This window comes from Zingiber officinale, chromosome 2A, assembly GCF_018446385.1.
Source record: "Zingiber officinale cultivar Zhangliang chromosome 2A, Zo_v1.1, whole genome shotgun sequence".
Taxonomy (NCBI): domain Eukaryota; kingdom Viridiplantae; phylum Streptophyta; class Magnoliopsida; order Zingiberales; family Zingiberaceae; genus Zingiber; species Zingiber officinale.
The window spans coordinates 1,215,325-1,359,503 of record NC_055988.1 but is presented as its reverse complement, the minus strand read 5'-3'; the positions used below and the strand labels follow the sequence as shown (position 1 = coordinate 1,359,503).

Sequence of the window (144,179 nt, the reverse complement as noted above, 5' to 3'; positions counted from 1 at the left end):
GGAAGATCTGTGTGACTCATCATAGATCGTACTATATCTAATAGAGTACGATTCCTCCTTTCGGATACACCATTCCACTATGGTGTTCCAGGAGGAGTGAGTTGGGATAGAATCCCACACTCAGCTAGGTAGTCACGAAACTCATGGCTAAGGTATTCTCCACCTCGATCTGATCGAAATATCTTAATACTCTTGCCAAGCTGGTTCTGTACTTCATTCTTGAATTCTTTGAACTTTTCAAAGGATTCTGACTTATGTGTCATCAAGTACACATAACCGTATCTACTGAAATCATCAGTAAATGTGATGAAGTACCTATAACCGCCTCTAGCAGCGACATTGAAAAGGGCCACATACATCACTATGTATGAGTCCTAACAAATCAGTCGCTCTTTCACTGTGCCCACTAAAGGGAGTCTTGGTCATCTTGCCTCGTAGGCATGACTCGCATACCTCATATGATTCAAAATCAAATGAGTCCAGCAAACCATCCTTATGGAGCTGGGATAAGCGCTTGTCATTTATATGACCTAAGCGACAGTGCCAGAGATAAGTTTGGTTCATGTCATTTGACTTGAACCTCTTGGTACTAATGTTATAGATAGGGCTCTCAAGGTCTAGAATATAGAGTCCGTTTATTAGTGGTGCACTACAATAGAACATATCTTTTAAATAAACAGAACAACATTTGTCTTTTATTATAAAAGAGTATCCTTTCTTGTCTAAACAAGAAACTGAAACTATGTTCTTAGTAAGAGCAGGCACATAACAACAATCATCTAAATTTAGTACAAGCCGAGGGCGAGATAGCTGATAAGTTCCTACATCAACAGCAGAGAACCGTGCTCCATTGCCTACTCGTAGGTCCACCTCGCCCTTTGCAATGCTCTGCTATTTCTCACCGCTGTACAAGTACAAATGTGAGAAGCACATCCGATATCTAATACCCATGATGTAGAAATAGATAGATTGACTTCTATAACATATATACAAGTGGAAGTCTCACTTGCTTCTTCTTAAGATCCTCCAAGTATACCTTGGGTTCCTCTTCCAATGCCCGACAGTAGTGGAAGCAGGTAGCATCCTTGGAGACCCCTCCTTTAGGCTTCAGTGTCTTGCCTTTGCCCTTGGTTTGAGACTTTCGCTTACCTTTGGGCTTGCCCTTGTGCTTCTGGACCATCAGAATGGGCTTAACCTTCTTAAGGTTAATCTCAGCAGTTCGTAACATACTAAGTAGCTCAGGCAGTGGCTTGTCAATCTCGTTCATGTTATAGTTCAGAACGAATTGACTATAGCTATCCGGCAAGGATTGCAAGATTAAGTCAGTGGCCAGCTCTTGGCCAAGTGGGAACCCCAGTCTTTATAGGTTCTCTATGTACCCAATCATCTTGAGTACATAAGGACCTACAGGAGCCCCGTCTGACATCTTGCACTGAAAGAGTGCCTTAGAGATCTCAAATTTCTCATGCCTCGCTTGTCCCTGATATAGTTAGCGAAGATGCTCAACCATATCGTAAGCGCCCATCAACTCATGTTGCTTCTGAAGCTCTGAGTTCATGGTCGCGAGCATTAGACAGGACACATCTAATGCGTCGTCTTGATGCTTCTTGTAAGCATCTTTGTCGGCTCGCGGGGCATTGGCAGGAGGAGCCTCCGGAATGGGCTGCTCCAGAACGTACAGTTTACGTTCTTGGGTGAGAACTATTCTCAAGTTCATGTACCAGTCCAGGAAATTCGCTCCGTTGAGCTTGTCCTTCTCAAGGACAGATCGCAGGGAGAAGGAATTCGTGTTTGACGTCATGGTTATCTACAACAGAAAAATTTGCAGAAAATCATATTCTTTTAAAAATCATTTAATTAGGCCTTTAACTAAATGATGCTCCCACTGAATACTATAATTCTTGTGGGACAAGATCCACATCATACTAACCCTTGAGTTAGCTTTGGCTAATACGCCCAAGGCTTAGTATGATCAGTAGGTAATGATTACCAATTACATCTCTATGCAACTCTTGTTTATAGGATCAATATCCGTATTTATATTAAAACTCGAGTTAGCTTTGGCTAATACGCCTGAGAGTTAATATAGATGTGATTTTGACCTATCTTTTCCAACCGTTGGAAGAATGCCTATAGTTGACTCAATCTAACCGAGCAACTAGGAATACTCAATCTAATTGAGTTTGTATTCACCCATGCGTTGATAGGCGGGACCAAGATTGTCCCTCCGTACCCTACCAAGATAATATGTATTGCTCTGCTTTGGCAGATTCAACAATACATGTGATCGAGGTAGTGATAGGTATCACGGCACGGTTAGGCATTTTAGAGTTGGTTCGATCTAGATCTAATCTATTCGAGAAGGATGCATCTTGTGCACGACTTAGATCTAATCTAATCGCAAGGGTGCATCATGTGCACGACTTAGATCTAATCTAATCGTTAAGGCACTAATTAATTAATTACTTATTAAACATGCATCATATACATAAGCAATTAACTAATTAATTTATTTGTGATTTAGTCATGGCCCTACTACGATCTTCTCAAGCCAATGAGAAGATCGTATGGTCAACCTAAGGTCATACAGCTTCTCCAAGCTCCTCCCTTTGACCACCTTGTGTTGCTCGTGCCCGCCTCGGAACTCCGTCTCGTGTGGACCCTCCACCGCTCCAATTTGTACATTACAATTTGAAACTCGAGTTACATTCGAGTCTAAATCTAATTTACAACTAGAATATAAGAGAGAGGCACGACACGCAGGTCGCGAAAATAAAATAAAATTACAAGCACGCACATCACATAACGGCACGCAGGCCGTATTATGAATTACAACACATTGTCCAATCAAATTGGGTCTTTGGGCCATGACTATCACAAATTTAATATATAATCCAAAATTATATATTTTCATAATTTTATATAATTTTAAAATTAATTTTTTAAATTTTTACGAGTAAAATTTCCCGGCGGTCCCGTTTAGCGGTTTCGGGCGCAATCGCGGAACGGATCCCCTTGCGGGGCCCAGGGGCAGCGCCCCTACCCGCGATCTAACCATCGCGAGGGTTCCTTTGCGATCCAACAGCGCCTAAACCCGCTGTCCCAAAACGATTTGGGCCGAGACATTGCCGTTTCGGAAAAATCTTCCCGGCGGGTTCGTTTTTAGCGATTTCGGGTGCAATCGCGGAGCAAATCCCCTTGCGGGGTTAGGGGCAGTACCCCTACCCACGATCTAACCATCGTGAGTTGCTCCTTTGCGATCTAATGGCACCCGACCCCGCTGTCCCAAACGGATTTGGGGCAAAACGAAGCCGTTTAAAAGAAAATTTTCCGGTAGCCGAAGCCTACAAGTGCCGAGACACTTGTGCTTCGCTTCTACGGAAAAATTACTCATAAAAACTCTAAAAACTCAATTTTTACAGAAAATCACAGAAGGTATATTTTTCATAAAAATACAAACGAACTCGTACAAGTCTTTGCACGTGGCTCTGATACCACTGTTGGGTTCGTCGGGCCACGAAAACCGTTTTTTCGCGTCGCGGAAACCCCGAGTCACCCAAAGCCATGGATCTCGTGCAAAGATTCGGAAACAAAAACTTTTCAAAAAACCTTTTTCTTGTACAAGTTTGTAAAAACTTTAGATCTACACTAAAGTTAAGATCATTACCCTTGATGCGCGCCCCACGCGAATCCCGCTCGTCCAAGGTATACGTCGGATCTCCAAAGTATCAAAGTAGATACTTCTCTAGTGATATCCACACGAACAAGGAGTGCTCTCTAGCACTCAAGGATGGAGAAGAGAGACCCCAAGTGTGCTAGCACTTTCTAGGGCTCTCGGATGGGAATGGAAGAAGAAAGGAAAGCAAGGAAGAGAATACAATACACTCCTCTAAAGTATTACCTTTCTTCTTGGACTTCTTGGATTAACTCAAATCACCCTCTCCACTCTTGGAACCTCACGGCAACCACCATGGAGAGAAGAGAGAGCACTCAAGGGGAAAGAAGAGTGAATACACCACATGAATGAAAAATGAATTCACATTCATTCACAAAGTGGCCGGCCACTCTAGGAGGTATAACCTCCACATTAATTCCAATTAATGTGGAGACCATTAAGAGTTGTAACCCCCATGAGGTGGCACTCTAGGATGATATGGATCAACACCATTGGTCCACATCTTGCCACCTCACTAAATGACATGGCAATAAGTGTAACCTCCCCATTTAATGTGGGTCGGCCACATTAAATGCTATGGAGGCTTGTAACCTCCATGAGGTGGCACACATTGATGATGTGGAGCAATCCTATTGGTCCACATCTTGCCAACTCACTAGTGATGTGGCAAAAAGTCAAGTCAAACATGACTTTTTCTCTTCCTCTCAAATCAAGTCAAAACTTGATCAAATCTCTCTCATGGTTGATCTAATCCAACCATATGATTCAAGCCAACTTAATATAATGAATCTAATTCATTAAATTAAGTTGATTTAATGAGTCATAATCTAAATTAAACTCATTGAATACATGAATCAACTTGAGTCCAACTCAATTAGCCCAATTTGGATTACTCTTAATCCAATTTGATTCATCAAATGAATCTAATCCTCTTGGTTCATCATATGAATCTAATCTCCATCCACATGTTCTTTGTGTGTGACCCAATAGGTTCTTGTAACGTTGGCAATGCCCCTAAACTCATTTAGAAGAATAAGTAATGAGCGGTATCTAGCAATACATCATTACTACCCAAATTACAAGAATGTTGAGATCCAACATCACCTTGTGACTACTAATTGTGACTCCTCACAATATGTGACATTGTCCTTCTATCCTAGACATCTAGATTGATCAATGTGAGGCATAGACCGTGTCATCCTCTAATCAATCTAAATCTTGAACTCCAAGTAGACTCACTTGATCAAATGAGCTCAACATCTAATGTTGACTCATTTGGGCATGGCCATGCACTTCGTGGTCTAACTCTATCAAGAATATTGATGTCGCTCCCGTCATATGGGAGGGATAGATCTCATCTACATCACTCACATCCCTCTGCATAATTTGTTACATACCCAGTAATCGCCTTTATAGTCCACCCTGTTACGGGTGACGTTTGACGAAACCAAAGTACATAACTCCTTATGTAGGGATCCATGGTGACTTCAGGTCAAAGGACTAATAGTCATACTAATAGCCACATGAGAAAGTATATGACACTCATATAACGATCCATGATACTTTCTCATGGCGGGTCATTCAGTATACATTCTCTAATGCATACCCATGTGTCAGCTTGATATCTCTATATCCATGACTTGTGAGATCAAGTCATCGAGCTGACCTACATGCTAGTCTTATTGTATTAACACTGTCCCTGAATGTTAATACTCGACTAGGAATAATTTAGAGTAGTGTTCTCTATATCATCTCACTATTGATTCAACTAATCGATTGATATAGGTAAGAACCTTCTACTCAAGGACATTACTATACTTATTTTATCTGGCACTAATACAAATAAGCATAATAACCAAAAACCAAATGCCTTAATATATATACAAGAATATGATATACATGAGTCCATACAATCATCAAATGATTGGCTCTAGGGCTCTAACTAACAGATGAGGCAGCAACTTCATGGGCCAAATACAGCAGTAACTGTTGGAGACCCCAGCCGAAGAAGCTCACATGAAGCTTCAAGCAGAAGCGAGCTCAGCAAAGCTCAAATCACAGCAGCGAAGAAGAAGCAGAAGCTTCGAACCAGAAGAAGAATCAGAGAGAGAGAGAGACCACTGTAGAAGCCCTCAGCCCTTTTATAACTTGCATCCACCTGCGAGAAGAACAGAGGCCAAAGACAGTAGAAGAATCTAGCCGTTGTCTCTCAACGGCTAGGGCCAGACCGATCAGGCATCACCCTGATCGGTTGTGGGGACCGATCAGGCTCTATGCTGATCGGTCCCCAGACCGATCAGAAGGCTTTCACAGAGAGTTCCCCAACTCTCTGTGCGTACCCTGATCGGTCCCCGGGACCGATCAGGCTTCCTTCTGATAGGTCCCCAGACCGATCAGTAAGCTCACAGAGGCACACTGATCGCTTTCTGATCGGTCTCCAGACCGATCCAGGTCTTGGTTTTTGCCCAAACCAAGTCCAAACCAATATCCGGTCAACCTTGACCTCTTGGTACATCATGCTTAGCATCCGGTCACTCCCTTGACCTGCTAAGACTCCCCACCAAGTGTCCGGTCAATCCCTTTGACCCACTTGGACTTTTCTCTTCGTGTCAAGTATCCGGTCACTCCCTTGACCTTCTCAACACCAGATGTCCGATCACCCTTGATCCATCTAGATTTTCCCTTGCCCGGCTTCACTCACCAGGACTTTCACCTAGCTTCACTCACTAGGGTTTTCACCTGGCTTCACTCACCAGGATTTCCAATCTGCCCGGCTTCACTCACCAGGACTTTCTAACTGCCTGGCTTCACTCATCAGGACTTTCCCACTGCCTGGCTTCACTCACTAGGACTTTCACCTAGCTTCACTCACTAGGGTTTTCACAACTGCCTGGCTTCACTCACCAGGACTTTCCCACTGCCTGGCTTCACTCACCAGGACTTTCACCTAGCTTCACTCACTAGGGTTTTCACAACTGCCTGGCTTCACTCACTAGGACTTTCCCACTGCCTGGCTTCACTCACCAGGATTTATCCGTCTGCCTAGCTTCACTCACCAGGACTTTCCACATCCGGTCCAGAGAATGAGCTCCCGAGCCCTCTCTGACCACAGTCCGGAGAACGAGCTACCGAGCCCTCTCCGACTTCCCATGTGGTCCAGAGAACGAGCTCCCGAGCCCTCTCCGACTTCCCATGTGTCAAGCTTCCATACTTGGACTTTTCCCGTGCTAAGCTCCATACTTGGACTTTTCCCGTGCCAAGCTCCCTGCTTGGACTTTTCCCATGCCAAGCTCCCTGCTTGGACTTTTCCCGTGCCAAGCTCCCTGCTTGGACTTTTCCGAGTTAGGTCAACTCACCTCGGGTCAACCAGGTCAACCTTGACCACGGGTTGCACCCACAATCTCCCAAGCTTGTATCCTTGTAACACATCAAGATACAACTTTTCTGTTCACGTCAAACATTGTCAAACATAACTCGTCAAACATCAAAACACAACTCGAGTCAAGTCAACTCGAGTCTGGTCAACCAGGTCAACATTGACCTAAGGTTGCACCAACACAGCAGAAAGTCCGAAAGTATCGAGTGCTGAGCAAAAGTCCAGTCGATCTGGAGGATTGCACTGGCAACAGGTAAATCTCCTGAGTGGAGTAGGTGAGGACGCGTTCCCCGTAGAGGGAACAGTAGGCGTCGGGTCGACCTAGGGTTTCCGGTTGGAAATCCGAAGTCAGACCCGGACATAAACATTCTTTTATTATTCATACTATTATTTTGTGCTAATTTTGTGTTGCAGGATATTGTTTGGGACTAACAATTCTTGCAGGTACAAAATAAGGTAGTTTTCCCTTGGATGAACAGTGTCCGAGGCGCCTCCATGGAGCTTGGATGAGCTGGCTGCGAAGCACCATTGGAGGCGCCTTGAAGAAGGCAGAAGGCGCCTTGGAAGGCGCCTTGAGTGAGGTTTAAGGCGCCTTGAATGGATGAAATTCGACCAGGTCAGATTTGATCCACGCGGAAGACCAGGCAGCATGGAGGCGCCTTGAACAGCCTTCAAGGCGCCTTGAACACCCTTTATAAGGGGGTTTCGACCAGCACTTCAGAAAAACGAATATCAAGTGATCTCTCATCAACGTGCTGCTCCAAAAGACACTCCAAAGTGCTGCTACAAGTGCCCGACGACCCGAAGCTTCAGATTTAGCATTTCTAGTTGTCGGTATAATACTTATAGCTTTTAATTGTACTCATAATTGTAATCTTTTAACGAGCTTATAGTTGTTGCCCACCGGAAGCGATCAAGGATCGCGGGCCTTCGAGTAGGAGTCGTCACAGGCTCCGAACGAAGTAAATCTCTATGTCCTTCTGTTTGTGTTTGTTTGTTTTTAATTCCGCTGCTTTAATTACTCTAACGCTGTTTTCGATTCCGATACGTACAAAATAGCCACGAGCGCTATTCACCCCCCCTCTAGCGCGGTCTCGATCCAACAATTGGTATCAGAGCCCAGACTGCCAGAAGGTTTAACCGCCGACTGTGCACAAGAGCTATGGTCTGATTGAGCCATGTGGGTACAATATTGACCTCGAACAAAGAAAGTGGGGGCTCCTATGTTCAGATCAAGAGGACCAGACACCAGGCAGGAAGTCCTAGTTGCGACTAGGCAAGGAAGTCCTAGTAGGTCGGGTGGACCGAGGGGAAGGAAGACCTGGTGGGTCGAGGATCGGACGTGGGAAGCCTATGGTCCTTTGTTTGAGGGGGGATTGTTGGGGTTGCAAGGTTGCAAACATAGTCTCATATTGGAAACACATGGGAAAGATCATGGGTTTATAAGAGAAAAGATATCTCCATTGGCATGAGGCCTTTTGGGGAGAGCCCAAGAGCAAAATCATGAGGGCTTAGGCCCAAAGTGGACAATATCATACCATTGTGGAGATATCTAAATTCTTTTCGATCCTACAATTGGTATCAGAGCGGGGTCGTCTTGAATCAGTGCAACCACTATTCAAGACAATTTTTTCGTGGTTTTGTTCGGAGTCGATTAGAATTTAGCCTCATAGCTATATTCTAATTTTTTGTTTTTTTCTCGAATCAACTTTCTGCTCAAAGTTGGTCAATACCACTTGAGCTTGTCATTTTTTCTACTTCTTCCCGCACTACTAATCCAAGACTCAGTCTTGGAATAGATCTTGTTGTTTCTGTTTTTCTAGATCTAAATGGCCCAACAAGAAGGATATAGCACCGTTCTTCCCCCACTATTTTCCGGAGAAGACTTCGAATATTGGAAGGGGCGAATGGAAATATATCTGAAGATCCAGTTCGACACCTGGATGATAGTCAAAACAGGACTGCAACTACCAACTGGTACAAACGGTAAGCCTACATCCTGTGAGAACTGGGAGCCAGCGTTTATCAAAAAGGTGGAAGCCGACGCCAAAGCCACCTGCACCATCCAATGCGGTCTTACCAAAGAAGAGCTCAACAGAGTCGATCCATTCTCTTCCGTGAAGGAGCTTTGGGAGAAACTCATCGAACTTCACGAGGGCACCTCGGAAACCAAGGTAAGTAAGCGTGATTTGTTACTGAATAAACTATACAATTTAACAATGCAGGAAGGCGAGACGACAAGCTCGTTACACGCTCGAATTCAAGATATTCTGAATTCCCTTCATGGAATCGGGCAGAAGGTAGAAAACAGAGACATAATAAGGTATGCTCTTAACTCGTTTCCAAGGAGTACATTGTGGGCATCAATGGTAGATGCCTACAAGGTCTCCAAAGACTTATCTTCCTTAAAATTAGACGAATTATTTTCTGAATTTGAACTTCATGAACAAACTAATGCACAGCCATCCGAGAAAGGTATTGCCTTGGTTACAGGTACGAGTCGAACACAGGAATCTAGAGTACGGCGAAAAATTGAAACAGAATCAGAAGATGAATCCGACTCAGAAGATTCAGAGGATGAATTAACCAGCGAACTCATAAACCTTGTGAAGAAGCTCTACAAGAAGAAGAAGGGCTTCAACACGAAAGATCTGAAGAAGGCAGTTCAGTCCAGGGAGGCCCAACCGAACTCAAAGGTAAAATTCGAAGTCACTTGTTACGGGTACAACCAGAAGGGGCATATCAAAGCCAACTGTCCCAATCAAAAGGAGGCCAAAAAGCTAAGAAGAAAGAAGGCCCTGAAAGCAACCTGGGATGAATCTTCTTCAGAGGACGACGACGATGAAGTTGATCAAACAAGTCTACTCGCACTGATGGCCCGGGACCAGATCATCGAGAGCGAGTCAGAAGCCGAGTCCGAGCAAAGCCTCGGATCCGCATCCGTTTCAGAAGGGCCAGACTCCACTGTAAGCATTCCAAGGCTAAATAATTTAGTTAATTACTTACTTCGCAAACTAGCTAAATTAAACCTTAGAATTAAATCACTTCTAAAGGAAGTAGTCATCCTTAAAGAAGTAACAAACACTAATTCTTTACCTAGTCAAGCTCAAACTGGAAATTCTACTCAAGTTCAAAAACTTGAGGAAGAAAACTCTAGTTTGAGAAATCAGGTAAAAGATTTAAAAAATACTTTAGAACGGTTTTCTCTGGGATCCAAGAATTTGGACCTAATTCTTGGAACGCAAAGAGTCGTCTACAACAAAACTGGGCTGGGATACAAAAGTAAAAAGAAATATAAATCTTATTTATCCCTAATAAACAAACAAAGTAGTAAAACAGTCCAAGCATGGGTCCCCAAGTTCAAATTGATCAATCAAGTTGGAATTGGCAAATACTGGGTTCCGAAGGATCAAATACACTACCTCGATAGACCATATCGAGGCTGTGATCCAGGAAGATCTAAAAGAAAAACGATCTTAAAAATTTAAAATTCAAAATTAAAAATTCAAAATTCAAAATTAAATTCAAAATTCAAAATTAAATTAAAAATTCAAAATTCAAAATTCAAAATTAAATTCAAAATTCAAAATTAAATTAAAATTCAAAATTAAATTAAAAAAAAATTGAAAAATAGATGGAGGATCCAAACTAGCTGGCACCTCCAACTGAACTACCCAATAGGGTAACTGAACCTAATTTACCCGAAATGGGTAAAACAAGAATAGATTACCCGGTAGGGTAATTAAGGTTAGATTAAAACGGGATAAGTTTAACTTGAACCACAGTACTGGTGAAGTTTTTGGATGATAGTACGCTAGGAAAACTTAGGCATCGCATGTCTAGGAAGATATGGCTTCAACCTAGTGCATTTGGCCAAGCGGAACTGACCGAAGCTACCCTTAAATGGATCCTAACTAGTTAGACCAAGGAGTAGTATTAAGTCCAATGGGTAGGACTATTTGGAAAACCTCGAAAGCATGGTTACTTTAATGAGCTCCGTGTGACTCACCATAGCCCAGAAGTTTATCCAAAAAATGCTTACTTGTTGAACCCAAAGCTAATCTTGAATCTAACACAAAGTTAAACCAGACCCTTAATTCTACAATAATTCATCTCACAACAATTATAAGATTCCCTGATTGACAATCTAGATCAGGTGAGATGACTAAGAAATTAAAATTAAATTAATTACCTTTATTTTAAAATTATTTTAAACTTAAATTTTAAAATTATTTTAAACTTAAATTTCAAAATTATTTTAAAAAACTTAAATTTCAAAATTATTTTAAAAACTTAAATTTCAAAATTATTTTAAAAACTTAAATTTCAAAATTATTTTAAAAATTTAAATTTCAAAATTATTTGAAAAACTTAAATTTCAAAATTAATTTTTAAAACTTAAATTTCAAAATTATTTTAAAAAATTAAATTTCAAAATTATTTTTAAATTTCAAAATTATTTTAAAAACTTAAATTATTTTAAAAACTTAAATTTCAAAATTAATTTTAAAAACTTAAATTTCAAAATTATTTTAAAAACTTAAATTTCAAAATTATTTTAAAAACTTAAATTTCAAAATTATTTGAAAACTTAAATTTCAAATTAATTTTAAAACTTAAATTTCAAAATTATTTTAAAACTTAAATTTCAAATTATTTTTAAATTTCAAAATTATTTTAAAAACTTAAATTATTTTAAAAACTTAAATTTCAAAATTAATTTTAAAAACTTAAATTTCAAAATTATTTTAAAAACTTAAATTTCAAAATTATTTTAAAAAACTTAAATTTCAAAATTATTTTAAAAAACTTAAATTTCAAAATTATTTTAAAAACTTAAATTTCAAGATTATTTTTAAATTTCAAAATTATTTTAAAAACTTAAATTATTTTAAAAACTTAAATTTCAAAATTATTTTAAAAACTTAAATTTCAAAATTATTTTAAAAACTTAAATTTCAAAATTATTTTAAAAAACTTAAATTTCAAAATTATTTTAAAAAAAACTTAAATTTCAAAATTATTTGAAAAACTTAAATTTCAAAATTATTTGAAAAACTTAAATTTCAAAATTATTTTAAAAACTTAAATTTTAAAATTATTTTAAAAACTTAAATTTGAAAATTATTTTAAAACACTTAAAAATTAATTAACTCTAAAACCATATTTTTTTTTCCTTATCAAAACTAATCTATAAGAAATGTGTTGATTAATAAATAAATAAATAATTAAAAAAAAAAGACACGTAGCATCCGAAGGCGCCTCTATCTAAGAGGAGGCGCCCTTAAGCAGCGGCGGGAAATTTCCCGCCGCCCACTTAAGGCGCCTTAAGGAGCACTTAAGGCGCCTCCAAAGGCGCCCTAAAGGGATCTTAAGGCGCCTTAAAACCTTCCTTTTGTCACGAACAGAAGCATTTTTGCTTCTGTTCGTGTTTTGCCGCAAGCCGCCAATTTTTGCGATTCCTCCCAACCAAGGCGCCTTCTACCCGTGTCCTTCCCCTTCATTCCTAGCTATGCCTCCTAGGTACAATCTAAACCCTCTTCAACCATTTATTTCCTACATTCTTTGCTAGTTTTGCAATTTTTCTTGTATAATGTCAAAAATAGGAAGCGTCGTATTGTGGATACCACACTAGCGAGGGCCCCTTCCACGGACTCGAGATTCCCCTCTGAACAGCATAGGATAGATTTCTCTAGGTTTACCTTTGAGTCAATCAAACCTAGATATATTGGTAGGGAGTTTTTGTCCCAATACTGTCAACCCACTATCCAGATGATAACCCACTATCATTTAGATAAACTGGTTGATTGCACCACTACAGTCAACCAAGATCTATGTGCCCAGTTCTATCACAACCTTGAAAAGGTTGATGATAGAACTTATACCACCAGAGTAGGAGGTACTGACCTTCAGTTCACACCATCACTACTTCGCACCAGCCTAGAGATTAGGGAGTCTGAGTGTACATTTTTATGTTATCCGAGTAGGACCCTACCCTTTGGTGTCCCCTATTCCCACATTACATTAGACGACATTTACATGCATTTTTTTTGGGGAGGAGAGACTCTTGGGCCTGACTGAGTTCAGATCCACTCTTCTTGGAGTTCAGGATTATGCTATGTACAGAGTCCTAACAGCTTGTATACTACCCTTATCATCTCGAGATGTCTCGACGATGCGACCGTCCCACTCGTTCTTTTTGTATGCCCTCACCCAGCGCCTGGACATAGACATAGCCCTCCATATGTTTCATAACATTATCCTTGCATCTAGCACAGTCACATCTGGAGTAGTTCATATGCCTTATTGTCATATCCTGACTCAGATATTCTCCAGCTCTAGGATAGACATTACTAGAGGGGTACTCATCCCACTTACCCTTTATGATGAGGTCGGTCAGCGTAGCCTTAGATTAGCAGGGCAGAGGTCACTGCCGAGGGGATTCTGGCCTGGAAGGGCCGACCACCACCAGCTGCTGCCCCTGGTGCTCCAGAGGCCGAGGGCGCACCTGATGCAGATGAGGAGTGGCCTGATTTCCTGGCAGAGGACTTTTTCGTAGATCCTTCCACCTCTGCCGGACCCTCCACTTCAGCCGAGCCGTCATCCTCAGCACCACTCTCTGTCGAGGACAGACTCACTCGACTTGAGATCCAGTCCACACAGACGCGGCGAGCTGTGTTAGACAGTCATCATTTTCTTCGGACTATGCGATCTGAGATAGCGGCGGGTTTCGCATCTCTTCGAGGTGAGCTTCGGCGTCAGGGACAGCCTCAGCCACCACCTGAGCAGCACATAGCCAATCCTCCAGCTGACAATCCACCCGCTTGATTCTATTTTTTCGCCTGTCTTGACATATTATTGACATCTGGGATCTGTCTTTCTTACTCAGTTTTTGATGTGTTATCTTGGATCTTTTTGATGTGTTTATTTTGTGAGCATAGGTTCAAATATAACTTTTATTGTTTTTCAAATTTTAGGAAAAATAAATTTCAAAATTCTCAAGTTCCTAGATTTTTTTTAAAATTTTGGAATTAGCCTAGGTTTTCCCCCTAGAAATCATGTTCCCCTAGACTTAAGCTAGAGCATCTCACAAGCACCTAGGTATACCTTGATTGTGATTGAAAGACATAGAACGGCGTGAGATGCATAGGGTATAGCCTGGACTCAAGAATGCTTATATCTGTACATCAATATGAGTCTGGGCGTTAAATACGCAATATACATTAATCAAGTTAAGTCCTCCAGCTCTAGTCTAGTCTATCTGGACCAAAGTAACTTAACTTGACTAACCAAGTGAAAACTATTGTCCTGTAGACAATCAGCAAATAACTAAAGATTAGACAGTTGGCAAAGTTTACTCAATTTTCTAGTTAAAAATATTTTGATCTTTATGGCTCTGATACCTAGTAAATCAATCTAGTAAACATGACCTGTACTTGGTCTTAAGGACCAACTGAACTTGAATGAATAACCTTGGCCTAAAACTTAAAATATTTTTTTTAAGCTAAGTTCCAATAGACCTTAACTTTCAAACCCTGTTGAACTTAGCTAACTTGTTAACCTTAGTAAAATCCTATACAATTTTTTCAAAACTTAACTCAAAGAGATACACTCCCCAACAGTTAAAATCTAGTCAATCAAATTATTACCCATTTTTGATATATGGCAAAGGGGGAGAGTAGACAAACTACAAAGTGTAAAATTCAAATTAATAGTTAAGGGGGAGCAAAAGTTAAGGGGGAGCAAATAGAGCAAATTTGCTTTAGTTATTGTGTTCGTCTATAATTAGCAAATTTGCCTATATTAAAAATGTCTATCTATTCGTTCGTTTACTTAACTTTGAATTTGAGTTGCCATAATCAAAAAGGGGGAGATTGTTGGTGCGGGAAGCATCCGACGATCGAACTCGTGTTTTGATAATGGCAAAGAATTCAAAGTTAAGATGTTTTATAGTCTAACAAGTCTACTTGAGAATTTCAGGAAAGTCCTAAGCTGCGGTTAGGCAAAGGGAAAACCCTAGGGGGCGGTAACCCTAGGTCAGGGGAAACCCTATGGCGAACAGTCGGTCGATGACTTGAGGCAAAAGTCCTGGGGGTGGTAACCCTAGGTGGAAAGTCCCGGTGTCGCGAACCGGTGAAAGTCTGGACTAGCCGGGAGCGGATGTCCAGCAGAAAGTCCGGAAGTGTCAGTGCGAGCAAAAGTCCGGTCGATCCGGAGGATCGCAGCAACAGTAAATCTCACAGTGGAGTAGGTGAGGGCCGCGTTCCCGTAGAGGAGCGATGGGCGTCAGGTCGACCTAGGGTTTCGGTTGGAAATCCGAAGTCGACCCAGACGGTCCGGAGACTATCATAAACATTCTTTATTATTCATATCTGTTATTTTGTACTAATTTTGTGTTGCGGGATATTGTTTGGGACTAACAAGTCTTGCGGTACAAAATAAGGTAGTTTTCCCTCGGATGAGCAGTGTCAGGCGCCTCCATGGAGCTTGGGGCGCCTCGGGTCTGAGGTGGCTGCGAAGCACCATTGGGGGCGCTGAAGAAGGCGGAAGGCGCCTTGAGTGAGGTTTAAGGCGCCTTGAATGGATGAAATTCGACCAGGTCAGATTTGATCCACGCGGAAGACCAGGCAGCATGGAGGCACCTTGAACGCCTTGAACACCCTTTATAAGGGGGTTTCGACCAGCACTTCAGAAAAACGAATATCAAGTGATCTCTCATCAACGTGCTGCTCCAAAAGACACTTCGAAGTGCTGCTACAAGTGCCCGACGACCCGAAGCTTCAGATTTAGCATTTCTAGTTGTCGGTATAATACTTATAGCTTTTAATTGTACTCATAATTGTAATCTTTTAACGAGCTTATAGTTGTTGCCCACCGGAAGCGATCAAGGATCGCGGGCCTTCGAGTAGGAGTCGTCACAGGCTCCGAAAGAAGCAAATCTCTGTGTCCTTCTGTTTGTGTTTGTTTGTTTTTAATTCCGCTGGTTTAATTACTCTAACGCTGTTTTCGATTCCGATACGTGCAAAATAGCCACGAGCGCTATTCACCCCCCCCCCTCTAGCGCGGTCTCGATCCAACACTAACCAAGCTGGTCCCGTGGAAGACCGAAGAGATGTCGGGGAGCTGGAAAATCAGGGCAACGCTGCTGTACAAGAAATCGGCATGATTTCAGGAGGGCCCACTGACGGGGACTCAGGCCGAGCCCGTAAGTCACACGGTCGGCGGTTATATGTGGGAGTTGTGGGGTGCAGCCACGAGCAGGCGTCTGGCCCTGTTATTAGCTTTGGGCCACAAGACTTGGAGGGTCTGGAACTACCCCACGACGATGCTCTCATAATCAAGGTCGTTATTGCTAACAGTCGAGTGGCTCGGGTCTTTGTGGATACCGAGAGCTCGGTCAATATTTTGTTTAGAGCTGCATTCGAGGAGATGCAGATTGATGCCGCTGAGCTCCAACCCGTAACCACTTCTTTATACGGGTTTACAGGTAACGAAGTCAAGCCCATGGGTCAGATCAAGCTGGCCATATCCATGAGCACTGAGCCACTGGTGCGCACCAGGAGGAGCACCTTTATAGTGGTAGATTCTCCTTCCTCCTACAACGTCATCCTGGGAAGTCCAACTCTGCATGAGTTCAGGGCTGCTGTCTCCACTTTTCATCAGAAGATTAAGTTCCCGGTCGGCGAGCGGGTCGGAGAAGTCAAGGGAGAGCAGAAGGTGTCTCGTAGTTGCTACATTGATATGGTCCGGGTGGAGGCGCGCAAGAGCAGGAGGACTCAGGATGGTGGGGTGCACGCTATCCAAGAGGAGCCTCTGCCTATTGCCGAGGAGCCTATCCCTTGGGAAGAGATTCAGTTGCATGCTGACAGAGCAAAGAGCATCACTCGCATTGCTAGTGACTTAACACCAGAGCTTAAGTCGGAGCTGATACAGTGTCTGATTCGTAATAGGGACGTTTTTGCTTGGTCCCCGGAAGAACTGCCCGGAGTCAAACCAGAGATAGCTGAGAACAAGTTGTATTTAATACCTGAAGCCAAGCCAGTCAAGCAGAAGAAGAGGAATTTCTCTGCCGACCAGAATAAAATTATCCGAGCTGAAGTGGATCAGCTCAAGAAGGCAGGACATGTTCGGGAGGTGCAATTCCCGTCCTGGCTTTCTAACGTTGTGTTAGTAAAGAAGCCTAACAACAAGTGGAGGGTGTGCATAGACTTTTGCGACCTCAATAAAGCTACCCCCAAAGACTGTTATCCTCTCCCGCGGATCGATCAGATGGTGGATTCAACTGCTGGCTGTGAGAGGATATGCATGATGGACGCTTATCAAGGATATCATCAGATACCCTTAGCTAGGGAGGATCAGGAGAAGGTTAGCTTCATAACGGCTGATGGTACTTTCTGCTATACGTTCATGCCATTTGGACTTAGGAATGCTGGGGCCACCTACCAAAGGATGATGGACAAAGTCTTTCGGAGTCAGATCGGGCGGAACGTTGAAGTCTATGTTGATGACATCTTAATCAAGTCCCCCCTGGCGTCCAATCTAATAAGAGATGTAGAAGAAACCTGTGGGACTCTAAGACAATATGGCGTAAAGCTGAATCCTCTGAACGAGGGATAGAAGCCAATCCTGAGAAGGTTCAAGCACTACGAGACATGTAGATCCCTCAGAATCTGAAGGAAACGCAGAAGTTAGTAGACAGGATAACGGCGCTGTCCAGATTCATCTCCAGATCTGCAGATCGAGCCGCACCCTTCTTCAAAGTGCTCAGGAAAGCAGCTAAGTTTCAGTGGACGGATGAGTGCACACAGGCCTTTGAGGAGCTAAAGCAATACCTGGAATCTTTACCACCGCTGTTCAAACCTGTTGTGGGAGAACCCCTTTGGGTCTATTTATCAGCCACCCCCGAGGATGTGGGGGTCGTGTTGGTTAAAGAGCAGGACAATGTACAACGGCCTGTGTATTTTTTCAGACATCTATTGAAGGGGGCTGAGTCTCGGTACACAGCCCTAGAGAAGTTGGTTTACGGACTTGTTCTCATGGCTCGGCGCCTCCGACCGTATTTTTTGGCGCATCCTATTACCGTCCTGACAAACAGTACAATGGGTCGAGCTCTCACCAAGGTGGAGGTAGCAGGTCGGCTTATCAAATGGGCAACCAAGCTAGGGGAATATGATATACAGTATCATCCCCGAATCGCGATCAAAGCACAGGCTCTGGCGGATTTCTTGACAGAGGTTTATCACGTGGATTCAGAGGAGGTTTGGAAAGTTTATGTAGACGGGTCTACTACCTATCATGGAAGTGGTGTAGGTGCACTTCTAATATCTCCGCAGGGAGACATTGTGCAGCTGGCTGTACGGCTAAATTTCATAGCTACCAACAATGAGGCAGAATATGAAGCCCTATTAACAGGTCTGCAAGCAGCTCGGCATGTGGGGGCAAGCCGAGTCGTAATATATTCAGATTCACAGCTAGTAACTCAACAGGTGACCGGATATTTTGAGGTAAACAACGAAAAGATGCAAGTTTACAAGGAAGCCTATGAGAAGATGAGGAAAGATTTCAAAGAAGTCACAGTCACTAAGATTCCCAGGGATGAAAATGAAAGAGCGGATGAATTAGCTAAAATGGACAACTCTCTGACCACTTGGGTACTTGATAGATCTATAGCACAGACCTTCCTTATAGCTCAGATAGATCTACAAAATAACCTGGGAGGAGTAATTGATTGGAGAGCGCCCATAATAAGTTTCCTCCAGCAAGGAATTGTACCAACCAGCTTAGAAGAGGTGCGTATGCTCAGGAGACAGGCTCATTCTTATGTTATGATTGGAGATCAACTGTACAAAAGGTCTTTCTCCAGACCTCTGCTCAAGTGCTTGAATATGGAAGAAGCAGATCAGGCCTTGCGGGAGATACATTTGGGGTGCTGTGGCAATCATGCAAGCGGAAGAACGCTGGCTCGGAAAGTACTACTGGTCGAGTATTTCTGGCCTACCCTGCAAAAGGATGCACAAAAGCTGGTGATTACTTGTTTGTCATGCCAGAAGTATCAGAACTTGATGCACCGACCCACAGAGCTGCTGAAAACGTCTATAGTGTCTTGTCCATTTGACCAATGGGGTATGGATATTGTAGGACCTTTCCCGAGGGCTACAGGGCAAAGACGCTTTCTATTGGTAACAGTAGATTACTTCTCCAAGTGGGTAGAGGCGGAAGCTCTGGCCAGAATCACTAAAGATGCGGTGATCCAGTTCTTGTGGAAGAATATCTTTTGCAGATTCGGCTTGCCTCATAAGTTAGTGTCGGACAATGGCAGACAATTTCAAGGACGCAATATACAAAATTGGTGCAAGGGGTTCGTCATAACTCAGGCCTTTACTTCGGTGGCTCATCCTCAAAGCAATGGTCAGACAGAGGTAGTCAATCGAGAAAAAAGTCAAGCTGGATCACACGGGAGGCAATTGAGTGGACGAGCTGCCGCGCATTTTGTGGGCTTATCGTACGACACCCCGAGAAAGTACAGGTTTGACACCTTTCCATTTAGTATATGGCAATGAAGCAGTGGTACCTCTGGAGGTCGGGATACCATCCGTTAGAAGAATGATGTATGACGAAGGGAACACAGAGCGACGGCTGGCCGAACTAGATTTCATCAGCGAAATTCGTGAACAAACAGCTGCCAGGTTGAAAGCCTATAGACAGAGGATGAAACAAAAATATAATAGAAGGGTGATCCCCCGATTCTTTGGAGAAGGAGACCTAATATGGAAGCAGGTGAAACCCTTAGGGGAAGTGACAAAGTTGGCGCCTCAATGGGACGGACCATACAAAGTTATCAAGAAATTGGCAGCAGGGGCCTATTATTTGCAGGATGCTCAAGGAAGGAAGCTAGACCGACCTTGGAGTGCTAACTACCTACGGCCCTATCGGGTTTGAGGGGACTGACTCTGTTGGTGTAAGACAGGTCAGGCGAAGGGCCTGGAGATAGTAGGATAGTCAAGTAAAAACTCAAAGATACGTATGTACATGTAAAAACCCATCAGTTTAAGCAGTTGGTACAGATCATTTAAAAGGGGCAAAGATCTCATCCGGAAGGCCTTGAATGATCTTGTCTTGGTCCAAGAAGTCTGCGGGAGGGATGGATTTCAAGAGGTTCTGTGCGTGAAGTTGTCGAATAACGCCAGCCGCCGTGTAGGGTACGGTCGCAGAAAAGCGTGCCCCGGCCTGGGATAAAAATTCAGGAGAGCTCAGATAGGACATTCGACTTCGCAGGCAACGATCATTCTCTCCTTCTTGATAAACCGCCAGGGCAGTGGATACTCCCATCAAAGCCGCCCGAGACTGGGATAGTTCCGCCCTCAGAGCCCTCAGCTCAGCTCCTTGAGTTTCCAACTGAGCTGCCTGAACCTCCAATTTATTGTTCCTCTCCTGCAGAAGGGTATCCTTGGACTGTATTTCCTGAGTCTGGTGGGCTAGTTGTTGCTGATACCCTGCCTCAGATGCATCTCTTTCCTCCTTCAAAGCTCGGAGCTCATCTTTGACCTGTATCAGGGACCTTTTCTGCCGGTTGGTCTGATTGGTTAAGGCCTGGATTTCTGCTCGCAATGCATAACTAGCTTGGGCTGGGTCATTCAGCTGCAGCTTTAATTCAGAGACTCTCTCTCGAAGTTCTTTGCTTTGATAATGGAGGTTGTGGAAAGATTGGTTCAGAACTAAAGATTCTACATGAGTCTAGATGGAAGATATAACCTTCAGTTAAGACAAACTAATAACAAGTGTAAGGTAAGGGGTACTTACTTTAGCCCAGGACTTCGAGAACCTATCCATCTGGACTAACGACGGTGCGCTATCCATTTGACTCATGCTCTCTGCCCACAAACTGCCGAGACAGCCTTTCATCATCAGAATGCTCATAGGGGCGTCATGTCGCCGAGCTAAAGCAGCTTCAGAGGGGATAGTGGTTTTGTAATGATAGCGGGCGGAGGAGGAAGGTCGAGAAGGGCCGGCGGCAGAACCAGGAGGAGCAGGAGGTGGCCCGGGAATGTGCTCAGTTGGCGCTGTGTCATGACGCTCGCTTGAGTTGGTTTCCTCAGCAGGGGTAGGGGCAAAGAGGAATGCCGCTGGTCTTCCCCTGTAAGGGTTGGGAGAGGCTGCCAGATAAATAAAACAAGAATGAAGAGGGGAGTGGTGTTAGAGCCAGCCACGGTGGCAGCGGGGAGCAATATGGTAGTAAAAGGAACAGGATCAAGCGTTTATGAAGTCAGACCTGGTCTTCGACACCGTCTGTGAAGCAGGGGCTGATCGTCAGAGTCAGAATTATCAGAGCAAGGCTGACCCTGTGAAAAGGCTGCAGCAACCCTGTCTGTGGCATCCCGACCGGATGAGCCTCGACCTGCGCGATGAAGGGCTGCGCGAGCACGTCTAGAGGCCCGGGGGGCTCCTCGGAAGACACGTTTGGCCCGATGGCCGGCTTGATCACAACCCCGACCTCGGCTCGGGGCGGCAGGTGAGGGAGAAGCGTTGTGTGAGGCGGGGTTGGAAGTAGGCTGAGTCGCTGCCCCAAATGAGGTGGAGCCAAGATGAGGAAGTAGCCTCCTCTCCAAGATTACCCGACCGCGCCGCAGTATTTCCAGATCACTGAGGGGCAAAGGCAGAACCTCTGATGCGCGATACAAAATCTCATTTGTAGACACCAACACGAAAGGTCATTCTAATAGAGAAAATGATCGAAAGGGGGGGCTCAGCATGAACTTACCTAAGGATCGCGGTGTTTCAGGAGAAGAGGGGCTCAGCCTGAAATAAGAAAGTAGGTCTTCAGATAGCAGTCTTGTTAGATTCAAGCGCCAATCCTCCATCCGGGTTGCAGCCATAGTAAAGGGGAGGTCCATGTGGAATTCGTCCAGTGCCAGAGGTAGAGGCAACTCAGATTGCCAATGCATAGGCCAGCCTGTTTCCTCTGGAAACCGGAGAAAAAGGAACTTTTTCCTCCAGTTAGCGCTAGGAGGAGGAAGAGGAGAGAAGAAAGCAGTGTGACTGCGAGCTTGGAAATAAAAAAGACCGTCAACGTGCCAAGCAAGAGCGAAGAAGCAGTGAAAAAGGGGAGCTGACCAGGAAACCTCACAAACTTCGCAGAGTATTACGAAGCCACACAAAATCTTTATGGAATTGGGAGTCAATTGACCTAGGGGGATCTTAAAGTAGCGGCACACTCCAGATAAAAAAGGATGAGGGGGTAGACGAAGGCCAGATACAAATTGTTCAGTGAAGAAAGTACAAGAACCAGGCGGAGGATCGAAGTATAAGTTCACACCAGTAGGGATGATGGGGCGAAAGCTAGTAGGGATTTCATAAGTATACCGTAGGTCATCCCAATCCAACTCAGCAAAAGTCAAAGCGCCCGGGAAATGCTCCGCTAACAGGGAGACCCAAGAAGGAGAGGTCATTACAAAAGAGATTACCTCAGAAGGGAGAAAGAACAAACGAAAAGAAGAAGCCTGGGGAAGAGGAAGGATCTCGGCAAAGTCTCGGGGAAAGTCAGTCTGCGGTGGCGACGTTTGAGTGCTCCATGGTGATGGCGAATCATAACAGAAGGGAGGGAGTAAGAAGATACTTATAGGTATTGCGGAGGAAGGACATTTTCGTAAGTTGACAACGGACGGTTGATACAGGGGCGGAGATAGACAGGGAACGCCTTGTGATGATCCTCGAGAGTATAACCAGGGGCATTTTAGGAAAGGTAGGGGCTCGAGATACGAGGCGCCTCATAAGGTGATCGCTCCGAGCTGGACAAAAGTGTACAAAAGGGCCATTAGAAAGGTAGGTAGATCAAATCAGCGGGCTTCATGGACATGCATCAGAAATAAAAAGTAAAATCTAGCTCTCGCCGGGCTCGGTATAAAAGCAATTATTGGGAGAAGAGCGACGTAGCAAAGCAAAACAAGCAAGGGCGAGCTGATTGGTAGAGATCAGCTAAAGCCGTGGACAACCTACTAAGAAAAGAGGCAAGCTAAGGATACATGGAGGGGAAGCAATATGACCATCCAGATATAAGGGCGGATAAGTATAGTCATCAAAAGTTCAGTATGACCACACAAATAAGTACAGTCATGAAAGATTCAGCATCAGCGCATAAATGTTAACATTACAGCATTATGCAACATCCGAGGAAGAGGGTGCAGGGTCGTTGGATACCAACGGAAGGAGCACGGGGTCGGCCGGCACCATGGAGGAAGACGCAAGATCAGCAGACGCTTCAGGAAGACCCTGGGCAGAAATATCAATGGAAGTCTGGTCGGCTGCAAGGGGAGGAGCCTCCAGAAATATCATCCAGCTCCCCAGCTTTCGGAGGAATAAGGAAGAGCGGACATAGGCCAGTCTATAGGCTCAGCGCGGGTCGCAGATAAGTCGCTCTGGCCCTGAGATGCTGCTTCCTGGGCCTTCAAGAGATCTGCTTGCAAAGACTGAAGATTGGCTTGGCAAGTTTCCCATTGAGCCTGCATGGTTGCCTCCCGAGCAGCGGAAGCACGAGCCAGAGCCTGGGCGTCGGCCAGTCCCATTTGTAGGAGCTCCTGACATTGCCGTAACAGTGTCAACTCAGCTGATCGGGAAAGCAGCTCTGCCTCTTTATGTTTCAGTTCAGAAACTGCCGCTCGGTGGCGCTCCGCTTCAGAAGCCAATGAGGATTCACTCGCCTTTAAGGTCGCCTCCAACTTTTGTAGCTTATCGAAGGCGGCATGGGAGATGGCTCGGGAAGAGGCCGCAGATTCCCCAGCGGCACGCAGATAGGCATCCAAATTTCCAAGTGAAGGCTCGGGAGAAGCTGAGGAAGCCACAGGAGACTCTAGTTCCCGAAGACGGGCCTTGAGCACCGCATTCTCTTGCTGAAGCTCGGTCGCTTGTTGAACGACACTCAAAGTCGTGGAACAGGTCTGCAAGTGGCCATAGGAAGGGAAAGGGGGGTTACAGAAACGTATGAATACTCAGAAGAAGAAGAAAAGGAGCTTACCGCTACCAAGGAACGGGCAATTTGATCAAATCCCTCCAAAGGGGAACTACTCTCCCAGAATTGACAATTGGCTGATTGCCAGGAGGTGGCCAAGTCCCCATAGAAATCAACCCTACCAAGGATATAATATAGGGCGGCAGCGGGTGCATAAGCCGGATCGGTCTCTGAGGGAAGTCTCCAGGAAGCCTCGAAAGCTAGCTCCGTGGAAGGCAGTTCCTGGGTCGGTGTGGCTGAGCTCGTAGGCACAAGAAGAGGAGAGGCTGAGGGAGTCATCGAGCCCTGGGGCTGATCGCCAGAGGATGAAGGCGGGGCCGGTAATAAACTCTGGATCGGTACCGGAGCTGTCATGTCCAACGACGGGTCTGCAATTTCCAGATCAGAGACCTTCTCCTGGGCCAAGCTTGTATCCAAGGGCTTAGAAGGAGAAGAGATACCAACTACACGTTGACGGCGAGGAGGTGGAGGAGAAGTTGCGGTGACCGACGCCACTCTTTTGCCCTTGCGCGCAAGACGCAGCTTCATAGTAGGAGGGGGAGAGGGCACTTGTCCTGCTGGCGATGGCTCAGTTGCAGGTCGATCAAAGACGCGGAGTAGGGCTGAGTCTACAGGGCTGGGGGCAGGTGGTTCAATAAGTGTCAAGGTGGCTACCACATCTGAGGTTTGGGGTTCCGAAGGCTGTAGACCGACGGAAGCAGCGGGATCAGAAGATAGGCCTTGTGTTAACTCTTCGTTCAGAGCTTGCAGAACGGCCACAGATGGTTTCTCCTGACTGACAAAAGGACGGAGAATGGCAGCCACTACAAAAATAAGAGGAAAAAGCACCTCAGTTAGCGAAGAACGACATATAAAGAATAGCAACTTACCAAAAGGAGCTCCGATTTCTGTTGAAACAGGGCTAAGACTAAAAGCGTACAGAATGCCTTCTAGCATCAGCACAGACAAGCGAACAATAACACCGCTCAGCTTGTCCGAGGCTGTGGAGCAAGCAGGTTCATGAACATGTGAAGGGAAGTCCGAAGGAAGGATGAAACGCCATTGGGAAGGCCCAGTTAAGGGGACGGGGGGCTTAAGAAAGAAAAAGCGAGATCTCCAGCCTTTATTGGAAGAAGGTAAGTCATCAAAAAATTTATAGCCCGGCTTGGCCTGTACGTTGAACACCCCCGACTCGGCCCGCCTGAAGGAATAGAAATGATGGAATAGTTGAGCGGTCAAGGGAATTTGATAAATGCGGCACAAGATGATGGTTCCGGAGACGGCTCGGAATACATTGGGGGCAAACTGAGAAATGTCGATGCTGCAATATTGACACAACTCGGAGAAGAAAGGATGTAAAGGAAAGCGAAGGTCGCCTAAGATTTGATCCCTAAAAACAGTGACAAAACCTTCGGGAGGAGAAGAAGGGTGTTCAGTTGACAAAGGGAGACGAAGCTCATACGAAGAATCTAGCTTCAAGTGGGATTGCAGTAAAGACAGGTCATGATGGTCTAAATCAGAGATGTAGCATGAATACCAGAAGATTTTCTTACCATCCATGATTACGAGGAGTAAGCAAGTGAGGGGGTCGAAGACAAGAGGGGTCACAGGTCAGGCGCAAGCAGGAAGACGAGAAGTTGCAATACCAGAAACGGCCACGAACGAAAGGAAGAGGATAGCGAAGCGTCAAAGTGAAGACGGCGGACTGCCTTTAGGGTTTATAAAGCTCATTCATTCCTAGGAAACATCGAGAGTCGAGCCAAATATCTTTTTGGGTAATACGCCCCAGCGTCGTCTAATAGGAGTAAAGCACCGAGGGGTGCGAAAAAGGGTCAGAAGCTGGCGTCAGGAGGCGTGAGCAGTAAAGGCGTCGAACAGGTGTCATCGCGAGAAGAAGTGCATTAAAGAGTGACATGGCAAGGCAATCATGAAGGGGCGTGGCCTGCATTCTTCATGAAAGGCCCGAGACTAAGCGGGAAGTTTCCTAAAGCTGCAGAATCCAGGCAATTCAAAAGGGCCGAGAAGGAGACAGGGCAGGTCAGCAGGAGTGAGTGTCAGATCAGAGAAGTAGCGAGCAGGCCTGTGGGGGTGTTGCTTGCTCGGATCATCCGAGTAAGTAGTTTTGCGTAGGTATCCCCTGATCCGATCATCCAACCGAGCGCATCGCGAGAGCTGCGGGGTCATCATAAACTACGAGGGCACTGTGGCCCAAGGGTCAAGTAAGGTTTATGTGCTCCCTTCTTTATTCTTAATCCTATACCATACATATTGCAATTGCAGGGAGAAAAGTGGTGCGGATAAGTAAGCCCAAGGCTAGCAATAATGACCAGATCAACAAAAGCAATTAGGTCGGCATAGGCGAGATAGATGAAAGCGGAAAAGAGCAATTCATCTATACCTTTGCCGTTTGGGGTCCAGCAGGTTTTCGGACCAGCGCCATCGCCACCGGTCTCGGACCGGAGTATCATACCTGGTCTCAGACCAGCACCATCGCCACCGGTCTCGGACCGGAGTATCATACTTGGTCTCAGACCAGCACCATCGCCACCGGTCTCGGACCGGGTTGTCCCAGACTCTCGCCTCAGTGCGAGTTATAAGTGAGCTATGTTCTCACGCCCAACGACCTTTCAGGTCGGCTCCCATGCGAGAATCATAAGTGAGCCCTGTGCCCACGCCCAACGACCTTTTAGGTCGGTTGTCCCAGACTCTCGCCTCAGTGCGAGTTATAAGTGAGCTCTGTTCTCACGCCCAACGACCTTTCAGGTCGGCTCCCATGCGAGAATCATAAGTGAGCCCTGTGCCCACGCCCAACGACCTTTTAGGTCGGTCGTCCCAGACTCTCGCCTCAATGCGAGTTATAAGTGAGCTCTGTTCTCACACCCAACGACCTTTCAGGTCGGCTCCCATGCGAGAATCATAAGTGAGCCCTGTGTCCACGCCCAACGACCTTTTAGGTCGGTTGTTCAAGACTCTCGCCTCAGTGCGAGTTATAAGTGAGCTCTGCTCTCTCGCCCTACGCCCCGCCCTGCCGGCTCCCATGCGAGAATCATAAGTGAGCCCTATGCCCACGCCCAACGACCTTTTAGGTCGGTTGTCCCAGACTCTCGCCTCAGTGCGAGTTATAAGTGAGCTCTGTTCTCACGCCCAACGACCTTTCAGGTCGGCTCCCATGCGAGAATCATAAGTGAGCCCTGTGCCCACGCCCAACGACCTTTTAGGTCGGTTGTCCCAGACTCTTGCCTCAGTGCGAGTTATAAGTGAGCTCTGTTCTCACGCCCAACGACCTTTCAGGTCGGCTCCCATGCGAGAATCATAAGTGAGCCCTGTGCCCACGCCCAACGACCTTTTAGGTCGGTTGTCCCAGACTCTCGCCTCAGTGCGAGTTATAAGTGAGCCCTGTTCTCACGCCCAACGACCTTTCAGGTCGGCTCCCATGCGAGAATTATAAGTGAGCTATGTTCTCACGCCCAACGACCTTTCAGGTCGGCTCCCATGCGGGAATCAAAAATCAGCTCCCCTGCGAGAATCAAAAGTGAACCTGGCGCCCACGCCTAACGACCTTTCAGATTGATATGCCTCACGCTGAGCAAAGCGTCTTCAAATAATCAGGTCAACTACATCTGATCTTGTTGTAGCTCCTTTATGCAAATTGCAAATATGCAGCAAATATGCAAGGTACTGAATACAAGAGGTTATCCACCATACCCATAAAGCATTAATATTAACTGCGAAATCAGGTTTTGCCCATTCATTACAGTTTTAATTTTCAAGTATTATACTGGTTTGATTATCCAAAATGCATAAAAATGAGTCATGATGCAACTCTTGTCTCTTACATATGGGCCAGTTTCTAAGAATGCTTGCTAGATGAAAGTGGATCAGGAAAGACTATGCAGGGAAAGGACAAATATACAAGTATAGCAGCACAGCTCGATAAGTGGGCGATACAGCTAAGGCTACAAGAAGGAACGTCCCGTGGGTCAAGAGCCCCGGAGACGACTAAAGCTCACTAGCTACATTACTGTATCTATGTTACATAAGACCATTAGGCGATACAGCTAAGGCTACAAGAAGGAACGTTCTGTGAGTCAGGAGCCGCTGAGACAACTATAACCCGGACTAGCTTTAACTCGGGGAAAGGATTGGTTATGGAGTATGAGCACTGCCGCGTGAAGAGATGTCTGGGGACTCAGGAGCCTCTAGGGCGTTCAAGGCTCGAGCCAGCTCCGCGTGTAAGGATCTGATGACTGTTTGTTGCTGAGCGATCGTGTGTTGATTATCTTCGAGACGCGCACGGAGGAGAGATAGCTCCTTTTCATGCTCTTGCTGCAAATGTTCCTGAAGGCTAAGTTGGCGTTGCAGGCTAGCCTGGCATTCCTCTTTCCTAGCCTTCTCAGCATGCACGCAAAACTTTGTGAGACGATACTGGGCTTCCATGGAGTGCAGGGCAGCCAGCTGACGAGCTCGATCCTTGGACATGCGCTCCAGTTCGCATTCTTTCTCGGCAAGTTGCGAGGTGAGTTGATCTATCTGCATTTGGGAGGGTGGTTGATCAACCTCATCAGAAGAAGGAGAATGCATCGCTTGGGGAAGGAACTGGTGGAACGTGGGTTAGCAAAAGAAAGTAGGAAAGCATGAAAGAAGAAGGATAGAATAAAGAAGTGACTGTAAGGCTCTTTATAAAGAGGGTGGGTATCCAAGTCAAAGCAACTACGTGGGTACGGTACCCCAAGCGACTGGTAAAGCAATTAAGGAGGCATGGTATCCCAGGCGACGCAGCACAAAGGTTGGTACGTAAGGCAGGAAGCAGAGAGCGCAGAGGTATGGTAAGACACAGAGATATGCTGAGGTCACAAAGATATGCTGAGATGTGCTGAGGTCTAGTCAGTCAGACTGTCGTCCTCCTTCGACTAGACTTGTGGGGGAGGCTTGTGATACGGCTGGCAATGGAGGGGCCCAAAAGGAAAGGGTGAGAAGGGTCAAGGCCATATAGCGGTCAAAAGTCAAGACGATGTGGCAGTCAATAGTCAAGGTGACTTGACAGTCAATAGTCAAGTTGACTGGACAGTCAAAGTCAAGCATATGGGGTAGTCAGAGGTCAGGCAGACTTGTTGATCAAGGGGGTAAAGTAGTTGAAAAACAAAGGAAGACGACATGCGGAACATCGGGTACAGGTCGGGATCAGCAGAGCTGTGTAGAGACAGCTCGATCTACAGGCCTGCGATTCGAAAGCCCGGAAGTACAAGTCACAAATCACAGGTCGGCATCGGCAGAGCTGTATAGAGACGGCTCGATCTACAGGCCTGCGATTCGAAGGCCCGGAAGTACAAGTCACAAATCACAGGTCGGGATCGGCAGAGCTGTGTAGAGACAGCTCGATCTACAGGCCTGCAATTCGAAGGCCCGGAAGTACAAGTCGCAAATCACAGGTCGGGATCTGTAGAGCTGTTTGAAGGCAGCTCGATCTACAGGCCTACGATCGCGGGCCAAGAAATACAAAGTGCAGGGTACAGGTCGGGATCGGTAGAGCTGTTTAAAGGCAGCTCGATCTACAGGCCTACGGTCGAGGGCCAGGGTATACAAGGTACAGGGTACAGGGTACAGACCGGGATCGACAGGGCTGTTCAGAGTCAGCCCGACTGGCAGGTGACGCTTAGAGGCTGGATCTGGTCGGAGGGTGCGAGGCAGATGCAGGCCACAATAGATCGGGCAGGCCACAATAGATCGGATGAACTAAGCTGTGCGGAAGTCGGAGGATCACAATTGGCAGTCAAGGGTAATCATTACATACCAGCGATATGTGCGAAGGCGGAGGTTCCTAAACGAGAAGATGCTCTCATAACCAATAGCAGCCTGACAGATGTCCTTCATTACAAGACAAAACCCATGTGTAAAGGCGGAGGTTCCTAAACAAAAAAATGCTTTCACAACCAATAGCAACACGACAGGTGTCCGGGACTACACGACAAAGCCCAGCGTCTAACACTTTCTGACATAGTTGCAGGTTCTAGAAGCGAGGCAGGTGCATAAAAAGAGGAGGATTCTTTGTACGCGGGTACGCTCTCTCGTCACTTTTTTCCACAACTTTTCACTTTCAGTCGTTTTCTCTCTTTGCGTTTTCTGGGGAAAAAGGACCTGACTTGAGCGTCGGAGGGCCTGACCTGAGGACTTTTTCCCTGGGTTCTGGTCTCTAACGTGAGCAGGGGGGATCGTCTGAGTAGGTGCAGGGTCCTGCAGCAGCGTCAGCCGCCCATGGGAGCCGAATCACCCACAACTTTCCGTCAACAACCAGGCTGTCGCGACCAGCCTTCGTCCGACTCAGCTTTCGGACAGGATCATAAATATTTATGGGTCTCACTCATCAAATATCTCACTCCCAAATATCTTCTAACTTCACAATTAAATATCTAATCAACCAAATATTTCTGAATCTCATGACCATTTATCCCCAACTTCACTCAAAAAAGTATTCCTGACACTATTCCTTAAGCAGACCCACCATCTTTTGATATGACAGCTTGAAAGCTTCTAAAATATGATTGCCTACTAGACATGCACAGCTGTCAACGACACAAATTCCCAAAAAGGATATGACTAGGTGATACATAGCCAAGCGGGTGGTCCGCTCGGCCAGTCTGTTTCTGCTCGGCGATGTCCTAAGGGCATGTCGGGCTGCCTCTTCCTTTCTTCCTGGTTGTCTGTGATTATCATGCTCTGATCGGATGCCCTGTCCGGTCAGCCAAACCTTTTGCTGCTTACTTCTCATTAATGTTGACGGGTCGTCTAATCGACCGGGTGAGGGTCCAGCTTCTTGGTTTCTTCCGCTTGGCCATACATGGTATGCTCGGCCATCTTGGACACCCTGCTTGACTTCGTCCTCCACGTCGACCGATTATTCTGACTTTGAAGTACCTCTGGTGAGACTCCTCATTATTACCGGATCACAAACCTCCCCTTCAAGTTTAGTCAAAGGAGGCTGCAAGTCCGACTAACTTGACAGTTAATGTGTCTCAGCATCCGTTTCTTATGAAGGATGCCCTGATGACATATGCATCATCTGGTTGCCGAAGACCTTTGGGTTTAAAGTCGTCATTTAGCTGTTTTGGCGAAGACCGTCGATTTTATAGATGTCGTTCGGTTGCTGAGGTGGAGACCATCGGTTTATAGCCGTCGTTCGGCTGCTGAGGTAAAGACACTTAGTTTTAAAGTCGTCGTTTGGCTGTTGAGGTGAAGACGCTCGGTTTTAAAATCGTCGTTCAGTTGCTGAGGCGAAGACCCTCGATGTTAAAGTCGTTGTTCGGCTGGTGAGGTGAAAACATTCTGCTCGGGACACACGCGGCCAACACATAGCGATTTCCTCCTTTAGCTTCTCTCCTTGGTCACCCCTCTGTGTTGAGTGCCCTTTTAATTATTGCTGACACCACCTTGATTTCTTGAAGACTGTGCAAATCTCTAACCATTAATACTGAGCACGCGCGCACTTACCCTTTAATTAAACTTCATTAATGTTCCCCGTAATAGAGCACCACGTGTCTTGCTTTCTGCCGCTGCACATTAATGGGTGGATTGGGAAGCACAGACCTACCAAAAATTGGTCCTTAAGAAAAGTAAGGCAGCTGCCTGACAGGGTATGAGGATGTGCGTAGGCAGTGGGGATGATTATTGGGTAGTCATCGGGAATACCATAGTCCATTTGCAGTTGCATTATCTCGTCGCCATTAAAATCGGACTCAGTGGAAGTATACCACAGTCCGGCGATGGGAGGAGGAGGAGGAGAGTAGCATGTCATTGAAAGAGCGATGAATAAGGAAGATTGAACGAACAGAAAAAGAGAAAAGCTTACTGAAGATTCGCCAACGATGAACAAGGAAGAAAAAGAATCGGCTGTGAACGTGCGCGAAGGAGATCAGATAAGGGGAGACGATGGTGAGTATATAAACCCTAGGGACGGCCGAGCTGGGCCATCCAATTGAGGGCTTTGGAAAATGAGCCTCAATCTGGCCAATTAATTCAAAGCGGCGAAGGTCGCGTCAATCAAGAATATCCACCTGTCATGTCAAATATTCTTTTCCGAAGACTGTAGATATTTTCACATTGCTCTGCTCCAGTTAGTGTCAAACTCCTTTAGGCTTCTATGCGCGGTCGTAATCTTATTCCGCCTATCTGACATTCCGCTCGTCTCGCGCATCTTTCACTACTTCTACTACCCCAAGCTTTATGAGGCAAACACCTTCCTTATACAAGCCCAAGTGGACTATGTATTTTTTGACAAAATGTCTTCTTCTAACAAACATTGAAAGGAGCATTACTTTTTTGTTAGCCTTCCTGAGCGGCCTAACTTCCCCCACCGGCTGGCCAATGGAGTTGATGAAACTACCTGCGCTCGGCCGATATGAAGGCATCTTGGACTATCAACAAGCAGCCTCCACTCTGACCGGTCAGAAGTATGACATTCACTTACTGCTATCGAAAGGTGTCCTTTACGTGTTTGGGCTGAGTCCCGTTCAGACACGACTCCGCATTCCCATAGGTATGTTCCTTTTCTCTCTTTTATCTTTGATTCTAACTGATTTTTCCTTTCTTTTTTGCAGTACAAGTCATGTTGTGAGTGCGGCTGAGCGGCAAAGTAGGCTTACTGATGCGGAAATCAATGCTAAGGGCGTTGCCGAGCTAGAGAGTCATGGCCTGGTCCCGGTTGAACACTCTGACGAGCCGACCGGCGAAGCTGAAAAGAGCAAAGTAGTGGCGAGAGACGTAGTGGCCACTACTGGTGATCAGCCTCCTGAACGGCCAACCATGGTGGCGGTCGCCGTCACTTCAGAATTAGTCACATCTAGTGAGTCCCTGATTCAATGTCGTAAGCGCCAGCGGGCAGAGGTTTCCTCCTACTCAACCACATCCGCCCTACAACCTTTCGCTTCTCCTTCCTTGCTTCCTTTCTCCGAGATGGTTGAGACCTCCACTTTCGTAATCCCTGAGGTGGGGAGAGTCTTACCTACCCCGCCTTCTGTTAGAGTGTATACTAAAAGCCTAGCTTTTGTAAACATTTATTTGTTGAAATAAAAGAATCACATTGGTCAATATCTACATTTATTTATTAAATATAACTGTTCAATTAATTTATATAGTAGACAACATGGAGTGTGGTGTCACACTCAGAAGATCATGTTGTCGGTTCTCTATAAATTATAAACAGTTGATCGCAACTAAAATAGAAAGGAACAAACTATCAGTATAGTCGTAGTGTAATTAAGTATTAGTTTATCTTGACTAATAAATTACACTGATACACTTTAAGTGTATTGAGTAGGATCATTTAGGTAAGTTCTTTTTGTACTGACTTAGTAAAAGAACTAAACATTAGTTATTATGGAAGTGTGTACTCTTAATCCTAATATAATAACAAGCACATATATTTAATATTTATTTCTTTGATTTATCAAAGGGTGAGGTTTAGCTCGATAAATCAATATGCTCGATAAGTTGGGAAATGATATTACTTATAGTGTGTGTTGTTGATTATAGAAGGAATCTGTGTTCTAGTTATCTAGGTTGAGAATGTCCCCAAGAGGAGCTCATAAGGATTGCCATGTTAAACCCTGCAGGTGGACCTAGTCCGACATGACAATGAAGTTGAGTGGTACTACTCTTGGAGCTAGATATTAATTAAGTGAGTTGTCAGTAACTTACTTAATTAGTGGACATTCGTAATCTTAAACACAGGGAGACTAACATACTCATGATAAGAAGGAGCTCATAATGTAATTTGAGATTGGTGCGGTAGTGCGGTAATAACTCTCTAGTGGAATGAGTTATTATCGATGAACTTGAGTTGTGTGTTCGGGGCGAGCACGGGATACTCAAGCTCATCGGAAGGCCAAAACCAATTTCTCCTCTAGGTCCCTGTTGTAGCCTCATTATAGCCTCAAGTCCATCCAAATGTAAAGCTCTTCTTGGTGTCCAAGAAGTGGGTCGGTCCAATGCTTGGTGACCAAACAAGGGTCGGCCACAACCTCTTCTATAGGGGCCGGCCCTTTGCTTGGTGACCAAGCATGAAGGGGCCGGCCACAATATTCAAATAGGGAGGGTTGTTTTGAATTTTTTAAAAATATTCTCTTTGTAGAAAACTATAAGTTTTAAAAGAGAGTTTTTAATTTTTAAAATTTTCCTTATTTGAATTTGGCCACATGTTTTAATAGAGGGTTTTTAAAGTTTTAAAACTTTCCTTTTTTAACCATCCTCATGGTTTAAGAAAAAGGGAGATAAGTTTTAAAATTAAAATTTTCTATTATCATGTTAAAAAGGAAATTTTATAAGAGAGTTTTTTAAAATTTTAAAACATGGTTTTAATTTTTAGAAACTTTCCTTTTTTAACTCATACTTTAGGAAAGAGAGCTTGTAAATTTTATAAGAGGATTTCTTCTTGTAAAATTTTTTTTAAAAAAAAAATATTTTTCCTTTCCTTTTAATTGTGGTCGGCCACCTTGCTTGGTGCCCAAGCAAGGGCCGACCAATAGGATTAAACCAATCCCAATCCTAAACCAAATAGGATTGATCACAACCATTGATTGGTGATTGATTCAATCAAGAGGAAAGAAAAGGAAAAATAAAAAGGGAAAAGGAAAATTATAAAAATCTTTCCTTATTTGCCTTGGGCAAGTAATATAAAAGAAGGGGTAAGGGGGCTTCATGAGACACAACTCTTATTCTTTGGCTTAGAGATCTCAAGTGGCCGGCCCTCTTTTCTCTCCCTTCTCTTTTCCCTTTTGCTCTCTCTCCTTGGTGGTGGTGGCCGGATTTTAGAAGAAGAGGAGAAGCTCTTTTGGGTGGTATTCATCTTGGAAGATCGTCGCCCACACGACGTCTAAGGCGAGGCGAGAAATACGGCAGAAGATCTCGAGGTCATTAGCATACAAAGAGAAGGTATAATTAGCAATTATTTTCCGCATCATGCTAGTTTTTCTCTTTGTAAGAATTCTAAATACAAGAGGCAATTAGATCTAGTTTTTCGAAATAGTTTTTCGAGTTTGTGTTTTCTTCTTATTCGAACTTGTGATTCGATTGTTCCTTTTGGTTAACCTAGAGTTATTTAAGGAAATAAATATTAGCTTTCCTTAAAAGGCTTTGCCTAGGCGGTGGTGGTTGCTCCCATATCCAAGAAGGCCATGTGCCTCGCCATGCAGTCCTGGAAGCCAATTTTAGAAATTAATATTTATGGAATTAATAATCTAGGTAGATTTGAATCAATAGTGTTAAGTTCCGCTTGCGATTCAAATCTAAACCATTAAAAACAGATAAGTTAAATTTCGAATCAATGATGCTAAGTTCCGTCTGCGATTCCTAATTTAACTTCTAAAGAACACAATAGGTTATTTAAGGAAAGGTTCGACACTTGTACAAAAAATTTTGTACAGTGGAATCGATACGTTTTCCTAGGATTAACCAACACCTTCTTCTTACCAGACGCCCTCGCTCTCTGCGCTTTCATCAGGGACCATATGCGTGTCGTTGGTCACTTATATGACACCTCAGTCATTCAGGTCTGCCGCTAAGCTGCCCACCATCCATTCCTCCCCGATGTCCAAAGGAAAGGGTCCAGCAACCTCAAAACCCTCCGATCCTAGCGGTCGCAGGCATATAACGACTATCCTTCACCTACCGACCAATGAGTGGTGTCACCAAGATGATGTTGAACCGCGCTCTCTCGAGCACCAGATAAAGATCTAGGGGCCTCTCGCCCAAGTCTAGGCGGATGCTAGGGCCCGCACGACAACTATTTCCCCCGAGGAGCTCGCGGATGGCTTCACCCAAAAGTCCACTAGGGTAAGCATATTTTTTCACTAAATGCTTAAGCTTGGGTGTTGGCCCAAAATCTGAAGGAGGCCAAAGCTTCTTTCATTGACGAGCGGGAAAATCGAGCTGAAGAACAAGCAGTGACCAAGCTCTAGCTCAAAGACAAAGATGCTGAGCTGGCCACATTGAAGGCTAAGTTGGAGGCTTCCCGAGTAGCCCTCGACAAATACCAAGAGGAGGAAACCGGTTGGTAGGAAGTGCTGAGGGTAAACTATATCCGCACTAATTCCTTCAACGATAAGGTCGCCGACTGGGCTCTCCGCCTCTTCCATTATGTCGTTGACGGAACTCTCCAGCAACTGAAGGACAACGACTATCTCGCTCCACATCTTACCAACATTATTATCAAGAGGGAGAAGCTCACCAAGGGAAAAAGTTCGAATCCTAGGGAAGGCAAAACTCCACTGGCCAGGGGTGGAAAGACCTTGTGAGTAACGGCACACGCCCGATGCTCGTCAGTCAACGACATAAGGGGTCGCCAGTTGGGCCGCCCAAGGGACCACCAAAAGGCTGCCAAATGGGGCGCCAGTTGGGCCACTCAAGGGGTTGAGGGGTCGGGTCGTTACATATGTCGTAAATAAGACTGGGATTAGCAGCTTTGTTAGGGTTGACGTGTCCTACACCCTTGGCGAAATAGAGAGTTGGGTCAAGTAACTCGTCAGAGACGTCGGCGTTTGTCATGGTCATGATTGCCGACCTAATAACTGTCGGGGACCAAGTAGGATGCGCGGCCTTTAAGAGTGCAACGACATCGCTGAGGTGAGGCGCTATCGTGGATGTGTCGAATTCGATATTGTACTCCGGAGTGTCACTGGAAGGAATCCAGAACGCGGGGTGGTTAAGGCCAGGGCTGGAGATGTCTAGCTTGAGGATTCCCGACGTAGAGTCGTCAATTTGGGTTAGGCCCGTCGGGTTGGCCCACCCCGCCAAACAATTTAAGCGGGTTGGGTTGGAATTTCATCAACCCAAGTCCACCGCGGGCCGACCCACCTAGGCCCGCGACCCGCGCGGGTCGGCCCGCGATGGGCTTGGGTTGGCCCGCGGGTTGAGAAACACATGTAAACAGTTTATATCAGTAGTCAATGCTACAACTACGAGAGTACCAAGAGTTAAATTGTAGCATTTCATTATCTTCTTCGTTAAGAGGAATACTAATTAGGAAAAGCTCATGTGAAGTTGAGTGTGATAGACAAAAGTTAAAAAAATATATATGCACACAAAGTCGATTAATCTTAAAAGTAGATGACCTTCTTATTTGATTCATTTATGGGATAAATCTAAAACATACATTATGCACAATGAAGAGTTTGGTGTGTGTACCCAAACTAGATGGCCTTCTTAAAAGTAGATGACCTTCTTATTTGATTCGTTTACGCACGCACAGCCAGGGTACCACTGATCTAAACTGCTCGACGCACAGCCAGGAGTCCTAATTACTATTCCTCTTTGTTGCACAATTTTATGTCAGTTTATTATCTTTCTTTGTTATAATTTAAAAATAAAAATAGTACTTTTGACCCAACATAAGTACTTGTTTATGTCCATTTATATTTAAAATACTTGTTTATGAATACATTTGATTGATAAAATATTTTCGAAGTAAAGCATTGAAGATATGAACTATTTTTTTTATTTTTTAAAAAAATTTGATAGGCCCGCGGGTTGGCCCGCCAAACCCGCGACCCGCCTTGGATTGGGTTGGGTTGGAAATTTCCCAACTCGTCAAGTTGACGGCCCGCCCCGCCCCGCCAAATGGTTGACCCGCCACGGGCCGACCCGCCCCGCCATGGGTTGACCCGTCTGACAGCTCTATCCCGACGTTGCCTGAGACGATCCTCGGGAGAATAACCAAGCCATGGCGGGGACGGAGGATACGCCAAGAACCGTCCCGTTGAAGATGATCGACGCGGAGGGGTTAGAACCAGAGATCAAATATGATATGAGGTCGGAGCCTTCTTTGTTGGCAAGCACTACTCCTGGAAAGTCCATCTTGCTCAGTATGTTGGTGGCTCCCACTTTCTTCAAGGAAATGAAGATCAACGCCTTGGCACCATGGGACTTGACTGGCGCCACCACATCACGCCTGCCGTCGGCCTCGCAAACCCAGATGCTACTCCTGTGGCTATCATCGAGAGGATCCATGTTGCAGGTCAGCAACTCAGTGGAGTTGTATAGGGGAAGAGAGCTTTCAAGAAAGTTGCTAGGCTGGTCAAGTCCGAGGATTACCTTCCCACTGCGAAGCTTCACGGAAGCCCTAAAGCTTCGATCGACATTGTTTGTCGCCATGGTGAGCATCCACGATGCCTCGTTGTTGAGGGTGAAGTTGTTAGGTCTAAAGTTTCTGCCAGAGAAACTGATGAAGATCCCCTTACTGGCTGCCGCGAATGAACCGATGTCAATGGGATCCTGGTCGAGAAGCATGGAACCACTGCCGAGCGAGATAGAGAGGATGCCAATGTCGTCCTTCATAGCCGCGTCCAACCTGGCGAGGGCATCGGCAGTGTTAAAAAGAAAGAATAGGGAGAAAGAAATAATATGAGAGCACTAATAAATCTTATTTTTCATTGATACTTATCCTAAAGACAATACAATATATAGTGTTTAAAAAGTACTTGGTCAATTAACCAATTAATAAATAACAGAATTATTCTAATAACTAGTGATCATGCACACGCGTCGCGCGTGTAATATAATTACATTGAAATCACATTGACCTTTTATAATAAAATTATATTAATTAAAATATTTTAGCATTAAAATACTAAAGTAGAGTCATTAGGGTAAAGTACCTGACTTTTGAAAATCTGAATTGTTTGGATTTTCGAGTGTCACCCTTACGACTTCCCTATGAAAAAAATTTATTTAATTTAATATTATACTTATCTTAGTAAAAAAAACTAAGAAAGTATATTGTTTAACATCATCGACCTAAAATATTTATAGAAGTTTCTTTGATTATAGTATTGTCAATTCTAAAATGTGGAACTAAAGAGAACTATATTTTTTTTATATAAAACAACCAGAGAAAATTAATGATGAGGAAAATTCATAATAATATTCCGCAGTTGAATCTCGAATTCTAGATCATTGATTGTTTCGCTTGTGGAATTACTAATAAACCTTGGAATTATTTTTAGTGTGAATAGAAAAAAATATATTAATGTAAATTCATTTTAGGCTTCACCAAAGTTAGTTAATAAAGGAGAGAGATTTTTAATAAACTAGTAAAATTATAACAAAATTATTAGAATAATCCTAATACTAATTTGATTTGATAATTTGATCGTGATTCTCTTTTATCTGTTTTATAAAAGAGATAATCAAATCATCAAATCATATTAAATTAGTATTAGGATTATTTTAATAATTCTTTTATAATAATTAGAATAATTTTCAAAATAAGTCTTAGAATTATTCTATTATTTATTAATTAGTTAATTGACCAAATACTTTTTAAACATTATATATTATATTACATTTAGAACAGTATCAATGAATAATAAGATTTATTATTATTCTCATATTATTTTTTTTTCTTATTTTTTCTTTTTTATTACCTTTCTCAAGATAAAGTTTCCTTTTATTAATCTGATTTTTTTTTTTTTGTTCTCTCCCCACTTTTCCTTCGTTCTTATTAAACTTTCCTCTCGGCCCCACGGGGTTATCTCGGCTGGTAAAAGCGTGGAAGTTTGCCATTGAGAACATGAGTTCGAGTCCGCAGGGCAACGGGAATTTATTCCCTATCCCTGTGCAAAAAAGTCTCGGCCCACTGCGTGCTTGCCACCGAGCTACCGTGATTTACCTCCCTCGTGATGACCCTGGGCAGGGTGCGGCGGGGGCCCTGAGGGCGAGGATTTCGCCTTTTGCCATTGCCATTATTAAACTTTCCTCTCTCTTCTAATTTTTCCCGAAGCCAGGTTCGCCCCTCAACTCACTGCCCTTTCACATGCAAGAAACATCTTCCCCTCTTTCACAAACTAAAAAGGATGAACCCTTCTTCTTCTTCTTCTTCTTCTTCTTCTTCTTCCGCCACCGCCGGAATAACATAACTTAACGGCTCATAGATGAAGAAGAGGCGACGGAGGGATTCAAGAAGAAGGCGAGGAGAAGAAAGAACAACCATGGCGTAAGAGTCTAAGTCAGGAATCTAAATTGCTATATCTGAGAAAGATCCTCTACCATATACAGAGAGAGTCGTACGCTATTAAATATAGACAAACATATACCATTAAAATATAATAATTCGCCCGTTGTAGAATTTTCTAGATATATAACATACTCAGATGATAATTTATGGAAATTTTAAATTTCGTATCTGTCAAATAGTAATTACATTCACGTTTGGTGACCGATTCTCAAACGTTGGCTTACTTGTAAAACATTCAAAATTACAGGCATATTTTCTAATAAAAGTAAAGCCACGCCACATCACTTGGTAAATGTTTATTTATGGATGATTATGTTTTTAAAGGGGAAAAGGAAATAAATTCACATTAAAAACAATAATTAAATAAAATGAATTGAAGGTAGATTTAAGGAAGGTTTAATATCAACTTATTTGTAATAAATTAAAGATTTGATTTTTTATTGTTGTTGTTTAGTAAATAATAATTTGTACGGGCTATTGCCCGGGTAAATGCATAAAAAGAAAGTACAATGATTCGGGTTATGGAAATAAGATTGTGGTGATCAAAGTCTAGGTGAGATGGATGATATGACAGTCAAAGTCAATATGATTTGGCGGGCCCATCTGACCGTACCTTTCATCCAGTCTTCAGGCTTGCGAGCCCAAGAGATAGAACGAACTGGCTATAGGGTATAAGGAATCCAACAATGAAAAGTCATATCATTGCCTAATTGCTAGCTAGGGGCAATCAAAAATAAAAACCATAGATAAGAAATAAGTCCCCAAGGAATATTTTGTTAATCCAATTTAAAAAAAAACATCTATTGGGTGTCAAAATCAATTTTCAAATGTTAGAAGATTTTTAAGTTAGTCAACCATTGAAGTCGTATTTAAATTTTTGAAAAATGGTTGACTTAAGACCTTAAGGGGAACACTTAGCCTTGATAGAAATTTATGATAAGAAGGGCTAAGTAGAGATTACCTTCATTTCATCTCACAATGACGTACATTATATTTCTAAACATAAATGTGAGATGATAGGATGATACTCTTAGTGCACTTATGCTGATAGCATATTGTTGAATCATGAAATATATCAAAATAGTGATCATAGACCAACTATAGAGAAAGCAAATGTCTAATTAATGGACATCTTTCCATAGATCATAGTTGGACATTTTAAATGTTTTGAAAATAATTCTATGTTGTGTTTATAGTGGTGTAATTATTTTGGCACATATGATTTTAAAATCAGGTTTCAAATTTATACACAATTGAGTAGATTTTCAAAGTTTTTAAGTTTGTCAAAACTTTAAAAATACATTGACTTTTCATGAAAATATATTTTTCCTGATTAGAGGGCATTAAAAGAAATATGTTTTCAAAATTTCATGATTTTATGAATTTTCTAAATTTTTTTTATGTATTTTTGAAGTTGACTTCAGAAATTAGAAATCAGACTGGATTTGTACCAGTTAACTGCATCAGAGGGTAGTCGGCTGGTGCCTATTTTCCAGCATGCTATTTGCATTTTCAAAAGTTGATCTTTATCAAAATTTGCTTAAAATTGATATCATAGTATGTATAATTGTTAGTTGCAATTTTTTTTATTATGTCAAAGGGGGAGAAATGGGAAGGTTTAAGTTAGAAACTTATATTTCTTCATATTTGTGTAAGTAACTTGAAAATTAAATTGATAGAGCATGTATTAAGGGGGAGCTTGGATTTATGCTTCATGTTTACACTTTGCTTGTAAATTTTCAAGTTGTTATTTATGTCTAACTTAAGCATATTGTCACACATCAAAAAGGGAGAGATTGTGGGTGCAATCGACCTAGGTTTGATTGGGTACGATCATGGTTTTGATGTATGTGTCAAAGAATTTAAGTTAGGTTTCATATTGGTTTGATATGTGTTTGAGTCATGTAGGACTTGGTGAAACACATGAGAAACTTGGTACAACCAAGTTTGAGAAAATCTCATCCTATGGTTTAGATGTGAAGGATGGTGTGGAAGACATCCGAAGGACCGCCGGATGAGAAGTAACGGAGTGAAGCCGAGGGAAGTGGACTTCAATGCAACGCAAAGGGTGCATGGAGAGGAGTCACAGGCTCGAGTGCATCTAAGGGATAAAGGTCGAGGAATAGAGCTTCAAGGGTGACTCTGGAGAGGATGAGTGTGAGTGTGTAACCGGGGTCAGTCGACTAATGGAAGTGTCAGTCGACTGGGCAGTTGACTGGGAGCGAACAGAGACTCTCTGTTCGCTCAGCCAGCAGTGACCAGTCGAATGGTACTTTTACCAATAGACTGGTACAAAGCCGTTGACGGCTGTTGGCAGAATCCCAGATTTTGCGAAGTGTCGTTAGCTATGTCCAACATCTACATCAGTCGACTGGTGCATGGACCAGTCGACTGGTGCGCAGTAAATGAGTTGATGTGTGATTAACTCTTTCCACTCTATTTAAAGAAAGCTTTGAGATATGAAGGAGGTTACTCATGCTTGTTGAATAACTCCTTAGTCTTTGTCAAAAAGCTTCCAAGCATTTCTCCTCCTCCTAAACCTAAGTTCAATCTTGTAAAGAGGAAGAGAGTTTTGTGAGAGGTTTACTCCACCAAGAAGGAGAAAGCTTTAGCTGGAGATTACCTGCACTACAACAAAAACCCTCATAGACATCGGTGGAACAACAACAGTTTTAAGCAAAAACCGATGTCTTTGAGTATTTTACACCGGTTTTTCCAAAAACTGATGTCTATGAGCGCAGATTTTCGCTCATAGATATCGGGTTTTTAGGCGATGTCTATGAACGCCTTTTTTCGTTAATAGACATCGATTTTAACAGCGGTTTTTAAAATCCGATGTCTATGAATCAAAATTTTGGCGGACTTTCTTAGCGCACTTTTTTTTGGGCTTTTCCTCGCCCACCATAAATCGAAACCCTAATCCTCAAGCGTCGATCCCGCTCCTCAGGCTCTTTCTTTTGCCTCCTGCTCCTCAGGCGCCGATCCCAGCTCCCCCTGCCAACTGCACTCCTCCCCAACCCCCGGTGCCGTCCCGCAAATCGAATCCCTCCCGCTCTTCCCCAATGTGCCTTTTCTTGAGCGCCAGGCGCTCTTTCTCGGCAAGCGGATCTGCTCTGTGCTCTTCGACTTCTCTGACACGCTCAAGTCGGCCCGCGAGAAGGAGGTGAAGCGGCAGACGCTGTCGGAGCTCGTCGACTTCGTGCAATCCGGCTCCGACCGGCTCAATGAGCAGGTACAGGAAGAGCTCGTCCGACTGTGTCTTCATAAGATCGACTCGGTGTGATGTGTATGGCCAGGTAATGTATCATCATAAGATCTACTACTTTTTCTTTTCTGTAGCCAAGGGATTTTATGTTTTCTCCCTTTCTTTGTGACTGGGAAACAAGAGAAGAACTACCGTGAAAGGGTGATGCTGATATACGACGGCCTACATTATGATGCATTAGCTGTATGTCAATTTTGTGGTCGTCTCAGAAAAAAACTGTCACTTTCCACATTTCAGCATAATAGCTAACCTAACTTGCTTTGTTGTAATTCAATATATGTTTCTTGCAGATGTCTCCATATGATGGGGCGCCTGAAGGGTTTGATCAAACTATTTTTTCTGTTAGAAGTGACCGTTCCATTGGACCTGTGGAGAACTTTGCACTTAATCTGGTTAAAGATGCCCAAAAGTAAGTGTTTTCTGTAAAGAGATCATCTTCTTCTCTTCAGCTGCAACAAAATTAGCCTTAGATGAGCATATCAAAATCACTGTGCTTCTGTTGTAATATTATAGCTACTTGAGGTTGATACTCAATTTGCATCATTTAGGCAAGCATAAATAAATTCATTTGAAGCTACAATAACCTAAACAATATGTACTGAAAGTCACACGATGCACAATTTTGTTAGCATTCTCAAAGCTTGCTATAGCGATCAAAATACTAATGTTTTATTTTAGTTTCTTTTGTTTAAGAGAGGAATAGATTTAAACTCAAGGCTTTGACGACTTCTATGGCTCAGATGGACTAGGCTAGTTGACACCTTTAAACTTTTCACTGTATATTTGATAGATTTTCTTATCTAGTTCAGAAGTTATCCATTATAATCTCTTTCCTTCTGATTTGGGTATCCGACTGTGTCTTCAATCTGTTGTATGTGCGAAGCTCGTGAGTAATGTAGCACATTAGGAATATTATATCACATCTGCTTGTTCTAGCCCATGCATAGCTTTGTCTTCTTTCTTCTTTCTCCTTGCGAGTTAGTATTTATTGACCCTCTTTCTTCCCTAGATCTCTTCAATAGACCTCTTTCTTCCCACAAGGTTCAGATTGCCGCAGGTCCTTGGGAGTGTTTGGCGAGCTAACTTACAGTCACTGCATGAAGGAGTGCTGTAACGATGAGAGATGATGATCCAAAGAAAAGCAAGGTTTTTTTTTTGCAAGATGAAAAAATAATATATTTCTCTTCTTTAGTTCTGTTTTCTTCATCTCTAAGATGGTTGATTTGGGCATGCTTTGTTCCCTCAGTTTCTTGGGAGCAGCTGTCTTGGTCCAAGTCCTTTGTTAAAAAATGGTTCAACATCAAGAGCAAAGGTCAGGATAACCATGTCGATGAGATTGCTAGCAAAGGTGTGCCTGATCTCTTCTTCTTATTCAATTCCAGTTTATTTTAATTTTAATACAGTTAGAATATTTTTTCTAGATTGATTTTTTTTGTTGGTCGTCGTATTTTATTATTGTTATGTGTTTGGTGCTTTATGATTTGTTTGTTTATGATTGTGAACTTGTTTTAATTGATTAAGGGTACAATTGTTATATATACGTATTGAGAAAATTAGATATTCATTAAACTATTCCATCCTATAAAAACTCCCTCGGAGCCTCGTCCTCTACCGCATCCGTGTCTGAAGATCGCGATGATCTCTCTCTTTCCGATCCCGATCACTACGCCCTCATCGCTTCCGATTCCTTCGTCAAGGTAAAAGCATCGCACTCTTGGTTCCGGTTCCTGCTTTAATCTCTTTTAGTCTTGATTTTGATCATTTACTTGCATTGAAATCATTAAACTATTCGTGAATTATCGATCTGCTGTAGTAATGCTGGTGAACTTGATGAAGGACTTGTTTTTATGAGGTCTTGTTAAGTGATGAAACCTTCTACATTGCTTTAAATGCAAGCAGTTGGTTGATTATCCAATTAGTGCCCTGTAATTTGTATACGGTTCATTAGTACCACAATGATTATGCAAGCATAAAAATGAAACAATAACATATTTTCCAACTTGTCCAATAATTTTTCATTCTTTAATTTGTTGGATACAAGTTCAATTGTTAATTAACTTCCATAATAGGGGAACAAATGGCCATCTTTTGGATTTGCAACTCTGTTTGACGTCAGTTATCATATTACTAAACCTTCATTCTGATAATGCCAAGGCACAAAACTTCCAGATTGCTAGTTTTTTGTTTTCTCTCTATATATTTTTTTCATGGATCATGAGTTACCTTGGACTTTTGTTATCAATAAACTGTTGGATCGAGACGTGCTAGAGGGGGTGAATAGCACTCGTGGCTAAATCGTTCGCTTAAATCGAAGAACTATCAGAGTTTAAAAAACACGCAGCGGAATAAAGAATAAATACACACAGAGAGACACGAGAGATTTTACTTCGTTCGGAGCCTAAGGCGACTCCTACTCGAAGGCCCGCGATCCTTGATCGCTTTCCGTGGGCAACAACTATAAGCTCGTTAAAAGATTACAATTATGAGTACAATTAAAAGCTATAAGTATTATACCGACAACAAGAAATGCTAAATCTGAAGCCTCGGGTCGTCGGGCACTTGTAGCAACACTTTGGAATGTTTTCTGGAGCAGCACGTTGACGAGAGATTACTTGGTATTTGTTATTCTGGTGCTGCTGCTCGAGACCCCTTATAAAGGGTGTTCAAGGCGCCTTGAAGCCCTTCAAGGCGCCTTAAACAGGCCGAGTCACCCGCGGAGATCATCACAGACTTGGTCGAACTTCATCCAGTTCAAGGCGCCTTCAGCCTACCCAAGGCGCCTTCAACCTTCGACCCAAGGCGCCTTGAACTTCATCTAAGGCGCCTCCAACCTTCTGCGCTAGCTTTTCCTGGTTCGCACCCGAGGCGCCTCGGACACTGTTCATCCGAGTTGTAACTTGCTCCTTTGTTCCTGCAAAATGTGTTAGTCCCAAACACATACCTTGCAAAACAAAGTTAGCACAGAAACATAATGAATGATAATTATGAAAGTTTTGACAGCATTCGAACTGTCCGGGTCTGACTTCAGGTTTCCCACCGAAAACCCTAGGTCGACCCGACGCCTACTGTTCCCTCTACGGGGAACACGTCCTCACCTACTCCACTCAGGAGATTTACCTGTTGCCAGTGCGATCCTCCAGATCGACTGGACTTTTGCTCAGCACTCGACGCTTCCGGACTTTCTGCTGGACATCCGCTTCCCAGCTAGTCCAGTCTTTCACCTGGTTCGCGACACCAGGACTTTCCACCTAGGGTTACCACCCCCTAGGACTTTTACCTGAAGCCATCGACCTGCCAAGACTTTCCGCATAGGGTTACCACCCCCTATGACCTAGGGTTACCACCCCCTAGGGTTTTTCCCTTTGCCTAACCGCAGCTAGGACTTTTCTCCACCTAGGGTTACCACCCCCTAGGACCTAGGGTTACCACCCCCTAGGGTTTTTCACCTGCCTAACCGCAGTTAGGACTTTTCCTGAGATACTCATTCAACATGTTAGATCACAACATACCTTAACTTTGAATCCTTTACCATTATCAAAACTCAGGTTCGATCGTTAGATGGTTCCCGCACCAACAATCTCCCCCTTTTTGATTATGGCAACCCAAATTCAAAGTTAAGTAAAAACAAATGCATAAAAAGGTTTTAAGTGAGCAAGCTTAAGTATATAAAATCAAATCAACGCCTAACTTAAGCTAACACTTAAACTTTTGTGAAGCTCCCCCTTAATACAGGGTTTCCTTTTTAAATTTTTACTTTTTACTTTTAAAAGTTTACTTTTGAATTTTCTTATTCTCCCCCTTTGCCTTTATCAAAAAATAAGTCAGTTTCAATTTTTCTTTTTGAAAAATAAATTAGACTAAAAAACAGGATAAGTGCTAAGTTGAAAAATAACTTTTCACCTAAAATTTTGAAAGCACTGAGTTAAAATTTTGCAAAACTATCTGAAAGGTAACCTAGAAAATATCTTAGCAATAATATATAACGTTAGGTTTCAAGGTTGGCTAAGTTTGAAAAAAATTTGAAAGTTGTTCTATGAACCACTTAGCTAAGCCTTTTGCAAACATTGAACTTTGAAAATTTAGCTTAAGTGAAAAGTGACTTAGCTTAATTAAAAAAACTTGTTAATTTTTAAGTTGAAGAGAGAGAGTAGTTAAAAATTTAATTTAGGTTATTTATTCAGTTGGTCCTTAAGTCCAAGCATGAGGTTAAATAGATTTTAAGTTATCCAGATTGTTTTGTTAAGGTATCAGAGCCCTAAAGTATGAGTATGCTCAAACTTCAAATCTCCATTTCCTTCAAGGCTAATTCCATGTTTTTGCAAGTCTAGTAAATTTAGGGGAGCAAAGGATTTTGAAATTAGTTTTCCAAATATTTTTCAAAGGATTTTGAAATAAGTTTTTCAAATATTTTTCAAAGGATTTTGAAATTAGTTTTTCAAATATTTTTTGAAATAAGTTTTTCAAAGATTTTTCAATAGTTTTTGAATAAGTTTTTCAAAGAATTTTCAAAGGTTTTTGAATAAGTTTTTCAAAGATTTTTCAAAGGTTTTTGAATAAGTTTTTCAAAGATTTTTCAAAATGATTTTGAATAAGTTTTTCAATGAATTTTCAAAGGTTTTTGAATAAGTTTTCCAAAGATTTTTCAAAATGATTTTGAATAAGTTTTCCAAAGATTTTTAAAATGATTTTGAAATTAAGTTTTGAAAAAGATTTTAAAATGATTTTGAAATTAAGTTTTGAAAAAGATTTTAAAATGATTTTGAAATTGAATTTTGAAAAGATTTTTTAAATAGTTTTGAAAAGATTTTTTTTTTAAATAGGTTTTAAATTAATTTTGATTTGAATTAATTATCAGTTTGATTTTAATTACTTAGTCATCTCACCCGATCTAAATTTTCAAATAGGGAACCCTATAATTGTTGTGAGATGATTTATTGTTGAATTTAAAGGTCTGGTTTTAACTTTGTGTTAGCTTCAGGTTTAGCTTTGGGTTCAACAAGTAAGCATTCTTTGGATAAACTTCTGGGCTGTGGTGAGTCACAAGGAACTCATTAAAGTAACCATGCCTTCGAAGTTTCCAAATAGTCCTACCCACTGAACTTAGTACAAAACCTTGGTCTAACTAGTTAGGATCCATTTAAGGGTAGCTTCGGTCAGTTTCACTTGGCCAAATCCATCAGGTCGAAGCCATATCTTCCTAGACATGCGATGCCCAAGCTTCCCTAACGTACTATCATCCAAAAATTTCACCAGTACTAAGTTTCAAGGTAAATCTAACCTTTTTTTTTTTAATCTATCCTTAATTACCCTACCGGGTAGTCTACTCTTGTTTTACCCATTTCGAGTAAAATTTAGGTTCAGTTACCCTGCCGGGTAGTTCTGTCGGAGGTGCCAGCTAGTTTGGATCCTCCATCTATTTTACAATTTAATTTTTAATTTAGCTTCGAATTTTGAATTTTGAATTTGATTTTTAATTTTGAATAATTTAATTTCGAATTTTAAATTTAGATTTTGTAATTTAATTTTGAATTTTTTAATTTCGAATTTTAAATTTAGATTTTGTAATTTAATTTTGAATTTTTTAATTTCGAATTTTAAATTTAGATTTTGTAATTTAATTTTGAATTTTTTAATTTTGAATTTTAAATTTAGATTTTGTAATTTAATTTTGAATTTTAAATTTAGATTTTGAATTTTAAATTTAGATTTTGAATTTTAAAATTTTAGTATCGTTTTTCTTTTTGCTCCCCCTGGATCACGGCCTCGATGTGGTCTATCGAGGTAGTATATTTGATCCTTCGGGACCCAGTATTGACCAGATCCAACTTGATTGATCAATTTGGACTTGGGGACTCATGCTTGGACTGATTTACTACTTTGTTTGTTTATTAAAGATAAATAGGATTTATATTTCTTTTTACTTTTGTATCCTAGCCCAGTTCTATTGTAGACAGCTCTTTGTGTCCCAAGAATTAGATCCAAATTCTTGGAACCCAGAGAGAACTTTTCTAGAGTAATTTTTAACTTGTTTAACTGATTTTTCAGATTTGAATTTTCTTTCTCAAGTCGTTGTACTTGAGTTGAATCTTCAGTTAAAGATTTTGAGTTAGTTACTCCTTTAAGAGTGGTAATTTCTCTTAAAAGTGACTTAATTTTCAAATTTGACTTAGCTAATTTGCGAAGTAAATAATTGACTAAATTATTGAGTCTAGGAATACTTACAGCGGAGTCTGGTCCTTCGGAAACGGATGCGGATCTGTGGCTTTGCTCAGAGTCGGCTTCTGACTCGCTCTCGGATTCGCTGATCTGGTCCCGGGCCATCAATGCGAGTAAACTTGTTTGGTTGAGTTCGTCGTCTTCATCCTCCGAAGAAGATTCGTCCCAGGTTGCCTTTAGAGTCTTCTTTCTTCTTTGCTTCTTGGCTTCCTTTTGATTGGGGCAGTTGGCCTTGATATGGCCCTTCTGGTTGCACCCGTAACATGTGACTTCAAATTTTGTCTTTGATTGGGCCTCCTTGGATTGAACTGCCTTCTTCAGATCTTTCTTGTTGAATCCCTTCTTCTTCTTGTAGAGTTTCTTTACAAGATTCACAAATTCGCCGGCCAGTTCATCTTCTGAATCTTCTGAATCGGATTCATCTTCTGATTCCGATTCAATCCTCTTGATTCCCGTGTTCGACTCGTTCCTGCAACCAAAGCAATCCCTTTCTCGGATGGTCATGCATTAGTCTGTTCATGGAGTTCGAATTCACTAAACAATTCATCTAATTTTAAGGAAGACAAATCCTTAGAGACTTTATAGGCATCTACCATTGATGCCCATAGTGTACTCCTAGGGAATGAGCTAAGGGCATACCTTATTATATCTCTGTTTTCTACCTTCTGCTCGATTCCATGTAGAGAATTCAGGATATCTTGAATTCGGGCGTGCAAAGAGCTTGCTGTCTCGCCTTCCTGCATTTTCAAATTGTATAGTTTATTTAATAACAAATCACGCTTACTTACCTTGGTTTCCGAGGTGCCCTCGTGTAGTTCGATCAGTTTCTCCCATAGTTCCTTTGCGGAGGAGAATGGACCGACTCTGTTGAGCTCTTCTTTGGTCAGACCGCATTGGATGGTGCAGGTGGCTTTGGCGTCGGCTTCCACCTTCTTGATAAATGCGGGCTCCCAGTTTTCACAGGATGTAGGCTTACCATCGGTACCAGTTGGTAGTTGTAGTCCTGTTCTGATGATCATCCAGGTGTCGAACTGGATCTTTAGATATATTTCCATTCGCCCCTTCCAATATCCGAAGTCTTCTCCGGAAAATAGTGGGGGGCGAACGATGCTATATCTTTCTTGTTGGGCCATTTAGATCTAAAAGAACAAAAAATAACAAGATCTATTCCAAGACTGAGTCTTGGATTAGTAGTGTGGGAAGAGAATAGTAATAATTACGAGCTCGAGTGGTGTTGCACCAACTTCGGGCAAAAAAAATCGATTCGTAAAAAGAAATTAGAATATAGCTATGAGGCTAAATTCTAATTGACTCCGAACAAAACCACGAAAAGAAAATTATCTTGAATAGTGGTTGCACTGATTCAAGACGACCCCACTCTGATACCAATTGTTGGATCGAGACGTGCTAGAGGGGGGGGTGAATAGCACTCGTGGCTAAATCGTTCGGTTAAATCGAAGAACTATCAGAGTTTAAAAAACACGCAGCGGAATAAAGAACAAATACACACAGAGAGACACGAGAGATTTTACTTCGTTCGGAGCCTAAGACGACTCCTACTCGAAGGCCCGCGATCCTTGATCGCTTTCCGTGGGCAACAACTATAAGCTCGTTAAAAGATTACAATTATGAGTACAATTAAAAGCTATAAGTATTATACCGACAACAAGAAATGCTAAATCTGAAGCTTCGGGTCGTCGGGCACTTGTAGCAACACTTCGGAATGTTTTCTGGAGCAGCACGTTGACGAGAGATTACTTGGTATTTGTTATTCTGGTGCTGCTGCTCGAGACCCCTTATAAAGGGTGTTCAAGGCGCCTTGAAGCCCTTCAAGGCGCCTTAAACAGGCCGAGTCACCCGCGGAGATCAGCACAGACTTGGTCGAACTTCATCCAGTTCAAGGCGCCTTCAGCCTACCCAAGGCGCCTTCAACCTTCGACCCAAGGCGCCTTGAACTTCATCTAAGGCGCCTCCAACCTTCTGCGCTGGCTTTTCCTGGTTCGCACCCGAGGCACCTCAGACACTGTTCATCCGAGTTGTAACTTGCTCCTTTGTTCCTGCAAAATGTGTTAGTCCCAAACACATACCCTGCAAAACAAAGTTAGCACAGAAACATAATGAATGATAATAATGAAAGTTTTGACAGCATTCGAACTGTCCGGGTCTGACTTCAGGTTTCCCCCCGGAAACCCTAGGTCGACCCGACGCCTACTGTTCCCTCTACGGGGAACACGTCCTCACCTACTCCACTCAGGAGATTTACCTGTTGCCAGTGCGATCCACTTTTGCTCAGCACTCGACGCTTCCGGACTTTCTGCTGGACATCCGCTTCCCGGCTAGTCCAGTCTTTCACCTGGTTCGCGACACCAGGACTTTCCACCTAGGGTTACCACCCCCTAGGACTTTTGCCTGAAGCCATCGACCTGCCAAGACTTTCTGCATAGGGTTACCACCCCCTATGACCTAGGGTTACCACCCCCTAGGGTTTTTCCCTTTGCCTAACCGCAGCTAGGACTTTTCTCCACCTAGGGTTACCACCCCCTAGGACCTAGGGTTACCACCCCCTAGGGTTTTTCACCTGCCTAACCGCAGTTAGGACTTTTCCTGAGATACTCATTCAACATGTTAGATCACAACACACCTTAACTTTGAATCCTTTGCCATTATCAAAACTCAGGTTCGATCGTTAGATGCTTCCCGCACCAACATAAACTCTTGCAATCTCCTCAAATACTCCTTATTATGTTGTTATGTATGTAGAAATATGAGCGAACAACAGGAGAACGTTGCAGCTCCAAAGTTGAATGAAAGGATATTGTCGTCATTGTCCAAGAGATCAGTGGCTGCCCATCCTTGGCATGATCTTGAAACAGGTAACCGAAAATGAAAGAAACAGTTCTACTAATATTTACACATCTATTAATTTGATTTGTCTCAGTATCTGTTTCTGAACATGAATTTGTCTCCAAGTAAAGAGGCCCCTGTTGTGTTCAATGTGGTAAGTGTACTTTTTTCCTTTTAACTGATAAAATGTACAAAATAAAGTATCAGAAGTGATATTATTTTTTACAAATGCAAACTAATTTTGAGTAAATCATCTTTTTGCTCGTTTATCAAATTATATTGCCTCCCAAAAGGATGCAAGGGTTAGATTTGAACCTGTTATTCATAGATCTATCACTATATGATGTAGTTGAGATAATTGATGAATGTTTATCTTTTTAAGCATTCCAATTAGTCATCTTGTTACCTGGTGCTCTTATTGCATTTTCAACTATGATCTTTGGTCTTGGTTTACTAATATATTATTTATGTGTTTTTACAGTTTACAAATCTCAAGTACTCCAGAGTTGAAATTGATGAAGTGCGGTTCGAGTGGGCTGAATGCATGCTAGATTACATTTGAAGTGTGGTTCTACCTTGATGTGTTAAAAGAATGTTATACCTTGATTTTGATATCTATTAGCTAGCTTTTGATGTAAAAAGAATGTTTGGGTATTTTATGGATACTGTTGTAAGAAGATTATTTATATAATTTGTGAATATTTGTGTATTTTATGGATATTGTTAAATGAAGAATATTTGTATAATTTGTGAATATTTATGTATTTTTTTTATTATTGTCGGTTTTTCATTGTTTCGGAAATCAAATTTGTGCTGTTAAAAAATATACATATTACATCGGTTTTCCACCGCTGCAAAACCTGTGTTATTAACTAATATTACATCGGTCATTTACCGCTGCCAAAATTGGTGTTATTAACATACAATATTACATCGGTTTTACACCGTTGATGAAACGGTGTCGTTAAGTGATACTACACCGGTTAATAACCGATTCGAAGACCGGTGTCGTTAAGTGATACTACACCGGTTTTAACCCAATGTCTAAAATGGCAGACTTTTAACATCGGCTTCATAGACATTGGTCGAAAATGAAATAGACATCGGTGGAAAATCGATGTCTATGAGGGTTTTTGTTGTAGTGCTGGGACTAATCCACCAAAGGATTAAGGGTTCTTCCACCTCATTGATAAGTCGTGGAGTAGGATCTGTTGGAGCAATCTCAATGGTCTGTGCTACCATGTGTTTTAGTGTTTAGGCAAAGGGTTTAAATTAAGTTCACCCTTATATTTGATATGTGTATTTGAGTTGTACAGGATTGCAGGATACACATATAACTCAGGTTAATGACTTCGGGTCCGGTGAAGGATGGATCATCCGAGGGGCAAGGATGGTGTTGGAGTGTATACTAAAAGCCTAGCTTTTGTATATACATTTATAAGAATCACATTGGTCAAGTGTCTACATTTGTATATACCAAATGTAGATGTTCAATTAATTTATATTGTAGATAACATGGTGTGTGGTGTCACACACAGAGGATCATGTTATCAGTACCTTATAAATTATAAACAGTAGCTCACGACCAAGATGGAAAGGAACAAACCATTGGAAGGTCGTAGTGTAATTAGGTATTAGTTTATCTTAACTATATAATTACACTAGTACACTTAGAGTGTATTGAGTAGAACCATTAGAGGTTGTTTCTTTTATACTGACTTTATAAAGGAACAAAGACCTCAGTTATTATGGAAGTGTGTGCTCTTAATCCTAATATAATAACAAGCACATATATTTAATATTTATTTCTTTAATTTATCAATGGGTGAGATTTAGTTCGATAAATCAATAAGTCCGATAAGTTAGGAAATGATATCACTTATAGTATGTGTTGTTAATTATAGAAGGAAATTGTGTCCTAGTGATCTAGGTTTATAATGTCCCCAAGAGGAGCTCATAAAGATTATCATGTTAAACCCTGCAGGTGGACTTAGTCCGACATGACGATAAGGTTGAGTGGTACTACTCTTGGACTAAGATATTAATTAAATGAGTTATCAGTAACTCACTTAATTAGTGGGCATTCGACATCTTAAACACAGGGAGACTAACACACTTATAATAAGAAGGAGCCCAAAAATGTAATTTGGGATTGGTGCGATAGTTCAATAATAGTTCTTTAGTGGAATGAATTATTATTGATGGAATTAAGTTGTGTGTTCGGGGCGAACACGGGAAGCTTAATTTCATCGGAAGACCAAAACCAATTCCTCCTCTCGGTCCCTATCGTAGCATCTTGTATATAGAGATTTATACCCACCACATACCCACCTTCTTACCCAACCAATAGGGGTCGGCCAAGCTAAGCTTGAAGCTCAAGCTTAGGGCCGGCCAAGACCCAAAGGTTGAGCCAAGTTAATTGGTCGGCCATAGCTTGGAGCCCAAGCTTGATTGGCCGGCCATATTAAAAGGGAATTTATTTTTTAATTAAAATTATTTCTTATGTGGATATCATGGTTTTAAAATAGAGTTTAAAATTTAAATATTTCTTTTTATAGCTTTCTACAAAAGATTAAGAAAAGATTTGAAATCTTTCCTTATTTGTAGATTGAAAAGAAATTTTAATTTTGAGAAAATTTTCCTTTTTAATCATGATCATAATTTAAAATAGAGTTTTAAAAATTAAATATTCTCTTTTATTAGTTTCTACAAAAGATTAAGAAAAGATTTGATATCTTTCCTTATTTGTAGATTGAAAAGAGATTTTAATTTTTAGAGATAACTTTCCTTTTTGAAAATTATCCACATGTTTAAAAGAAAGATTTTAATTTATAAAATTTCCTTTTTATAACCCACCATGAAGGGAAAAATTATTAGAGAAATTTTTATAAATTTCCGGAAACAAATTAGGAAGTTTTAATTTTTGTTTTAATTAAAACTCTCCTTGTTTTGGGGAGAAAAGTGGCCGGCCAAATAATTTGGAAAAGAGAAAATTATTTTTAATTAAATAAATTTTCCTTTTCATGGCAAAAGAATTAAGGAAGTTTTTATTAAAATTTCCTTATTTGCCAAGACCAAGGATTATAAAAGAGGGGGTAGAGGTGTCTTCTTGGTAAACAACTATATTCTTTTCTTCCTCTCTTTTTCTCCTTGGTGTGGCCGGTCATTAGAGGTTCTCCCTCTCCTCTTCTCTTCTTCTCTAGTGGCCGGTTTTATCCCCTCTTGGAGCTCTTGATGGTGGCCGGTTCAAGCTAGGAGAAGAAGGAGAGAAAGGAGGTTTAGTTTCTTGCATCCCTTGGAGCTTGGTGGTGGTGGCCGGACCTCTACTTCTCATGGAGAATTCTTGGTGGCCGAATCTAGCTTGGAGAAGAAGGAGCTTGGTGTTTCTCGTCTCGGTAGATCGTTGCACACACAACGTCCGAGATAAGAAGAGGAATACGGTAGAAGATCAAGAGGTTATTTTGCTTACAAAGAAAGGCATAACTAGTAATTATTTTCCGCATCATACTAGTTTTCTTTATATAGTTATTTATGGAAATACCAAACACAAGAGGCATATGATTCTAGAGTTTTCAAAATAGTTTTTTTTCGAGTTTGTGTTTTCTTCTTTTTCTAATTTGTGATTCGATTGTTCTTTTTTGTTAACCTAGAGTTATTTAAGGAAATAAATATTAGCTTTCCTTAAAAGGGTTTGCCTAGGCGATTGTGGTTGCTCCCATATCCAAGAAGGTCATGTGCCTCGCCATGCAGTCCTGGAAGCCAATTTTGGAAATTAATATTTATGGAATTAATAACTTAGGTAGATTTGAATCAATAGTGTTAAGTTTCGCTTGCGATTCAAATCTAAACTATTAAGAACAGATAAGTTAAATTTGGAATCAATGATGTTAAGTTCCGTCTGCGATTCCTAATTTAATTTCTAAAGAACACAATAAGTTATTTAAGGAAAGGTTCGACACTTGTACAAAAAAATTTTGTACAGTGGAACTGGTACGATTTTCTTAGGACTAACCAACAGATGGAGCATCCGAGGGACCATGGACAACGCAGCAATGACAAAGGCCGAGGGAAGCGACTTTGAGGCATGCGCGAAGGATAGCATTAGGGACGAGTCACGGACTTGAATGCATCCGAGGAACAAGAGCCAAAGGAATTAGGCTTGAAGGCAAGAGGTCAAGGCTGTAAAGAAGCGTCAAATGAGTCGTAAGGGTGAGGGTCCGAGTGTTGAGAGATTGTACTCGGGTACCAGTAGACCGGCGGTTCCATTAGTTGTCTGGTGTAGTCGACTGGACAGTCGACTGAGAGCGAACAGAATACTTCTGTTCACTCGGCCAGTGTGGAGCAGTCGACTGGTATCGAGCTGTTAGGATGTAACGGTCGAATCTCCACAGAGGGCAGTCGACTGATGGTTTTGGCAGTCGACTAGTAGGTGGGGGTTTCCAACCCGTGGTCTATAACCAAGGCTTGGGAGCTTGGTTATAGTTGATGAAATTAGACTTGGTTAAAGTCTAATTAGTAGTCTACTAATGCTCAAGATTTCCTTTGTGTTCAAGAGGTCTTGGTGAGTTTGTGGTGAGGTTTCTCCACCCATAAGAAGGTTTGAACTAGCCGGAGTTTCCGGAGACTAATCCACCGACAGATTGAGGAATCGTCCACCTCACGGACAGCCGTGGAGTAGGAGCAAGTTATCTCCGAACCACGTTATATCGATGTGTATTGGTTTGCATTCTTTCCTTTAGTATTTAGCTTTCGTATTTGTGATTGTATTCTTGTATTTCTGCTTGCGCACTAACAAATACATAGGAAGCTATTGATTTGGGGGCCCCATCTATCCAACCCCCCTTCTAGTCGGCCCTCTGATCTCCTACAAGTGGTATCAGAGCGAGGTCGCTCTCCGTCGGACTAACCACCGAGGAAGCTAAAAAGATGACCGACTTGATAGAACTACCGAAGTTCGAAGGAGGAAGCTTATGGGGCATCACCTTTTGGATGGTGAAGACGAAGAACTTCTTCGAGGCGAATTGGGACACAATGATGGTGGTGGAAGAGTCATTTGAAGTCTTGAAGGACAAAAAAGGGAAAAAGCTCCGACTACGATATTGGACGGAGGAGCAAATCACACAGGTAAATACAAATTCAAAGGTAATATCAATTTTAATTGATAATTTTTCTAATGATGTGATGAGTCGTGTAGGTGAATATAAGAATGCTCACGATTTGTGGAGCAAAATAAAGAAGGTTCAATTGGAAGAACTTATGCCTACACAAGAAGAAGAAGAGCCCAAGGAAATGGGTTCAATTGCTCAAGGAGTGGAGGTGGAGCAACCGGAAGTTGAGTCATGTTCAACATTCGAGGAGGAGAAGGAGGATGAGGGGGTTGAAGTAGAGTCCAAGATAAGTGAAGAAGATGTCTTGGAGGTCAACTTAGTGAGCGTCTCCACCGAAGTCAAGTCAAAGGACCACATCATTTACTTCGGTTGCAATGATAAGGGACACTATAAGAGTAGGTGTCCAATGGGTAAAAAAGAGGTAACTCTCAAACCTACTCAAATTATTTTATATACTAATGTGGGTTATAGGAATGATTATGCCAAGAAGAAGAAGGAGAAGAAATGGCACATAGTGTGCTTCACGTGTGGTGAGCGGGGTCACTACCACACCAAATGCCCCAAGAAGAGGGAGATTAAGAAGCTTGAGCATTTGAAGAAATGGGAGAAGAAGAAGAGGAGCTGAAATCAAGGGGGGACTTCAAGGGTAAGGGAGGTATACCCTAACTTGAATTGTAATTATAATTCTTATACTCCCATGCATACTAGAAATAATTTTCATTATTTACCCATGCAAAATTTCGGATTTAGATATCATGGTAGGAATAGGGTAAATATAGATCATAACCCTAGGAGACTCATTCATAATAAATCTAGAAATGGTAGACCTAAGGAGAACCAAGGCATTAATCCCAAGAAGGGAAGACACATGCCTAGGAAAGGTAGGTCTAGGAATGTCCATGGTGGGTGTGTTGACTTTAGGTTTAGGAACCTAGAAAGGGAGAATCCAGCTTTAAAGACAAAGCTTGATCGTTTGGAGAAAACCCTAGAAAGATTCAATGTTGGATCTAAGGGTTTAGGTATGGTGTTGGGTAGCCAAAGACCCAACAATGATATATCGGGTCTAGGATACCAATGTAGTGTCTTCAATGCTAAGTGGAAGTCTTATGCTAGGATTGCATATGACTATAGCAAGGAGAAGCCAATAAAATACAAGAGAAAGTCATTTAAAGGTAAGGTTAAGTTAACTAAGGACAAGGTGTCCAAGGTTAAGAAGGTTAAGTTTGTAGGTCAAGTGTCACCAGAGGTGCACCGATGTGGCCTAGCCATTGTGGATGAGTCACCTAAGGAGGTGGCTAAGGTTAAGAGCTCTAGGGGGAGTTCAAAGAGTCAAATTGGAACTTATGGCCAATGGATCTCAAGTAGATTTTACTTGGGAGTCTAGATTGGGTCATGGAATGTGCCAACTAGGTTGGAGACGGATTTGAGTATCAACCTTAGGAAATTGACACAATTGGTTTGTGTTTCATGCAAGGAAATATGACATTAGGGTCATATAGCATGATAATTGGTTTTGGATGTATAGATGTCATATAAACCAATGCTAGGGATGCATTGTGGGTTAGTATGGGCAAATACATTAAGAGGAAACCAAAAGTAGAACTTTAAGTCAAGGTTCAATTGAACCATTTAACTAGTTTTGAGTTTTATGTCAATCTTGGGATTGGTGATAGATACATTTTTGAATATATTTTTCTCAAGTATACATGGGTAAAACAGACCTCTCTATAAAATTTAGGAATTTTTGGAGGTCTGTAAAATTTCTGGTGCATTTCTGAAATTGGGTCAGAAATATAAGATAGACTAGAATTAGGGTGCCAGTCGACTGGTACAGTTATTAGTCGACCGGTAACAGTGAATATCGAATATAGAATAGTTCTGTGTTGTTTCGATAAGGGCAGTCGACTGATACCAGTCTGAAACTATTTTTCAGCGTTGATTTTGACTGGGTCAGCTCATATATGTGTATGAGATACATGGGGGGGTTGAATACATGAGTTTAGGGTCAATTTGGATGACAAGTTTTTGGGATATTGTTGGAGAACTTTTTGGATGTTAGGCAAAGGGGGAGAAGTAAGGTTTAGTTGGAAAATTTTGAAAATACCTTTGCGATAGTAAAAATCCTAGCTCCGGAGCTTAGGTGTAGAGGAAGCCTTGTGATAGGTTCTTAAATAACCTTGTGATGTAAATTCCTAGCTCAATGGGGAGCATAAGTGTAGGGGGAGCCTTGGGATAGGTTTCAATGCATGTTTGCATTTTTGTTTTGGCGGTGTAAGTCCAAGTGTGTAGCCTTGGCAACATAAGTCCAGTCGGCGGTGTAAGTCCAAGTGTGTAGCCTTGCCGGCGTAAGTCCATTCGGCAGTATAAGTCCATTCGTTTTTAGCATGTTTATTTTCTATTTGTTTTCCCTAACTTAAACATACTGCCAAATATTAAAAAGGGAGAGATTGTTGGAGCAATCTCAATGGTCCGTACGACCATATGTTTGTTGGGACCAAATATGTAGCTAGAGAGGGGGTGAATAGCTCGGCGCGTGCTTGGTGCTTGACATTGCTTGTTTCTTCAAAGATGTGCAGCGGAAATACAAAGAAACAAAATACACAACGCTAACAAATGGATTTTACTTGGTATCCACCTCACAAGAGGTGACTAATCCAAGGATCCACACACTCACGTACCCTCCACTATGAAAACCCTCCTTTATGGTAACTACCAAAGGCGGAGAAGTCCTACAAGTTCACACTACAAGAAGAAAAGGAAAGGGAAACAAAATACAGCACAAGCTTACAATAAAACCCTAACCCTAGCTTTCTTCTTCAGCTGTAGATCCGCCTCTTGACTTGGAAAACCTCCAAGAACCTTTAAGAACTGGCGATCTGAACTTTGTGGAGAAGTTGTGGGAGCACTGTGATGATCGGAGATGAATCGGTGAAGTTCTACCGAAGAAGACACACGCTAACAGCTATATCCTGCGCCAACGGTCGAATCCCGATCGATTGGATTGCTCTCAATCGATCGGGGAGGCTTTGGATCGATCAATCGATCGATCCAGAGCGCCTCTGTGCTTTCTGGAATAGCCTGGATCGATCGACTAATCGATCCAAGGCTTATCGCGCACAGACAGTAGCTCCCAATCGATCCACTGATCGATTGGGACCTCTGGATCGATCCACCGATTGATCCAGAGGGGTTCTGTTCGCGTGGACTCACCCGATCGATCGGCCGATCGATTGGACATGATCCAATCGATCGGCTAATCGATTCAAATCTGCTGGATCGATCGCTAATCGATCCAGATCTGCTGGATCAATCGGCTGATCAATCCAGATCTTGGTTTTCGCCCAAAACCAAGTCCAAAGCCCCATAAACCAACATCCAGTCAACCATGACTTGTTGGTACATAAAACCTAGCATCCGGTCACCCTTGACCAGCTAGGACTCTCTCACCAAGTGTCTGGTCAATCCCTTTGACCCACTTGGACTTTTCTCCTCTTGCCAAGTATCCGGTCAATCCCTTTGACCTACTTGGACTTCCACCAGATGTCTGGTCACCCTTGCCCCATCTGGATTTCCCTTGCCTGGCTTCACTCACCAGGACTTTCCCAATTGCCTAGCTTCACTCACTAGGTCTTTCACATGGCTTCACTCACCAGGATTTTCCATCTGCCTGGCTTCACTCACCAGAACTTCCTTCTGCCTGGCTTCACTCACCAAGACTCCCTTTGCCTAACCTCCAAGTTAGGACTTTCACCTGGCTTCACTCACCAGGATTTTCCAGTCAAGTATCCGGTCAATCCTTGACCTACTTGACTCTCCATCACAACTAGTCAACCTTGACCACACGAGAATTGTATCAACAATCTCCCCAAATGAACAACTGCACCTGCATTGTCCATATCATCTACACCCAATATATTATCAAACATCAAAACTCAAACCAAGACTCACGCTTGGTCAACCAGGTCAACCTTGACCTAAAGGATATTGCACCAACAATCTCCCCCTTTTTGATGTTTGACAATACCTCTTGTTAAGTTAGGAAATTAGGTTAATCCCATAGCCTCAATTCCCTTCATGCCAATATATATGAATGATGGTTCCCTTCATTCTCCTCCTTTTCTATAGAGCAAACTCCCTCTTTAGGTACTGAAGGCCTAACTTAACCATGCATTCTCCCCCTATTGGCACACATCACAAACATGCCCTCATCTTTGGGCACACATCAAGAACAAACTCTCCCCCTGAAGAGTTACCCAACGTTGTTTACAACTTCAATCGTTGCTCACAACATAATAATGAAGGTCTCATACATTTCATTATCATCAATTGCTCATTCGTGAGTAAACACCACTTGAGTAATGAAGATATCTACTCTCCATTATATTCTAATGCCCAACCTTGAGCATTTTCTCTAAAAGAAGGTTAACCACCTTCCAAGATGTATGAAAAATAATTTTCATGTACTTAAAGAGTACCTCCCCTTAAAGACATGGTCGTACCTTCTGTCATTGCACCAATAATGACTTGGAATCCCTAAACCTTTAGGAAACCCAAATTTAGAAGTTTTGAGGTTCATAAATTCAATAATGAAACCAAACCTCAACCTAAACTTCAATTTAGTCTTCCTCAACCAATCCATCCTTGTCTTCAACATGAAAACACCCTTTTTATGTATACAAATGTATTTTGAGGGGTTAGGAATGGTTTCCTAGACTAAACTTGGTTTGGAATGCTGAAATCAGGCTTTCCCATCCAAAATCAGCATCTTCAATTGATTGGAGTTGGGTCCCAATCGATTGGACTGTCTTGAATCGATCCACTGATCGATTCAGCCAGTCTGGATCGATCCACTGATCGATTCAGCCAGTCTGGATCGATCCACTGATCGATTCAGCCAGTCTGGATCGATCGACTGATCGATCTAGCGAGCTTCTGCTCGCGAGATTTGCCTTCTCAATCGATCGCTCGATCGATTGAGGCACTCCAATCGATCGGGTGATCGATTGGAGTTCTGATAGTTGCTGAAATTTCATTTCAGACAACTTCAGAAACCCCTAGAAAATTCTATAAAAATTCAAAAATTGTGAAAATTTGTGTAGACACTATTTAGGGCATATATTATCATGGAAAAATATTTTTATAAGAAAATACTTCATATTTTCAAAAATTGACACAAACTAGAGAACTTGCAAAAACTTTAGTGTTTTCCTCTAGTTTGTGCTCAACTATTCAATGATGATCATTATCAAAAGATAGTCTTCATCAAGGTTTTCCAAAAATATTTTAAAATGATTTTCAAAACCAATATCCCACCATGTTCCTTAGGCTTAATGCACATGACTTGTACATTAGCTTTCCCAATGATGGGAAAACACATAACTATGTGTTTTGATGAACTTAAAACTCAAAAGAATGCACTAAATCAACATCTTGAGTTTTGTTTATCATCCTAACATCTCACTTGTATCTAATGTGCACTAAAACACATACAAGTCACCTTATGGATCTTTGTGAGATGTAAAGTTTGGTTTTGCCCTAATCTAGGGATCATGCATATCTATCTAGGCATTTTTGAATAATAGATATCCACTAAGGATGTTACTTGTTAATTAATGCCATTAGTCCTTAATCAACAAGGAATTAAAAAATAATGCATGAAATGATGTTATGACATACATCAAAAAGAAATAATTTTCAAAAGAAAATTTTCTTATAACTACATGATGTATGCATGGCATGACATAGTATTTTTGTGTTTTTCATAATAATGCATGAGTGCAAATACAAATAAATAAATATGATGTCATGGCATATAATGAGCAAGCAAAGCATGGCAAGTTAGCATAGATAAAATACCTAGATTACCTACCTAAGTATCCTTAAACCTTAGCTAAGTTAAAAATTAAACCCTAGATTGCCCACTGTTTCCCAAGAAAATGTCAAAAACCCAAATTTGACATTTCTTTTTGCTTTTCCTAATTTGTGTCAATTTAAATTAAGCATATTGCTCAAATTTTTGGCACAATTTACTCTTTTAAAGAGTAATCACTTGAATTAAGGCTTAAATTTGCCTTTAACTTCCTAAGAGCATACCAACATCCCAACTTGGTAGTTCTTATGATTTTCTCAAATTGTGTCATTTAAAATTCATTCAATTTCTCAAAATATGACACATTTTACTCTTTCCAAGAGTAAACCATAAATCCATTTCATTTCCAAAGGTTAATAATAACCTTGAAAATACTCCTTGAGTGTCAACTTCTTCATGAGTAGGTTAACTACCCTTTCACTTATAGTTGACACTTTCTAACCCATCTATGGGGTAGAGAAGATGCTCCTATGAACCCAAAACCTATTGGTGCTCCTTGGATGCTCTAGGTACTCACTAAGGATAACTTCCCTAGATACCTTCCTAGTGACCTTGTTTGCCTTCTTAGAAGCCTTGGTCACCTTTTCTAGGTCAACCCTAGGGATTGCTTCCCTTGTGACCTTCTTTGTGACTTTCTTAGAAGTCTTAGTCACATTTGTTGCAAAAATACTCTTAGGGATGACCTCCCTAGTATTCTTGACTTGACCACTAGACCTAGGTTTTGTTCCATAACTATATGGAACTCTATGATAAGTAGGTACATCCTTTTTAGTTTTAGGTTTGTATCCCAAACCTCTATGGCCCTTGGATGACCCTTGTTGTCCTAAACCTAGATTTTGCTCATTTTGCCCTTTAAGGATATTTTCCATCCTTTTTAAGGTCTTTTCTAGTTTGTCAAGTCTTGACCTCAAGACTTGATTCTCCATCACTAAGTCCTTAGTTTTTGGTTTTCCATTAAGTCCATGAGCATTTTGGTTTCTAGGCATGTAGCTAAAATCCTTGGAGTTCTTGCCTAAAATTCCATCTACCTTCCTAACCCTAGGTGTGGTAGTTTTAGCATGGAGAGCCATGTGTTTTTCTTTAATTTTATCATGTTCTCTATTCTTATGGTAAATAGCATTAAAATGATATAAATTAGAACTAACATGCTTTTTACCATTATTTAAAGGGGTAGGCTCAATAAATGTTACCTTCCTTTTTACCTTGGTGGCTCCCCCTTGAGTTGAGCTTCCTCCTTGAGCCTTGACCGCTTTCTTCCCCTTGGGACATTGACTCCGATAATGTCCCTTTTGATTGCAAGAGAAGCACACAATATGCTCCTTGCTCTTCTTTGTTCCGGGAGCGGTCTCCTTGGGCTTCTCCTTGCCCTTTGTTGTCACTTGGCCCTTCTTTTTGGCCAATTTGGGGCATTTACTTTTGTAATGCCCTTTTTCCCTACACTCAAAGCAAATGATATGATTTTTGTTATTTTCTATTGAAATTGTTATACCTTTGCTTGTAGGGGTGACATTTTCTCCTTTTGATTTTGATGTAGATGCTTCCTCCTCGTTCGACATTGATGCTCCTCCAATTGAGTTAGCTTGACTTGCGGAGGTGGAAGCTTCTTCATCCTCTTCTTCTTTTGACCCGGATGTGGAGGCTTCTTCTTGCTCCTGATCCGGTGTCAATGAAAATTCCTCCCCCTCAATCCTAGAGGTGGAGGCTTCATCATCTTATACATGGAACAAGGAGTATGCTCCCTCCTTGTTCCCTTCATTGCATTCCCTCGAAGAATAAGCTTCTTCTTGGACTTCTTCTTCGGAAGTTGAGCATCTCTCAACTTCGGAGTCCTCCTCTTGGTCTTGCTTCAATGAGTCGCCCTCTTTGGATTCCTCTTGATTTGGTACAGTGGAGGGGATCTCATGGATTGATGTCAATTTGCTCCAAAGCTCCTTGGCATCCTTGAACTCTCCAATTTTGCATAGAATTGTGCTAGGCAATAAATTAATCAATAATTTGGTTAACTTGTCATTTGCTTCGCACCTTTGGACTTGCTCCGGGCTCCATTTGCTTCTCTTGAGCACTTTGCCCTTTGAATTTGTTGGAGCTTCGAAGCCTTCCATAAGAGCAAACCATTGCTCTATCTCCACCATCAAGAAGTTTTCGATCCTTGATCTCCAAAGATCGAAGCTTGTCATTGTGAATGGTGGAGGCACCCTTGTGTCAAATCCAAGTCCATCTTGGAATTGCATCTTGAAGTTGAGCTTCTTGAATTCTTTGACTTTGATAATTTACTCCAATTTCTTCACCCTCTAGCTCTTCTTGTTATGTTTTCCCCTTCCGACGATAATTCCGGTGAAGAGCGGCCTCGCTCTGATACCACTTGTTGGGACCAAATATGTATCTAGAGGGGGGTGAATAGCTCGGCGTGTGCTCGATGCTTGACGTTGCTTGTTTCTTCAAAGATGTGCAGCGGAAATACAAAGCAACAAAATACACAACGCTAACAAATGGATTTTACTTGGTATCCACCTCACAAGAGGTGACTAATCCAAGGATCCACACACTCACGCACCCTCCACTATGAAAACCCTCTTTATGGTAACTACCAAAGGAGGAGAAGCCCTACAAGTTCACACTACAAGAAGAAACGGAAAGGGAAACAAAATACAGCACAAGCTTACAATAAAACCCTAACCCTAGCTTTCTTCTTCAGCTGTAGATCCACCTCTTGACTTGGAAAACCTCTAAGAACCTTCAAGAACTGGCGATCTAAACTTTGTGGAAAAGCTGTGGGAGCACTGTGATGATCGGAGATGAATCAGTGAAGTTCTACCGAAGAAGACGCACGCCAACAGCTATATCCTGTGCCAACGGTCGAATCCCGATCGATTGGATTGCTCCCAATCGATCGGGGAGGCTTTGGATCGATCAATCGATCGATCCAAAGGGCCTCTGTGCTTTCTGGAATAGCCTGGATCGATCGGCTGATCGATCCAAGGCTTATCGCGCACAGACAGCAGCTCCCAATCGATCCACTGATCGATTGGGACCTCTGGATCGATTCACCGATCGATCCAGGGGGGTTCTGTTCGCGGGGACTCACCCGATCGATCGGTCGATCGATTGGGCATGATCCAATCAATCGGCTGATCGATTCAGATCTGCTGGATCGATCGGCTAATCGATCCAGATCTGCTGGATCAATCGGTTGATCAATCCAGATCTTGGTTTTCGCCCAAAACTAAGTCCAAAGCCCCATAAACCAACATCCAGTCAACCATGACTTGTTGGTACATAAAACCTAGCATCCGATCACCCTTGACCAGCTAGGACTCTCTCACCAAGTGTCTGGTCAATCCCTTTGACCCACTTGGACTTTTTTCCTCTTGCCAAGTATCCGGTCAATCCCTTTGACCTACTTGGACTTCCACTAGATGTCTGGTCAACCTTGCCCCATCTGGATTTCCCTTGCCTGGCTTCACTCACCAGGACTTTCCCAATTGCCTAGCTTCACTCACTAGGTCTTTCACATGGCTTCACTCACCAGGATTTTCCATCTGCCTGGCTTCACTCACCAGGACTTCCTTCTGTCTAGCTTCACTCACCAGGACTCCCTTTGCCTAACCTCCAAGTTAGGACTTTCACCTGGCTTCACTCACTAGGATTTTCCAGTCAAGTATCCGGTCAATCCTTGACCTACTTGACTCTCCATCACAACTGGTCAACCTTGACCACACGAGAATTGTATCAACAATCTCCCCAAATGAACAACTGCACCTGCATTGTCCATATCATCTACACCCAATATATTGTCAAACATCGAAACCCAAACCAAGACTCACGCTTGGTCAACCAGGTCAACCTTGACCTAAAGGATATTGCACCAACAATGTTTTGGTGTTTGAGCAAAGGGTTTAAGTTAGGTTAACCATTATATTTTATATGTGTATTTAAGTTGTGCAGGATTGCAGGATACACATATGACTCAGGTTGATGGCTTCGGGTCTGGTGAAGGATGGAGCATCCAAGGGACCGTGGACAAAGCAACAATGATAAGGGTTGAGGGAAGCGACTTCGAGACATACGCGAATGATGGCATTAGGGGTGAGCCGCGGGCTTTGCATCTGAGGGACGAGAGTCAAAGGAAGTAGGCTTGAAGGTAAGAGGTCAAGGCTGCAAAGAAGCGTCAAATGAGTCGTAAGGGTGAGGGTCCGAGTGCTGAGAGATTATACTCGGGTACCAGTCGACTGGTGGTTCCATCAATCGACTGGTGCAGTCGATTGGGCAGTCGACTGGGAGCGAACAGAATACTTCTGTTCGCTCGACTAGGGTGGAACAGTCGACTGGTACTTTTACCAATCGACTGGTATCGAGCTGTTGGAATGTAGCAGTCGAATCTCCACAGAGGATAGTCGACTGATAGTTTAGGCAGTCGACTAGTAGGTGGGGTTTTCCAACCCATGGTCTATATAACCAAGGCTTGGGAGCTTGGGTATAGTTGACGAAATTGGACTTGGTTAAAGTCTAATTAGTAGTCTACTAGTGCTCAAGGTTTCCCTTGTGTTCAAGAGGTCTTGGTGAGTTTGTGGTGAGATTTCTCCACCCATAAGGAGGTTTGGGCTAGTCAGAATTTCCGGGGACTAATCCATCGACGGATTGAGGGATCGTCCACCTCACGGACAGCCATGGAGTAGGAGCAAGTTATTTCTGAACCACGTTACATCGACGTATATTGGTTTGCATTCTTTCCTTTAGTATTTAGCTTTCGTATTTGTGATTGTATTCTTATATTTACGCTTGCGCACTAACAAATACGTAAGAAGCTATCGATTTGGGGGCCCCATCTATCCAACCCCCCTTCTAGCTAGCCATCTGATCCCCTATAGGATCGAGCAATCTCTGAATCATGTAAAATCAAATGTGTTAGAGTTTGTGTTCTTTCCTTGTTGTTTTCATTGGTTAAGTTTCATTTCTGCTTACGCAACTAACTATTTATAGAGAAGAATGATTTAGGGGTGACCAAGCTATTCAACCCCTCTTCTAGCTGGCCACCGTTCCTCAATAGTTACTAGAGGTGGTATAAAAAAGGGGTCCTCTCTGTTGACAACGTATGCTCTACGAACATCTGAAGCTCCTTTTCGCACACGTTCTCTACTATTTTTCATCCATTCGTCCTGTAGCATACTAACTTAAGTATCGGAGGATCATTACCAAGGATCCCTTCCCTGTTTTCTTACTGCTGATGTTTATTTGCTCATCTGAGTATATGCAAGAAAGCTTCTTGGAGGAGCAAAAAGTCTTCCACTAGTCAACAATTTAACCATTGTACTCAATACTTCATCTTTACCATTTTTAGACAGGATCATACAATAACAAAAAGAAAGGACAATCAAAATGATATTCTATTAAAAAAAAGTCAAAAAAGTACTACGACATATTTCACATATAGAAATTTCACATATCAAAAATATTCTTTTTTTTTAACATTATTGGGGTAGATACGACGTAGCTAACTGCATCTATTAAAAATATAAATGACAATTATCTTGTTGGAAATTAATGTGGTCCTTCGCGGGAGTGTCATGCGGAGTCAAGGAGTAAATATAGAAAAGGAGGTGACAATCAAAGTCAAGATTAGGAAGAGATGAAAGTCCACTAGAATGATTAACAAAACGAGCGATACGGTTCAATTTATGCATCCACCAGAGCCATTAAGTTCCTAACTAACCGAACGGGGTATGGCATCTTACCCACCGCTCGGATTAACTCATTGCTGAATCATCGATCGGGATGCGTATAGTTAAATACATTAAATAATCAAGGCCGCTTTCATTAAATATTCATCATTAGCTCATAAATGCACAAAGAATGTGAACATATAGAAGGGGCAAAGTAAATATGGGGGCAAAGTAAATATTGTGCATATTTTCTGTAGTTTCATTAAATAATCTCTTATATTTACTAAGTTACTAATTGATAATAAATGTAAATGATGGATCGGAGTACTTATTTCTAGGGGGAGTTTTGATGCAAATCTACAAAGTATGGCAGGATTGCATTTGTAGCGATCATTTATTGGCCCATTGTTCATGATATTTGCTGATTTGAGTCATTTCTGATAATGCTGAAGTTTTGATTTGATTAAAGATTTGAATGATCTTAATACCAACAGGTATCTGTATAATAATTGTTTAATTCCTATATCATCTCAACTCAAATGTATCTAATTGCTCAAGTTACAGAGGATTCTCATCTCAACAGGTATTTGTCCTCGGGACATGGTACCACGGTAGGATATTCAAGTCATCACCCAGGCATCCACGGTTCGATCCCTAACTACGACGTATTTGTAGAAATTTTCCTCCAAATGGGGAGCGCAATCAAAGGATGTTGGGCATCTGGGTTGGCTGCCACGTGTACTTCTGGATTTACCCAGATGACCAGTAGAAAACTTTCATGGGGCCCATAAATAGTCAAATGAAACTAATTAAGATTATCATTTATTTATTTGGTTAAATTGATTTAGCAAATTGGGTTCATTTGTAATTCTCATGATGATTTCTACAAGTAGTTGCATACATTTTCCTTTATCGGATTATTGAAGCTACAGATGTACTTTCTACTAATCTTATCTATTGCATTTCGTCTATCTGTTCCTGATTTGATTGTTCAAAGAATGAGTACAACAATTGATACTGCATTCTAAACTTTATTATGCTGGCAGATGGATCGTGAGAAGGTTATCAAGATGGCTGGTGCAATAAGGAATACTTTAAAAACTCAAAGTATGGTCCCGAGGTTATATCCTTCTGGCCATAGACAATACTCCAACAGAGGAATACTTTAAAACCTTAGAGTACCCCTTTTGCTTTTGTTTTTCTGGCTATCTTGTTCAAGGGTTTACAAGTTAGCATTCTTTGTCTAGCTTTCACCAACTATTTTTCTTCTTGAATCTAAATCTAGAAAGAAGAGCTCAACTACAGATGACAAAAGGTTTCAGAGCACATTGAGAAGAATTGAAGTAAATAGTATGTCTCCTATAGAAGAAGTCAACCTTTTTAAGATAATGTTGTCATCCAATTTCTCTGAATTTCAAAAATAAATAAAGATGGAAATTGATTAAACAAGTTAATGATTTTATGGATCATATAACAAAATTGTATTATGATATTCAACTCTTTTTGTTTTGGTTTTGTTTTTAGTGTAAGCTTCGAATGGTTCTCCTAAGACTAAGGCTCCATTTAGTATGCATGATAAAATAAGATTATATTTTTAAAAAGTTTTTAATCAAACGTTTGGTAGAGTTGATTGTGGATAGGATTATGGATGATTAAGAGTAGGATTCATAAGACCTTGGCCTCAAGAGAGATTATTTATCCTACTTTTAATCTTATCTTGATCAACTCAATCCTATCCTATCATGCATATCAAACGAAACCTTAGGAGATGACTACATTTATAGATTAAGGATAAATAGAAGAAGAAACTTGATTAAGTAGATTATTAATAAGTAGCCAGTAATTTATATACGTTTGACTTGACAATATGTTTAGACGTCAGTTTTTAACTCAATACGATGTCCTATAATTTTTCTTGTGAATGTTTTCTGAAAGTGTAACCTTATGATTTTTCTGATTTTAGAACTTCATGACTTACTTCCTACCATTATCAATCAGTTAGATAAGTCTTCTCATTATAAAAAGATTACATAGCTAATTTTTGTGAAATGCATCAATTGTACTTCAGAATTATATATGTCACTGGTTATAATCTTCTTTAGGTTACTTTTGTAATCTTTCAATATGCTTCATGAAATTATTTTTGTAATTTATATGAACAATGCTAAGGCGTCTTCCAATACTTGAATGCGCCTTTCATGAGGGTGCCTTCCAATGCTTGAAGGCGCCTTCTATGAGGGTGCCTTCCATCTCTTGGAAGGTGCCTCGGGTATTGTTCACTCGAGGCTTTTTGTGCTCATCTTACCCTACAAAACATGTTAGTCCATCAAACAAAGTAATAACCTGCAAAATAAGTGTTAGCATAATAATACTGAGGAGTAATTAGACTCTATCTTTCCTGAGACCAAGATCTAGTCAAGGTCTCAGTTTAGGGATCTGAAATGGACCTAAATTGGATTGACGTTTACTATCCCCTCAAACTGGATGCGTCCTCACCGAGTCACTCTCCTCCAGTGACTTACCTTTAATTTACTTACCAACTTGCAATCGGTTGATTAGCCTCATGACCCACTAGGTCATCATGCCAGTTGTTAGGTATGCATATCCAACTGGACTTCCTGTCAAATATCAGGTTGGCACAATGACCTATCTGAACTTTGCATTAGTTCTGCAGACCTAGCTGGATTTCAGCCTGGTATCAGGTCCTCTAGACTCGTCAATTCCTGGACACTTGGCAAAGCAATTTAAATCACAAAGACACCTAACTTAACTTACTTGTATTGATCAAAATCTGAATTAGACCATTAGTACAAATTGCACTAACACCTTTACTTAATCCCTTATTATTTTATGCATTTCTTTTATTTCATTTAATAGTGTGTTCTTGCTATATTAGAAAGCAAGAGAAATTACATTTTACCTTTCAGATCATCTATTTATCCCCCTCTAGCCAGTCCATCCATTCCAACATTATCCAGTGCTAAAGCTGAATTTCGAGGTATGACAAAAGGGGTGTGTGAACTCCTCTAGCTAAAGAGTCTATTAACCGAAGTGGGCTTTGCGCCTAATCACGAGATTGATTAATTTTGTGATAATAAAACAGTGATTGTTATTACTCATAATCCAGTTCAACATGATTGCATAAAGCATGTGAAAGTTGATCGTCACATTATTAAAGGAAATCTTGAAGCAAAGATAATTTGGTTTCCTTTTGTCAAATTTGAAGATCAGCTGGCAAATATACTTACAAAAACAGTATGTAGCAGGAGTTTCTTGATTCACTCTACAAGTTGGGGGGTGCGAGAGATTTACATACCAACTTAAGGGAGAGTGTTGAAGTGAGTTAAGAAATATAATCCTTGAGTTATGGTAGGATTATAACATGATAGGAATGTAATCTCTAAATTATGGTAGGATAGGTATGTAAAAGGCAACATTTGATTCCTACTGTGATTACCGTATCACTATATAATGTATATAGTTATGAGATTATCAGATTTGACATCCTAGCTAGATGTATTCCTACTGACACATGATGCTAAATGGATAGATTGTCGGATTTGGTTCCCTCATTAGCGTCTACGATGATGATGTTTTGGGCAACGAGGAAATATTATCCTAACAATTATATAATCCCTCATAAAAGGTAATGAGTAGGGATTCCGAATTCTCTTTAATGGCACCAAGTTCTACCTCTCTTCTCCATCTTCATCCTTCAACATGCCATCATAACTAAATCTAACTTGAGAATCGGAGTCGCCTTAGAGTTCATTCCCAGGCTAGTGTAACTCTTGTTTTTTAAGTGTACCTCAGGTTTTTTTCATATCCCACGATCGTCGGAAATTTTGTTTGCTAATAACTTGATCATCTATGATATTTGACCGAACCTATTGCAAAATGGGTAAAATAAACAGTGGCTCAATGAAATCAACATTTTAAGTATTTTAACTAGATTTATCACCGTTATAATTGATTGCACTTTATGAATTAAAGAATTACAATAAAACAAATGAAAAATTAAAAAAATACATAAATATTTTATGCTAGCTCTGTATTATTAATTTTAATAGCTTGATAAAGATGATATATTATTTTGTTAGATTATTAGATCTAATCAAGTTTGAGAAGATAACAACTTTGTTCGAACTTCGTTAGAATATTAATTTTGAATATTTTTACCCTTCAATTCCAAGTGACGAACTCTATGGCGTTATATTCTCGGCCGTTGGATTACTTTTCAAGGTAGTTGAAAAGTGAGTTGTTTAGTTGATAAGATCATTAATCCGTAGTGATTCATACGTCGGGTAGCATAAGCATTAGGAGTGTAAATGAATCGAGTCGAATTTGAATTTGAATTTGAGTTGGCTCGAGTTTGAAAAAATTAAAGAAGTTCAGCTCAAGCTTGAGCTCGGCTCGGATATTTAATTATGGGCTCGAGCTTAATTTGAAACAATGAATTTAAATGAAAAAAACAAACGGTGTATGTTGGGATTCGAATCTTCATTTTTAATTTTAATATTAATTATTTATAAATTCTAGTATTCATTTTTATTTTTTATTTAAAATTTATTTTCTTAATTTTTAATTATAAAATCTGCTAATTAACCAAAATTAAATACGGTTAATGTGTGAATATTATAACACTCATTCATATTATTTTGTAACACCATAAAAACTAGTGTGATCGTGCATACGCGTTGCGTGTGTAATATAATAATATATAAATTATCTGGGTCTTTAAAAATCCGAATTGTTTGGATTTTCTAGTGTCACCCTTATAAACCAAGAATTAATTATTTGGGTAAGATTCGTCTAGAGAATTCCAGCAACAAACTACTGTAACGATTTTTCCTATGCAAAAAATTATTTTAATTTAATATTATATTTATCTTAGTAAAAAAAATTAAGAAAAATATATTTTTTAACATCGTCGGCCTAAAATATTTATAGAATCTTCTTTGATCATAGTGTTGTCAATTCTAAGATATGAGACTAAAGAGAACTATATTTTTTATATAGAACAATCAGAGAAAACTAATGATGAGAAAAATTCATAATAATACCCTGTAGCTGAGTCTCGAACTCTAGATCATTGATTGTTTCGCTTATGGAATTACTAATAAATCTTGGAATTATTTTTAGTGTAAATAGAAAAAAAGACACTACCGTAAATACATTTTAGATTTTATCAAAATTAGTTAGTTAGTAAAGGAGGGGGAGATTTTTAATAAAATAGTAAGAAGTAAGATAGTAAGATCCTTTTAAAAAATAAAGTTTAAGATTAAGTACAATTTCTAAAGTAAAAAAAAAACCTTTAAATTATACATTAATAATAGGTGTCAGTATAATTGATGAAACTAGGCAATTATTTAAATAAACTATTATTTTTTTCTTCACATTTCTAGAACTGTAAAACCATACGACAAATCTATCTTCTTTCAAAAAAAAAACACAAAAATCCAAATAAATTTTTATTCTTTAATTGCTAGTAGAAGACTGTTGATGAAAGCAAAGTATGATCTAATCCTAACTAATAGTCCCATCCTCCTTTTTTCCATTTTAGTTTTTAAAATTACATTTACCACCCCCTCGTAACTTCGCCTTTGTTATTTAAATAACGGAAGGAGTTAATGGACATTACCAAAGCAAGAAGGCTTTTATTAGAAAATAAATGCATTTAACCCCTTTTCATAGTTCAAATGTTTAAAAATATCCTTATAGTTTCATCCATGTTAATTTACTACAACCGATCGTTTATAAAAGATATTGTAAAATTATAGGGAGCATTTGGAAACAAATAAAGTATGAGTTTTAAAACAAATCCTGTTTTTTTTATATTAAAAAAAACAATTCCTGCCTTTTCTGCTCTATAAATCTCCACTCTGTTTCTTGAAGCTCCACAACAACAGAGCTAATTAATGGCGATCTTGGCCGTCCCTTCTCCTTCCCTCGCCTTCAGATCCACCGTCTCCACTCCAAGAACTCCCCGGCAAGTAAGGATCTCCGCCGCCGCCCCGACTGCCGTCGCGCGGACTATGTACGACCTCCTCTCCGTGTCCCGGACCGCCGGCCCGGAGGAGATCCGCGCCGCGTACCGCCGGCTCGCACTCCGGTGGCACCCCGACACGTGCCGATCGCCGGCCGGCGAGGAGCGCCGCCGCCACGCGGAGCGCTTCATGGCTGCGCGAGAAGCCTACGAGGTGCTCTCCGACCCCTCCCGCCGCCGCAGCTACGACCTCGCCATCGCCTACGACCGCTGGGCCGCCGCCGTCGACGCGGCCGCCGCCTTCCGGCCGGAGGGCCGCGCGAGGCGGCGCGGAGGGGCGGCGTCCGGCGGCAACTGGAAGACGCAGCTGGACGGGCTCGGGGGGCGGTCCGCCGTGGCGGAGGCTGGCGGCGAGGAAACGTGGGGCGCCCGCCTGCGCCGCACTCGCCGCGCCGACTCGGTGAGTTGATGACTCGGACGGCGCTTGGATCTGGCGAATTTAGAAACAGATTTGGGTCTCCAAATATCTCGGAACACCGAATCCAACAATCCATTGAAGAATCTTTCAAATTTTCCATGGATTATGGAACTTTTTTTTTGTTGGTGTTTGTGTCACCAAACTAGATCGCCGTTAACTCTTTTTAGATTGTGAATTAGTTAAATTCTACTCCTCGATGAGCATAACTTTTGAGCTGTGCAAGAAAAAAAAAAAAGGATTATAAACTTTTATAATTAATCTTTTTCAAGTATATATTGCAAAAAGAAACAAAAAGTGACTTGATGAAGATGATATATTAACAACTTTGTGTGAACTTCGTTGGATTAATTTTGAATATTTTTTTTACCCTTCAATTCCAAGTGACGAACTCTCTGCCGTCATATCCCTGATCAAAGAACCTTCTTATAATTTAAAAAACTTATAAAAAAGTATTATAATAAATAAATGAATAAATAAAATTTCCATAGACCAATTAAGTCTGTTTAGTAATTAGCATCACTCCGACTTCTCGGTCGTTGGGTTGCTTTTAATTTTAATTATTCGAGGTGGTTGAAAAGTGAGTTGTTTAGTTGACAAAGTCATTAATCCGTTCACACATACAATCTCATTATTTTATTATTTTATTAAAAATTCTCTCCCTTCACTAACTAACTTTGGTGAAGTCTAAAATGAATTTATGTTAATATTCTTTTTTCTATTCACACTGAAAATAATTTCAAAATTTATTAGTAATTCCACAAGCGAAACAATCAGTGATCTAGAGTTCGAGACTCAGCTGCGACATATTATTATGAATTTTTCTCATCATTAATTTTCTCTGGTTGTTTTATATAAAAAATATAATTCTCTTTAGTCCCACATCCTAAAATTGACAACACTGTGATAAAAGAAGTTTTTATAAATATTTTAGGTCGACAATATTAAAAAATATACTTATCTTAATTTTTTTACTAAGATAAGTATAATATTAAATTAAATTAATTTTTTTCATAGGGAAGTCATAAAGGTGACACTCGAAAATCAAAACAATTCAGATTTTCAAAGACCCAAATAATTTACTAATGACTATTTCATTATAAAGGATCAATGTGATATATTAGGACGCGTGTGCACGATCACTAGTTATTAATTAAGAATCTATCCCCATTAATAATTAATTTTTAAAAAGTTTTAAATTAAACTATATTAATAATTATTTTCACACTAAAAATAAATTTAAGATTTGTTATTAATTTTTCTAATTATTTTTATATAAAAAATATATATTATTATGGTTCTCTTAAATTTCTATAAATATCTTGGGTTGGCAACATTAGAATCATATCTTTCTCGATTTTTTAACTAAAATTAAATTTAATATATGTTATTATGTTTAATATCTGATAACAAAAATATAATATTTTTTTATAAGAGATAATTTATGTATTTATTTTGGGTAAATCAATTTAGGTTTCAAAGTCAAAGTTTGCTCAAAAATAGAGTTTAAACTTGAGCTTTGATTCAAATTTCTTGACTTGAATTTGAGCAAAACAAGACTTATTATCTATCAATTTATTGACTTGTATAGTTGAGAAAGGAATTGGTGATTACCTATATGGTCTAATATACCATTTTATGATAAAAAAATATTGAATAATCAATTTTTAAAAAATACAATTTATTTAATTGAACAAACTCAGTGAGTTTCCACCTTGAATTAGACTTCTATACCCTCACCTAACCTTGAAAAAATGACTAAGAATTAAATAACTAAGACTATATCACTTACAATAACATATTTCAATTTTTAATTTTATTACTAGTTCAATAATATTAGGAAAAAGCTAGTTAGTGCACAATTTTAAAAACATTTTCATGATATAATTACCAATTTATTTTTATCTTAATTGCACGTAATAGTTCCATTAACATTATTCCTTAAATAATGTTAAATAGCCCAACAACTTGTTTTTCTCTATTCACTAAAATAAAGGAATCCTCTACAAAGCAAGGAATCCTTCTAGAAGTCATCATTCCTTTGGTTTTAAAAAAAAATACTTTCCACTATTTTAATAATAATAATATTCAGTTCAAGATATTTTTTTTTAAAAAAATTATCAATAATAATAATAACAATAATTTCTAGATGATTCGACAATCCTGTGACCTGGTTTACAGTCAACGTCACACTCTTATGCGATATTTTTTATAATATCAAATTGCCTTTTAATATTTATATTTTATTATTAAATGAAAATGAATTATTTAATGATTTTGTATCTCACCTTCTATCTCTATTATTTTAAGCCTCCAAAGTCTTTGTTATTCATCGAGCATTTAAGTCTTCATTACATGGGTTAATATGAGATTAACAATAACACACAATCGTTTATCATTAAGGAATTAATTTCTATCTTTGTGGATTTTGTAATTGGTATTTATATGGGTATTTATTTTAATAAATCCTAGAATCAATTTTTAACCGAGGTAAAATGTCTCATTAGTTATCAAATTTCCCTCCATGCAAAAGATCATTACATTAGGGATAAAATATCCCATAATTTACTTATCTATATTTTAATATGAGTATGACAACACTTGGTCGTTGAGGTGAGCAATGTCATCTTTATTACTCCAATTAAGGAAATACATCTTAATTAAGTGATTTGATATTTTTAGGAAGAATGAGATTTAGATTATTGGATGTAGATTTAATATGTAAATCGGTTTCATTAATATTAATAGATAAGTAATAAGTTTTTTTGAGGGATGATTTCCGACGCACACAGCTATGTGCAGCAATTCATGGAGACGTGCGAGGTATACGAGATGCTCTCTAACCTTGCTTGCCGCGCCGCAACTACGACATCTCCTTCTATGAGAACAACAGTTCGTTTGAACAACTTAGATCGTCGTCATGATTTTTTTTTTAAAAAAAAATGCACGGTTGTCATCCACTCTCGTAGAAGATCATTTCATGCCTATGGGAATTTCGATAACAAGTAAAAGATACAATAACTTTTGCAATGGATTCAAATCAGTCTATTGTTAACTATAGTATCGATTTCATTTTACTTTATTATTGATGATAGTTAGATGGTATTGTAGACTTATCTTTGCTTTTAGTGGATAGTCGAGTTACTCATATGATAGAAATAGACAAGGTCGATTTTCAATGAAGTCAACAAAAATATCCTCCCAGATGATAAGGTGCTTGATTTTCTAATTTGCCTCTTTATAAATGATTGTGGGTGATATGTTAGACACATGCTGTTCCAGCGCCAACTATGTGTAGCGGTTCATGGAAGCGTGCGAGGCCTACGAGGTGCTCTCTAATCCTGTCTCCACCATCGCGACTACAACCTCTCCATCTCCAGGAACAGTAGTTCGTTTGAATGACTTAGATCGTCATAGTGATTTTTTTTAAAATGTATGGTCGTTATTGTTGGAAGTTTAAACCAAATTGCATGCTTTGAAGACTAAACCAAATTGTATTGTTGGAACTCAAAACCAAATTGATTTGGTCTTCATCAAGTCAAGTTGGATTGAATTATCTAGTGCCTAATTAAGTTAGCATAATGAGTTAAATTGTTAAGTAGATGCATTTGATATAATAATGTATTTAATGTAGGAAGAACCAAATTGTTTATGGACTTCCTTTGTCAAGGCTATATAAGCCAAATTGTATCATGAAAAATATATATAGAAAAAAAAGGTTATATTTCTTTCTTAACTATATTTCTCCTCTAAATTGTTACACTCCTCTTCTATTCCCAACTATCTTATCTTCTCCCTCATCAATTGGTATTAGAGCGAGTTGAAACTCAAGAAAAATGACATCTAGAAAATGTTGCTACTCCATTTCCACATACTTTCAACGGAGAAGATTATAATTATTGGAGCAGCGGATTTGAAGTTTGGTTGAAAGCATTCGACTTATGGAATAAAGTCGATAAAGGGTTTATTGAGCCTAAAGATGAAGACACCTTGAGTGATACTGAAAAAAAAGTTTTGGTGGATAATAAGAAGAAGGACACTCATGCTCTCAATCAAATCAATCTCGCCATAGACAAAGGGGTGTATGAGAAAATCCGCAACGCAAAACATCAAAGCAAGCTTGAGAAATTCTACAAAAAGCTTATAAAGGTGATGAACAAGTGAAGAATATTTAACTTCAAATTTTGAGATCAGAATTTGAAAAATTGGAGATGAAAGACAATGATAGTGTTGCCAAGTATTTTACAAAAGTTGGGTCTATAGTAAATCAAATGGCTTCGAATGGTGAAGTTTTGGATGATCTCAGAATGGTACAAAAGGTACTTCATTCTCTTCCTGAAAAATATTTTAGTCTTATTACTGTTATTGAGCAGACAAGAGATTTGAAGAGCATGACTTTGGAGGATCTACAAGCATTCTGAAAGCCCATGAAGTGAAGATTAGTCTATTATTTCCCCAATCACAACAATCTGATCAAGCTCTTAAATCCTAAGTTTCAATTAGAGGTCGTGGTTTATCCTATCATGGTAGGGGCAAAATTTTCAGAGGGCATGGTGATTCAAGCTCTCGCGGAAGAAGAAGAAATATTCAACAATACCATCAAAATAATAGCAATGAAAACCAAAATTTTAAGTTTCAAAGAGGAAGAGGAGATGGTGGATATCGAAGAGGTCGAGGACGTGGTTATATTGAATGTAGCTATTGTCAAAAACCAAGGCATAAAGCTATAGATTGTTGGCACAAACAAACAGATGATAAGAAAAATGGTTACATCAAGTGTAGTCACTACCACAAGTATGGACAGAAAGCTACAAATTGTTGGTTTAAGCAAGAAGATGACAAGCAAATTAAAAGTGGCCTTATTCATCAAAGTAAGAATGAAGAAACTTTGTTGCTTGCTTCTAATGACAACAAAGTTGATGAAATGTGGTACCTAGATAGTGAGGCTAGCAAACACATGACAGGTAACAAAAAATTATTTTCCAGTCTCTAAAATTGACCATGGTGAAGTGATGATTGGTGATGCTAGTACTCATAAAATTGAAGCAATTGGTGAGATTTGCTTTAAAACTAAGTTTGGAAATATTGAAAAAAGATCTGAAGTTTATTTTGTTCCTGGTTTAAAAAGTAACTTGCTCAGTGCTGGTCATCTTATGAAGAAAGGATATGATTTGCATATGAGTTATAATGCTTGCACTATATCAAAAGGCAATCAAGTTATTGCAAAGATTGGTGTGACCTCTAACAACTTATTTCCTCTCAAACTTGAAACTACAAATTTATCTTGTTTTGCTGCTGTTGATAAAAATGTTTCAAAGTTGTGGCATGATAGTTTTGGACACTTGAATTATGGAAGTTTAAAGTTGTTATCAACAAAAGAGATGGTTAGAGGGATGCCAAAGATTGACTAAGTTGAAGAAGTTTGTGAAACATGCCAACTTGGAAAGCAACACAGAGATCCTTTCCCACAACAAACAACTTGGAGAGCAAAAAGACCATTGGAGCTTGTTCATTATGACCTTTGTTGAAATATGCCATCAGAATCACTTGGTGGGAGTAAGTTCTTTATTACTTTCATTGATGACTTCACAAGGCAGGTATGGATTAAATTTCTCAAAGAAAAGTCACAAGCATTTCAAGCTTTTAAAGATTTTAAAGTTGAAGTTGAGAATTATAATGAGCTTCGTATCAAAACTTTAAGAATTGATTGTGGTGGCGAATATATTTCAAATGAAGTTGAGAAATATTTTAGAGAACATGGTATAAGACATGAGTTGACAGCTCGTTTTACACCACAACAAAATGGTGTAAGTGAAAGAAAAAAATAGAACTATTGTTGAAAGTATAAGATGCACGCTCAAAAGAAAAAATTTACCAAATGAATTTTGGGCAGAAGCTGTTTCTTGTACAGGTTATCTTATTAATCGTTCTCCAATAAAAAGCTTAAAAGATTGCACACCACATGAGACATGGTATGGAAGAAAGTCTGTTATTCGACATTAAAGGTGTTTGGGAGCCTTGCTTATTCACTCATTCCACAAGCAAACAGAAATAAGTTTGATGACAAATCTGAAAAATACATCTTTATTGAATACAGCGAAAGAAGCAAGGCCTACAAGCTATATCATCCAAAGACCAAAAATATTGTGATAAGTCGTGATGTTCTTTTTGATGAAGATGCAAGTTTTGATGATCCAAAAGGCAAAACAAATGAGATCTACATTCCTTCATATAGTGAACAAGAATCAAAAGAAGACAATTCTTCTTGTTGACCAAGAAATTCACCAAGTTCTTCAACAAGTCCTCCAAGGAAAATGCGAAGTGTGCAGGAACTCCTATATTCAATTGAGCCTATTGAATATGATGATTCTGTACTCTTTGCTTTCTTTGCAGGAGAAGAACCAATTTCTTTTGATGATGCAAATAAGGAAGAAATATGGAAAAGGGCCATGAAAGAGGAGATAACTGCCATTGAAAAAAAATTGAAACTTGGGAGCTTACTACTCTTCCTGGACATAAAAAATCCATTGGTGTTAAATGAGTATACAAGATAAAAATGAATGCAGATTACTCCATTAACAAGCATAAAGCAAGGCTTGTAGCAAAAGGATACATGCAAAAAGGAGAAGATTTTGCAGAGGTATTTGCTCCTGTGTCAAGACTTGATACTATTCGATTAATGATCTCACTTGCAACTCAAAACAATTGGAAAATTTTTCAAATGGATGTCAAGTCGGCATTCCTAAATGGTGTTCTTCAAGAAGAAATCTATCTTGAACAACCTCCTGATTTTATTAAAAAGAGAGAAGAAGGTAAAATCTACAAGTTGAAAAAGGCTTTGTATGGGCTAAAGCGATCTCCAAGGGCTTGGTATAGTTGCATTAATTATTACTTTGAGAAGAATGATTTTCTAAAATGGCCATTAGAGCATACTCTCTGCACCAAATCCAATTCATCTGGAGGTTTTATATTTGTAAGTCCTTATATTGATGATCTTATTTTTACTGGTAATAATTTGAAGATGCTAGATAATTTCAAATTCTCAATGAAGAATGAATTTAAGATGACTAATTTGGGAGAGTTACATCATTTTCTTGGAATTGAAGTTCTAAGATCTAAGCATGGAATTTTCATCACTCAAGAGAGTTATGCAAAAGAAATTTTGAAAAAATTCAGAATGGAGAATGCAAATCATATTTCAACTCCTTGTGTTGTAAGATTAAAGTTGAGCAAGCATGGTGAAGGGAAATTGGTTAATCCAACTATGTTTCGAAGTTTGGTTGGAAACTTAATGTATTTGGCTGCTACAAGGCCAGATATTACATATGTTGTAAGTTTGGTGAGTCGATTTATGGATAAACCATTCTCTAATCACTGGGAGACAGCAAAAAGAATCCTTAGATATGTGAAAGGAACTCTTGATTATGACATCTTCTATCAAGCAAGTGTACCAGTTAATCTTGTTGGTTATACTGACAGTGACTTAGCAGGAAGTATTGATGATAGCAAAAGCACATCAGGTTATGTTTTTGATCTTGGAAGTGGAGCTATAGCATGGTGTTCAAAGAAACAATCTACTATTGCACTTTCTACTACAGAAGCAGAATACATTGTTGTTTCTTTTGTAGGATGTCATTTACTTTGGTTGCATGAAATTTGGGAAAATCTCAAGCATGATAAAGAAGGTCCAACAACCTTGTTTTGTGATAACGGCTCAACAATTTCAATTTTGAAGGATCCAGTTCTTCATGGAAAAATAAAGCATATTCGAATTCGATATCATTTCTTAAGGGAGCTTGTGAATGAAAATATTATTCATGTTGAATATTGCAGGACCAATGAACAAAAGGTTGATATCTTCACTAAATCACTTGGAGGACCTACTTTCACAAAATTGTAGCAAGCTTAGGAATGAAGAGCAAGTTTTTTTTACGAGAGGCATTGTTGGAAGTCTAAACCAAATTGCATGCTTTGAAGACTAAACTAAATTGTATTGTTGGAACTCAAAACCAAATTGATTTGATCTTCATCAAGTCAAGTTGGATTGAATTATCTAGTGTCTAATTAAGTTAGCATAATGAGTTAAATTGTCAAGTACATGTATTTGATATAATAATGTATTTAATGTAGGAAAGACTAAATTTTTTATGGACTTCCTTTGTCATGGCTATATAAGCCAAATTGTATCATGAAAAATATATAGAGAAAAAAAAGGTTACATTTCTTTTTTAACTATATTTCTCCTCTAAATTGTTACACTTCTCTTCTAATCCCAACTATCTTATCTTCTCCCCCCGTCAGTTATGGTGCAGTGTAATTGGAATTGACTGAGAATCCAATCTTATTACAAAAATGACGAATAGTTAAAAACAATACTACATATATTTGATTTTTTTTAAAATTATTTTGAGAAAAATTGAATTAGATGAACGTTGAAAAATGTGGTTGTAAAGACGATTCATTTGCCCCAACGTTCTAATATTGAAAAGATAATTTACGAATGACTATTAGTCAGTAGTATAGTGGCCAAGATATGAGGAAAACATACTCAAATATGCTTAGTGCCGACCTATGACATAACATCCCATACCTTATTACACCACCTCGAGAGGACTGTTGGAAAGACTACAAAAGCTACCCAACTAGGGGTGTCAATTCAAATGAATGAGTTCAAATTGGGCTGAAAAAAAATTTATAAAAAATATTAACTTGAGTTCAATCTGAACTCGAATATAATTTAAAACCTTTAAATCTAAACCCGACCAATTCAAACATGACCCGAATAATCCGATAAAAAAAATATTTTTGGCTATTTTTTTCTATATTTTTTTTATTTTTATCTCAATATTTTATTGTTATCATACTAATATTGATATTAATACATATAAAATCATCTTCATTTTTAAAATAAAATTTAATTTAACGTTAAAAATCAAACTTAAATTTGGATAACATGGATCAATCCGAGTTAACTCAAACTTGAACTGAAAATCTCCAATATGAAACTCTTCCAATCCAAATTCGAAAATTACCAATCCAAACATAATTTTTTTTAGATCAAACCGGATCAAATTGTTAGATCAGATTAGGGATGACAATGAGTCTAAGTTAAGACGAATTTAGCCAAACTCGTGACCTGCCCCGCCTTGCCCCGCCCCGCGAACCCGACGAGGCGGGTCCGGGTTAGACCCACTAGACCTACCACATTTATTTTTTTGAAATACAAATAAAAAATTTTAAAAATTAATTAAACATAAATTTATTTTCAATATTTATATTAATAATATTTTATAAAAAAAATATTGTAACAAATTTAAATCTATCAATTTTGATTCAATTAAAAATTTATTATAATTTTTTTTAATTAATAATTAATAAAAAAATTATACGAGACGGATTTGGGGTCGGTCCGATTAAACCGACCCACCCCGCACCTGCCTAAGACCTATTTATGTGGATTTAAACTCGTCCCGTTAAAATAAATTTACTACGGATCTGAATTTTAACCCATCGTATTATCATCTCTAGATCAGATTTAGTTTTTTAGTTTTTAACATCCCTATACACAACCACTAAATTCTATAAGTTTAAAATTTAAAATATGAAAAGTAGGGATGGAAAATACCTTCAGGTTTACTTAGCAAATTGGGAAATTCAAAAATTAATTTCCCACAAAGGATAAAATAAATAAATAAATAACTAGCAAAAGCAGCCAATTGGTTTTGTTTCAGTGTTTCAGATCCCATTTCAACGGGTGGACAGGAAACTGATTGTCAACCAATAGTCTGTCCTCCTCACTCCCTGAGATAAAAGCTCTGCGTCTCCACTTTTTCTCCGTCCTCCTCTTTACTCGCCTGTCACTCTCCGCCCATTCTAAAAACCCTAATCCCGCTCTCCCTCTCCGCCTAGCTCCTCAACACCCTAATCCCGTCGCCGCAGCGCCTACGGTCGGCCGCCGATGGCTTCCCCTCGATCGACGCTGCCCGTCATTCCGCTCCTTGTGCCCTAGACGGTAGGTTTGAGGGTAGGGCGTCGCGATCTCGTGCGGACTAGGTTGGTTGCCAAAGTCATCATATCCTGGCGTCGGACAGCGACGCCGCCCTGCCAGACGCGGCGGCCGTTGTGGATACTGGAATGATAGCGGCGCAAGAGTTGGCTCCGGCGAAATCCGGGCAGTCGCCGTGGACGAAAGCAGCAGCGACGACGACTGCTGATGGGGGGAAGGAGGGGGATCTCTTGATGGGTGCGGATTCGTGGCCCGCTCTTGGAGATACTAAGCCGAATGGATTTGCGACTAAGGTGACACCGGCTGCTGTGCCGCCACCAATGGCAGTGGGTAACCACCCGGGTCCTCATCCACCTGCTGTTCCAATTCAGGTTTTTTTTTTTTTTGACGCTCCTATGGGTTCGATGTGGAAGATCTTTACTGTTTTCTATCGGTTGAATTTTCTTGCACTACGATTCTTTTATCTTGCTAAAACTTTCACTGAAGAACTGCCCCGAACTAGTATAAGACTTGACGTGGACAAAAGATATGAGATGTTTAGGGCGGAAGTAACTCCCCATCTGGTAGCTATTGAATGAAGAGCCACCTAAATGCACAAATGTACATGTTCTTTCTTAAATTTGTAAAATAAACAATCATCATCAACTATCGCGTCTCTACTATTCAGCTCCTGTTCCATAAATTGTAACCCTCCATTGAACATCATCCAAGGTTACCTGTAGTGTTGGTTGAATCTTTTTAAATTACAGTAACTAGAATACTATCCCTTTACTTCTGATACCAACTATTCTAGTTGATTCGTTTGTCTAATTATTTATTGCATTAGCTTTCTTTAAACATGTCATGCCATTTTTTTTATTTTAACTCTGTATGTCCTTTTTATCTGTGCTACATTATTTTTCTTATTGTGTTTTGTTCCTAATTGTACATAGTTTAGTTTGGTTTATGTTTTTTTTTTTTTGCATTTACTTTCTGTAAAGAAAAAGAGAATTGATAAATGAAAAGAAAATAACAAAACCACCATCTCCTTTTGTCTTATTAAAGAAGTGAAAATTATTTTACACAAAAGACTCTTGACTTCTTCAAAATGTTTATTTAGTTTGGACTTTGATTGTACTCTTTTTCTTGGAATTTTATATTAAATACATTTTCACAAGGCAACATTATTTTCTATGAGAAGAAAATTTATAAATGGAAAATTTCCCTTAAAAAGCATCCTTATCATCCCTATTGCTATCTATCTTCTGTGATCGGGCTAAGCTATTATTGTGTTAATTACAATTCTGTACTATTTATATATGCACAACTTTGAACTTTATGATATGAAATATTGGTGTTTTTGGATGTGATCTTGGACATATATATCATAAGTTGTCCTGTTATCATCATGCTTTTCTGCCTGGAGGAGCGGTACTTGGAGGAAGTGAAATCTGCTTGAGGTGTGGTACCTGGAAAAAGTGGAATAGAGAAGGATTAGTTGGGAAGAGGGGAGATCCAAAGTGAATTAATTTATGTCGTCGTACCAACAAAGACACAGTTGTTGACCCAAAATAGGCATTTGAAAAGAATTAAAGATACTCATTGAACCCACTTAACAAAGACACAACTTTTGCTGTATCATTACTAAAAGGCCTTATAAGCAATTGGATTTACCATTTCGACTGTATTTTTTTTAGATAATTTTTGACTGGATCAGTGGGAGAACCAACTTTGCCTAAGAATGGGCAAGTGTATGTAAATGCATTGTTAGTTACTCTAATGTCCAGTGTGCTCAAGGAATAAGATTCCATGGATGCCATTTCCGCTGGCCAGTTAAATAATAAAAGGTTTCGCAACTGGTTATGTTATATCTGGTTCGACAAAGATAGTTAAAAAGGCTTGCAGAAGCAGAAATATCATTTTTTTCATTAATAATCTTCAGAAAATAAATGTATTGTTACTATTCAAATTACTTTTAAAAAATAGCAAATTCCTAAATTTCTTATCTTCAGGAGTTGTTTTTTGTTTGTTCTTTATGAAATACTTATTTCGCCTTTTTTTTGGGTAGGGATCAGTGGGCACTCGAAAATCTGGTGGGCTTGTAAGCAACAATTCACCCAAGCATCGCCACAAGAATGGCTCTAGACGTAATGAACCAGTTAATGGTGGACCACCTTTTCCTGTACATTTGACATACCAACAATCAGGGCAGCCAGTACTGTATCCTGTTTTACAGCCTCCAACTCTGATGGTTCCCGATTATGCATATCAGCATCACCGTGCACCATTTGCTAATGTTCAACCACACATTGTGAATTCACCTGAACCTCACATGCCAGGACTGGTCCCAACCAGCCAACCTGGAGGAAATGGTGGAAATAGAAATTTTCGGCCTATGCTGCGAGATCCAAACAATTGGCATCCCAATGCTGCATATGGTGGTAGACCATATAATGTTTGTGAACCTCCTCAAATGTGGAGGCGGCCTTTTGGTCCAAGAGATAGCACAGATATGCCTCGTGCTTTTGGACCGAGAAATTTCATCAGGCCAGTTCCTCAGTTTCTCGGTCCTGCACCTGGATTTATCAGTGGGCCTGGTTTTCCTGGTATGTTTCAATCTAAACAGTTTCATTTTGTGCAAATCTTTTCTTTCATAAATCATTCTGTATTGCTCAAACTCAGGTCCTCCTATGTATTATGTTCCTGCTACTACTCATGAAGTGATGCATGGCCCTCCTCGATTTCCTTCCTACCCCTCTCCTACAGTCCATCCCAATATGACACAAGAGATGGTGGCTTTGCAAGCTAATATAGTAAAACAAATTGAGTATTATTTCAGGTTGGATTGTGACCTCTTGGCATAGGCTCCACTGGTGTTATCCTCTCTTCTGTTTCTTGATTTTTCATATTAACATTTGCAATACAATAATTTGACATGCTTCTGAATAGTGCGACAGATTTTAGACTGTAGTTTTGCAATAATCTCCATCTCAAAATGATTGCTTGAACTTAAATATGCTTGCAATCTTCTTTCATTTGTAGCGATGAGAACTTGCAAAAGGATCAATACCTGATATCATTACTGGATGAGCATGGATGGGTTTCTATAACCAAAATTGCTGATTTTAATAGAGTATGTTTAATTATGTCAGTAAACAATTTTATGATCCTAATTTAATATATCTTTGATGCAGAATACTTCACACTGTTTCTGCTAATAAAAAATGGCATTGCAGGTCAAGAGGATGACAACTAGTATACCTTTGATTCTTGATGCTTTACTTGGCTCCAATTTGATAGAAATTCAGGTTATAATAATTCAGTTCTCTTAGAAATGGAACTTTTTTCCCTTGTACCGTTTAGTTTGTTTGACCAACAAGCTATATAACAGTATGATTTTGTTGGTATATTTATGCCCTCATTCACTGTTTAATGGGCAGGATGACAAAATAAGGCGGCGTGGTGACTGGTCCAAGTGGATTTCAACCCCATCTGTAGTTTCTTCACAATCTCTGTCTACAAGGAGCCAATTTCCTGCAAGGGAGAATATCAATATTAATGAAAGAAGTAATAGTGCTTATATTGTTCATGAGACTCATTGTGAAGATCAAGATGAATATTCAAATCCAACACTTTTTTGTTCTATAAAAGAATCTAACAGTTTCTCAGATTTTAATACTGGAGATGTGCTTGTTCATGTTGAAGTTGCTGAAAATGGAGATAGAAAGAACGATAAGGAGGTAGATTATGACTCATTTTCAGAGAGACAGAAAGATCCTTTTGGTGACTGCAGATGTACATCTAATAACTCAATTGCCAGCAATGTTGATGTTGATAGTGGAATTGATGTTTCTCACATCTCAAACAATTCAGAGGTCAACTCCTGTGATATTGGTCCCAAACTAGACAAAGTAACTAGTCCAGCAGATATGAGAGTGGCATCTGGAACGGATGGTGTGGAGTATGATAACGTTTTTCTTGATAGTTCTCATGTCTATAATTCACATAGTACTTTTATGCTTGATGAGGAGCTTGAATTGGAGCATACAACAAATGAAATTGATCATCTTTCATTAAAAAGAAGGTTACAAGGCTTCTTCTCTGAATATCTTCTTCAAGTCTATTTATTTGATTAATTTTGTCTTTGCCTATTTTGTCTATGTCCTTTTTAACCCCTAGTTCAGAATAAGCATCTCCCATTTGTAAATGATGGCAGGCTCTCTTAAGTTGCATTAGACATAGCTAAGTAGTCTAAGTTTATTGATCAATCACTAGCATCTTCTCTGCCTTCAAATGTTTCTGTTGAACAAGAGAAACCGACAAGTTTTGATTGGGATGTGTGCTGTGGAAGCCAGGAAAACTGATACTTGCTGACAAAACCTCTGAAATATACTAGCATTCTTCCTCATTTATTTTCTGTTAATTTTCAATTGATGCAATACAATGTTTGCCAGTTGGCTGATCCAAACGTCCTCTATTTTTAGAAAGCTCTGACCATTGACCACCAATTACAGTCCCTGTTCTCATATGGTAGATAAAATTGGCCTGCAATGAAATTATTGAACCTGGACATGGTTTTGCTTAAATATAATATAGTAATGTTCCATTCAAAATACTCTGCTAATAAGTATATGACCATTGTTACCCAAATTCAATTTCTAGAAAAAAAATGTTAGTTTATTTCAAAAATACTATAATCTTCGATTGCAAGATCAAGAGCATTTACAAAGTGCAGGTTATGTTTTTAGGTTCTGCAAAACCTTATTTATAGGCTACAAGAAACTGATCATGAAATCAAACAGGCCCCAAAATATGGAATTTTATCTGAGTTGGACTTGTTTTAAACATCCCAAATCTTATACAATCAACATTCATTAAAAATAACAAACAATATATTTTAATATTAATGATCAATATCTAACCAATAAATACACTTACACTTTTGATATTGGAATTTGTAGTTTGGGTGACAGCGATTAATGGATATGCTTTTCAGTTCAAAAATATTTGCTACTATCTATAGTTTGTATTGTCTATGACATCTTTAGAATGGAAGTACATAATGAGAATGTTTGCAAAAGGTCTTCTTTACTATTAAATCTTAATAAATTTAAAATGAAGAAATTTGAATAAATTGTATTCAAATGAATTAAAACAAAAACTAAACCATCTTTTGTTTTAAGACTACACTCAGATTTTGCTTTCATCATAATTTAGTGATCTATTTTTTTTAATCGTAATTATGTCCACATAATTCCACTGATGATCATTGACCCTTGTAGCTTTCATATAGTTGGATTTTACTCAATTTTCCACTATGATATTCTGTATATTTCTCTTATTTTGAATCAGTTTTCAAATCAATTTACAGTTATTATGTATTGAATGTCTGATATTGTTCCTAACAAGTTCCAAACATCAACAGGGTTGATGATGAAGAGGATGAAATGGATGTTAATGATCAAGATGTGCACAGGCTTATAATTGTTACACAAGTTTGTCATGCCCCCTTTACTTATTTTTTTGCAGTATTTAGTTCACTTTTAAATATTGAATCTCAAATTTGTGCTTTAGTATTGACATTTCAAACTGGAGTGAAGTGGCAAACGTGCATTTTGTTTTGGGTGGCATGTTAAGTGTTACTTCTTGATTGACTGTTATTTGATAGGCTCACCTTCATGAATCTGATTGCCTTAATTTCACTATCAATATGCTTATTCTCTTTCTGGACAAGTATCTTTTTATTCTCTTGTTTTTTGTTCAGTGTAAGAATCATTTCCCCCTTCCGCTACGGATATATTGACATTGCAAATGTCTATAAACACCTTGCAGGAAACTCTTTTTGCACATTGTTTTTTTAGTTGTTTGTGTTTTCTTTAAGCAAGGAACACAGAACCAATTCTCCTGCACTAATTTTGTCTTACATAACTTCAATACAGGATACCAGGGTTGACAAAGATGATAGCATTGGCTCAGGGAAACGAGAAATAATATCCAATGAACTTGCTTTGGCTATCAATGATGGACTTTACTTTTATGAGCAGGTAATTGTTTGTTCTCTATTACATAGTTCTTCTATTTAGTTCTAGGCCATCTGTGTTTTAGATGTTCTTTTCCATGTTTACACTTACTGCAACATATCTACTTCTCATGAAGTCAGGCGTCATTGTCTATGTTATTTGCAGGAATTGCATGTCAAAACATCCAATAATCATAGAAATTTGAAGACAAAAATGACTAAATCTGGTGACTATAATGCTTCCAGCAATGGAACCTCATCCTTGCATCTGAAGGCAAACCTAAACACCATAAATTATGCCTCTGAAGGTTCTGGGCAAGTTAGCTCTCGAAGGCGCCCAAACAAAGGTGCGAACAAATCACATGTCTCTCATAGGCGTCTTTTTCCAAGTAATTTTAGCAATCGTCATGGAGTTGTATCTGAGAGCCCACCAAGCAATTCGGTTGGTTTTTTCTTTGGTTCAACACCACCAGAAAACATTGGGTTAGTACTTCTAGTTAGATTTAGCTATGATGGCTATTATTTTCCATTAACATGTCTTGTTGAGCTTTCTTTCACATTTATTTTTTTTCTTTCAGCTTCATGTCTTCTAAGTTGAGTGGCTCACCACATAGCATTAATTCTGGAAGCCCACCTGTGGGATCAATGCCAAAATCTTTTCCACCGTTTCAGCATCCAAGCCACCAACTTCTAGAGAAAAATCAATTTAAGCAGCAAAAGTGTGAATTATCCTTGAATTCTTATTGCTAGTATCAATTTATGTATTCTATTCATGCTTTTGATCCTGATATTCTTTGTGAAGGTATCTGAAATTCCACAAACGATGTCTTAATGAGCGTAAGAAATTAGGAATTGGTTGCAGTGAGGTAGGTCTTGATTTCTGACTTTCATTGAAATTAATTTTAATGTGTATTTCAAAAAGAACTTCAATGTTGCTATCATTATGTACTTGCGGCATATGGAAAACAAGGCTATATTGTTAGATTGGACTTCTGGAAATTGATCTTTTTCCTGGATTCCCTACATTCTGTGTGCTAATATATCAATTACTTTTTTTCCTGCTGTCAATTATATGCATGCAGCGTCCACCAGATTTGGTTAGTTTTTGTTTGTCTCAAGGTTCTTCTCACCTATATTGGAAAATTTATGGCTTCTCTATGCAGGAAATGAATACTCTTTATCGGTTTTGGTCATATTTCCTAAGAGATATGTTCAATAAATCAATGTATGATGAATTTCGTAAGTTAGCAATGGAAGATGCAAATGCTAATTATAATTATGGGCTGGAGTGTCTCTTCAGATTTTATAGGTATTGATTTGCTGATATATTGTGCCCATCATGAAATGATCTTTAAGCTCAGAATCTTGTTTCAGAAACTTCTTGTTTTTAATTTTCTTTTAGAATTCGCACCACTAATTTCTTATGTTTACTCTTTTACAGTTATGGGTTGGAGAAAGAATTTAGAGATGATCTTTATGATGATTTTGAACAACTTACACTCGGATCCTACAATAAAGGCAATCTTTATGGCCTGGAAAAATACTGGTAATGTATCTAACATATATTTTTTATGGTAATATTGTACCTTCTTTTTTATATAAATTTAAATTTGTAATTTTTCTGCAATTTTTATTTTATGAGATTGATTATCTATCTTAAAAGTTGAATCAAATTTAAATTTTGTGATAAGTCTCTGCCTAAATAGGCGATTTATGGGGTCAAGTCTCTGCCTAAACACGGAGGATTTTTAGCTAGATTTCATTTGGTTCAGTGGAGATGTTTTTGTGAATTATCACACCCTTGTGATTACGCCATTCATAAAGGATTCATAACTTAAATCAAACCCAATTTCCACTTGACCTGAATCACATTTGAATGCATTTCAACCTCAGTTCAACACAGACTCTTATGATTTAGTTATGAATTAACCCACGTGAACTAAGATCCTCAGTGATTGATTTCATAAAATTAACAATAACTAACCTCTGTAAATGACTTTAGTAACTAGAAAAGAGAACATAATTGGAATGTGCTTCGAAGGGGAGCCTTGGTACAATGTTTAAGTTGTTGCCGTGTGATTTAGAGGTCGAGTTTCAGTTGCAAAGCAAGATAAGATTGCATCCAATAGACACTTCCCGGCGATCCGTATTGACGGGAGTTTTATGCACTGGCTGTCCTTTAAATAATGGAATGGTTCCTTTAGTTTTAGGAGCTATATTGTAAAAGATTTTATACACTGAGCTTAGATATATTGTTGGGCATATCCTGCGCTAGTCATAAGCACAGAAATGTTCTTTATAATTTCCTTTGCTAGTTTTTATATTCATAAAAGTATTCATAAAAATAATGAGCCAAGGGAATTTTATTGATGATGGTCGGTACAGCATCTTTTGTAATTTGAGAAGTCAGATGACTGCATTATCATCCGCATCTTTACTTTCTCATTGATTGCGATATCTGTTTCGATGCCACAGGGCATTTCACCATTACAGAGAAGGTCGTGGCAGCACAGTTACTCTAAGAAAACACCTAGAGTTGGAGAGGCTTCTTCGAGAACAGTACTGCAGCCTTGAAGATTTCAGAGCTAAGGAAAAGGTCGACGTGGCTTCTGGTAAAGATTGCAGCAAGAACGAAATTGGTGGTTTTGATGACCATGGAGTCGCACCATAGTTCGCTGCTCTGCCGTGCTCAATTTTAGACAGCCTTAGCTCTGTTATCTGTGATCATAATTTGATCTTGTAGTATGGCTTAGAGGGTCTGTACATTCATATACATATGGGGGATTTTGAGATCCTTGCCGGTGGTCAGTTTTGGCTGGGTCACTATTTCTTTTTCCATCCCGGATTTTTGTAAATAACGCCAAGCATAGTCAGTGTATCTGAAATCTTGGAAATTTCTCAATAAGGTGTAAATTTTACCCCTGCATCTCGATTGTCTTTTTTAGGAATTTCATTGGAAGACGTTTTTTTTATGAGTTTTGCTAATTTAGTTTCGAGAAATCTTTAAAAGTTTCGCTAATTTAGTTGCTAATTCAAAATCACATCTAATGCTTGTGTTGCAAAATGTGATTTTACAAAACGAATGGAAATGAAAAACGAAACTCTAGTTCCTGCGGTCGCAGCTACTATTGGTAATAGAAAACGGAAATGAAGGGGCTGTTGAGTTTTCAGGGCGTGACGCTCAGAGGCTGCCATTCGGTGAAGATCTAAATCCCAATGTTCATTCTAAAAACTTTCGAATGTGAATTCAATAGACAATCGTATGATTGTTTTTTAAAGAATATGATTACGAGCAACCTTCAGAGAATGATTTAGCCATGAATACTAAACGACACGTATTAAAGAATTAAAAAGACGCAGCAACTAGAACATTAAACGCAACTGCTTAATTACTTGACTTGAACGAGAAGCTACGAGGTTCCTGATGATAACAAGGTAGAATTAAAGCCAGGTTAGAACTACTTGAGTCGACCAACATACATACCAAATATTAAACTAAGAGGTTCCACGTAGGACCTTAAGTCAGCCTTGTGATTGTCTGTCCCCACGACCAAGAAGGTCAACCATTCCATAAAACAAAAATTCACCCAAATTATACTTAGAGCCGACTAAGAGACGGTCCATATCAACAGAAGAACATGGAGCTAGACACATTCTCATGTAAACGAGGTAGTTCCGGGACAGGAACTGCTCCAGGTGCAGTATGCTGCTGTCCACCTTGGCTGGATGACGAATCAGATAAATCTTCAAATTTCACAAATTGCCCAATTTGAGCAGCAGCCAAGTGAGCATAACAGATGGGTGCAACTGCATTACAAAAAAAAATAATATAGATATAATATAGCAAGGAACAGTAAACAAACAACACAAATCACAAAAGAACTGCCCAACTTACCAACAGATATTGCAGTTGTGCTCCTCTGATATCTGAACATTTGGACATAGAATGGAAAAAATTTCAGTTCCGATATCAAACATTGAAGAACTAAAGTATTAGTTACGTGTAAATATGTACACTTACACATAAGAAAGCGAATGAACAAGCTCCTGCAGGGCATCGGCAGAAAACCCAATCTCATCCATTAGCACATGGTAATGAGTGGGCCGGGTTGTGCCCTGTGGAATTGCAAAGACCAATATAAGAAAAACTAAAATTACTCATATAACTCTAACATAATGAATTTATTTATTTAAACAAATGGCAGAAAATTTTTATATAAATATATTAACCAGATAGTCTGATATATCAAAAACTATTACAAATATAATTTCAGAAAAATTAATCTCAAGTACAAACAATACTTTAATTTTGAAAATATATCTAAGTAAATACACAAAGCACCTACTGTAAAAAAGAAGCACCGAAATAAAATCTACACTGACCAAAGATGCTAAAAATATTAAAACGACAGGCTTTAAATAGATTACAACTGTTGAAAACAGAGCTTACAATCATGCCGGCATGAGCGCACATGTAAAAGTCATAATTCCTTGGATGACAAATTTTGTTATCAATAACCGTCCCTGCAAATCCCAAAACCATGCAAAATTAAAATTCAAAAATTATAACTTGGAGGTAAAAGGTCAAAAAGTAATAGAAAATTGAAGACCAACTATAATAAAATACATACCAGGTTGGACATTGTCAGGCGAGTTTGGAAGGAAAAACTTGGTATGATGATTTTTTTGGGCAATTATTAATGTAAACTTTGGCGACCACTGTTCATCAAGAAACTTGCAGGCCTACAAATAGAAACAAGAATTTGAGCAAAATCAGGACTCAACTGACATCAGTATCCATATACACTGACATACCTCAATAATCTGATCCAATTCAATGTTGAGGACCTGAATAAACTGTGATTCACTAACACCATCCCTGAATATCAAAAACTCATCACAAACAGCTCAAACATATTGGAAAACACACACCCCATCAAGAAACAGATCCACATAAATTAATCCAATAGTAAAAACTAGAGTAGAGTTTACCTGAAAATGATAATGTTTTCTGGTTTTCTTTTTCCTGAACTGGTGTAGAAATCAACCAGCAGCTCCCTACATAATAGATAATGGATTTCGTTTACAAGGAGAATAATACTCAGTGACAGATGAAGCTGATGAAAAATAATCAAAACATGACATGGTATTATAATTTAGAAATGTTAACAAACCGAATTATGCCACTGTCATCTTTCTCTCCTACAGGCTTAAAAAGTGAGTCTATCATTTCAACCTTGGGAGATTGTGTTCGCACAGAAGCTCTATAGCGTGAAATAGATGGCCATTGCCTTGAGCTTACAACCTTAAAACGAGACTAAATGGTTAGGCATGTAAGAAATAGCAAAAGATGACTAGCTAGAAATATTTTTTGCAAACAGTCATTATAGTTACATAATTAGCGAAGTAACAAAAGTAGTAGAAATGCAGCCTGTTAAATATACCGCAGCAATAGAAGGAATATCCGAATGCCCAGGAGATCCATGGGAAACATCCATGCCCAAAATGATTGTTGGTGTATCTGAGACTAGAGGAATATTTGATGATCTTTCAATTGACAAATAAGAGTTTATACCACCCATCTGTGTAGGAAACACAAAATATTAGAAATAGAGAGAGAAGAGGGTAAAGTTACTAGAAAGTGAGATAGTATGTAGCACCTTTGCATTGATTTTAAGGAGCACATTGGTAAGGTACTGATCATTGACTCTTGTAGGGGCGATACATTGAGAAACAATTCCAAATTCAGCTAGACACTTGCGCTTCCAAGGACCTATTCAGGGATTATGCTTAACCGCAAATATATATATAATGATACCATAAAGATAGAAAAAACGCACCATAAATATCTGAATTCTTCCTCTCAGCTAAAATGCATAGAAGAAACTTTGGAGCACCAGGTAAGTTCTGCTTAACTTGCTGGAACATGTCCTCCACTCTGGCAACAGGTGGAGCCCTTCTCATCGAAGGACTTTCCTCAAAAAAATGCTGAAAAGGTTCTTCCATTGACTGAGAAAGAAACAGTGTTAGCATTTAAGACACCATGGGGAAAAAGTAATGCCAAAAACATACAATGCCCTTCATATTTGCACATTTGAGCATGTCACGTATGAGGCTTGAGATATCACATCGAGCAGAGAAATTAACAACAGCCCAACGGTTGACTTGAGATGGCTCAATCAATTTCTGAAAGAAGTAAACATTTTAACTACAAGAATAAACTTATTGAAAGCAAAAAAATATAATCTTCAAAACAACACACCTTTTGGTTAAAATTCCATCTCCCCCTTGATGGCATAAAGTCCTCTCCATTGCCAACTTTGAGCTGCAGCATTTACTTTAGTTGTCATAAATAACCTCAAATCAATATTTAAAAGTATAAATACAAAACATAAAACCATACCCGAGGAGGCTGCAATACTCTGCCTTCTACTTGAGTAAAATTGGTGGCAATGCTAACACCAGATGCACGTAGCAGTGGGTCAGCATCATAATTGTTGTTCCTCAAAGCCTATCATCCAAGGATAAGCATGAAAAAACAGCCTAACGGCCATACCAACAAAACCAAAACCAATCTTACAAATCAGGACATACCTCGCTGAGGACACTCATTCGTTCTTGAGGCTTCTGCCTTGACTTTTCCACGAGGGCAGCTCGTTGAAATGTTGACAGTGATTTGGTATATCTTTGCAGTGAAACCAAGGAACAGAGCTGAATAGTTTGTCAAATTTGTCAGGATAAAAATAAAGATTCTTGCACCAAAAAACATTAAAAAAACAATAGCCAAGTGGAAGAGCTTGCAAACCTCAAGGGGCACATATGTTGGTCTTTTTGGTTTTCCAACATTTAAGCAAGGAAAATCAGCAGAGTAACTCAATTGCATTCTCCGATGTCTCACAAAATAATCATAAACAGTTACTTCAACTGTATCTGAATTTCCATTTCCATCATTTCCATTTCTCAGCTTTAGAGTGAATCTGAAATGTTAAAATAAACATAAAAAAATAAAATCATAAAGATATTTCCCAATAAAAATACCTATCAAATTTTAATGGCTTATCAACCTCCATTCATGGCTACAAAGTACAACAATAAAAAACATATTTGCCAACGGGAGGAAGCAAGACCAGTTCCAACCTTATGGCAGATACATCAACATTATACAAACAGTAATGGTTTTCAGAGAGCAAGATTAGTTCCAAACATAGGCAGAGAAAGAGGAAAATTCTGCAGTGCCACTTCCAAACAATAAATTCTTATCACCAAAGGAAGAAACACAGAAGTTGTACACACTCACATTTATATAAAAGAAGCTTCTTTCTTACAATAATGCTTCATTACAAATAATGAAACAACACAACCTGGAAAGACTCACATTTCATCTTTGCAAGGCTTGTCACTTATCCCAATGATTTTAAATTCTTGATTTGTATGAGTTGTCTTCACTCTCAAATTTTTCAAAGTTCTTCTAGCCTACCAACAACAAAATGTGTGAAAAAATAATAAGATCTAAGTAGACACAATATGAATAATGAAGAAGGCAAGATGAAACAGGTTGCATCAATAGGTATATTATATATAGGCATTCAATAACCTAGAACATAAAAATAAAGAACAAATTCTTAATCACCTTGTTCCAGTCCAGTTGATTTGGATTCTTGACATTTTGATTTGCAAGTAGAAAATCAACCACTGCGCCAGGCCTCACAATCATAGTAGTAGAGACATCTATATTCAATATATAAGAAAGATAATAATATTTTTAAAACAATAAAGTGATTGAATGACAATGCAAGAAAAAGCAAAAAGTAGAAATGTAGAGAGATTGTAAGTGCTTACCAATATTCAAAGAAAGTCCTCCTTGTGAAGTTCTGAAACTTGAATGAAAACCTCTGCATCCCATGACTCCACCACCAATGTCAGTAAAACTTTTAGGATTGTTGTGAAAAAATGATTGTCTCACAAGAAGGCATCCCCTAAAAATGTATTTTAGCAACTATCAGAATGCAACAAACAAACCCACGATTATGTAATTCATAATTTCAACAATAAATAATTAGAAGGAAATTCGCATACTGTTTTGAAGCATGCTGTCGCAGAATAATATCAAGAACCCTTAATGCCTCCTGAGAGTTCTCGGTTTCATTGCCTTTCAAGGCTGCAGCAATGGATTTCATAGGTATTTTAGCTGCAAAACTCAACAAAACCTTGAAGGTTTTAGTATGCTTCGGACGTCTGGCACGTTTGTGATCGCTTTCACCTGGACTATTATTTCCAGCATTTCCATTGCCAGGAATTCTAGGTCAAAGATAGAAAACAAATGTAATACACATGTTAAGTTGGGAATGGATTAATCAGTAAATGCAAGGTTCATAAAAAAAACTATTACCTGTTTGAGGACAGGTCCTCAAGCACCACAGTGAATTCGTTGTTGACTTGAGGAAGGGCACCCAGGGTGAATAGAGACTTCTCACCATCATATGCAAAATCCTTTTTTCCTAGCTCAGTGTCATATGTCTGGTGCAGTTTGTCAATAACTTTCCTTCCAACACCCTTCCCATCCACAGGACGATCATCCTCATATTTCAGTGCCACCTAATTGAATAACAATAACAATTTCAAACACTAATAAAATTCAACATTATTACAAGTTACATCAAGAAAGAGGTAAACAAGGAATAACAATAACCTACACTGTAGTGGTAAAAATAATCATCCACGTTTCTGAGAGAAACTTTAAAATGATTTGTCAAAAGCTGCACAGCATTGCCCTTTTTTCCAATGCCCGGTCTAGCCATTGGAGTCCTTTTAGGTTTTGTGGCCTTCATGGGGTTAACATTAGGAGGAATGGAAGGAGGCGGTGGCAAATTTTCGATGTTATCAGGGTCAGGCTTAACCTGAGGATCCATCTTGTCTGTCTTCAATCTAGCAAAAACAAAAATGGCAAGGCAAAAATAGTTATGACATCCTTGCATAAGAGTTAAAATCACAGTTACAAACACAACCCAAAATGAAAATAAGTTAAAAAGCATCAATTTAAAAGGATGCTAGATGAGAATGTTTAGCCCATTTCACACTAGAATCTATAGAATATGAAAAACTGCTAGGTTTCAAACCAAGACGTCTTCAAATCAAAATTTCTGCATACTTAACATAAATACAATATCACTAAAAAAACAATCAAACAACTAGCCAATGTACCATACAAAGGAAATCAATGAGAACAGAATAACAATTATCTGTGAAAATTCCATGTACACATTTTGGGGTAATTGAAGTTTAACTAACAACAATAAGGACTCTAATCAGATAACAGATACAACAATTACAAAAAGAATAAAAAAAATACTAGACAAAAAATTTCTTATTATGTGACAGTTTTGTGAGGAGCTCTAAATGACCAAGGAACAAGCATATCCTCCTAAGAGTTAACAGGTTTTAAATCTAAGTCAAAATACAAACAATCAGGTATCAATCATGATGTGATCATGGATTCAAGTTAAAAACATGCCGCTTAGCGGTACATCTCACATCCTAACTAGTTTCTATCATGGTCGCAGTTTAATCTCACGAACATGTGAACAAAAAGCAAACTGGAATAGCCTGAACGTCGGATGAGGTTACCAACAAACGGCCAGAGATCAATGCTGGTAACTTGAAGCAACAGGCGCTTCGATCTAACAACAAAATACCAAAGAGAAACAGAAAACATACTCATAAACCCAAAACCCTAGCGAAAAAAATGTGATTGCTACGCCAACAGAAAGCGTAGAATCTTTCAAACCTAGGGAAGAACCCTAGCGAACAGCAATATCTACGAAACGGACAATGCTTACATCGAAAGAAAAGAAGATCTGCAACTCCGTGCGCCGTTCCTCGCCGTTCTGCTCCCTCTTCTATCTCCTGCCGCTACTTGTAAAGCCACCGAGAAGCCGCACTGCCTCGAACGTCGGGCCGCATAAAACCGCTCCTTCGAGACCGAGTCTCTCGCCGTTAATTTCTAAATTGACGGACAAGGCAATTCCGCATAGCACTTTGTATGCTGACGTCCCGCAGGTGCTCTCCTCCCGAGCGCCCCGGTCGTGACTTAACGGCACATCACATCGCCGTCACTCTGCCAGTTGGCAGTTCCACGAAGCAAGAAGGTATCTCTATTTCTTAATTTTATTTTCTCAAAGTAAAAAATAGTCATCACTTACAATATTACGTAGAATTCTGAAAGAGATAAAAACACTAACACACATAATCTGTTGGTAGCTACATCGGATACGAGTGTAAAAATGCAACATAAAAAACAAAACCAGTCAATTAATTAATACAAACCTTTAAATGAAAAATAAAAAAAAATGACTTTAGTTGCTCATCCAGTATGATCATGGGTCTTGAATTTTGTCAAGAGATAAGGAAAAGAATCACTAGGGATCCCAAATTCAATGGGATCATAAGTGGCAAATAATGCTATAAAGCAGGTAATTGATGAGTTTTTTGGTGTGAGAGTAAACAATGTACCATTGTTTGTTCATTGAACTGAAGTTTAAACTTTATCATTGTGATCTCCAGGTTCTGCTAGCAGTCCGTGCTTTGATGATTTGTCGACGGGCAACGGATAAGAAGGGCGTCGCTCTTTTCCTCCGGGCTTAGATGATGCATTTCCGTACCAGATCATGCCCAAGACTGCTAAGATCATTCCGAAGATTACGTGTAAGTTGAGACCTTCTCTTCCAAACAAGAAGAAACCCAAGATTAGGACGAGGATTGTCTTCATGTGTCCTATAACTTGAAAAGAGACGGCGGTGAATCTTCCTATGCAGATAAACTGGCTAAGATTGGTTCCCACAGCTATGGTGCATGAGAGTACGATGAAGAACTGAAACATACAAATAAAAGTGAGTCGTCAAAATACTTTCATTCAATGCAGTATCTGTTTAAAGATCAAAGCATCAACTTGTACTTACCACGGTGGTTACATTGTAATCAAATGTGTCCACCCTTTTGTTTGTCAACCGATAATCAACAAAGGGCCCTACAATCAACAGAGATGCTGCTTGGGCTGGAGCCGTGTGCCCGAGGAGGTTGAATGATCCAAGTGAATACTTCTTTTGAAGAAAATGCACGTACTGAGAATGAACACAGATATTTGTAAATTTGTTAAGAGAGCTAAAATGTTTGCTATTTATTCTCAGATCATTGAACCACTAACTTGAAGTATTGTAAGCCATGTCTAATAGTCACTTTTGCTTCTATAAATAGGTCGTATTAGTTTCATTTTACTTAAGTCATTTGTAAATTTGTGTGCAAGTTCAATAGAAGTTTTTCTTTCTTTCACTTGTTCTTTGTTCGGTTGTTCTTCTACTGACACAAAAATTGGAGATCTTGGGCTAATGGTGGTGATTTCTTTTTCTCCACATGGTTGAACAAGAATGCTAGAGAGATAAATCTGATCACGATTATGTCTAGAGCTGCAAAAATTAAGAAATATGGATCTTGATTACTTACGTATTGCTGCAAGGAAGTGCCCCAAACTGCTATAGTAGCTGATATGAGTCCTCTAGTATTCACGCTCACATCAGTAATTGTACAAATGCCAACACCTAAAAGAACCACCAGTATGCTGAGCTTTGTTGCCCTTGAATAATGAATTTTATCAAATACAACTTCCAGAAGACAGGATACTGGGATCATACACAGCTTTGCAATCTGTCATATAGTTACAAAATCATGTCAATTTATGAAATTCTATGTTTTTTACTTTATTGTTATGGCAAGGGCAAACCTGATAAAATCCAACAGAATTCCACATCAAACTTATATTCATACCAACTATTGATAAGTTTGCAAAAAGGACAAATTTTATAAGGATGGATAATGGTAAATGAGAGGGTTGAATGTATCCAAGCCACCTAAATACAACAGTCAGAACTGTGGTCGTGGCAAAATGTAGACCTGTTAACGTCGTGGCTGCAATAAAAAAACATAGAGACCATATGAGAGCAGACAATGAAAAAAATCAGACTTTATGCCTAGTAAATGCATCAATGTTCAGTGGTAGGGGAATCATGAAGTTCAACTCACATTCATTATTGTTAACGAAATTAAATCATTATATTCACAAGGTTGATATTATGTTTAATTCAAATTCTTATGTTGGAAGGTACAAAGAACTGCTATTTAACACAAAAAGGCATTAAATTAACAGTAGAACCATAAAAACTGAAACTTGTATCGCCATACCAAATGTGAAGTGATGAGTTGCCATTAAGGCCTTGTTAACCATGATAATCCCAACAGATGTAACAATATTGAACATCCATGCAGCTGCATCTAATGCTGCCTTCCTATCAGCCTTGCTTGTAGGTGCCATACTTTCTACTTGTGCGCACTTGCTACTTTATTCGTCTCTACGTCTCCAAATAATGGTAAGCATTGCTCCACAAATGCTTCTACATCAGAAATAGCAAAAACAAAATAAGTGACCTTCTATGATCTATATCTACAACAGTATTTCGAAAAGTAGTGGACGAGCTATATACGTAAATATGTTGGAACATTTGCCTACATTAAGCCTAGTATTCCCAACTATTTGAATTCATTTACAGAGATCTTATCTTTACATAAGAATTACTAGAAGGATATACTGCAGTTAGAAATGCCTAGTTCCACTGACATTCAACAAGTCATTGAAATAATCTTTAGCTTCTAATATCCTATTACTGCTTAATATGAGGTTAATTACTAATGTTAGAGTTACTAAGCGTGCCACAACTTGATTTTTTTGAAATTGTGGACGATGTCAACTCTAGGTCCCTATCTTTTCACAATCATACTAAATGCCCAAATGAACAAACCAATCGTATTCATAATAAGTAGTACATAATTGATGAAACATAATGTCACACTTTGTGGATTGATGAGATTGTAATTAGATTAAATTTAAAACAAAATTGTGTATAAAGACTATAAATCAAAGGTATTAAGACAAATAGTACAAAATTTGAATATATAAATAATAGGGATAAGAAAAAAAAAATCATTGATGAACATGAATCCATGTAAGTGAGAATATGAGAATTTTTGGTAACTCAAATCCATTATCTAACTAGAAGAAGATATTGCTGAAAGTATAATTAATAGCATAAAAAAATGGATGATCAAAATGGAGATTATTGAATGATCAAACACAAAATCAATAATAATCGTCACAAATCAACCTTTAAAACAAGTATTGGATGTCTGAAATATCTAAGAGATTATTGAACGCACAGTAAAACTAAGAGAGATCTAAGACTAGTATTAAAGCTCAAACTTTAGTTGACTTGATTGTTGAACCGCTCAGGCCATTTATCTAAATAGCTTCTTTGCAAGAGACAATGTAGGCGTTGGACTCATATACCAACCATCCAGATCATGGAGAACCACAAAAAGTATATTTTCTACAATCCTCCTTCTCAGGAACAACAAAAACAACAACAACAACAACCACAACAATAATAATAAAGCAGAATATGAAACCTTAGATGAAATTAGAGTTGTCCAAGGAGTTGTGCACGAAGCGTTCAATGCCTCACAATGGAGAATACACGACACATGATCTCGTATTGTGACAATGCCAATTCTAAGTCCCTTGACAACCGTGACAAATACCAGCAGTAAGTTTCTTAGACCCACAGCACAACTGCGATGGAAAACTAGAAGTATATCTGGCGGATCCATCCGCAGTTGCCTCATTATAAATCTAAAAAACATGTCAGGCACAGAAACAGAAAAAAAAAATCAAGAAATGGCACCAATGCGACAAAGTAAATAATAGATCAGATCATATCTTATCTCAATTAAACCGCGATCTCGATTTTAGCGATACGACGCGAAATCCTGCATCGATGAAGAGACGGAAGAATGCAGTAGATCCCACTCACCTGATCTGGCCAGGAAAGATCCAACGGTAGCTCCGTGGATCCGCAGCCGGAGAAGGGAAGATCGGAAGAAAGACGAAGCGAGGCGATGGTGGCGATCTCAATGTAATGCGGACGAATGCCGTGGGCGAGACGGAGGAGACGAAGCTGCTCCCCTACGCTTGGTTCGGTCTCGCTTCCTTTTCGTTGGAAGCCGAGGAGCATACGGGACACGAGATGGGACACGAGATGGGATTTTTTATTTTTTTTTGGACTCACATTCCGCTAATTTATTAGGAGCGGAATGATCGAGGGAAGGAAGAGCGACGGTTGCTACTTGCTGGACACTACTCTCGGCGATGGTAACGGTAACGGTAACGGCGCAAAGAAAGATGTAACGGGAGGTTTTTGTAACACATAAAGACGTAACGGTTAATGATTTTCTTAAATAAAAAGCAATTTTTATAATTTTATTATAATTTATATTAATATAATATAATATCGTTGCCCACTTTATTACAACCACGCACATCCAGTGATGCACCTGCAATTCTGTAAATAACATCACGCAGTATTTCTCCCTCCAATTACTGCTGCTACGAATTTTCAACGATTAAAATAAATAAATAATTCACTGATACACGCCAAAATTTCGCCTTAATTTTTAAACAAAATAACCGATACAATGAGCACGACAAGCCACAAGCGCCACAAATTTAAGTAACGGCCGCCTCCGAGGAAAAACGGCACAAAGTAGCGGAGTTACGAAGAGTTTAATTTTAGAATATAGCGGGTAGCGGTTCGAGCGGGAAGAGATCGCCGATCCCGTGGAAGTAATCGTTCTCTTCCCGTGCCGGCGAATCGTTCGCCGAGTAGTACTGCGGCGGCGCGGAGAAGGCGATCCAGGATGTCGTTGTCTCCTTCTGGTAGAGGCTTGGTTGGGTCGACTGCCACAGAGGTGAACACGAAAGATCGTTGTATAAGGGCGGCGCGTCGTCCAATGGAATTGGTAGGAACTCCGGTGACCAAAGACCGGCGTTGTGGTCTTCTGCGGACGTTTCTTTAACGGAGCAGGAGGGGAATGGCCGGAGAACGGAGGTGGGGGAGGAGAGGACGTGGGAGTCGTCGCCGGAGTCATAGGCGGCGGAGACGGATGTGGGAATGGGCTCGTCTTGGGCGGCAGGACGAGCGGCGGAAGCGGAGGAGAAGTTAGTGGCGGCGCCGGGGCCGCGGAGTTGCAACGCGGCGGAGTCGTACACAAACGCCGCCTCCTCGGCGGTGTCAAAGGTGCCGAGCCACACGCGGACGCCGCGCGAGGGGTCGCGGATCTCCGCCGCATACTTCCCCCATGGCCGCCGCCGGACGCCGCGGAACTTTGTGCTACCGCCGCTCGGCTTGCGACGCTCCTCCCCCGCCCCCTTCCTCCTCGCCCTCCCTCCCTTTCTTTCGCAGCACTCGAAAGCAATCTCCTTTACCCGACGGCGACCAGAGAAGCCGTAATGTTCTTCGTCCCCGGAGGAGTCCGTGGCGTCGGGGTCGTTCCAGAAGACGCGCAAGGTGCGAGCTTTCTTCATATCCCGGCGGCCGTTTCCTTCCCCGGAACCTCTGTTTCCACTTTCCACGGAGCAGACAAGCGCACGGTAGCGAAACCTCAACCAGCAGCGGCGGCCAAGGTGAAATCTTTAGAACGGGAAACAAAGAAGCAGTAAAAAGGGGGGATTCCGCCGAGATCTTGCAGAGGAATAAAGGGGTAAAGATAACTTCAAAGCGAGAAACAGCAAACAAAGATAAAACCCAGCCGAGTACGGTCGGCTACCAGAGAGAAGAGGGGAGGAGAGGAGAGGAGAGGAGAGGAGGGAGGGGGAGGAAGAAGGAACGGAAAGGAAAGATGAGAACTTTGGAGGAAAGGAGGAAGCTTGTGTGCTTCACACGGCGCAGTACTCTGTGCGATGTAGCAGCAGGGGGGAGATGCAGAGGAGTAGGTAATATTGTTGTTTTATGATCCCTCTGCTGCCGCTACTGCTGCTATCCCCAGGAGAACAGAGGAGGGCTAGCTTGTGGCCGGAAGAGAGAGAGGGAGAGAGAGAAGGGGAGAGCTAGAGGTCGTGGTTGATGTCTTTAATGGCGGAAGGTGAGAATTTTGGAGCAGGCGAGCTCGGAACCCTCGCTGGATTATTTAAAGAGTGGAATTAAGAGGAAAGCTCGCATTAAATTCGCAACTTAGTTTCTCACTTCCAACTGTTTAATTGTACAAGAAGGAGATCAAGACTTTAATTTTATTTTTCTCTAGGAAGAAAAATACTTTTAAAGAATTAACATATTTGTTGAAATATATTTTTTTTGTTGGGTTTATGCGCGAGAAGCAAATAGCCAAGGAGGGCGAGCAGCCTTTTGGTGGAGCCCACCGAGGTTCGAGTCCTCCTCGTGCAGCGGGCCGGCGTCACGTGAGGGAGCCGACCGTGGCCTGAGCCGCCCGCTCACCGCCAGGCTAAAGAAAGGCGGTCAATTCATCGGCTTGCGGACATTTGACCGGGCTCATTTAATTTATTTTTTTTCCAGAAAAAAAATTCATCGTTTATAAAATAAAAACAAATAAAATGATTAATGCTGAGTCAGCGGTGGTGGTTCTGGGGCCAATCGACGACGGTACTTTGATGATCTGCTGACAGCGACGCCCCGATCGGAGCTTTGACGGTAGCGACGGGCGGCGGCGGTGTTCTAGCACTCCGCCAGCAGCGAAGCTCTGGTGGTCGGCCAGAGGTGGCGTTTGGCCACTGCCCGACAGCCGATCAACAATGGCGCTTGTCAGTGGCAGTGATTCAGTCGATCGACCGGCGGTGGCGTTCTGGTGGCTCTTGATTATTCGGTATGTCAAAAAGCAAAGCCAGACAGAGAGAGAGAGACTGTGTTACTGCTGATTTGTAGCTACGGCGGCGATACGGGTGATGGCGAAACATGAGGGCTCAAAAGCTGCACCGTTGGCTGGTGGTGGTCGACGGCTGTGCGGCGAATCAACGACATGTCTTTTTGTTTTTGTTCTGGCTTCTCTCTCTATCGACTCCACATATGTCCGTCGCCAGCTGTAATAGGTAAGCTTCAGATCAGTCTTCAGATCCTTCGAGGCATAAAAACTTAATTTTTTTTTGTAAACTTATTAATTAAAGATAATACCATCATTAGTTTTTTTATATAATAAACAGGATCTAGAAGAAATGAGTAATCATTTCTGGAATCGTAAATGTTTTTTTGTGTAAAAACCAAAATAACAGTAGTAACAACGAAAAGAATGATGAATTTTCTGTGGTATCATACAGTTTTGGATGCGTTTGAATCACTGGTTTTATCGTGTAAAGGTTTTATGTACTTCCCTATCGATTTTTGCCGTGCCCGTTTCTTCATTCGTTGAATCTTCTCCTTGGTCTCTCTTTTCTTTCTTTCTTTTTCGCTTTGCCGCATGATCATCTCCCTATCGTGCACGCCTTGCCCGAAGACCTCACCGGTGGCCGGCCACAGCCATCTCCAGTTCGGGGGATCAGAGTCTGCCTCTTCTGCTAGATCCTCATCCATGCCCTTCAGTGTTGAGTAAGAAAACCACTTGATCCACATCTTGTTTCGTCTGTTCTCCAGACGATGATGTTCCTGCATTGATCCAGATTCCGGGTCGACATATATGAGCCGCCGAGCACTGTGGTATGCCCATACATTCACGAGTAGCTCCAGCAGTCTACTGTAGCAATGCCGGTCCTGTAAAAACATTCCATACGATGGTTTGAAACACACAGAAGTAACTGATATGGCAAGTGTATTAAATCTTAGTGTAACCATTCCCTTCCTGTTCTGAAAAATAAATAAATAGGTTTGGCACTTCATTATAGCATTGTGAAATAGTTAATCTCCAATCACTAATTAAATGCTGCTGAAAATGATGAATGGAGGAACGGCATGAGCAATTTACCTTAGAAGTGCTCAGGTAGCAGTACCCACTTCGATGATGCTCTTCATACATCTCCCTGTCCAATGCATCGACGAACATTCTGAAAGAGACCAGCCAATTTTCAGAGATATCTGATTACAATAACTAGAAAACGAATGTATATCCTATTTCATAAATAACTGTTGCATGTTGAACATAGACTTGATTCGCAAAGTATGCTACTTCTCATGATGAGAGATAATTCAATGGAATAGAAATAAAAAAGGCAAATACTATTATTCGCAAGTCATTGAAGCGAATTTCATTGGATTTATAAAAACAAAAAAGTAATATTGTTTTTTTTTTTCAAATCCAAGTATCAGTCTACCTGGCTTGAATGAGAATTATTGGTCATACTGACAGCAAACCAAAAATGGAGCCGGTAGGTGCCAATAAGACATCAAGGAAAAAAGAAAAAACATAGGAGGAAAGAAGTAAAGATTATTTATTTTGTCATTTCCTTTTTCTTTTCATCACCCAAGTAATCAATTTCACCCCCTCTCTAAGCAGCTATCCCTCCCTTTCCTTTTCCTCATTCCTCCCCCTTTTCCTCTGTTTTCTCCCTCCTATCTTAACAGTCAGTAAACCCAGCCTTTATGTAAACAATGATCTTTCTCCATTAAAATATTTCTGGGCACTAACGACTGTTGGCAGGCTTCATGAAAGCATGATTATGCAATTTTGCTTCAAATTGTAAAAAAAAAAAAAAAATTGTTAAAAACTACCAATTTTTTACCTTGAGAACATGACAAACTCGAGGAAAGACGGTGTTGGCAAAGCCCAGCTATGCATTATAGACCATGAATCACCATCATCAGGCATCAGTGGCAAATGGTTCCAATCATCTCCTAAACCATACATTCTTCGAAAAGCCTCAATTACAGCAGTCCTTGAAAGAGAAAATTTAAGAAAAATGATTTCAATCTTCATCTGTCACTGACAAGAAACAAAAGTATATGACACCGAAAGCTTTCTAAGGTTCAAAATCTAGTTTCCAAGAACCTAAAACCTAAAGTCCACAGCCAAAAGACAGGCACAACTCAACTTATTCCAAGTTTGAATTACAAAAAAAATGGTATATTCATTGAGAGTTGAGGAGAATAGAAATGAGACAGTTGTCTCTAACTTGGCGTTTAGGTAAAACTCCTAATCATCAAAAACTTCACTTATGAGCACAGATAATGTTCCTTGCAATTGCAAAATTGTTAGAATGAATAATAACCTTATTCATTGTAAAATTATCTTTGTGGTATAAAACACAATATTTGAGGTCAGTAAAATAAGATTGGCCAGAAAAATATAGACAAGGATAAATGTCACATTCATTAATTCTCCTTCCTCTAGCAGGGCCAAAAGCCGATGCCACACAGATAAGAGAAAGCTTCTCCTACGTGAAAATAAAAGGCTCTAAGTAACAAATTCCAAGTTGGGAATTTAATTTCTTCAATTAGTTAGCAGCTGCAAATATTTACTCAGGGAATTATTCTGAAGCATTATTTGAGCATAAACAACTCTCTTAACACATCTTTACATTTCCACAAAAAGAAAATGAATTCTGAAAAAAAAGTATCTAACCTGCAATTTCCAGCATTTATAGCATCACAAAATGTCCAAAAATCCATTTTCTCAGAATTTCTGGGATCTTTATCAATTGCAAACCAAAAGTAAAGTGAATCGCCATGGATTTCTTCTTCAATGGCCCTTATAAGTGATGTCTCAGCTTCTCTAGATAAGCTGGCCTGTGGGAGATCAAAACATTCTTAAATTTTGAAGGTGGAATGAGATTTATTATCTTTGGCAATATTGATAGCAACAAGCAATGCTATAGCAGCCTCAACCCCAACAAATTAAATAAAAAATACAAAATCTTTTGCCAATAGACAGCAGAAATGAATTGCAATAGTTATGTCAATGTCCAGCCCCATGCCAACCCAGTGGCCATAGTCTCTCTGCTTACCTTCCAAAATCTGTGATTATTGATAGAACAAACAAACTAGAGTTCATTGTGAAAATTTCAACTTTCTAATTTGTCTTCTTGCACGAGCAACCAGAAAAATTTGGACTCAACATTTCCACTGGATCTGAATGAGGTAAACAATGTAAATGGATCGACAGCATTTCCCCTGCAGGATCTGACTCGCGTGCCATGCTAGAGGTCTATTGCTTTAATAAAAGAAATTTCATCCTAAATAGCAGCAATATTTTTTGTAGATTATCACAACCAATGTCAATAATTAACTCCTGTCAAGCAGCAAGCGAAACACTTTGATTCAAAAGACAGTACACAGCAGAAGGACAATGAAAAATTTATCACCGTTAGTTTCAGTAGGATATCCACCTTTGGCATTTATAAACTTAACAAAGTAGAAACATAAGTAATGAAAAGTGCAAACATAGGAGATGCACAAACCTTTCTTGCAGAAACTCTCCAAGATTGAAAACCAATCCAAGCATTTTTGTGCACACTGTCAATTAAGTAAGCTAAAGCAAAGAATGCTCCATAATCACCAAGTGCGTCTCTGTAATATGGATTGCTAAGAAGTGGGAGACGAGAAGAAGCATCTATATCATCAGTTTCCAATCTCTGGCCTTTAGAAGACTGTTCATAAAAACAAACAATTGATTCACCAAAAAAAAAATGTAGAAGAGCATCTTCTTTTATTTACTAGACTGCACAATAAAGTACCTTTATTAGAAATAATTATTTAGATAACTATATTTGCAATAATGACCTGCTCCCAGACTTAACAACAAATTGTATCACTACACCCACTTCTTGTATATCATTCTTCCACCCCAATTGTATGATCATGATCCATTACCAGTAATATAGGAGGCCCTTTAGCAAATTTTTTTTCTCTAGATGTTGAATGCTCTTTTATTAAAGATGAATGACATCCTATTCCTAACTGATTCAGACAATATACAGCACATAAATCACATCATAAATACCTAGAGTATAAAAAATCTACTTGTTCATGCATGACTCCCTTTTCAAATTCCTACATTACCGTTTGGATGTAAGGTCCAATGTATTAATGATTCATTAACAACTTACAAGGCTGATTCCACGATAAAGTGACGTCTGATGTAGAAATGGCCAAGTCGCCTCACCAAAATAAGGTTCATATATACATAAAGGTTGACCTGTCCGCTCAAGCTCCCTGTGATCTCTTTCCTTCAATTGAAACAATTCATTTTTCAGCCTTTCAGCTTTCTTGACATTTTTGTAAATCTCATCCCATGTTCCATGTGGCTGGTCATCTCTGTCCAACTGCATTGTGGTTCAAAAACCAACTTTTAAGCATAATGTGATTACAAAGTCAGTGTATATTGACCCAAAGTAACATAGTGACAGAGAACACAAAAATGCCCTCATCAATTACCTCCTCTAATCTATCTTCAGCAATCATCATCTCAGTCTTTTTCTCTTCCTCCCAATCAATTGGGTTCCATGTTCCATCAGCATCGGCATAAGAATGAGCAGAGTTATTTGTATGACTATTATTCCACTTCTCCACAAGATTCTTTAAAAATGTACTGCTTCGAGAACTACCATTGAGCAAGCCTTCCTCACTTACATTGGCAAATAATTCCCATTGCCATTGCTCCATCAACCTTAGAGGTATTTGTTCGACAGCCTTAGGATATAGAACATCAGAAGGAAACTTGATGACCTTTTCGAGCAAGGATATGTAGCCTTGAATTGCTTCAGCAGCCATGAGGTTTCTGGCATGACTTTTTCCTACAGATGCAATTCTCTGAGCAAATAAAGACAATTTTCCTTTGGAAATTGCATTAAGTAAAATCTGAGTAAGCATATGAATGTTCTCCTTTGGAAAAAGATACCCATTCACTTGATCATCAACCTAGGGGGAAATTATCAGCACAGATATTAGATTCTGTTTAAATAGAGTTGGATTTTGGAACCAATTAAGAAAAAAATGAGCATCAACAGAAATTACATATTTCCTAATCATGTCCAGATCTGGAGCAACGATAAGCTTCCCCAGACACATAGCATACTTTAGAATACTTGGAAAAGATTGCTCCTCCAAAAATGATCCATATATTACTAGGTTTGCTGAACCAAGATATTTAGGATCATCGCTAATAACAATATGCTCGACCAGGCCACTTGAATAGCCGGCCTTTTGTGCAATAGCCTGAAATAATGAAGATGACAAATAATTTTTATCAGAAATTAGGGAGAGTAACATATTCTGAAACATATTCAAAAAATCACCAGTGACAAATGAAATGCACCAATTAGTTTGAAGACTGAGAAAAAGAAACCAAATCCATTACCTCAACAGCCTTCTTGTAGGAACTAGTGAAGTTCCAACCATAAATGCAAACTTTCATCAGGGAATAAGATGTGTTTGAGGAAAGAAACTGCTGGAGCAGTGGTTTTAATGCTTCCAAGACAAGGCCATGTTCGAGTAACATGCCACTATATGAAAACTGGCTGCCAATAACAGTAATAAGAAAGTCCTCTGGCAGATACCCCAAACTCTCTTTCAACAATTGACCTTCATATCTGGCCAGAAAAGTATCTGCTTCCCATGCTTCGGCAGGAGAACCAGGAATAACAATATGGTTTCCCATATCAAATGCTGAATATGGTATCTGAAAGCTTACAAAAAATCAAAGAACATTGAACATAAATTAACATAACCCAAAGATGAAGCAAATTTTAAAAAGATTAAACAGGTTGAGCACCAAAACACATATTACCAGCAAAGAATGGGTTGGAAAAACTACAGCAGTAGCTCTAGCAAAATCTTGCTTCCAATCATTAACGAAATGCAACTGCACTTCGGAAGAATATACATTTAAATGAAAGACTACAGAAGCTTCTTCAATGTTCCATATTACAGGAATATATTTGAAAGGCTCCTGCAAAAGACTGTCAACTACTATAAGTATTCTACATCGATAAAATACATGAGTTCCATAAAATACATGAGAGCATTCACATGTCATCCTTTTCCTAACACAAGAATTCACATGTCAATATTTTTGTCATTTCATGTGCACTATTTATTCCTATTTTACAATCTCAGAATCTAGAATGCCTTCAGGATCCTTAAATGGAACAAAACAAGAATCAGAACAAGTCATAATATCACAACTCACAATTATTTGGTCAAATGATATTTGAGAAATTTCCACACCAAGGAGCATTACTATCAATAAAAAATCATTTGCAATTGTTTCCTAGTAAAATTCTTCGATATCTCTCATACTAAAACTGCCTCTATGAATCTTCTTTTTATCCTAAAATTTTTATTGGCTTCATAGTAAATTGAAGTTATAGCTTATCATATAGATACTTTATAAAAATCTATTTGGCCTTAAATGATGTACAGTTTCATCATCTTTAAAAATTGAAGTTGCACCTAAGTTCCCCAGCAATGCAAGCATGCCCAAGTATTTGATATGTAATGCATCTGAACTTTCATCTCATGCAACCAAAATGGATACCCATTCAGGTGCAATATGTTGTACAAGCAGAACTGCTATTCCAGTTACATGGAACATAAATTACCTTGAAAATATGGGACTTGCCTCCATAGAACTCACAAGAATGGCACTATATCTACACAAGGATGCAAATGGAAAATGAAATCAGAATTCAATCAAATGGAGGCTACACTTATCTTAAACTCCATACATAAACTCTGCATTAATTTCATCACTTACTCAAACCAATCTATATTTGCTCCAGGATTCAGGATGGAAGGGAAAATTACAACAAAGATTCCCATGGCTCGCCAAACCATGTGAGCAGGCCCATCACTGAATGAGAAAACCTACACAATATGTAACACCATAAAGTAACAAGAACGACCAAAACTCACAACAGTTCTTGCTTGAAATACAAATTACAATAGCAATATAATAGAAACAAGTATATCAGTAAATAGTTTCAGTTTTCAAATAGCAGTTGCATTTTAGTGTGAAATATTAAAAAATGTAGTATATAAGGATAATAAACAGATTTACTGACTGATAAAATTTCATCATGTCTTATAAAAATAGCAATTTAACCTCTTTCTTTAACAAGCTGAGATAAAAGCATATGCTTCAAAAATAATGCTTGTCTACCTTTTTCTTATCATTCAAACACAAGCCACTTTCATCCAATAGTTTCATATAATTTACTGTGAAAGCTGTAGGAACAAAGAATTTATTCTTAAAAACCAACAGCTGCAGGAAGGCAGCATGTAGAAATAAAGAACTTAATATATTGATAAAAGCCATATCTCAGCTACTAATCTGCCTTGAATAATACACAAATGCCACGTAACCTGGACCGAAAATCCAAACACACCAAAAATAAATTAAATTTCAAAGGTACCAATTTACATATAGATTAAAACCTAAAATGAAAACTCTTTATCGCTCCAACATATAACACCAAGATGAATTAAGCTGTGACAAAATTCTAATAAAATCCTGCATAAATTAATTAACAGTTGGCCCTTTCAGAACAATCAATTATCTACTCGATTTTAAGGTTAAAAATTCATCAGTGAAGCAATAGGGAGAGTTGCAAAAAGAACGCACATCAATATTAGTTGTTTCAATGAGCCAAAACTAGCATACAATCAAAATCCATCCTTCGTCATAAGACGAGGCATAATTTTATCTAAAATAAAAATACATGATGGAGATCATGTCCATAAAACAATTTCAGATTCATCAATAGCGTGGAGTTATAGATATGGGCGATGAATAAATAACAAAACAAAATCAAAACATCCCCCGGAAGCAAACCTGGATATCATATCCACATTCTTTCAGAGCAACCGCGATACTGACCATCTTCAGCTGCAAAGCATCCGGCGACAGATCGGGAACAACCTAACAAGTCACCGACACCGGAACACGAATCTGATCACCATAATAAAAGCAACCCCCAAAACTAGACAAGATATCAAGACCCACCAGCGCAAGCTTCGGCTTCCGCAGCTGAAACCGCTTCACGCGCCTTCGAGAGGCCAGAGCCGAACTATTCGCTTCCTCCTGCTTCTCCCGCTCCAGTTCAAAGAGCATCTGGGGGACGAACTTGATGCCGTCGCCGAAGTCCAAGTCACCGACCCCCGCAGTACCGGCGAGCGCGCTCGCCGAGAGACGCTCCGGGGACCGATCCGCGACGGGGGAGCTGGGGAGGAAGGCCTGGTACAGCAGCACGACGAGGAAGAAGGCGACGACCGCGAGCGCCCAGTGCTGGTACTCGATCTTGGAGGAGAGACAAACGAACCTGGGCCGCATCCGCGAGCGTCTCTCGGCGGCGGGGGAGAGGGAGGATCGGAAGCGGGCGGCGGGGCGCGTCGAGGGAAGCGGCTTCTCCAAGGAGCCCATCTCATCACCGGCGGCGAGATCGCGAGATCCACGAATGAGAGAGAGAGAGACGGGGAGGAGGTGCAAAAGGGGAGTATGAAGCGTGGGGAAGCATAACTTGGAGTTCGAAGCCGCGTATAAAGTATAGCAGTCACATCTCTGGCGCCTTGATTCCTGTGGAGAGAAGAAGAAAGGAAATGGCAGCTGAGATACTCCCCCGATTCGAGCGAGACTGCGTCGCTACTCTTACTCGTTTTATTTTTACCCGTTTAGATTACCCTTTTCGTTACTTTTCGGGCAATGAACTCGCTTTTTGTCCGTTCCCCTCTTTCCTAAAACATCATCCACCACAAACAATTAAACTCTAATCATAATTTAATTAAATACCAAAATTAAATTTATTTAGAACTTGTTTTGAGTTTTAGTCCTATAACTTATAATATTTTTAAATTTTAATCCTTTTTATTAAAATTAAAAAATTTTATCAAAAAATGTTGAGTTGTAAATTAAATTTAAGAATTTTATTTTTTTTCCTTGACTCATGTGACTTTTTTTATTCTATCATTAACTAAATATTTTTTAGTAAAAAATTTTAATTTTAAAGTAAAAGGATTAAAATTGAAAAATATTATAAATTACAGGAGTGAGAATGTAAATTGATTACAATTGACATAAGTATAAATTCCAAGACCGAAAACGTAATTTTCTCATTGTTTTAATAGTTATGTAATATATATGTTAGCATTCAACTATCTGATTAGAATAAAGTTAATTGGTAAGTCTTGTATTTATTTTTAAAAAAATCAAAAGTAAACTCGTGATTTGTTTTTTTTCCTTTTTCCCTCTATCGTTAATAGGCATGAGATTAATAAATTAATATGCATTATTATCAATGATATGCATTTATTGAAATTAGGTAAATATTTTAAGAATGCTTCGAGAGGTTATAACCTCCATATGTAAAATTAAAAATTAAAGATACAATTAAAAAAACAGAGTTAACTACCTCAAGGTAAACTCCTCCAAATCATAAATAAATTCTGATTCACGAACACAAATTATCAACTACTCACTTTCAAGGTAGGTCCACAATCCATTATATATATATATATATATATATATATATATATATATATATATATATATATATATATATATATATATATATATATATATAATGGTATCTATTGTGAGTTTTCTATGAGATATAGATCATACTTGAAACATAAGACCACAAGACATAACTCATACTTGAAACACCAAGATATAGGGCATGATTGCTACCATAGGGCAAACGTTTGAATTTCGACAAAGTCGAGGAAAAAAAGTCCTCCTCTGTACTAGCCAATTACAGCTTCCCGATTTATTTCCTCACAGATGATCGTGGGGCCGCTGGGATGGCGAATTCCATCTTTTTTACTACCATACTTGAAACACCAAGATATAGAACCTTCATTTTTGTGATTGACACCTTTATAGTACTACCCAAGGATTTGAAATAACTCCTCTACCAAATGGACCTCATTATTGATTGCTATCCATCTTTTCACCTTGTTCCAAAGAGCACAAGTGTTGGAGCACTCAAAGAACAAGTGGTTGTTTAACTCATCATGTTGCCAACAACATACACAACCCTTGTTCGGTTCATATGACATTATGTCTGTTGTTCGTAGTTTTCTATGTGCAAATAGTCATATAATGAAAGTATGAAACGATGTTTTGATATGATCTCTGGCCTCCAAACCACCGGTGCCCAAGTCACCTCCGACCCTCTTAGTTTGAAGAACTCATAAGCATTTGCAATCCCCTTCTTCTCTGCTGAGAACCACTTAATTATCATCATGTTCGCTACACCAATTTCATTTAAACCCCTTTGGATCTTGTTACAAATATCCATAAGCCTCTTAATAAGAGGCGAGTCCGGAGAATTGACTTCCTAATGCGAAAAATTAACACTCTTGATGCAATATTGGTACACCCACTTCACCCATAGCGAGTCAGTTTTGGATTAAATCTCCTATAGTGTTTTGCTTAGTAGAGCATTAGTTCATGCATGAAGATCCCGAAGTTCATATCCCCCATCAATTTTAAAAAGACAAATGGTGATCCACAATATTGGAGGATGCTTGGAAGACCAAACAAACATCCGACATATGACTTTGGTCTTCTCAATGACACAACCAGGAATAGAGAACATAGAAAGTCAATAATATTTCATTCCTTGAAGGATCGTTCTTACCAACTCCAATCATCCTGCATACGATAAGGTGTGCTTTGGCCAAACATTTATCTTCTTTGTTAGCATCGAGTAAAGACTCATAGTTGGCAATTCGTAACTTCTCTGCTGCAAGTAGAATTCCCAAGTACCGGAATGAGAGCATACCTTCTTTAAACTCAATAAGTTAAAGTAACCAGCCCTTCATGCTATCATCAACTTCGGCCATATATATGTTAGATTTCAATGGATTAGCCCGCAACCCCACTTCATTCCCGAATCTTTCCAAATAGCCCGCTAACTCCATGATAGAGGATTCATTCACTTGGCAAACAACATCAAATCATCGACATATGTAAGGTGAGTGATATCAATCTCTTTGTATATGAGATGGAAGTGAAAAGAGGACAGCGAGGAGGCAATTTACAATATTCTGGATAAATACCTCAATGCATAAATCAAAAGGCAAAGGTGATAAGGGGTCATCTGTTAGGACCCTCGGTGGTCGGCTAGAGGGAGGGTGGTGAATAGGTCATGCACAAATCAAGCAAATGAATCTTTCTCGGACTTATAACTTAATAAAAATAAACACTTGCATAAAAGAATAATAAAGAAACTAAAAGAAAAGAGGTACCGAGAATTTACTTAGTTACAACCGGGGAAGTTGTTAATCTAAAAAGTTAAAGCGCGCTAAAAATCTCCTTCATACGGAAAAACCTCTTTATAGCAATGAACACACAGAAAAACGAAGCTAAACAGAAAAGTAAAAGCGTACAAGTGTTGCTTGGATATTTCCTGTTGTACTTAGCTTCTGGGAGCAGGGTTGCTTATATAGTCTTACTCGGGGCGCCTGGAAGGGCTCCGGGTGCCTGGAGTGAGATAGAACTCTATCCCCTATGCAACGGTCAAAGACCATATCGAAACTGATAAAACTCGGGTTCCGAGCACCCCGGACTGCTTCAAGCGCTTGGAATGGTTTTGGGCTCCCCGAAGGGGAAAGTCAACATTTTGTTAACTTTCTCTCCGGGCCTCTAGCTTCGGCTTTGCTTGCTTCGGTCCGGGTCTTCTGTTCCGGCTCCGCTCGCTTTGGTGATTTTAGTCATTCGGAATACGGTTCACCCAAATCCAACTTCCGACATTCTCGAGCAAGCTTCCGCTCCGGCTTCTCGTCCCTCGAAAACGTTGTGCGCCTCCTTCCCGTCCGCCCGCATACTCTTCCGCAGCACCTCGTCCCTTAGACACATCGAGTCCATCGGCTCTCTCCCGTGCCGTCCTTCTCGCTAGCTGTGTCTTTTGCTCGACATCCTGTGCTCCTAAGTTTCTGCACACACACAGGGTTAAACGCAACAGAACCTAGCATAACTTGTTTGATCATATCAAAATAACCTTGGGATACTAACATCATCTTGCCTTAGGTCGCACCTTCCACTAAAGAAACCATGAAGGTCACTGTTTAAGGAGATAGAATAAGAAACTGTGGTGACACATCCCTTAATTAATCCAACCACAATATTGTTGGGGAAAACCAAAATCAATAAGGGCTGTTATGAGGAAATCTCAATCCATCATATCAAATGTCTTCTTTAAGTCCATCTTAATCATGCACTTTGGCAAGATTCTTTTGCGTGCATACTTTTATAGTAGCTCATGGGTTAAGTTGATGTTGTCACCAATGTACCGTCATTTCACAAAAGTTACTTGTGTCGGATCTAACAAATATCCTAATACCATAGCCAACCTCCTGGTCAACACTTTAGCAATTATCTTATAGAAGACATTACAACAAGAGAGAGACCGATAATTCGAAACTCTCGAAGCATGATCCACCTTTTATATCAAAGAAATCAATGAGTAGTTCAATTGTTTTAACAACTTCCCACCTTAAAAGAATTCTTGTACTGCTATAATAAATTTTGAACCAACTATATCCTATGTTGAGGTAAAGAACTTCGCTCTATATCCGTCCAATGTCATATAGGGTTGCCTTGATCTCTTCCACCCCCATCGGCCTGATCAAATTCTCGGACAAAGAATCAGTTTACTGCCTTCTAGGAAGTTCATCATTGTCCATAGGGTTACAGGGCATTGTTTGGCCAAGTAAATCATGAAAGAAGTCCACAAACTCATCTGCCATCTCATTCAATCTTGTTGTTTGATCTTCATTTCTTTTAGTGAGTATAATAATGACATTCCTTTTGTTGTTCTTGTTCACCACATCATGAAAGAATTCGGTGCACTTATCCGAGCTCCTTAGATAAACATTCTTTGCCCTTTGTTGATAGAATTATTTTTCCATCTCCGCAAGGAGGGTGACTTGCTTTCGTATACGCCCATAGTCCATGGGAATAACCCCTCTTGCAATAATACCTTTTTGTATTTATTCTAAATTTGCATTTTCCTTCTTTCCTTTTTCGAAATGTGCTCAAACTATTTTTCAATTAACTTCCTCAACCGACCCTTCAACTAATTCAATTTTGCCTTGAGCACAAATTAGGCATTTCCAATAGTTGAGGCTGCCCCTGAGTCTACCACCACCCTTTGAAAGTCCTCATGCAGTGACCGCCTATTGAGATACTTAAACAACTTGCTTAGAGCCTGATCTTTCGCTAGGGTGTGCATTATGCAGCAAGAATGATCTGATAGACATAACTCAGCATGAACATCAAAATCTATCATCAACCAATATGAATTCACCAAAGCTCTATTCAATTTATTAGAAATTGTACCATTTGGTCAAATGAGCCAACATCCGATGCAACAAAGATCCATTAAACCACATGCATGAGTAAATATTTGAAAATCCCTCATCTTATGGTTTGTAAGCAGAGAGCCTTCTTGCTTATCATGAATTGATAATATAGAATTAAAATCTCCCATGATCATCCATGGCTCAGATATAATCTCCCTAAGTTCCATAAGTGTCTCTCATAATGGCCTTCGAGTAACAATAGAGTGAAACGCACCAAGAAGCCCCTCCCGAATACATGACACTGAATATGACAATGGATGAACTAATCACTTGTCATGATGACCTCCATAACAACCCTCTGCAAGTCCCAAAAGAGTAATATACAACCATGGTTAGACATACCAAAGTTATGAGTATATCTCATACATGAAAATTGTCTTTGCATAATTAGGTCTGGAGAATTCTCCATGAGCTTTATTTCCAAAAATGTCATCACTTGAATATCCTTGCACTCGAGAAGATGTTATACCCCCTATGTTTTAGGGACTTGCGAAAGCCCCTAATGTTCCAAGAAGCAATCTTCATTTGGCACCTCTCATGTTGGTTGCTCGGATTCATAGTTGTCTATTGCTTTGCACAAGCGCTAAACACAAGCGCTAAAGCTCCAAGTATGGTCATATTTATCTAAAATGAATAACAAAATCAATTGCCAAATAATTTTTATTCTAAAATGGGTAACAAAATCACATATTTGAGCAGAAAATGCTCCTATCAAAATTGATGTCTCTAATCAATTGTCAGATAATTTCTCTAATCCAAAATGAGTAACAAAATCACATATTTAAGTAGAAAATGCTCTTATTAGTATTGATGTATCTGAAGAACCCCTCCTAACAAATGAATCTCAACCATGCTTGAAGCATGGAAGACCAATGAGTTTTAAGGATAAAAACCCTCAAAAGAAAAGAGGAATAAATGGACAAATTGATTATATAGAACAAGGAAATAATTCAATTCAATAAGAAAAACTTCCAAAAAAAGTTAAAAGAGATAATCAAGAAATATCAATAAATTATATTTCTACAACATGGGATCGAACAAATACAAATATTGATAATATATTTGCCTACAATGTGACAATTGATAGTCTGAATGAGGACATTAAACCATGACTTTAAAAAAATGTCAATCAAGAAGGGATTGACTAAAATGGAAGTAAGCAATTCAGACAGAACTAGCATCTCTCTTAAAACATGAGACTTTTGTGCCCATTGTAAAACGGATGATGAAGGAGAAAGAAAAGGTCTGCTTACTGTTATGTGCATATGTTTTACTTTTTCAGATACTTTTATAAAAAAAGATCATAATGTTTTAGAATTTATATTTAGATCATTTTAAATTTTTTTTATCATGGACTTTGTTTTGTTAGTATTTACTTTAAATTTAATTTTTTTATTCAATGAACCCATTTTGTTACAATTTATTTTAAAAAATAAAAATTATTTTAAAAAAGTGGGCCCCACCGAAGGTGGGGCCTGTGCATCAGACCTACCTTGACCACCCGAGGCGGCTATGGAGAAGACTTCATGTGCAAATGATGAATGTCATTGTAGCATATTTATATGATGCATAGATAATAGCATATACATGAAAGTCCTATAAGGACGAAAGATGTCCGAAGCATGCAATTCTTGAGAATTATTTTCTATTAGATTACAATGATCTTTGTATGGTTTAAAACAATCTAGGCGTATGTGATATAATTGTCTTAGTGATTATTTGTTAAAAGAGGGTTATATAAATAATCATATTCGTCTGTACATTTTTATAAAAAGGTTTGGATATGGTTTTGTGATAATCACGGTATACGTTGATGATTTAAATATTATTGACACTCTTGAAGAGATCTCAAATGTAATAAATTATTTAAAGAAATAATTCAAAATGAAATATCTTGGTAAAACTAAATTTTGTCTCGGCCTACAGTTTAAGTATTTAAATAATTAGATTTTTATTCATCAATCAACTTATACTGAGAAAGGTTTAAAACAATTTAATATGGATAACTCATACCCATTAACTAAGCCAATGGTTGTTCAATCACTTGATATACAAAAGGATCATTTCCGTCCTCAGGATAATAATGAGAACATTCTTGGTCCTGAAATGTCCTACTAAAGTGCTATTGGTGTTTTAATATATCTTGCTAATAATACCTGGCCTTATATTGCTTTTGCTATAAATTTATTAGTAAGATATAGTTTTGCCCTAGTTAAAAGACAATTGAACGAAATTAAACATATTTTTCAATATCTCCAAGGAACAATTGATATGAGTCTATTTTATCCTCATGAGTCAAATGCAAAATTAATTGGGTATACAATGCATTATACTTATTTGATTCACACAAACCCAAATCTCAATCAGGTTATTAGAGCAAAAGGTGATATCATCCACCTCAACGACCCAATATCATCGGCCTCACCGTAAGATACATGCAAGTAAATCATGAAGGACATTTTATCCTATCGTAGCGACCCTTTGTATGAGGGAGCTCAGACACCCAACGAGTAGTTTTGCATGTCTCAATCAAGTTATGTTTTCACATATAGTAGAACAATGATGTCTTGGAGATTTATAAAACATACTATAACTGCTACTTCATCAAATCATACTGAAATAATTGCACTCCATGAGACAAGTCGTGAATATGTGTGGTTGAGGTTAATGACTTATCACATTCAAGAATCATGAGGTTAATTAATAAACAAGAAGACTCTAATGATACTTTATGAAGAAAATGCTATTTGCATAACCAATTAAAAGGTGGATACATCAAAAGGGAATAAGGCAATATGACGAAACAGATCTCCCAAAATTATTTTTCACACATTGTGGCAAAATGCGAATACGTTCGCTCCCAGCGCCCTCGCTAACTCGTCCCAAGGTTAACACGGAGGAGGTAAATCACGAGCGGCTACTAACATTTGAAATAGTGACTAGCACATAAGGGAGGTAGTTACCTCGACTTTGCTGAGATTCGAACCCCAGATCTCATTGTGGCAACACCTCATGCACTAGCCACTAGACCCATCGGAGATATTTTTCACACATGATGTACTACGAAGTGGAGATGATGTGCTACGAAGTGGAGATATTAACATATAAAAAAATTTCAATTAAGTGAAAATCTTATAGATTTATTCAAAAAACATTATCAACTACAATATTTGAAAAATTGATTCATAATATTGGAATGGAGGATCCACAAGATAATAAGAGATGATTTAAGACAGCTGTAATGCTTGTTAATAGGGGGTGTTATAACACTCCTTGGTGTTAACACCTATTGTGGAGGGGTGTTATAACACCCCCCCACTTTGAACGTGTTCAAACAATTGAACACATTCAAAGTACAATTCTTGTACAGTGGATGGGCCAACCAAGGGCTAGCCCACCCATGGTGTTTTTTTTAAAATTTTTTTTAATAATTGTATAAAATCTTAAAATTAGAAAAAAATAAATAAAATAGGTAACTAATAAATAATAAAGATATTTTTAATAATATTAATATTCATTTAAATTTTATTTATTTAATATAATATAATTTTAAATGCACGGTGGGACCCATGAATAATGAATATTAACATTAAAAAGAATGTGGGTGAGAGAGATGTTGTTATAACAATTATATGGCAATGGACCTCATACTTTTTGATGAGGTGACGGACGTTATAACACGGATGCATTGTTGGATTTTTTGGGCCGCGAAAATCGCTTTTTTCGCGTTGCAGAAACCCCGAAAGCCCCGCCACCGGATCCGTGCGAAGAATAAAACTTCGAAAATATTACGAGTACGAGTTTACAAACTCTAGATCTACATTAGAGTACGAGTTTTACCCTTGATACGTGCCTTTCGCGAATCCCGTTCGTCCAAAAGTATCGGATCTCAAGATTGTCAAAGTAGACAACCCTCTAGAAGTATCCACATGAACACAAGAAGAAGATCACCAAACTAAAGTGTGCTAGCACCTTAGTAGGGTTCGGCAAGATGAGAGGAAGAGCAAGAAGAGAGAGCTCTAGGAGGAAGAAGATGAGAGTTACTTCACAAATGAAAACCTACCATGCAATTGATGTGGCCGGCCACATTAAGAGGAGTTGTAACCTCCATGGAATGCCAAGAGTCATAACTCTTGGTAACTCCCATGAGGCGACATCCTACTTAAGCAACCATGATGATGTGGAGCATCATCATTGGCCCACTCAATGCCAACTCACCAATGAGGTGGCATAAAGTCAAGTCAAACTTGATTCTTCATCTTCCTCTCAAGTCAAGTCAAACTTGACTTAATCTCTCTCATGGTTGATCTAATCCAACCATTTAATTCAAGCTAATTTAATATAATAAATCTAATTCATTTAATTAAATTGATTCAATGAGTCATAATCTAAATTAGACTCATTGAACACATGAATCAACTCGAGTCTAACTCAATTAGCCCAATTAGGATTACTCTTAATCCAATTTGCTTCATCACATGAATCTAATCCTCTTGGATCATCATATGAACCTAATCTCCATCTAATTGTCCTTAGTGTGTGACCCTATAGGTTCTTGTAACGTTGGCAATGCCCCTAAACCCATTTAGGAGCATAAGTAATGAGCGGTATCTAGCAACACATCATTACTACCCAAGTTACAAGAATGTTGAGATCCAACATCACCTTGTGACTACTAATTGTGACTCCTCACAATATATGACAAGTGTCCTTCTATCCTAGACATCTAGATTGATCCATGTGAGGCATAGACCGTGTCATCCTCTGACCAATCTAAATCTTGAACTCCATGTAGACTCACTAAATCAAATGAGCTCAATATCTCATATTGACTCATTTGAGCATGGTCATGCACTTCGTGGTCTCACTCTATCAAGAATATCGATGTCGCTCCCATCATATAGGAGGGATAGATCCCATCTACATCACTCACATCCCTCTGCATAATTCGTTACATACCCAGTAATCGCCTTTATAGTCCATCCAGTTACGGATGACGTTTGACGAAATCAAAGTACATAACTCCTTATGTAGGGAACTATGATGACTTCAGGTATAAGGACTAGTAGTCATACTAATAGCCACATGAGAAAGTATATGACACTCATATAACGATCCATGATACTTTCTCATGACGGGTCATTCAGTATACATTCTCTAATGCATACCCATGTGTCAACTTGATATCTCTATATCCATGACTTGTGAGATCAAGTCATCGAGTTGACCTACATGCTAGTCTTATTGCATTAACATTGTCCCTGAATGTTAATACTCGACTAGGAATGATTAAGAGTAGTGTTCCCTATATCATCTCATTATCGGTTCAACTAACCGATTGATATAGGTGAGAACCTTCTACTCAAGGACGCTATTATACTTAGTTTATTTGGCACCAATACAAGTAAGTATAATAACCAAAACAATGCCTTTATTTATATATAAGAATATGATATAATAAGTCCATAATACAATCATCAAATGATTGACTCTAGGCTCTAACTAACAATCTCCCACTAGCACTAGTGTCAATCAGTGTAGGCTCTAAGCCCCAATGACCTAGTGTGACCATCATGCTTCCTCTGTGCCAAAGCCTTGGTCAAGGGATCTGCGATGTTAGCCTCTGTAGGTACTCTACAAATCTTCACATCTCCTCTCTCGAGAATCTCTCGAATGAGATGGAAGCGCCGTAGTATGTGTTTGGTCTGCTGGTGTGAGCGGGATTCCTTCGCCTGTGCTATAGCTCCATTGTTGTCACAATAGAGCTCAATAGGGTCAGCGATACTGGGAACCACCCCAAGTTCAGTGATGAACTTGCGGATCTAAACTGCCTCCTTTGCTGCCTCTGATGCAGCAATGTACTCGGCCTCTGTCGTAGAATCAGCTACTGTGTCCTGCTTCGAACTCTTCCAGCTCACAGCACCACCATTTATGCAAAATACGAACCCTGACTGCGATCGATAATCATCCTGGTCGGTCTGGAAGCTAGCATCACTGTAACCCTTTACAGCTAGCTCGTCATTGTCTCCATATATCAAGAAATATTCTTTAGTCCTTTTAAGTACTTAAGAATATTCTTGACCACTATCCAGTGACTTTCACCTGGATCTGACTGGTATCTGCTCGTCATGCTCAAAGCATACGAGACATCAGGTCGAGTACATAACATGGCGTACATGATAGATCCTATGGCTAAGGCATAAGGGATCTGATCCATGCGGTCTCTCTCCTCTCTAGAAGAGGGACCTTGAGTCTTCGAAAGACTCACGCCATGTGACATCGGCAGAAATCCCTTCTTGGAGTTCTGCACGGCAAACCGAAGGAGTACCTTGTCAATATATGTATTCTGACTTAGGTCAAGCAATCTCTTAGATCTATCTCTATAGATCTATATCCTTAGAATGCGGGATGCCTCTCTCCTCTCTAGAAGATGGACCTTGAGTCTTCGAAAGACTCACGCCATGTGACATCGGCAGAAATCCCTTCTTGGAGTTCTGCATGGCAAATCGAAGGAGTACCTTGTCAATATATGTATTCTGACTTAGGCCAAGCAATCTCTTAGATCTATCTCTATAGATTTGTATCCTTAGAATGCGGAATGCCTCACCTAAGTCCTTCATTGAGAAGCAACTCCCTAGCCAGGTCTTGACAGACTGAAGCATAGGGATGCTCTTCCCAATGAGTAGTATGTAATCCACATACAATATGAGAAAGACAACTATATCCCCTACAACCTTCTTGTAGACACAAGACTCATCTTCATTCTTGATGAAACCAAACTGTTTGATTGCATCATCGAATCGAAGATTCCAACTCCGAGAAGCTTGCTTTAGTCCATAAATGGACCTATGCAGCTTGTATACTATGCTAGTATGCTTTGGATCTACAAAACTCTCAGGTTGTGTCATGTACACATCCTCGAGCAGGTTTCCATTCAGAAACGCGGTTTTGACATCCATCTGCCATATCTCATAATCATGGTATGCTGTAATAGCAAGCATGATCCGAATGGACTTAAACATCGCTATTGGAGAAAAGGTTTTATCATAGTCAATACCATGAATCTGCTTGAAACCTTTAGCTACTAAGCGACCCTTATAGATAAGTCCATCCATGTCAGTCTTTCTCTTAAAGACTCACTTACACCTAATGGGTTTTACCCCTTCAGGTAGATCAACCAAAGTCCATACTTGGTTGGTGTACATGGATTCCATCTCGGATCTCATGGCCTCAAGTCATTTCTCGGAATCTGGTCTCATCACAGCTTCCTGATAGGTGGTAGACTCATCCTCTATGAACACAATGTCATCATGGTCAGATAAGAGAAATGAGTATCTCTTAAGCTGACGACGTACCCTATCAGACCTGCGAAGAGGTATGTCTACTTGAACTGGTTGTTGCTCCTCAACTCCTTGTGGAACAACATCATCCACAACACTTTGTGGTTCCAGTTCAATTTCCATCGAGGCTTCAGTGCTATGGTCCGCATCTTGAACTTCTTCAAGATCGAACGTACTCCCACTAGTCTTTATAGAAACAAAGTCCTTTTCTAGAAAGATCTCAGTCTTTGCCACAACTACCTTGTGCTGACTGGGAATGTAGAAGTAATATCCCTTAGTTTCTTTGGGATATCCAATGAAATAGCACTTGTCGGATTTGGGTCCTAATTTGTCTAAGACTTGACGTCGAACGTAAGCCTCACAACCCCAAATCCTCATGAAAGACACCTGGGCATCTCTCCCAGTCCATATCCTATATGGTGTCTTTATCACGGTCTTGGATAGAACTCGGTTGAGTATAAAAGCTGCCGTGTCTAGAGCATAACCCCAAAGGTATGTCAGAAGATTTGTGTGACTCGTCATAGATCATACCATATCTAATAGGGTACGATTCCTCCTTTCAGATACACCATTCCACTTGGTGTTCCAGGAGGAGTGAGTTGGGATAGAATCTCACACTCAGCTAGATAGTCACGAAACTCATGGCTAAGGTATTCTCCACCTCGATTTGATCGAAATATCTTAATACTCTTGCCAAGCTGGTTCTGTACTTCATTCTTGAATTCTTTGAAAATTTCAAAGGATTCTGACTTATGTGTCATCAAGTACACATAACCATATCTACTGAAATCATCAGTAAATGTGATGAAGTACCTATAACTGCCTCTAGCAGTGACATTGAAAGAGTCACATACATCACTATGTATAAGACCTAACAAGTCAATCGCTCTCTCACTGTGCCCACTAAAGGGAGTCTTGGTCATCTTGCCTAGTAGGCATGACTCACACGTCTCATAAGATTTAAAATCAAATGAGTCCAGCAAACCATCCTTATGGAGCTGGGATAAGCGCTTGTCATTTATATGACCTAAGCGACAGTGCCAGAGATAGGTTTGGTTCAGGTCATTTGACTTGAACTTCTTGGTATTTATGTTATAGATAAAGCTTTCAAGGTCTAGAATGTAGAGTCCGTTCATCAGAGGTGCACTACAATAGAACATATCTTTTAAATAAACAGAACAACATTTGTCCTTTATAATAAAAGAGAAACCTTTCTTGTCCAAACAAGAAACTGAAATTATGTTCTTAGTTAATGCAGGCACATAACAACAATCATCCAACTCTAATACAAGCCCAGAGGGCAAAGATAGAAAATAAGTCCCTACAGCAACAGCAGCAACCCGTGCTCCATTGCCTACGCGTAGGTCCACCTCGCCCTTCACCAATGCCCTATTATTTCTCAGTGCCTGCACATTAGTACAAATGTGAGAAGCACATCCGGTATCTAATACCCATGATGAAGAAATAGATAGATTGACTTCTATAACATATATACTTGAAGTGGAAGTCTCACTTTGCTTCTTCTTAAGATCTTCCAGGTACACCTTGCAGTTCCTCTTCCAGTGCCCGGTCTGACCGCAGTGGAAACAGGTAGCATCCTTGGCGACCCCTCCTTTAGGCTTCAGTGCCTTGCCTTTGCCCTTGGCTTGAGACTTTCCCTTGCCTTTGGGCTTGCCCTTGCCCTTGTGTTTCTGAACCATCAGAACAGAGTGGAGTTTTGCCTTCTTAAGGTTCAGCTCAGCAGTACTCAACATACTAAGCAGCTCGGAAGTGACTTGTCAATTTCGTTCATATTGTAGTTTAGAACGAATTGACTATAACTATCCGGCAAGGATTGCAAGATCAGGTCAGTGGCTAGCTCTTGGCGAAGCGAGAATCCCAACCTCTGTAGGTTTTCTATGTACCTAATCATTTTGAGTACATATGGGCCTACAGGAGCCCCATCTGACATCTTGCACTGAAATAGTACCCTTGAGATCTCAAATCTTTCATGTCGCGCTTGTCCTTGATACAGTTGACGAAGATGTTCAACCATATCGTAAGCGTCCATCAACTCGTGTTGCTTCTGAAGCTATGAGTTCATGGTCGCGAGCATTAGACAGGACACATCTAATGCGTTATCTTGATGCTTCTTGTAAGCATCTTTGTCTGCTCGTGTGGCATTGGCAGGAGGAGCCTCCGGAATGGGCTGCTCCAGAACGTACAGTTTATGTTCCTGGGTGAGAACTATTCTCAAGTTCCTGTACCAGTCCAGGAAATTTGTTCCGTTGAGCTTATCCTTCTCAAGGACATAACGCAGAAAGAAGGTGTTCCTATTCGATGTCATGATTATCTACAACAGAAAAATGCAGAAAAATAAATATCATATTGTTTTAAATCATTTAATTAGGCCTTTAACTAAATGATGCTCCCACTGAATTCTATAATTCATGTGGGACAAGATCCACATCATACTAATCCTTGAGTTAGCTTTGGCTAATACGCCCAAGACTTAATATGATCGGTAGGTAACGATTTACCAATTACATCTCTATGCAACTCTTGTTTATAGGATCATTATCCGCAGTTATATTAAAACTTGAGTTAGCTTTGGCTAATACGCCCAAGAATTAATATAAATGTGATTTATGTCCTATCTTTCCAACCGTTGGAAGAATGTCTATAGTTGTACTCGATTCAACCGAGCAAACTAGGAATACTCAATCTAATTGAGTTTGTACTCACCCATGCGTTGATAAGCGGGACCAAGATCGTCCCTCCGTACCCTACCAAGATAATATGTGTTGCTCTGCTTTGGCAGATTCAACAACACATGTGATCGAGGTAGTGATAGGTACCACGACACGGTAGACATTAGAGTTGACGCGATTTAGATCTAATCTAATCGTCGATGTGTATCAAATACATGATAGATCTAATCTAATCGAAAGGGTACATCTTGTACACGATTTAGATCTAATCTAATCGTTAGGTACTAATTAATTACTAATTATGCATCACATACACACAAGCAATTAATTAAATTTATTTGTGATGAGTCATGACCCTACTACGATCTTCTCAAGCCAATGAGAAGATCGGATGGTCAACCTAAGGTCAACAGCTTCTCAAGCTCCTTCCTTTGACCACCTTGTATTGCACGCGCCTTCCTCGTAACTCCGTCTCGAGTGGACCTTCCACGACTCCAATTTTGTACATTACAATTTTGAAACTCGAGTTATATTCGAGTCTAAACTAATTTACAACAAGAATATAAAATAGAGAAAGACACGACGCGCAGGTCGCGAATCAAATGTACAACACGCACAACACAAATGACGGCGCGCAGGCCGTAATATGAATTACAACACAAATCCAATCAGATTGGGTCTTTTTGGGCCATGACTATCACAAATTATACATAATTCTAAATTATGTAATTTCCATAATTTTCTGTAATTTTAATACTAATTTTTACGAGTAAAATTTTTCGGCGGTCCCGTTTAGCGATTTTCGGGCGCAATCGCGGAACGAATCCCCTTGCGGGGCTAGGGGCAGCGCCCCTACCCGCGATCTAACCATCGCGAGTGTCCCTAAGCGATCCTACAGCGCCTTAGCCCGCTGTGCCAAAAAGTTTTGGGGCGAAACCTTGCCGTTTCGGAAAAAATCTTCTCGGTAGTCGAATCCTACAAGTGTATAAACAGTTGTGCTTTGCTTCTACGAGAAAATTACTCATAAAAACCATAAAAACTTAAATTTACAGAAAATCACAGAAGCTATATTTTTCATAAAAATCAAATTAAACTCGTACAAGTCTTCGCACGTGGCTCTGATACCACTGTTGTGTTTTTCGGGACGTGAAAACCGCTTTTTCGAGTCGCGGAAACCCCGAAAGCCCCGCCACCGGATCCGTGCGAAGAATAAAACTTCGAAAACATTACGAGTACGAGTTTACAAACTTTAGGTCTACATTAGAGTACGAGTTTTACCCTTGATGCGTGCCTTTCGCGAATCCCGCTCGTCCAAAGGTGCCGGATCTCAAGATTGTCAAAGTAGACAACCCTCTAGAAGTATCCACACGAACACAAGAAGAAGATCACCAAACTAAAGTGTGCTAGCACCTTAGTAGGGTTCGGCAAGATGAGGAGAGGAAGAGCAAGAAGAGAGAGCTCTAGGAGGAAGAAGATGAGAGTTACTTCACAAATGAAAACCCACCATGCAATTGATGTGGCCGGCCACATTAAGAGGAGTTGTAACCTCCATGGAATGCCAAGAGTCATAACTCTTGGTAACTCCCATGAGGCGACATCCTACTTAAGCAACCATGATGATGTGGAGCATCATCATTAGCCCACTCAATGCCAACTCACCAATGAGGTGGCATAAAGTCAAGTCAAACTTGATTCTTCATCTTCCTCTCAAGTCAAGTCAAACTTGACTTAATCTCTCTCATGGTTGATCTAATCCAACCATTTAATTCAAGCTAATTTAATATAATAAATCTAATTCATTTAATTAAATTGATTCAATGAGTCATAATCTAAATTAGACTCATTGAACACATGAATCAACTTGAGTCCAACTCAATTAGCCCAATTAGGATTACTCTTAATCCAATTTGATTCATCACATGAATCTAATCCTCTTGGATCATCATATGAATCTAATCTCCATCTAATTGTCCTTAGTGTGTGACCCTATAGGTTATTGTAACGTTGGCAATGCCCCTAAACCCATTTAGGAGCATAAGTAATGAGCGGTATCTAGCAACACATCATTACTACCCAAGTTACAAGAATGTTGAGATCCAACATCACCTTGTGACTACTAATTGTGACTCCTCACAATATATGACAAGTGTCCTTCTATCCTAGACATCTAGATTGATCCATGTGAGGCATAGACCGTGTCATCCTCTGACCAATCTAAATCTTGAACTCCATGTAGACTCACTAAATCAAATGAGCTCAATATCTCATATTGACTCATTTGAGCATGGTCATGCACTTCGTGGTCTCACTCTATCAAGAATATCGATGTCGCTCCCGTCATATAGGAGGGATAGATCTCATCTACATCACTCACATCCCTCTGCATAATTCATTACATACCCAGTAATCGCCTTTATAGTCCATCCAGTTACGGATGACGTTTGACGAAATCAAAGTACATAACTCCTTATGTAGGGAACTATGGTGACTTCAGGTCTAAGGACTAGTAGTCATACTAATAGTCACATGAGAAAGTATATGACACTCATATAACGATCCATGATACTTTCTCATGGCGGGTCATTCAGTATACATTCTCTAATGCATACCTATGTGTCAACTTGATATCTCTATATCCATGACTTGTGAGATCAAGTCATCGAGTTGACCTACATGCTAGTCTTATTGCATTAACATTGTCCTTGAATGTTAATACTCGACTAGGAATGATTAAGAGTAGTGTTCCCTATATAATCTCATTATCGGTTCAACTAACCGATTGATATAGGTGAGAACGTTCTACTCAAGGATGCTGATCCTGTCCGAATGCCGAATCAACGGACGCTGGGCACGTGGCGCTTCCGGCTGCTGGCGTGGATCTTCGACTGGCGGCACAAAGCTCCGGCGAACCTGCACAGAAGTCGGGCCGGGAAGGGATTCCCGGCGGCGACCCTCCGACGCTCAAGTCAGGCGAAGCTTAAGAAAGAAACAGTGGCTTTAAAACTCGTAGACTGCGTACCTCCGGCGAAGAATGAGGTCCTTTATATAGGGCAGCGAAGAAGTGAGTGTACACCTACCGAGGTGTACACGTGCCCATGGCCCATACTCCAGTGAGGACTTGTCAGTGAGCTTCCCTAACCCATACTGCTACAGTCTTAGCATGTCCTCGATGGGACAGCGGAATCCCTGTCACAAGATTTGGAGCATGGCCCACACGTGAAACATACCTGCTGTCAGAAAAAGACGTTCCTTGTCCTTTTCCCCTTAGCTCCAAATCTGGCTTCCGGACGGACAGCTCCCTCAACATCCGGTCGGACATATGCGGTGGTTTACTTGGGGAAATCCTCCATCACGCGCTTTATGGGGACTATTAGCAGTGTTACCTTATGGCTTTGGCCGAGCGTGAGGTGCGCTCGGCCCCACGACCTTTTCCACTGAGCGCCGGAACCCTGATTTCGACAGGGCGCCTTTAACCATCAGCCGAATATCGTCCGGTCATTCCGCCCGATCGGACCCATCCCTCTCCGGCCGTCCAGTCGGACCCGGCCCTCTCCGGCCGTCCGGTCGGACCCGGCCCTCTCCGGCCGTCCGGTCGGACCCGGCCCTCCCCGGTTGGACAACTGCCACTGTGACTTCCACGTGGCGTTGACTCCACAGGGCGGGGTCCCCTGTTCTTACTACCGGATCACTTGCCTCCCCTTCGAGTCTAGTCGAAGGAGGCGAATAGTCCGACTGACTGGACTAAGAATCTTGACGAGCGGCTCCTTCATGTTGGTATCCTCCGCTCGGCCAACCATAGAGGTAGCCTTAAGTGAATCAACAATGGCATTGACTGGATCTCCTCGTGCTCTGCGCCAATCTTCGACATTAAGGTTGAGCATGCTTTCATTAAATGCTCCGAATGATTGAATGCCACGTGGAGCACTACCATCGGCGTACGGCGGCGGTGGCATGGTGTTTTGATGTGATCGAAGCGATTCGAAATGGACGGCTCGATGCATGCTTTGATTCCCGTGACCTGGATCCAACGGTGGAGGCCGCCCGGCCTTCACCCTATAAATTCTTCGTTTCCTTCTCTTCCTCACTTGCCTCCGCGACTTCGACCATTGCTCCCTGCGCTTCGGAGCTCCAGCAATCCTGTTTCTGCTCTCCGACGCTCTCCGGCGCCTTTTCCTTGATCCCTCTCCCCGCAGCAAGGTTTTATATCTTTCCTTCCTCTTTTCCGGTGTTTCCTCTGCATTTCTTTCTCAGTTTCGATCCTTGAAACTTCCTTTCGTTTGCTGTTATTTTTCTCCTGCCTTTTTGCCTTTTGACTCCTCCCGATCGGCCCATGGCTAGCTCTTCCAATCCCGAAGATCAGTCGCTCGGCCCATGGTACACCACCATGCAGTCCCGATTCGAACAGCGGGACTTCGATATTTTGGCAGACAATTTCGAAATTCGCTTAGCTGGTCCTTCCGCTCCGCCTCACAGGCCGCCGCGCGGAGCTTTCTGTGTCTTCCGAGACCAGTTTACCGCCGGTCTTCGTTTTCCTGTACACCCTTTCATCATAGATGTATGTAATTTTTTCGGTGTGCCGCTCGGCAGTTTAGTACCCAATACCTTCCGTCTCCTCTGCGGTGTTGTCGTTTTGTTCAAGATTCACAACATCCCCCTCCGACCGGAGGTCTTCTTCTATTTCTATTACCCCAAGCAAGCCGAGCCGAGCACCTTCATGTTCCAAGCTCGGCCCGGCTTGGTCTTTTTCAACAAACTTCCTACTTCCAATAAACATTGGAAGGATTATTTTTTCTACATCCGTATGCCCAATCAGGCAAACTTCCCGACCCAGTGGCAGGTCAGTCTGCCTCCCACTCCCGAGTTGAAGAAATTCAAGACCCGACCGGACTACCTCCACGCTGCAAATATACTGGCCGGTCTGCGACTTGACATCAACAAACTTCTCCACGAGGGAGTGATGTACATCTTCGGGCTGAGTCCTATACGGACTCCTCTTCCGGCCGGCTCCGGTAAGAACTTTGTTTGGGCATTTGCTTTGATTGCTAACTGATTTCTTTTCCTTTCTTTGCAGCGGACATCGTTATGGATTCGGTCATGGCCGGTGTTTTGAAGAGGAAGGCGGCCGCTCCGGCCAGAGAAATGGAAGCTTTGGGTATCCAGCCGGTCGGATCCCACGAAGGAGAGAGCGGGACTCAGGCTGAGTCGACCGCTCCCGATTCTCAGCAAAACGTGGCCGGCGGAGCCACTCCTCCTGGAGAACCAACTGCCCCCGAGGAAGGTTCCGCTCGGGAGGAGGAGCAGCCCTTACAAAAGAGGCGTCGAGTAGAGACTCCCTTGCGGTCGGCAACCTCCGCGGTCCAACCATCCGAGCGGGTCACTGCAACTGCCCGGGGCAAGGCGCCAGAGACCGAAACCATCTCGTCCGACCGGACGCCTTCGGATTGGGACGAGCCAGCTGCTCCAGTGGAGGCTATTCCAATCAGCACCCTTCCGCCCGCTCGCCATTCAGTCCAGCGCTCGACCATTCATTCCCAGTTTTCTACGCCGGCTTCTGATCCCCTTCCGACCGCCGGTCGGACGACCCTCGGTCATGGCCGCACGATTCGGGTCACTCTTCATCTTCCGACTGAAGAGCTGCTTCCAGAAGCCGACCGTCCATCTGCGCCCGAGCACACCATCACCTTGAAAGGGCCCCTAGCTGAGATATGGGCCGATGCTCGGGCCCGCACTGCACTGATACCCCTCGGAAATTTGGCTAACAGCCATATGCAGCAGGCCACGGGGGTAAGTTTGTAATCTACCAACTTTGGTGTTCATTCTTTCCGATCGGCCGCTAATAACTATAATTTTCTTTTGCCAGAGATGGGTGGAGGAAATTGTGGTTTCCAACCGCTTGGCCTTGTTGGATGAAGAGCTACGGCAACTGAAGGCCGCAGTTGGTCCGTCCGACCTTCAGGGCCCTTCCTATTCCGAGCTGCAAAAGGAGCTGAAGAAAGCTCAAACTCTGCTGACGGCCGAACAGAAGAAGACAGCCGACCAGGCCCATGCCTTGGCCGAGTCCGAGCGACAAGTCAAGTCGCTTGACACGAAAATAGCCCTGGCCACCACTCGGAAGAATACAGCTATCTCCGATCTGGAGAAGAAGAACGTTGAGGCTCGGGGTCTGGAACAGAAGATAAAGGAGTTGACAGAGCAGCTCGACAAGGAGAAGGCGGGCCGCTCGGCCGACGAGGAAAAGCTTAAGAATCTGAACGAGGCCCTCACTGGCTCCCAGGCGGCTTTCAAAGAATATCAGGATGCCGAGCCGAGCCGAGTCGCCGCTCTACGACAGAGCTACATCCGATCACCCGAATTCTCGGAGAAAATCTGCGAGCGGATGTACACAGCCTTCGACTTGGCCATGACTGCCACTATGACCTATCTGAAGTTGAAGGGCCTTCTTCCGGAGTCCACCAATATTCCGGCCGGCGATCAGGTGGCGCTCCTAGATAACATCCCCAAGACCCTCTACGATTATATCGAGTAATTTTTGTAATTTGGCCACTTGGCTAAATATGATCCCTTTTGTACTTAGGACGCCCGGCCTGAGATTTTATTTTTAATGCAATGATTTCCTTTCGCGCACTCTATCTTTTTGCACTTTGTCCTTTTGCTAATTAATATGTGTGTTGCCCGCTCGCCTATTATCACACCTCTGGCATTCGAAAGGCATTTTTGCGAAGTACTTGGCGATGCCCTTCCGCTCGGGCAAATATTCCGGACGCGTAACATTCCGCTTTGCTAGCAAGGATCGTTCGCTATAAGCCGACAAGAACCTTTGGGCCCTGAGCCGAGCGGAACGTAGAGTTGGTCGAACGATATTGCCGGCGAACTTCTCGGACACTTGCAGTCTCTCTTTTTTTTTTTTTTCCCGCTCGGAATATTTATAAACGTCGGCTCGTCTCTCTATATTTAACGTCGGAGCTCGACGGTCTTCCGCTCGGACGTTTATAGACGCCGGCTCGTCTCTCGATATTTAACGTCGGAGCTTGACGGTCTTGCGCTCGGACGTTTATAGACGCCGGCTCGTCTCTCGATATTTAAGGTCGGAGCTTGACGGTCTTCCGCTCGGACGTTTATAGACGTCGGCTCGTCTCTCGATATTTAACGTCGGAGCTCGACGATCTTGCGCTCGGACGTTTATAGATGCCGGCTCGTCTCTCGATATTTAACGTCGGAGCTCGACGGTCTTGCGCTCGGACGTTTATAGACGCCGGCTCGTCTCTCGATATTTAACGTCGAGCTCGGCGGTCTTGCGCTTCGGACGCTTATAGCGCCCCTCGTCTCGATATTTAACGCGTCGGAGCTCGGCGGTCTTCCGCCGGGCGTTTATAGACGCCGGCTCGTCTCGATATTTAACGTCGGAGCTCGGCGGTCTTGCGCTCCGGCGCGTTTATAGACGCCGGCTCGTCTCGATATTTAACGCCGGAGCTCGGCGGTCTTCCGCTTGGACGTTTATAGACGCCGGCCTCGTCTCTCGATATTTAACGTCGGAGCTCGGCGGTCTTCCGCTTGGACGTTTATAGATGCCGCTCATCTCTCGATATTTAACGCGTCGGAGCTCGACGGTCTTCCTTCCGAACGTTTATAGACGTCGGCTCGTCTCGATATTTAACGTCGGAGCTCGACGGTCTTCCGCTCGGACGTTTATAGACGCCGGCTCGTCTCTCGATATTTAACGTCGGAGCTCGACGGTCTTCCTCTCGGACGTTTATAGACGCCGACTCGTCTCTCGATATTTAACGTCGGAGCTCGACGGTCTTTATGGCTAACTTCGACACTGCCGATCGGCAGAACCCTTGGCCATCCTTTGAATTAATTTTGCTTCCTGCATTACAGGGACATGGGCGACTAACATATACAAAAATTATTTACATTCGTGCACCTTTCACCCCGCTCGATAAGGCTGGAGATGATTTGCACTCCACGGTCGATCCAGCTGTCGCCCGTCTTCATCCTCCAAATAATAGGCTCCCGAGCGGAGCTTTTCAATAACCTTGAAGGGGCCTGCCCACGGTGCCTCCAGTTTGCCTACGTCACCGACCGACTTGACTTTCTTCCAGACAAGATCGCCGACCTGGAATGATCTGGGGATTACACGGCGGTTGTAATTTTGCTTCATCCGCTGCCGGTACGCCATAAGCCGAACGGACGCCTTGGCTCGCTCCTCGTCGACCAAATCCAACTCCATGTTCCTCCGTTCGGCGTTCTCATCATCATAGCTCTGGATTCGGACGGACTCGACGCCGACTTCAACCGGAATAACCGCCTCGCCGACATACACCAAATGGAACGGTGTGAGGCCCGTCCCTTCCTTCGGAGTCGTTCGGATGACCCATAAGACGCCCGACACCTCATCTGGCCAATTTCCTCCCAAATGGTCGAGCCGAGCGCGCAGAATACGAAGAATTTCCCGATTGGCTACTTCGGCTTGACCGTTGCTTTGGGGATAAGCCACGGACGTGAAGTGTTGCTCGATGCCGTAGCTTTTGCACCAATCCTCTAGCACCTTCCCTGTGAATTGCCGCCCATTGTCGGAAACCAATCGGCGAGGGATGCCGAACCGACAGATGATGTGTTGCCAGATGAATTTTTTGACCATCTGTTCGGTGATCTTTGCCAGCGGCTCGGCCTCCACCCACTTGAAAAAATAATCGACCGCCACTAGCAAAAATTTCCTCTGCCCGGTCGCCATCGGAAATGGACCGACAATATCCATTCCCCATTGATCGAACGGACATGAAACGGTTGATGTCTTCATTTCCTCGGCCGGTCGGTGGGAGAAGTTATGGTACTTCTGGCACGAAAGGCACGTAGATACTGTCTGGGCGGCGTCTGCTTGTAAGGTCGGCCAAAAGTATCCGGCTAGCAGGATCTTCTTAGCTAGTGATCGTCCGCCTGGATGTCCTCCGCACGATCCTTGATGTACCTCTTGGAGGATGTAAGCCGAGTCTTCCGAGCTCACGCATTTCAACAGCGGGCGAGAGAAAGCCTTCTTATAAAGCTGATCGCCGATGAGTGTGAACCGACCGGCCCTCCTTCTTAACAGCTGGGCTTCGTTCCGGTCGGACGGTGTGGCTCCCGAGCGGAGGAACTCTATGATGGGTGTCCGCCAGTCGCTTGGAAATGTGAGGCCTTCCATCCGGTCGACGTGCGCCACCAACAGTACTTTTTCAATTGATTGTTGAATGGCGACCGGCGTTATTGAGCTCGTGAGTTTGGCTAACTCATCGGCTGCTTGATTTTCTGCTCTGGGTATCTTCTGGACAATAACTTCTCTAAAATCAGCTTTGAGCTTCTCGAAGGCTTCAGCGTAGAGCTTGAGCCGAGCACTATTGATTTCGAAGATACCAGAGAGCTGCTGAGCAGCCAACTGCGAATCCGAGTGAAGTGTTACCCGACCGGCTCCCACATGCCGAGCTACCTGCAAGCCGGCTATGAGGGCCTCATACTCTGCTTCATTGTTGGTAACTTTATAATCCAGCCAGACGGATAAGTGCATCTTCTCTTCTTGAGGGGAGAGTAACAATATTTCAATCCCGCTTCCGAGCCGAGTGGACGACCAATCCACATATATTCTCCACATAGCTTCCGGCTCCGGCCTTTGCACCTCAGTCACAAAATCGGCCAAGGATTGCACTTTGATCGCCGAGCGGGGCTGGTATTGGATATCAAATTCACTTAACTCCGTCGTCCATTTGATGAGCCGCCCGGACGCTTCTGGATTCAGCAATACACGCCCGAGCGGGCTGTTGGTTTTGACAATGATAGTATGCGCCAGGAAATATGGACGAAGGCGCCGAGCGGCGAGGACCAAAGCGAAAGCTAGTTTTTCGAGCCCAGTGTAGCGAGATTCAGCATCTTTTAAAATGTGACTAAGGAAATATACATGCTCCTCTCCACTCGCCCTCACCAGTGCTGAGCCGATTGCCTGCTCGGTCGAGGATAGATAAATACAGAGTGGCTCACCAATAGTCGGCTTGGCTAATACCGGGAGCGAATTCAGATATGCCTTTAAATCTTCGAACGCCTGGTCGCATTCTTCGTCCCAGTGAAATTTTGTAGCCTTGCGCAAGATCTTGAAAAACGGAAGGCTCCGGTCGGCGGTTTTGGAGATGAATCTGGACAGAGCGGTTATCCGACCGGTCAAACGCTGCACTTCCCTTGTATTTCTCGGAGGCGGCATATCTTGTAGAGCTTTCACCTTGCTGGGATTTGCTTCGATGCCCCGCTCGGTCACTATGTACCCCAGAAAGCGCCCTCCTTTTGCTCCGAACAGGCACTTCTGGGGATTTAGCTTGACTCCATATTTGCGCAGCGTTCGGAAGGTTTCTTCCATATCCTTGAAGAGATAGGCCGCTCGGACGGATTTAATGAGAATGTCGTCCACATAAACTTCTAGATTCCGCTCTCTCAATACTTTATTCATCGAGCGCTATATGTGGCATTCTTTAATCCGAACGGCATCACATTATAGCAATATGTGCCGTCACGGTGACTTTTCTTGATCTTCACGGCAAGCGGCACTTGGTGATAGCCCGGTAGGCGTCGAGCATACACATTCGGCCGTAGAGTCCACAGCTGATCTATCCGGGGAGGATAAAATCTTCGGGCAAGCTTTGTTGAGATCCCAAAATCTATGCACACTCTCCACTTGTTGCCCGGCTTGGAGACTAACACCATAGCCAACTCGGGAATTGCACCTCGCGTATATGGTCGGCTTCGAGCTTTTCCACCTCCGGGATGATGGCATTACGCTCGTGAAATCTCTTTTTCTCGCTTTCGCCGGCGTCCGGTCGGACATGCAACTCGTGCTGCGCTATGCTCGGCAAAATTCCGGGCAGCTCATGTGTCGACCAGACGAAGACATCATGATTTCTTCGGAGGCATTGGATCAGTTCTTCTTTCTGCTTCTCCTCCAGATCGGACGCTATAAAGGTTGTGGCCTCCGATCGGGTTGGGTGAATCTGCACTTCCTCTTTTTCTTCATAAATTAAAGAGGGTGGCTTTTCGGTGATGGCGTTTACCTCGATCCGGGGCGCCTTCCGAGCGGAATTGGCCTCTGCTAGGACCATCTCGATGTAGCATCGCCGAGCTGCTAGTTGATCTCCCTGTACTTCTCCCACTTTGTCCTCCACGGGGAACTTGATCTTCTGATGGAAGGTTGAGACGACCGCTCGGAATTCGCTGAGCGCCGGTCGTCCCAAAATGACGTTGTAGGACGAGGGAGAGTCGACCACCACGAAGTTTGTTGTCCTTGTCCTCCTGAGCGGCTCTTCTCCCAGCGAAGTAGCCAGCCGGATCTGTCCGACCGGCTGAACTTCGTTACCCGTAAACCCGTAGAGCGGAGTTGTCATGGGCAACAGCTCGGCCCGATCAATTTGCAGCTAATCGAACGCCTTCTTGAATATGATGTTGACTGAGCTCCCTGTGTCAACAAATACGTGGTGAATAGTGTAATTGGCTATTACCGCTTTGATGAGCAGAGCATCGTCGTGGGGTACTTCAATTCCTTCCAAGTCCCTGGGCCCGAAACTAATTTCGGGTCCTTCTGCTCGTTCTCGGCTACAGCCGACCGCATGAATCTGGAGCTGCCGGACGCTCGCCTTTCTGGCTCGATTGGAGTCTCCTCCGGTCGACCCACCAGCAATAACGTTGATCTCGCCTCGGGAAGTATTGCTTCTATTTTCCTCTTCCCGAGCGGCCGGTCGAGACTGTTCTCTGGACGCCCGGCGATTCCCCTGCCTTGGAGAACGATGCCAATCGGGAGTTTGTGGCTGTCGCCTATCAGCTCGCGTCCGATCGGCTTCATTAGTTCTCTGTCGCCTGTCGCCTGTCGACTGAGGGAGACCGTCGTCCGGCATTCCGGGGCACGGGATGAGTCACGAAGGGAAGACTTCGGCAATCCCTTGTGTTGTGCGTATCCGTCCGGTGGAAGGAGCAGAACATTGGGGTCCATTTCTTCTTTGGCTTGGGCCGGGCGGCGGCTACCTCTTGCACGTGGGGCCTGGCATGGGGGGATCGGATTGCTTCGGCCCTTGGTCCTCTGGGCGGCTGATGTGTGGCGTGTGGTTTCCGCTCGGCCGGAGGAGCCCTCTCGGTTGGAGTTTCTTTTTTCCTAGCCGCTTGTGTCTCTTCCACGTTGATGTATTCGTTCGCCCGGTGTAGCATGTGATCATAGTTTCGGGGCGGCTTTCGGATGAGCGATCAGAAGAAATCCCCATCCACTAGGCCTTGTGTGAAAGCATTCATCATGGTTTCCGAGGTGGCCGTTGGAATGTCCATCGCCACTTGGTTGAACCGCTGGATGTAAGCTCGAAGCGATTCACAGGCTTCTTGCTTAATGGCGAATAGGCTCACGCTCGTTTTTTGATAGCGCCGACTGCTTGCAAAATGATGGAGGAAGGCCGTTCGGAAGTCCTTGAAGCTTGTGATGGATCCGTCCGGTAGCCTCCGGAACCACCGTTGAGCCGA

General features: G+C 40.6%; 8 protein-coding genes across 11 annotated transcripts; 3 read left to right on the top strand and 5 right to left on the bottom strand.

The window, feature by feature from the left end:
• Positions 1–37,695: 37,695 nt before the first annotated feature.
• LOC122040368 (subtilisin-like protease 1) lies at positions 37,696–38,355 on the bottom strand. Its single transcript, XM_042599685.1, has one exon. The coding sequence runs from the start codon at positions 38,353–38,355 to the stop codon at positions 37,696–37,698; it is 660 nt and encodes a 219-aa protein (XP_042455619.1).
• Positions 38,356–42,047: 3,692 nt separating this feature from the next.
• On the top strand, positions 42,048–43,316 carry LOC122040367 (serine/threonine protein phosphatase 2A 57 kDa regulatory subunit B' beta isoform-like). Its single transcript, XM_042599684.1, has 2 exons — positions 42,048–42,147; positions 43,009–43,316. Exons 1-2 carry the CDS (start codon positions 42,048–42,050, stop codon positions 43,314–43,316), a joined length of 408 nt encoding a protein of 135 aa, XP_042455618.1.
• A 31,597-nt stretch (positions 43,317–74,913) lies between these two features.
• LOC122040366 (chaperone protein dnaJ 20, chloroplastic-like) lies at positions 74,914–75,450 on the top strand. Its single transcript, XM_042599683.1, has one exon. It carries the CDS (start codon positions 74,914–74,916, stop codon positions 75,448–75,450), a length of 537 nt encoding a protein of 178 aa, XP_042455617.1.
• Positions 75,451–85,280: 9,830 nt separating this feature from the next.
• On the top strand, positions 85,281–94,386 carry LOC122040465 (la-related protein 1-like). 2 transcript variants are annotated; one of them, XM_042599788.1, is made up of 14 exons: positions 85,283–85,833; positions 87,510–88,047; positions 88,124–88,280; positions 88,484–88,574; positions 88,678–88,749; positions 88,882–89,525; positions 90,867–90,936; positions 91,381–91,485; positions 91,627–91,943; positions 92,039–92,179; positions 92,263–92,326; positions 92,624–92,769; positions 92,902–93,006; positions 93,936–94,386. In XM_042599788.1, exons 1-14 carry the CDS (start codon positions 85,591–85,593, stop codon positions 94,129–94,131), a joined length of 2,889 nt encoding a protein of 962 aa, XP_042455722.1. In that variant the 5' UTR covers positions 85,283–85,590; the 3' UTR covers positions 94,132–94,386. The 2 variants fall into 2 exon arrangements, 1 of the variants encoding a protein (XP_042455722.1); XR_006128629.1 differs by lacking the exon at positions 92,624–92,769 and having other exon boundaries at positions 85,281–85,833; positions 93,936–94,074.
• Positions 94,387–94,882: 496 nt separating this feature from the next.
• Positions 94,883–101,450, bottom strand: LOC122040462 (protein argonaute 4B-like). The gene is made up of 23 exons (XM_042599783.1): positions 101,297–101,450; positions 100,154–100,385; positions 99,850–100,055; positions 99,537–99,758; positions 99,300–99,436; positions 99,091–99,188; positions 98,836–98,933; positions 98,266–98,437; positions 98,055–98,171; positions 97,864–97,971; positions 97,723–97,785; positions 97,533–97,646; positions 97,301–97,469; positions 97,121–97,233; positions 96,905–97,042; positions 96,635–96,765; positions 96,453–96,518; positions 96,276–96,339; positions 96,092–96,203; positions 95,911–95,984; positions 95,482–95,576; positions 95,356–95,387; positions 94,883–95,267 (listed from the first exon to the last, which is right to left on the bottom strand). The coding sequence occupies exons 2-23, from the start codon at positions 100,367–100,369 to the stop codon at positions 95,086–95,088; spliced, it is 2,727 nt and encodes a 908-aa protein (XP_042455717.1). The 5' UTR covers positions 100,370–100,385; positions 101,297–101,450; the 3' UTR covers positions 94,883–95,085.
• Positions 101,451–101,676: 226 nt separating this feature from the next.
• On the bottom strand, positions 101,677–105,594 carry LOC122040464 (UDP-rhamnose/UDP-galactose transporter 6-like). 3 transcript variants are annotated; one of them, XM_042599786.1, is made up of 7 exons: positions 105,374–105,594; positions 104,970–105,192; positions 103,692–103,900; positions 103,234–103,418; positions 102,957–103,157; positions 102,416–102,577; positions 101,677–102,327 (listed from the first exon to the last, which is right to left on the bottom strand). In XM_042599786.1, exons 3-7 carry the CDS (start codon positions 103,819–103,821, stop codon positions 101,995–101,997), a joined length of 1,011 nt encoding a protein of 336 aa, XP_042455720.1. In that variant the 5' UTR covers positions 103,822–103,900; positions 104,970–105,192; positions 105,374–105,594; the 3' UTR covers positions 101,677–101,994. The 3 variants fall into 3 exon arrangements, with proteins under 3 accessions (XP_042455720.1, XP_042455719.1, XP_042455718.1); XM_042599785.1 differs by having other exon boundaries at positions 104,970–105,080; XM_042599784.1 differs by lacking the exon at positions 104,970–105,192.
• A 353-nt stretch (positions 105,595–105,947) lies between these two features.
• LOC122044343 (ethylene-responsive transcription factor CRF4-like) lies at positions 105,948–107,490 on the bottom strand. Its single transcript, XM_042604843.1, has one exon. It carries the CDS (start codon positions 106,921–106,923, stop codon positions 106,129–106,131), a length of 795 nt encoding a protein of 264 aa, XP_042460777.1. The 5' UTR covers positions 106,924–107,490; the 3' UTR covers positions 105,948–106,128.
• Positions 107,491–108,553: 1,063 nt separating this feature from the next.
• Positions 108,554–116,890, bottom strand: LOC122040461. The gene is made up of 14 exons (XM_042599782.1): positions 116,277–116,890; positions 116,106–116,192; positions 115,029–115,138; positions 114,874–114,924; positions 114,060–114,231; positions 113,631–113,951; positions 113,288–113,488; positions 112,709–113,191; positions 112,381–112,596; positions 111,733–111,921; positions 110,898–111,061; positions 110,059–110,211; positions 109,305–109,383; positions 108,554–109,093 (listed from the first exon to the last, which is right to left on the bottom strand). The coding sequence occupies exons 1-14, from the start codon at positions 116,691–116,693 to the stop codon at positions 108,656–108,658; spliced, it is 3,081 nt and encodes a 1,026-aa protein (XP_042455716.1). The 5' UTR covers positions 116,694–116,890; the 3' UTR covers positions 108,554–108,655.
• Between the last annotated feature and the right edge of the window lie 27,289 nt (positions 116,891–144,179).

Coding starts and splice junctions, on each gene's coding strand:
- LOC122040368 (XM_042599685.1), bottom strand. CDS start 38,355: ATGAAGGACGACATTGGCATCCTCTCTATCTCGCTCGGCAGTGGTTCC.
- LOC122040367 (XM_042599684.1), top strand. CDS start 42,048: ATGAGAAGTAACGGAGTGAAGCCGAGGGAAGTGGACTTCAATGCAACG. Junction 42,148..43,008: donor AGTGCATCTAAGGGATAAAG/GTCGAGGAATAG, acceptor CCTGCTCCTCAG/GCGCCGATCCCAGCTCCCCC.
- LOC122040366 (XM_042599683.1), top strand. CDS start 74,914: ATGGCGATCTTGGCCGTCCCTTCTCCTTCCCTCGCCTTCAGATCCACC.
- LOC122040465 (XM_042599788.1), top strand. CDS start 85,591: ATGATAGCGGCGCAAGAGTTGGCTCCGGCGAAATCCGGGCAGTCGCCG. Junction 91,486..91,626: donor GACTTTACTTTTATGAGCAG/GTAATTGTTTGT, acceptor TGTTATTTGCAG/GAATTGCATGTCAAAACATC. Junction 92,770..92,901: donor TGTCTCTTCAGATTTTATAG/GTATTGATTTGC, acceptor ACTCTTTTACAG/TTATGGGTTGGAGAAAGAAT.
- LOC122040462 (XM_042599783.1), bottom strand. CDS start 100,369: ATGGATCCTCAGGTTAAGCCTGACCCTGATAACATCGAAAATTTGCCA. Junction 98,934..99,090: donor ATCAACTGGACTGGAACAAG/GTGATTAAGAAT, acceptor TGTTGTTGGTAG/GCTAGAAGAACTTTGAAAAA. Junction 96,766..96,904: donor ATATTCCTTCTATTGCTGCG/GTATATTTAACA, acceptor TCTCGTTTTAAG/GTTGTAAGCTCAAGGCAATG.
- LOC122040464 (XM_042599786.1), bottom strand. CDS start 103,821: ATGGCACCTACAAGCAAGGCTGATAGGAAGGCAGCATTAGATGCAGCT. Junction 103,419..103,691: donor AACTCATCACTTCACATTTG/GTATGGCGATAC, acceptor TTTTTATTGCAG/CCACGACGTTAACAGGTCTA. Junction 102,578..102,956: donor GCACTTCCTTGCAGCAATAC/GTAAGTAATCAA, acceptor GTTCATTCTCAG/TACGTGCATTTTCTTCAAAA.
- LOC122044343 (XM_042604843.1), bottom strand. CDS start 106,923: ATGAAGAAAGCTCGCACCTTGCGCGTCTTCTGGAACGACCCCGACGCC.
- LOC122040461 (XM_042599782.1), bottom strand. CDS start 116,693: ATGGGCTCCTTGGAGAAGCCGCTTCCCTCGACGCGCCCCGCCGCCCGC. Junction 113,952..114,059: donor TTCCAACCCATTCTTTGCTG/GTAATATGTGTT, acceptor GTAAGCTTTCAG/ATACCATATTCAGCATTTGA. Junction 111,922..112,380: donor TTTATCGTGGAATCAGCCTT/GTAAGTTGTTAA, acceptor TTTTATGAACAG/TCTTCTAAAGGCCAGAGATT.